Source organism: Vidua chalybeata, chromosome 3 (assembly GCF_026979565.1).
Source record: "Vidua chalybeata isolate OUT-0048 chromosome 3, bVidCha1 merged haplotype, whole genome shotgun sequence".
In the NCBI taxonomy this organism is placed as follows: Eukaryota; Metazoa; Chordata; class Aves; order Passeriformes; family Viduidae; genus Vidua; species Vidua chalybeata.
In genome coordinates this window covers 33,290,994-33,435,172 of record NC_071532.1, presented here as the reverse complement: position 1 = coordinate 33,435,172, position 144,179 = coordinate 33,290,994, and the positions used below count along the sequence as shown (strand labels likewise).

At 39.8% G+C, this 144,179-nt stretch overlaps 1 protein-coding gene across 5 annotated transcripts; it reads left to right on the top strand.

Moving 5' to 3' along the window:
- The first annotated feature begins 31,797 nt into the window (after positions 1–31,797).
- On the top strand, positions 31,798–143,669 carry LCLAT1 (lysocardiolipin acyltransferase 1). 5 transcript variants are annotated; one of them, XM_053937799.1, is made up of 8 exons: positions 31,798–31,910; positions 32,048–32,137; positions 69,205–69,373; positions 71,405–71,466; positions 71,572–71,770; positions 84,179–84,325; positions 92,829–92,945; positions 139,540–143,669. In XM_053937799.1, exons 3-8 carry the CDS (start codon positions 69,217–69,219, stop codon positions 140,046–140,048), a joined length of 1,191 nt encoding a protein of 396 aa, XP_053793774.1. In that variant the 5' UTR covers positions 31,798–31,910; positions 32,048–32,137; positions 69,205–69,216; the 3' UTR covers positions 140,049–143,669. The 5 variants fall into 5 exon arrangements, with proteins under 5 accessions (XP_053793774.1, XP_053793776.1, XP_053793775.1 ...); XM_053937801.1 differs by lacking the exon at positions 71,405–71,466; XM_053937800.1 differs by lacking the exons at positions 31,798–31,910; positions 32,048–32,137 and adding an exon at positions 64,088–64,166.
- Positions 143,670–144,179: the final 510 nt, after the last annotated feature.

Below are 144,179 nucleotides of genomic sequence, written 5' to 3'. Positions count from 1 at the left end.
GGCTCCATCACCACTCACGTTTCACCCATGGGTGCTCCTAAACTGAGGACAACCTGCACACTTTCCTCCTCCCCCTGCACCCTCCACAGTAAGCCAGCCCTGGGGCTGGTTTCCAGCTCAAGGCCAGCAATGGGTCTGGAGCGCTCTTCATCCATCCTGTGGAGACCATGCTCCACAGGAGATGCTGCTCTAAACGCACCGTTCTTAGCAAAGCATTGCTGTAGACTTCCCTCCACTGCTCTGAGAAAACAAGGTGATTGTAGGGGGAAAATGTTCAGCAAGTGCTGCTTTCAGGTGTGTTTTGAGCCATGGCTGCCCCACAGAGGGAGTACCCAGAGCCCCCTCCCCAGTGACTGCAGCACCTGGTGCAGTGCCAGGCGTGGGCAGGGGCAAGGCAGCTGCAGTGGCTATTAGAGGCTCTCATCAGTCTTCACTCAGGGTGGATGTGAGACAAGAATGTGATTAGGAAATGGGACCTTGAGTGAAAAGTCATCTATCAATTGGACTTACTAACCTAAATGTGTCAAGTAAGTTTCCACCAAAAGGAGAAAATTTATTTATTTTTAATTTGGGCCATTTTAAAAATGGAGAAAGAGACAAATTTGTATTTTATTTTTATTTTTAATGTAAGAAACATTACTTACCAAAGCTTCAGAGAGTACATGGTTATTTGTTTACCTGACTCCAGCCTGAAAACAGCTAGCAGCAAAGGACATATTGGGATGACAAGGAGAACAGGATGAAGAATCTAACTCTTCAAATAAGCTCTTTCCAGGGATTTCCAGGTGCTTTCTACCAGACTAACACTGCTGCAGCACTCTGTCTGCCTCTTGCCTTCTCTGCCTACACAGTGTCTTGCAGGCAGCTGCATTTGCACTGTCAGTGCCCAAACTGGGAGGACACGGGCCAGCCCGGGCAGAAAGCCACTTAGCCACAGTTAGCTTGGTTCCACTCCAGCTGGCCTGGTGTACTGAGAGAGTGCACGTGTCTGTCAGCAAGGACTGCAGGTAGCACCTTGTCGCCTTTTGGTGGCACACAGATAGGATGGAGTTCCTCTAGGGAAACTCAGCCAGCTTTGGGAGTCTCTCCTGAGTCAGAGTCTCTATATCAAGGTGTCTCGGGGCATGTGATACTGAAGAAAAGCGGTGAGTTTTGAGGTCTGGTGAGTCACGTCAGTAATTTCCCACAGTCAAAACCTACTAAATTAAAATCTGCATCTGGATGTAATATTCTTAAATTTGTTTCTTCTTGGAACCTAAGAATTGAGTTTGGCCATTATAGAGAGGTTTTTAAGATGGCCTATCTTAGGAGAAGAGGTCTTTTCCTAAACTTCAAGGATATTCATATCTGAAGTCTTGATTTCAGCCCAATCCTTGTTTAAGATCTCTCTAGACAGGACAAGTGTGGGATTTTTTTGTCTCTTCGGAAAATAAAAAGCCGCAGTTCCATGTTGGTGAGATTTATTCTGTACAACACACTTAAGTGAAGTAAATCAGCTTTCTGCTTTCAGTGGCAGTGAGGACCTACTGCCTCCCTCTCAGGGGCAGGTGCCTGCTGGTCCCTTGTCCAACATGGAGGTTGCTTCTGCGTGGCCACTGCCACTGCCCTCCTGCTGTGGCAGCTGTGCATCCTACAGAGTGTATGTGGGAGTGTGGTGATGTTCCTTCTGTGGAGGTCAGCACTGTGCAGAAGTGACCACTGACAAGGCATGAGGCTTCCAGGGCTGAACCCTTGCTTCAGAGTCACACGTCTGTGAGAAATTAAGCATCCTTCCAGCCCTGTGCAGCAATTTACTATGAAATCAAGAAAGAGAATGAACCACAAAGTTGCAAAGGTTGGAGCCAGTTCCTGTTGTACCCCTTGCAAATTCATTCCTTCCCCAAGCATTGAAAAATAGCGCAGCTGTCCTGTTCCCTCTGACAAACTCTAATCATTTTTATAAGCAAATACTGAGAGCAAATAAAAATATTTTGGAGGTTCTGAAATGTTGATTCACTTCATGTTCCGGCCATAAAGGAAACAAAGGGCTAGAGATCAAAACTGTTTTCACAGTCTTGTCTAAAAGGGGAAAAGGAATCATGGCAACCCAAATGTTTTGCGATAAACTTTGCCTCCAGTTGTGAATTTATGCCTGACTACCATGTTATTTTACAGGGGTTAATTTCTGTCAGTATTAGATGCATGGTTACTGTTGGTCTTCTGCTGGCCTTTTTGTCCAGCCTTGACAGGACCAAGACAGACCTGCCCTAATTTGCTGGACCACTGAAGCACTGAACATTGGGCACTGGAACAGGCTCCCTCAGGCAGTGGTCACAGCCCCATGTTGTGACAGAGTTCAAGAAGTGTTTGGACAATGCTCTCAGACACATGTAGTGACTTTTGAGGATGGTGCTATGTGGGCCCAGGGGCTGGATTCAGTGATCCTTGTGAGTCCCTCCCAACTCAGCAGATTCTGTGATTTAGAGCTGAGGTCTTAAAGGTTCTGTCATGGATTTGAGTGCTTTGGGTGCTTTTGGAGCCTCAAGCTCTCTCTTTGGGTGTACCTGTGTCTGTATCTGTTTCTGGAGGCAGCAACCCACAGCGTGTCCCCAGAGCGCATGGGTATGCAGTGGCTGGTATCAGTACTGCTGAAGGCTGAGTCCCATCCTGCAAAGCTCTTGGCTTAGGTCTCTCCTGGGCCACAAGCCATGACCTTGACGCATCATTATTAATCTTCTGTGGGTTTATTTTTTTCTTTCTTTCCTCCCCCTGCCCACCCCCCCAACAAAGCTTGAGAAAATGTCTTTTGGGGTGATACTTTGATTATGTGGTGCTCAAGGTATGTGCTGCATGCTCTGGGTTATCATGAGTGAACACTCAGAAGAGGTCAGTAGCCAGTGGAAGGTGGTTCTGGAGGAGGTACCAAAACTGGGGCCTTCCACACCTGCATTCCCCTCCTTCATGGGAAACGTAGGGAAACAATCCCATCAGCTGTGCTTGATTTTCATTCTGGAAGGAAGTACTTTGAGCAAACAAGGAAGAGGTTGCAAGAGAGGTGGTCCCTGGAAACATTCAAGACCAGGTTGGACAAGGCTCTGACCAACCTGATCTAGTTGAAGATGTTCCTGCTCATTGCAGGAGGGCTGGAGTAGATGATCTCTAAAAGGTCCCTTGCAACCCATACTATTCTATGAACATGTGGTATGAATGACCGCAGACTTAGGACCTTGGGAGAGAGCTACACAGCTAAATCTGTCAGTGTAGACACACTTAATTTACATTTTTAGCCAGAATTGTATTGGTGGCTTACAAACAAAAGGGGAGAAAATTGGATTAGTCTTCTGGATTCAGTGGCTGCATTAGAAAAATTCAGAAAGAGGAAAGGAGGAGGAAGTGACTTATTCCTCCTGAAAAGGCAGTGTGGTAAAATGCAGTGTGAAGTTCAGCAGTGGTAAATATAGCTAAATCAATTGAGTTTAGTTCATATCCTGAGAGCCATAAATGTACACAGGTGAAATTTTATGAGCTTTTAAAAAGAATTTTATGAGCTTAGAGGGAGAAGCAGTATAATTTGAAACTAGCAATGGAAAAATAATGTAATATGGATTGTGGCATACCTAGAAAAACCTGTTAAGTTACCCTACAGAAGGACCACAAAGGATAAGCAAGGAGAAGAGATCTAGGGATCTCTTTCATTCTTCTCCAGGACCTTGATCTAACCTTCTTTCAAAACTGTAGCATCCATTGAAATTACTCTCTGGGCAGTCCAGGAGTCTAAAGGACTCCCAGGGAAAAAGTCTCACCGGAGAAGTGAAGAGGAGGGAAATGTGTAAGTCCTTGGTAGGTTCTGATAGTTCTGTATCCCTGCACCCTCTGGTTTTCCTCTGGGGGATTAGAGGTTGCCCTGTTGCACACTTGGTAAGAAGCAATGTTCTGAGACATGTAAACATGCCCGGTCTTGTCTGCTTGGTATAAGAAGGGTGGCCTGTAGCCTCACCTGAGGCATCTGAAAACCAAAATACGCTGACTCCGGATGCTCTTCTTTTACGAGTGGCCTTAAGAGCAGAGGACTGATAGCAGCAGCAGAAGGCTTAGAGTTGTGCAGGTGTTCTCATTTAAGAGACCAGGACACGTGTCCCCCTCACATCTCCTGGTTTCCTGCTGAGCTCTGACAATACCTGGAGCTCTCAGTGCTGTCTCCTCCTCTGTGCTGTGTTTCAGCAGAAGGTATCAGTTCCTCGGGATTGAAAAGCAAATCCAAAGTTTTTGGGAGCGGAGACCACTTGTGGCTTAGCTCAGTGACAGACTGGTCAGCAGTACCAATCAGCTTCTGTCCAGCCATGGTGAGATAGGGCTGAGAGCCATCCTGAAAACTGCCGAGCCAAATGATCAGTTTTAAATATCAGCATTTCCACAAGTTCAAATAACATAATAATGTTATTTGATGCTATGTGAGTGGGTTATTTTGATTTGGTGAGGTCCTGCTTGCTCCTGACAGTGCTTCCTTAGACCACTTAGTCTTTTGAGTGTGGTGAGACAGGCTGTGCCCTAAAGAGTTGCACATCAAAGCAGAAGCCTTTGTGACTAACCAACCCAGTCTGGTTCAAAATCAGATGTCTAGGAGAGAATTTTCAGCAGACAGCTACAAGTAGAGCAGTAATGAGGTCAAGAGCCTATTATTGACCTCTTCTCACAGGCAAGAATTTATGCAAGAACAGGAGCACTGCATTTGAGACATGGTCTTCTGAAACAAAGGCTTTATTCCAAATAAAACATTTTCCCTGCATCAGTAATCAGATCTGGCTTTGATAGAAAAGTCATCAACAGGATCCTCGTATGGTGCTAATATCTTAGCTTTTCCTTCTGCAGTTGTGTTTGGTTATATATATATATATATATATATATGTATATGTATGTATTTAAAGCTCCTCTTGTTAATGCACCAAATATGTGTAGGCAATTAACAGAAGATTGTGTTTGATTATGGCTTACATTAAAGTCTCCAGAGAAGTTACTGTTCATTAGTCACTGAGCAGCCCTTTCAGCCATGAATGGTGACCTTGGCAGAAGGTCCTGGAGACCACAGAATTAATTGAGAAAGTTTTAATAAAGGCTGGTGCATGGAAAAAAAAAAAATCCATATGACTAGTGCATTGTTGGCTGGTGAGGATACGTTTGGCAGATACCTATCCCGTTACAAAGTCAGATACTAAGTTCATTGCCTCAATGTGCTTTCAGGGTAGATTTGATGACAAGCTAGAGAAAGGCAGCTTTAAAAAATGTTCTTTGTTACATTCTGAAAGCCGTCTTGCAGTTTGACAAAAGTGTAGGCTCACTTAATAGGAGTCTGTTGTATTTAGCCAGATGCTTTCTTGGAATAGCATTTTTCCATGGCATCATAGTTACAGAAGTGGTTGTGAACACATTCACTAGCTCATGTGGCCTAAATGAGTTTTCTTAATGAAAAAAATAGCCTTGTGCGTTGATTCCACTTGCTGTTGTTCCTTCAGTCACAGTTTGTTGTTTGTGAAAGCTCTGAAACTCTCTGTCTTTGAATTCATTGAGCCTACATAAGAGTGCAAATACCAGGGTGGATGTAACTTCTTAAGCAGGCATGGCTAAATTTCAGGAGGGGCTTGGATCTTCTGAGCTAACACTATGGAAGTAAAAAGGGCTGGTATGCACTAAAAGGGTAGTTGGGGTGTCTTTAGGCACCCATCGATTCAAGTCCCAGCAAATGAAGTGACATTATCAGGTGCTAATTTCCCCCTAAGTGACAATGCACTCACTGGAAATAAAGACCAAAGGGAGGCTTTGTGCCATAACTTTCTCTGAATCAGAGTATATTGGAAGGACTGCACTATTCTCTCTCCTTGTGGAGCCACAATTAAGCAGTTACATTGATATTTGTACTGAGATCGTGGCCTCTGAAATCACAGGAGTGTGTCATCTTGAAACATGTGGACCATGACCATGGGGAATGCTGAGCAGTCCTAGAGGATGTGAGGTTTTAATCAAAGCACTCTGAAGTATTTGGGACTCTTTATACTGGCTTGGATGGGTTTTAGATTGAGCTCTTGAAATCCAGCAAGTTTAGGCAAATAGGCATGAGTAACCAAATGTTTTTCCAAAGCTCATTTTGTCATCAACGGAAAAAAACACTGTAGATGCTCAAGATGCACAATTAAAGTGGTTGTTGTTTTTTTTCTTTTAAACAGTGAACCTTTTCCCAAGAATACTGAAACTTTGAGGGTTTTATCAACTCCAAGGAAAGCTGTCCCTACTTCCCCATCTCTCTTCTGACTGAAAACTACTTTTTTGGTTACTATTTAAGGTGAAATGAGATACGCTGTTAGTACAGTTCACGAAGATTTACTCCAAAAGGGATAAAAACCTGAATGTACGGGTTAGACTGGAAGCCAGCATGTAACTGGCAAGCAAGCAGCCTGCTCCTATAGTGTGGGCTCAAAGTTATCCTGTGTGGTTGGACTTTTATGCTTTTTTTTTTTTAAACATTCTCCTCAAACAACACCGACGGGCTCGAGAGGAGCCAAAATATCCTTCCTGAACACCTGTGAACTTTGGATCTGGAAGTGAGCAGGGGGGTTGGTGCCAGCTCTCTGCTGGCGTGATAGATGGGACCGCAGCCGCGGCTGCCGGGTTTCCAGGGGCTCGGGGCCGGGCCTGGTGCTGAACTTTGCCTTTTAGGAAAGGTCAGCTCCTTCCTGCCGTCCCACCACGTGCCAAGTGGTGGGATGAGCCAGGCGACGGGGACAAAGCGTCACACAGCACAATGAAGAGTGTTAATATGAGTAATTATTGCAGTATGTCACTGCACTATTTTAAGGCTGCTCGCTGCATGCCAGAGAGTGCTCTGGGCAGGGTTTTCATTACAAAATCCTGCCAAAACACTTCCTGAGGGGATCGTGATAAATATAGATAGCAGAGAGCCAGTCTGAATCCACTGTGGCGAATAGCAAGAGTGCACATGCCTTAGGGTCCTCAAGGCTCATAAAGCAGAAGATACTTGAGTTGGCTGAGGTCCCTGAATAATTCAGCTGACTCCAGTGAGGGACTTTCAGGTAGCATTTTGATATGGTATATTAGACATGCTCAGGAATCGGCTCCCAGCTCCCCCTACCAGTGCAGTGGGGGTCACTTTTATTTCTGGCCCTTGATCAATCATGATGGATCCCAGTCAGATGTTTTAGGACAACCACTTTTCTCTTTTGTTACACAGCTTCATTGTTGACCATCTGTAGAGCATTGCTCTTTGCCTCGTGTCATGGCAGAAACAAATAAAGAACAAAGGAAAAATGTCTGTCTGTTTTAAAACTCTCCCCTTATAGCACGACCATTCCCAATTGCACACGCATGTGAGCAGCACCACCCCTGGTTTTGCAGGCAGCTTTATGTTCTCCTCGCTGTCCCCAGGGCTGTCAGAGGTGCCAAACCCAGGTGTTGTATCTGTAGTGTTGTCTGAGGACTACTGAGTGACCCTGATTTCCATCTCCCAAGGCTACCAGACCTTGAATTTCTGCTCAGGCAGTGCAGAGCAATGACTGCATTAAAGCACCTGTACATAGGGGTCTGAGCAGCGTCACCTCGCCTGGACCTGCTGGCCCAGGAGCCCCAGTGCTGCTGCAGTAGGGACCACTGCAAACCAGTGAGCCCATGCATACAGCAAAGACTGTGATGGCTTTGGCTTCTCTGAGAACAGTGGTAGCATTCAGAAGCAAAACCTTGTGGGATGGCCATGCATTTCCTAAAGGCTGATTTTCACCACTAGCCCTGGTGGACAACAGCCAAAGCTGCCAGGCCAAGAGGTGTTTTGTGTCTCAGTGGGTAGCAAAGTTGGGGCACAGAGTGTCCCCATAGTGATGTGGGATTGAAGACATGATGGACTGTACTGCTTCTGCTTGGAAGCCTGTAATCCTTCCTGCAGGCTCTGTCTCTTGGGGGCTGGTGTAACTTGTTTCCTGTGTCATTGTCGGCTGGGGCCAGAGTGTGAGATTGGTATTCTGTGTGCTTGTCCTGGACTCCTGCTGCTGTGTTTGGCAGCAGTGTAGCCTCTGCTGGCCCCTGTCCTGCTCCAGACTCACTGACCAAGGCTGTCATGGAGTGTAACTTCTGGAGGTCTTCTGTACTTCATATATTGTATATTGATTTGCTTTGAAACTTTATCATCTCTATGTCTGACAGACTCCTCCATGGAATGTTGCTGCAAGAGATACTTAGGAGTGCTTTCCCCAGCCTGGCCTCATAAGTTCCTGCAGCTCTTCTTCCAGCAGAAACCAAGGAGCTTGCTCAACTGATGAAATCATGAGGAGCAGTGGGGAAAGCTAACAAAGGGGCCCCATTCCTCCCACAAGCCAAAAGCCCTGTTCATTCAGGGACAGCAAAAAGCCCCTTCTATAATAATTCCCTGCTGTATTTTCCCTTCTCACCTAATTTCCTCCCATGTCCTGGCTCCTGGAACCACCTGAGAGACCCCCAGGGCAGGCCATGTGGGCTTCTTTCTACCATTCACTTTCTCCTGTTCCCCTGTTTTGACCAGGCGTGTGCACAGAACTCTTCTGGAGCACACACAGGGAACAGCAAGGTCACAGCAAGTTATTCCCACAGCTTCCAGTGAGTGTGGCCTGTTCCATATGTTTTTCCTCTTTGTGTTTTGAAACTAATTCTGCTATGATGGCTCTAAATGCTTGAGGAGCATTCCAGGCAGCTCACTGAGAGGAGTGATGGTGCATAAGCAGCAAATGAACTTTGGTGTCTGTGTCTAACACATCCCATAGCTCTGAGGGCTGCAGGAAGGCAGAACCTTTTATTTTTTTTCTTTTAAGGTATAAGGCTATCATAAATTCAGAACTGTCTGTACTAGATAAGGGGTGTATGTGTGTTATGTGGTTATTGATGTTTATTTTTTGTTATTCATGACAAGCAACCTGGATCAAAGTCAAAGCCCATCCTCTTATCTCTTGTATAATTACATGGGTAAAACAAAACCCAGACTGTCTTTTTAAAGTATGAGAGATGCTGATTTGCTCCTCAGTTTATTTGTTGGAGGGCAATGCAGGCAAGCTATCCGGCAATAACTCTTAAGATGCAGGAAAGGGTGTTCTAGTAAGGTGATGTCTCTTTGCAGCATCTGCATTGCTTTGGTTGTAAAGCATAACAAGTGACTATGCAATAGGGAAAATGTCTAGCCCAGCAGTTTTGTTCCTCACAGAGAACTCCCTGTACCTGCTGGGACAGCTGGATCAGTTGACTGCTACCTTCTCTATTTACTTGTCTGTTTTTGTGAGTGCCAAGAGCTGGAAAACAGGAATAACAACATGTTTAGAGGTCTGATCCTTTCTCATGACCCACAAGGACTGTTTCCACCACTCATTCCAGAGGGAGAGTTGCAGGTAGTGGAAATGGAAAAAGTCATTAGGAAAGATAGCTGTGAAGGTTTGATTTGGACATGTTGATCTGAGCTAAAAACAATGATTATTTCCACTTCCCACCCTCCCTGTCCCACTCTCATTGTTCCCACCCTCAGCAGACTGATCCGTGAAGACACATTTTTGACATACTTCTCTGTAATGTGTATAAGACAAGTCATGTGAGAAGGGAAGATTTAGGATTCCTACTTTTTCTCCACTCTAACCCTCTTCTCTGGGCTTTCTCCTCTGTGCTTCAAAGGAGCTGTTTACAAAATAGTGAATTATTCCAACCCCCAGAAGGTACCACCTCTTAGCCACAACTATAAAAGCAAGACCAACTATGGCACCAAATAAAGTGCTGCCAGAGCAACTCCGAGGACCTGTCATTCCTATTTCATTTCCATCTTACCCCTTGGTTTCACACAACCAGATTAATGCAGTGGTGCACAAGGTCTCAGGCACAGAGAAATTATTTTGGTAAGAAACCCTGATTGTTGCCACAGGATGCTGGTGACCTTCAGACTTGTGTAGCTGCTCAGCCTGTGGCCATGTGAGACTGAGAAGAAAAGCTGCTTGAATAGAAGGTTCCAGCCATTGACCTCATCAGTACAAAATTCATATTTTGTGGAGGGAAAAAAGCCCAACAGTAAAGAGCTGCAATCGGAAAGCACAACGTTGAAACGTGACCAAATGGGAATTGGAAAAACCTGGAAGTTACAAATGAATGTCACATTTTTCCCTTATACAAAATTTAGTGTTGTCCCAAGAGACTAGTGATTTGTCTTTAGTTCACAAGGCTTACAGCAGCAGACCTCAGCGCTGCATTCTTGAGAATTTTCATTTGTGGAGCCTACAGATTTCTGTGCAGCGCTGCTCTCAAAGTTAATCCAATCCTCCTGCCAGCACACCCAGTTTTCTGTGTCTTGTGCTGGACCCCTGGAGCTCCTCCAAGGCCCTTGGGGACCCACAAATGATAGGCTAAATGGTTCTGTCCTCCAGCTCTGAAGCAGCATTCCAGTTTGAGGGTTCTTTTGTAACCTGCACTGACTGAATGGAACTTTGGATTATTTAGAGAAGGTGGTGCTCTGCCTCCATCATCACCTGCCTAGGAGAGCAATATATTGCTTAAGAGCAGCAAGTAGGGAAGCAGCAACTGCTGTCATGTCTCAGCATCCTGAAAACTCCCCAGGGGCAGAGAGCTCCTCCCCAAGCAGAGTAAAAACTAGGCTTGAAATATCTTTATTATTATTAATTAAAAATTACTGTTCTCATCTGCCTTTGCCACAGCACAGATTCCCTACAGGCTGAGCAGATTCTATCCAACTGAAACACACGTTCAACAACAAGAACATCCCTTGCCAGTTATTTAAGCAAAATGCCTTGTGAATCTGTCTGTGTGGGAGCTGACTTGCTGCAGACAAGCCTGGAACTTGTCTGAGAGCTCAGGGTCCATTTGTGGAGTCACTGTGACACTGGCTTGGTCACAGCCACTCATTTCTCTGCACCATCCTGACACAGAGCCAAGCAGAGCACAGGAGAGTTTCCCCAAAGCAAGGTAGCTCTTGCTGCTGGGAGCAACTACTTTGAAACCCCACAAATGTCCAATTTAACCAGGACCCTTCTTGTCTGGGAGTGCTGAGAATTAGGCTGAGCTCCCATGGAAATAAAGCCAGTGACCTGCTGCACTTCTTGGCTGAGTGATGTAACTTCTCAGCAATTTGGTTTCTTCAACTGTAAAACTTATATAAAACTTTGAGGTGTTGTCTGACAAAGAGCTGTAAAAGTCTAAGGAACTTTGATTTGATTCCCTCTGCTCCAACACAGAATAACCCTCTTCAGTTAACTATACTACATTTTAAGGTTTAGTCAGTATTTGTATACCTACAGGAACATATTAAACACTGTGTGCATGCTATGGAGTTTTACCAGCACTTTTTTGTACTCGTGATTATTTAGAATTTTTTTTTCTCCTTCTCCTCTTCTTTTCTTTTCTCCTCTCCCCTTTGGTACAGTAGTAAGCACAGAGAAGGTAAAGGAAGGGCAGAAGAGTAGCAGCAGAGCCTGTGAATAATTTTAGCTCTCCATCTACTGGGGTGATCCATGTGAAATTCACATGCAAGCATGAGTTCCTTAAACCTTGGAGAAATTGAGAGTTCAGAGAGAGCATTCACCTAATCAGTTCAGAATCACCTAATAAGGAGACTGGTTCAGGAACTGCTGGTCTTAGAAACATCCTCTTTGCAATTACCTTTCAGACCAAAGTCTGCTACTGGGTGGGTAACTTTTATCCCTTCCTCATCTCACTTCAGTAAATTGTTGTCAAGAGTCATTATCAACAACCAAACCCCGGGTGAATCTACAGCTCCTGCCGTGTTCTGTTTGGAGGTTTCACTTCTTTTGATCTCTCCGGGGAAGCAGGCTGGCTACAGACCATGTGTTTTTCTCTACAGCAACAGAAACTGGTGAGCACTTTGTTCAGCACAGTGATGGTAGAGGGCAAAGTCGAAGCAAATATGACTTTGCCTATTGTGGACACACCAGCCAAGGGTGAGGTTCTTCACAGGGGTGGGTGGGAAGGGCTGCACAAAACAGTGTCAGATCCTGGATGGCTCTGGCAGTTCAGCCAGCACAGTGACCAGCACTGTGGGTACCACTGCTGTGGAAACTGCAAAGGCCCTGCTTTCAGACAGATGGGGGTCTGCCCAATCATTAGGTACCTAACCTTGTTGGCATCCTTTAGACACTGGGAGGACATGGCCACAAACACACACGCCAAGATACACAGCATTTGACAGAGTAGAGATGCTGCCAGGAATTTCCTCAGCAATACTAAGTTGCATGCCCAAAGCTAAGTGTCTGCACCTATATCGAAGGACTCTGTAGTCAACCAGCATCCTGTTCATCAGAAACACTGAGTGCCCATTATTTTGTATTCATAAGATCTAAATTTTCCTAAAATGAAGCAAAGGAAGTCAGAAAAAGGGAATGCTGTAACACACACATAGAATCACAGAAGATTTGGGGTTGAAAGAGATCTTTAAAGGTCACTTCCAACTCCCCTGCAATAAACAGGAATATCTTCAACTAGACCAGATTCCTCAGAGCTCCATGCAGCCTGTGCTTGAATGTTCTCAGGGATGGGACCTTTACCATCCTTCTGGACAACCTATTACCATGGTTCTCGTTGTAAAATTCTTCCTCCTTATATATAAACGGAATGACCCTGTTTTAGTTTAAAACCATTATCCCATGTTCTTTTGAAACAGGCCATGCTAAAAAGCTTGTCCCCATCTTTCTTCTAAGCCCTCATTAGATACTAGAAGTTGCTATAAGGTCTCCCCAGAGCCTTCTCTTCTCCAGGCTGAACAACCCCAGCTCTCTCAGCCTGTCTTCATGGGAGCGATGCTCCAACCCTCTGATCACCTTCATGGCCTCCTCTGGACTGACTCCAGCGTGTCCATGTCCTTGTTACGTTGGGGCCCAGGAGCTGGATGCAGCACTCCAGAGGGGTTTCACCAGAGTGGAGAAGATGGTGAGAATCACCCCCCTTGAGCTGCTGGCCGTGCTGCTTTGGATGCAGCCCAGGATGCAGTTGGTTTTCAGGGCTGGGACTGCACATTGATGGTTGAAGTCCAATTTTCATCCATCAGAACCCACAAGTCCTTCTTGACAGGGCTGCCTTCAATCCCTTCATGCCCCAGCCTGCATTGATACCAGGCATAGCCCTGAGCCAGGTGTAGGAGGCCACTTGCTTCAGTGGCCAGCATGCAGGGTTGCCATTCCCCCTGCTCAGCCTTGTGTGCCCCCACAGCTCGTGCAGAGGCAGCCCAGAGCTCACTGCCTGTGGATGCAAATGGTTGGGATCTTGGTCCAGCATGCTCCCACTGCACCCTGGCAGCCTGCTCCAGCTGCAGACAGGTATTGATTGGGGTGGCCAAGGGCTTTGCCTTTCCTCAAGGAGTTTTGGTTGAAAAGTCTGTGATGTTTTTGTCCAGTCCTAATGGGTTTTCCTGCTACACCCAACCTGCTCCACTGCCATCTTGCATAGTAATGTTCATTGGTTTGAGCTTGGCCTTGGGTGCATTTCAGATTTCTTTTCTATAGCTGTGCTTTTCCCTTCCATTGGTAGTTATCACAACCCTTCACCCTTTACCATGAGCTCTGCCTTCTGCAGTCTGGCCTTTGCCTAATCAAGGGAGACAGCCTTCCTGTTGTTACTGTTGAAGCTGCAATAAATAGCATATCCATTTCTCCATTTGTCTGCTTTTTGAAATCCAGCCTGTAATGCCAGCAATAATTACTCTGTTTCTATATTTAGAGATCATCAGCACCTCATGAATATCAAATTGTACTGTTATTATCTCTGTACAATATGGGCCAGTCTCCTATCAGTGTAAACATTTATAACAGTGATTATCAGTAGGACTGCTAGAGATCCCAAAATAGACAAGGCTGAACAGGAGTCTGCCATTATTTGTTTACTGGGGGAGGCGCGGAGAGAGGCAGAAGAGCCAGCTGAAGGTCTGACAGCACAGAGCCCATCTAGCACCACTGTGGGAAGGCTAGTACGTGGGGAACTGCACCTGGTGGGACCATTAGGACCAAGTTTGGAGAGTCTGCTAGCCCAAGCACCATCTTAAATCCTTGGGATTAGGTTGCCATCTGCACAAACATCCTGCCCCACAAGAAAATTCCTCAGGAAACTTCCTTAGGGTATGTTTTTAGTATCTTCATTTGTCCAGAAGGTGTTTTTTAGAGCCGTAATCTGACTGGATTGGTAAATCATAGAAACAATTTCCAAATTACAGATTCAGCTAATTTTGCTGTCAATATCAGCTTGCAAAGGGGAAATGGTTGGTGTCTCATCTTCTGTGGCACTGAACGGCTGCATCTGAAGGTGTCTGGCCTCCCCAGGCAGTGCTTGCTGTTGGCTTGAAATAAAACTGTGCTCTGAGCTCAGGCAAATGGCAGGATGCACAGACAGGAAGGTGTTGAGAGGCTGCTGGTGAATGTTAAGGGCATGGGTGAATGCCAATGGGTTTTTGCACTTGCTAACTTGTTTGGTTTTTTGTTTTGATGGACGTGCCGCATTGCATTAAGAAGGGCTGATCTAAACCTCTGCCAAACAGCTCAAGCTCAGTGGATCTGGCTGATCTCTCTGTCTCCTGAGAGACCTTTCCCCTGCTCTGAATCTCCAGGAGGCTTCCAAGGAACGGTCACTCACCATCATCATCTTTCAGAGTTGTCAAAGATGCTTCAGCAGCTGAGCTCTTGGCATGGTTTTCCAGCCCTTGTATGCTCTGCTGTGGCCCTGGCCATGTGTACTGTTTTCCATGCAGATCCATATCCCCCCACCTCAAAGGCTTTACCACCATCAATGACTGCAGTGCTTAATAGAATTACCCTTTCCTTTTCCTCGCTTTTCCCAAGAGTTATTGCTCCTGTTTACTTTGCAGCTCTATGGGCCACCTGGGCATGGCTAGGCAGAGCCACCTCCTGGCAGGACAGTAAGGAAAGCTCCCGATCTGCTAGCCCAACACTTGCCACTGCACAAACATTTGGCCACTATCAATGGCATGTCCCTAGCCTGCAGCCTGAGAGAGCAGGGTTACAGTTCAGTACCCAGCTCTTCCCACACATAAATGGTATATCTGTGCTTCGTAGCACCTGTTTTGTATTTGAAGTGGGGGTGCTAAAGAGAGAAAATTACTGGCACTTGGAAGGAGTTGGGCAGGAAAGTGACTGCGTGACTCAAGTCTGGGCAGGTGCGCTCCTTGTAGACAGGGCTGGTGGCACAGAGGGACACCAGGAAAGTGGTAAAACCTTGTGAACACAGTGGATGCTGTGCAACTGCAAGTCCTGCTATCCCACACTATTTTGCCCCATGACAGCAGTATATCCACACCTAAGCACATCCTTTAGATTCTAGCTGAAAACATTTTAGTGACACTAATACCAAGCCCTAGAATCATATTTTCTATTCTGAATAGAAAAAGTTAGTAAATAAAGCTGGCTTATTATCAATTCCTCATCCCTGAAAGTGCTGTAATACAGCACTCAACAGTTTCTGTCCTAGCTAATTTCTAGAATCAGCTCTCTTTTCAGAGAAACCGCTGCCAGAAGAGGACATGACTAAGCAAGAGAGGAAACTCAACTGTAGCAAAATGTGAGTGAAACAGAAAATAATCACTGAGTAAACTAGTACTTGTTGGTTCAGCAGGGGAAACAAATCTAGATCATTCTCTGCAGCTTTGGAGAGACCTCACTGGCTCTTGTACAGCTGGCTTGGAGAGGCAAACAGAATACAAAACAGGAGTTAAGGGCTCCAGGGCTGTGCACGGCACCTCGCACTTTCATCTCTTGCACAAGGGGACGTGTCCTTCCGACAAGAGAGCTCTTGTGCACATGTTTGTGCTGCGAGAATGCTGTCTATGTTTGGTTTGGAAAAGCTATGCTTGCTTAACAAAACCTGAATTTATCCCTGTAATCCTTCCCTGCATCTCCATGGCCAGATTGGAGCAGCCTGTGGAAAAAATTCCTGTCTATTTTCAGAAATAGATAAAAGCATTCAGATTACACAGTGCAAATCTCATCTCAAAACGGCTGGAAAAATCCATTCAGCGCCACTGTCACTGACCCTTGCTACCTCTCCAAGTAATGAATTTCAGTTGCCTGTGCCTCTCCCCCATGCTGCCTCCTTCTCCTCCTGCTGCCACTGCCAGAACTGCCTGTGCTCTCAGCATCTGCAAAATGTCAGCCTTGAGTCCCACTGTTTATCCCATGGGGAGCAGGGAAGGAAGCATTGTATAAAAGAGCCGAGTGTGGAAATTATTATTGATGCCTCTGCTTGAAACCACTAGTGGGATCTTTTCAGTCCAGCGTCCATGCTCACAAATTTTGGCAGAGCACTCGTGTGCCAAGGAAGAACTCCTCTTTACTACAAAGGTAAAAGTGGCAGGAATCTGCCTCATTGCCCACACTTGTCCCAGGGCTCTGCTCTCTGCTGTGCCTGGAGCTGGGTACGGCATCATCCCCTCCACTGCCAGGAGAACCCAGAGAAAATGAGCTTTTAGCATCACTTATTAGTTCATGAGATGGAAGATTCCATGGAGGAGATTACTGCTCATTTAGAGGGATTGTGTGCTTTAGGCAGTCCCTGAGGTTTGATGAATTCCTGCTCATGGTGGATTAGATGCCCTGTTAGGAAGCAAAATATTAAAGACAACGGCAGCGAGCTTACATCTCGCTCATATTTTGCTTATGGATTACAGTCTTCATAATTAATACCAAGGAAGAAGGCACCCAGATGGACTGTGGCTTTTGAAAGATTAACCTTGATGGAATTTATTTTTTTAATTTAAAACTTTATTAGTCTTTCTGTGATGTTCAGAGCAGACCTGGGATGCTGCTAGCTTTGTGCCTCGCTCATCAAGTGTCTAACAGGAATCCTGTGGTCCTCCCTTGGGATTCACACAGCTGACAATCACCACGCTTGTGTTCCCTCTGACAAAATCAGGCTAAATCCTGGGACGTTCTGAACAAACCATTTTCAGAGCTTAGGATGCTTCAGATGTCTCTCCTTCTGCTTCAGGATTATGAGCAGGATATGAAAATCTAAAAGAGAAGTGTGTGGTGAAAAAGAGATGTTGGAGCTCTGATGATGAGTACATGGTTTAGGGTGATAACATGTGTATTTCTCCTAGCACTGCTAAACCTTCCAGGACCTGAGGGAATCAGCTCACTTCACTAGGAAACTTATAAATATATCCACTTTGCAACAGTGACGAGAGGCTTAGTTACCTATCTAGTGTGAGCAGAGAGAAGCACAGAACTGAGTGGAATGTGTGAAGAAGGGACAAGGTATTTAAATGACTTCAAAATACTTTGAGATCTTGGATTACAAGGCAGCAGGTGCAATATAAACACAAATTCTGCATTTAATGCATGTGCATGTTCAGAGCTCGATTTATCTCTGTGAGCAGGCACATGAATGTGTATTTGCATGCATATCCTTTGAAGCCCAAACACAGCTCAGCTGAACATGCAAGTGAAGAAAATTGGGCAGCGTGTGTGTATCTATAGATATATACATTGCACATGGAGTACAAGTGCCAAAACACACTGGAAAGCACAGCACACCTATTACAGTCTACCTGAAAGTCTAATGCTAACATCAGAATTTGTTTTATCCCAGTGCCTTATTTTTCAAGCCTAGAGAAATACCCACACTAGCCAAAACAATCTGATTCTTGAGGTTGTTTTGGTATTTTCCACAATTTTCAACTAGCTGTCAGGTGAAATTTTCAGCAATTGTAAATGGCTGTTGAAATTTTTAGAAATGCTCTAACTGCACCGTTTTAAAGAAATGCTAAATGGTTCTTCTTTTAAGATATTACAAATATTTTTTATCATTTCTAACAAAGCCAATAGTCTTTTTGAAAATCATATATCTGAAGCAAGGGGTGTAACTTCATTATTTCAGATAATGGTGCAAAACAAGGATACCACAGGAAAGGTCATTATTGCCTATAAAGGTTAATGAATTTAATACCTCTTAAAGTAGTCATGAAGGGATACATATTGAAACAAGGTTACTGGATCTATATCTATGGAATACATAAACCTGAACTATATTGATAGATATAAAAATGAAGTTGTTTGTTAGAATGTAGAACCAAATTGCAGGTTATAAAAAATTTGTTTTAATTATCTTTAGAAGAGCTGGAGGTGTTTCTGTTGTGATCAGGAGCCTAAGAACTGTAACAATGCCTTCTCCAAGTGAAAATCTAACCTGTTAAGAGAAAATAAATGTGGAAATCCAGTAAAAGATTCAACTCTGACCCATTTGGAAGACAAAATAAGCCTGTGATATCCTGTTCGTTCACCAGGGAGTCATACTTATCATTGAATTGTTACAGCTAGACAGAACACAGGTATTTATATATTCTGTATGATCCAAGTGCTTAAAATTGCTTTCAACTGTTGACTTCACTGGAGATGAATGAAAGACATTAATAGGACTGCTGCAATCCAGCCTCTTCCAGCACTGTGTAATGGCCCCAGGAATATCTCCTGTGTACATCATTCCCATCCGTTCCAGGAGTTCCCGTGGCACTGTGCAAGCCCCAGCAGAGAGGTCACCACAGCTCCTGCTGCCAAGCTCCCCCACCAGCTGCTGCCAGCTGATGGCTGCTCTGCAGGAAAACAGCTCTACAACACAGGCAGCTCGTGGGGCCACTTGGATGGGTGCCTTCTGGAACAAAAAAGTGGAGGGGAGGGGAGGGGAGGGGAGGGAAAGGAATGGAAAAAAGAAGAGAGAAAAGAGAACTAAAAGGAAACACATGAATATGGGTGGGAAAATGAGTTCTGTTCCTCGCCGAAGCTGCCCAGGCAGATTCTCTTACCTGTGTCCATGTCACACGATGTGTTTGGCTAGCCAAGAGAACAGATATGTCATCCAAACACCAAATAATGCTCTTCACTGCTCCACTGGCACACTGACCAGTCAACACAGCTTCCCCTGGGTACCATCCCTGTTTGATGGAGGTAGAGATGAGCAAATCTTCTTGGATAAATGCCCATGGACAATTTATGTTGCCCCTTTGCTTCTGCTTGGACTATCTTTATCTTTTCCATGTTAAGTCTTCTCCTTTACTCCTGACTCCTGCTGTTTCTTGCTCTGCATTCAAAGCTATGTATTTTTGCAATGAGGGATTTCATGAAAGGAGAAAGCACCTTCCTTTTCTTCCAGGAAAGGTAGGTTTAAAGGCTCTCAGAGGGATTATTTTAGGTCTTCTGATTAAGTTTCTAGGTTTAGAATGAATGTAATGTATAAATGAATCAGACAAAATGTTGAAATATGCAAAACCTGGAAAATGTCCAAATCCCCCACACTTAGGACTTTCCACATACACCTTCCCAATAATTTCTAACTCCACAGCGCCAGCTCTTAGAGTAATGCTTAGTTTTGAACTTAGCTTTAGCTAAATGTGGTGAAGAATCCATCTTAGATTCACTGAATTGGTAGCCAGCCCACAGGTATTTCAGTAAACTCCAAATAGATTTGGTAAAACAGAGTGGAAGGGGAGGGTAATAGACTCTGTAATTAGAAAGCTGTCAGTCTCCTAACACAGAATAAAAACACGTTAAATCCTCCAGGGCTTTCAGACTGAAGATCAGCACTTGCAACTTCAGCCCCAAATCATTCATAAGCAGCTGTAAATGATGGCACCCATGCAGAAATCCCTCTCATGGTAAATACTGCCCTGGGCACAACATAGTTAGCATGAAGCAGCAGCCTCCAAACAGTCTGGAATTATAAGTTCTGGGCAAAGCAGGTTACAGCAATGCAATAGATAGGAGAGGTGAGGTTCCCACCTCCAAATTGGCATGATGCAACCTCCCAGTAAGGCACAATGGAGAAGATAAAACAGTTCTGGAGACCACAGTGATTCCTTTCCAGCCACCTGAGGCCCAGAAGCCTTAAGGACCCTTGTGCTTAGGACATGCTGAAATGAAAACCTGATTTTAATGATAGTGCCTTGGAGAAAGCAGCATCACAGCTGCGCGGGAAAGTGGTCTGTCCTTTGCACACCTGGATTGCTTTCATGACATGCCAAAAAAAGGGCTGGAATAGTGTTTCTTCCTCTACCTCTGCCTGTAGGCTGCACAAGGAGGTAGAAGTGTGGGTACACTGCACTCCATCACACTTTGTTGACGACTGGAGGACATGAGTTGATGGCACTCTGCTGCCTGAACTCCTGCCTTGCAACTCTGTGCCATTCTGTGGCCTGATTCACCATGAGCTGTATCAGTGTGTGTTCTCACCAGGTCCTCAGGTGGTTGTGCAGGCAGCTGAGAGATCTTCTGTCCATAGCACCGGCAGCTGGGGTCCTTCATCTCTCCTTCGGTAGGTCTGCTCCCTGCTCCTGTCCCTGGCTGAGGTGCTGGAGCCATGGAGGTCTCTTTGGGGCACCATTTCACTAGACAGGGGGAAGGAAGGTGGACCTCTGCCAACAGATTTGAAAAAGTGGGTTCTTTTGCTCATTATCTGGATATATATTGCCATTGCTGGCTTTGCCTGGCTTTATGACTGCGCTCCCTCTTGCCTAATAAAGATCTGGGAATGCAAGTGAGTGGTGGAAATCCCTTTCTTTAAGAGCTCCTGGGGAGGGTGTGTTTAGTTTTCTCAGGTTTCTAAGTGGAGATTGGAATTTAGTCCTTTATCAAGAGGGGCCATGGGTATATTAAATCCAAACATTTTTCTCTGCTGTTAACCACCTGGCAGAAAGGTTACATTAATTACATCAGATGTAAAATTTTCTCAAATTTTCCTGCTTCTATTATAAGTGTGAGGCTTATGACAGGGGAACCAGTCTGACCACTGGGAAATGCAACCTGTCTTATTCACAACTCAGTTCCCTGATTAACCAGGAGACAGTGACCCTCATGGGAGGTAAGGTATGGGGACAGAAACAGGCAGGTCATGGGAGAAGAGCATGCCAGAAATGATCCAATTCTGTCACCACACAGCTCCAGGTCCATACTCAGGGGCAGGGAATGGACAGGCACTGTGCCAGTAGAAAGTGCACAAGACTATAGTGCTTGGAACTTGGAGCAATGAAAGCAATTTCTGTGCTGTGCAACTGGCTCTTTACCTTCTTCCTAACAATCAACAGACATTTTTTGGGGTTGCCATTCTGAGAGTGGTGGGAATGGCGATGCAGATGTTGGCTTGGTCTAGAGAGGAAGGAATAGAAAGGAGTGAGAGTTGGGAGAGAGGTCATGTTTATGACACTAAAGATGAGCCTTCATACGCTCCAACAAATCTGTGCCCCTCTGGCAAATGCCACAGCATGGCCAGCCATCATTTCAAGCCCTGCAGTACCACTCACACAAACTGGAGTGTTTGGCCTTTTATCAGTTTTCCCTATTGTATCACTTTTCCCTTAGCACCCTTTTGCTAAGGGTGTCTCAAAGGTTGGATACGTGGGCCAGGCTTTGGTGGAAACTTACGGTTCTAGGATTTTCCTGGAAAGCAACAGTGTTAATTTTTATCTCCATCCAAAACCAAATTGCTCAGAAGTGACAGTGGTGAAAACAGTATTTAGTAGAAAAACATTGTCCTACTCAAAAGAGAGCACCAAAAAAAAAAAAAAAGTCATAGTTAAAAAAGTAGAGGAGTAAAATATGATTTGACTGTGTTCTTTTAAATGAGACTCAGGCATTAAAGTGCACTGGGGGCTGAACTTCTTACATTTAGTGACAGATCGTCTGACATGCTCCCACCAGATGCTTCTGTAGTTTGGAAATGAGCAACAGGGAAGAAATATGGTAGGTTTTTTTTCAAGATACAATAAGATGTTGTACTTCCTGGCCACATGTAAAATGAATTTACAACAGAAACGTGCCAGAAATGCCTGAGGGTAACACTAGCCATAGCAGAATGCTGAGTCTTTCTTTTTTTTTTTCTTTTCCTCCAGCATTGAATAATGGTCCTGAATGTCATTTTTCGTAAAACAACCCCAGCATGGGTGACTGGTGAGTGAGATCAAGGTTCCATGTTTCACTGGGCACATCGGGAAAAAGTTATTGTGCAATCTGATCTCAACTGCACATACGTCCTCTGTCACACACACTAAGATAACTCTCAAGGTTATTTATTGCAACAGGCCCCTAAAGCAATGGCATTATGAAATTAATATTATTACTATGAATAATTGCGTAATTTTCTCTGACTCTAGTTATTCTTGTTTTCTGCTAATACATGCATGTCAGTGCTGTTCATTGTTGGAGTGACTGGAAACATTTCACATGGTTTGCAGAGAACAGTTTTAACATTTTCCAAGCAAAGCAGAAAAATGCTCTTTGACTCTTTTTGGCCTCAAAACTGTGCAACAGGTTTGCAAAACATTTAAGCCCAGGGCTAGCAGGTCTCTGTCAAGGTCACTGTAACCTTAAAAATACTCCCCCTGATTCATTAGGTTTTTGATTACACTGAAGTGAGCGGAGCTGCCTCTGAATTCAAAGAACAGAAAAGAAGGACAGCCAATCTCATAATGCAGGTACAACAGTAAATTACCCTGCACCAAGCCCTGTGTGTCTCAGAGGGCTGACGGCAGCACTGAGCTGTGGGTGATGAAGAACCAGGGCCATGCAGCCAGAGGGGCAGATTCAGGTGCTGGATACAGCACTGTAAATCTCCCTTTCAAGCACAAGCAGTGCTTTATGCTTTGCACAGGGAACAGGAGAAAATACCACTGGGCAGCAAGCTGAGAGACCTGGAATATCTTTATGTCTTAGCTAGGGTTCTTTGCGTTAGCGTCATCTCTTCCACACTGATGCACATATGCTTTCCTAACCACAGTGCTATCCAAAGCCTCCATCTTGGTTAGCATTTCATCATTCACACTCCGGGAATTATCATTTCCTCTAGACATGCTGACAAAGCTCATTGTTTATTGCTCACAGCATGTCAGAACTGATGGTTTTGCTTTAGACTGCAAGATGTTTGGAAAGCCACATGCTTTTTCTGAAGCCGGCTCAGTCCCCTCTGTGCCAGCTTCAGCTGCTGCGTTCGCTTTTGCCCAGAATGTCAGATCCTGTCCAGATGAGCCAGAGCAGAGGAGAGTTTCAGCTTCAAACTAACCAAACAGCACTGGATTTCATGTAACCATGGCCAAAGTCTTCCTAGCAGCCATAGGTCCGGACTTTCCAGCAGAGAGGGCTGGCACTTTACTACCTTGCTCCCCTCCAGAGCTGCAGATAAACCTGCTGCATGAGTGAGCCAGTGAGTGTGACTGGGACACATGCCTGTTGTGCCATTTCCCAACCCAGGGGAGATTACAGCTCTTCCTGGCAGCAGAACTGCCCATGGAGAGACTGTAACAGGGAAGGAGGCCGTGCACCACCCCCTCTGGAAAAGTAAATGATCTTCAGCCATAGTTCTGTGCTCCAGATCTCCCCAACCAGAAATGGGGGCAACACCTGTCTTCTCACTGACCTGTTACAACACTGCAGTCATGAGCAGTTGCTAAATGGTGCAGAAATGCAGATCATTATTTATTAGTTACTGCATTTCATATGACAGGACATATATTTTTCCCTAAGTCCCTGAAAGCTGAATGAACACAGAAAACACAGGACTGTTCTTACAGATCTGTACAGCATTACTTCTGGTTGTATGGCTGAGCCCTCCTCTCAGTCCAGAAGGGGTGAGAGCTGAGTATTTTGGTGAAAGCTTAATTTCTGTCTTGAAGGAAAAGTCCTGAACCCCATAATCTGACCTCCCCAGCTAAAATCATTGCTGAAAGATCTGTCCTGCCCACAGCAGTACCACAGCAGGAGAGGGGACACACAGTACAGGGGCTGCCTGTCCTGGGAAAAAGAGTGCAGCTGCACCCATGAGTGGAGGCAGAGCAGGAGGAATGGACCAAGAGCTGTAACACCAGCAAAGCAGCAGTCAGGGGATGTCCTCAGCACACAGCAGTTAATAGGCAGGGATGAGCAGGGTGACCTCCACACTCCTTACTGCATGGGACACACATGCTCAAAGGCACAGAACACATTCTCTGCAGGATGAAGGTCCCTCTGCATCCAGTGATTACTCCCAAGGTTGTTACTCCCCCCACAGTAACCCCAAAGGAACTAGTCCAGCCCAGGGAGGTAGTAAGGAGGGCTGGAGAGTATGTTGTCAGTGGGAGATCAGTAAGTGGTTTGAGTAAATTTTTTGGGAAAGCAGACAATTCCTAAGGGTCACTGGCACTGATAACAAAGAGAAGCTTTACCACAAAGATCCCAGCAGATCTGTGTTCCTGGGAGCACTGCCCTTCCTCACCCTCACCTCACTCAGTCTCACTCTGCTGGTCTGGCTTGACAAGCTCCTGTAGCTGTGACCTGTCTCTTGGAGCCTGTTATTCACATCTTATTTGCATCGTGCAGGATCTGTCCAGGTGGTTAAACAAAAGACATCTTTTCATTATTGTTGTTGTTTTTACTGTGCCATTGCTATGTCCTTTATAAAAGCTTTGCTTTTCCTGTGAGGAATAATCTCTGGAAACTTGGATAGAATCCTTTGGCTCACACTAGAAAAGGTAATAAAATCCTGGGAACTCAAAATGTTTCTCTGTTTTTTTCACCAAACATCTTTTTCCAGCTTGAAAAATGCATTTCTTGTTTCTGGTTTGCTTCCTGATTTAGGGAAAATTTCTTCCTAACCTGCCAATTTTCCTCCTGTCCAGCACACCTGGGCATTTGGAAGACTGTGCCCAAGTGCTCAGAGGGTTCCAGAGACCTTTCTCTTGCTCCCCATCACAACTCTGACTCTCCCTACAGTTACAAGGAAGCCACTAAGTTCCTCATTGCTCTGGTTTCTCCATCTGCCACCTTATGATATAATATTTACTTATCTTTTCAAAGCATTTTAAATCTCTGTAGGAATGCATTATAAAAGTGCATTAGAGTTATTGCTTTACTCCATTTTGTAACTTTGAGAAATGGCTTACATAAGGCCAGCTTCTCTATCCCCTCTCTGACCCCCATCCATTGTCATGCTGCTCGTGCTGCCTCCTCCTATGACAGCAATAATTAAGCTCTGGTTTCCCAGTACCCTCCTTGGTTCCTACCCAGAGTTTGGGGAGTTGGCATCCAGTTCTCTCTACATCAGTCCAGAGATTGGCAGCTGTGGACTCAAAGGTTCTGCTGCTTCTCTCTCCACACCTCTGCTGCCTGCATTAGGGTCACAAGATATATTTTCAGAGGCTCCAGAATTACTTGTCTGAACTCAAAGCACCTTTTCTGGCATCTAGAAGTACCCTATCTACAACAATCTTTGACACTTATAACTATGACATGAGTTTAATTGGGAGTACCTTTGTAACCTCTTAACCCCATACTCTCTCAGGTTCAGCCTTCACAAACCAAGACAGCAGGACCAGAGGAGCAGTCCAGCAATAACCTAAAGCAGAATGTATTCAGATGGTGTGGTGAGAGGAATGGAGCTCCTGATGAGAATGACATAGCTGACTCCTGATGTGCTACTGTGACCTGCTTTTCTTTTCACAGCATTTTTCTTTTTAGTAGGTAAGTGAATTTTTTTTTGTTCCTTGTATTTTCTGTCATGCCGAAAAAACTATTTTCAGTGAGATAAAAGGCTGTCAAAAAAGCAGGTACTTGAATTAACAACACTGTGTAGAAGAGCTTTCACTAAAGGGGCAGATGACAGGAATAAGAAGGGTGCAAACTAGTCAGACTCCTCCATGCTCTTCTTCCTCTTTCTCTTCCTCCTTTCCTGAAGGATATTGGTCTACATCCTGACAATTTTATGTAAAACAGCTGCCAGGTTTCATGCCAGAGGTGACTGCATTTCAGAGACAAGCAAATGCGTTGCTGTACTACTGCCAGATACTGACTTCATGTGCATTAGCCTTGGCTTTTCAAAGTGCTCCATTGGACTTCGGTGGTGCAGCTCCAGCCTGACTCCAGCATAAAAGAGATCTGAGCCCGTTCCACTAATTTTTGGCATTCAAAAAACATAAAGTGTGTGTCCTATAACAATGTGTCCATACACTCTGCCACCCTGCTAACACTCATCTCACACAGGCTGTCTCTCTCTCATAGTCAATTATTTGGACAAGAACTGGTGACTAATAGAAGCAATTTGTAGGAAACACACTGTTCCCAAGTGACCAGCAGCAAATTGCTAATGACTGATATTAGAATGACCATTCTCCAAAGAGGAATAGTTGAAAGCTCACTGTGCACAGCACTGATCACATTTAGCAACAAAACAACCCCTCCTGATTCTGGCATCTGCCATTTATGCTGGCTACTGCTTGCTTCCTTTCCCTGCTACGTCCATAAGACCAATTACACTGAAATTAAGCAACCACATATTATTTATTGACATAAACATGAAATGTAATGAAATGTACACTTCACTAATGTGACCTTATAAACTTGATGGACAAAACATTAAAAATACAAATGTACTATAGGGAGAAATCCTGCATTTTTCAGGAGATGGATCATAGGGCTTAATAGATCATTTCTATCTCTGAAATTTCTGAGTTGTGATGAATGGAATTTCTTAGTATTTGAAGCAAGAGAGGGGCATGTTTAAACAGACTGGAGAGGGCTGCAGTATAAAATCTTTGCACTATAAAAAAGGCAGCCTTGGTTTTTATTGCCCCTGTGGGGAGTCTCCTGTGAACCAAACAGCAACTAAATCAAATAAACATTTCTGAATCAACTCCATCTTCTTTTCAGCTTTGGAGAGTTTAAAAAACCCTGTAATTTATTGAACCGCCTTTTATGGTTGTACCTACAGATGTCTTTTGAATTTGATAGTAAAAACATTTAAACTCATAATGTTTCCCAAATCAGCTAAATCCATTATATCACCTGTGCCAGTTACTATATTTGTAGGGCAGTAAACAGTGGCCTTTATTGTTTGCTGTTCATGGGGCTGTGCATAAGAAAGAACTTAGTCTGTCTCCAGAGATATACATCCACCTTGCAGGCACCAGAAATACTATACCAGCTTAAATCAGTGCAAGCTTTCCATGCTGTCACTGCCTCCCCTGTTTTGATTTGGTGGCGGTAATCGCTATTCACTGCTGTGCTGATACCCTCTGAGTCAAGACCCCTTCTCTACTTCTGCTGTTTCTGGAAGAAAAATCAACAAGTGCAGCTTAGGCATGTTATGAACAGTTAGCAAATTTCCACACCTAGGAGGGTATGTGGGCTCAGATATCTGATTTTCTTTGCAAGCAGATGGAGAGGTGAAAATCCTTATGCAGGCTTCTCATATCCTTATCTCAAACCCTCCAGAAAAGTAGGCAAATGGAGGTGAGACGGTGAATTATCCACACATCGAGTAACTTAGCTCTTCTCACAGGCAGTGAAATTTGCTCAGAAAACCCAGGAGAGAGGAAGAACCCGGGTGGATGTGGATTATGGCAGTTTCAGCAAATGAGCTACATGAGGGTTGTTAGGGGAGAGCATGGGTGTGAGAGCAGAGCCATCCCAAGGTGCCCGTGGAGTAAAGGCAGTTGGGGCCCTGAGGATCACATCTGCACTGCTCTCTGGGGCACAGGGCTTTGGGGAATGCACCTCATGACCTCCCACCTCAGGCATTTAATGATGCCTTCTCATCTTTCCCTTTCTGTCATGCAATCCTTTCCTCTTCCTCTTCTTCTACTCCTTGAATTTACCATTTAATACCATCTCTGGGGCTACTTTTGCAACTGTTTACATGGTATAGGACCATTAGGAAAGCAATTAACACATTCTGATGAGATTTAGGAAGTGGAAATAGCCATGTAAACTGCAGATCCATAAGTAGCTTGTAAGTCTCAATTTGAAAACCATTTGATGCAAGCACAGCCCAGGCCATTTCTCAACAAGAGATCCTAGAAAGTCTCTTTATTCAAGTGATTGAGGCTTTTCCAAGGAACAGGAGAACATGAGTTATCTTTCTGCTGTTCTTTGGCAGTTATAGAGAGGCGTGACTGGCTGCCTAATGATATTTTCCATATTGTTTATCTTTTCTTCCCTTTGAGTGCCACATGGTCTATCATTTCCTCAGCTCAGATATAGGCCCCAAGGGGACTTAGTCCACAAATAAAACACGGAGCTAAGCAATAGTGATTAAAACCCCAAATGTTTTAGACATACTGCTCTTGTTGGTAATACTGTTTCCAAATTATTTCCCTCCTCTCCATGTCCCCTCTTGGAGACTTGTTATGAGCTCCATGATGCCACTTGTCATCCAGCTAAGCTAACACAAGATGAATGGAGGGGTCCCGCTACAAATCATATAGCCAAAAAATGTTTTGTAAAGCTAACCCCAGCTATAATAAAAAAATTCCTTTCTCTTGTGTTCCTATGAAGATCTTAAATTCTTCATGCCATATGTTTCCAGGACCTGTCAGTGGACTGATAGTAGCTTGTATCATTTTCTGTTTTCGCTTTGTATTTCTCAGGTGCTAACACAACTTGAAAGACTCAATCATTTTCAATTTCACCCCCTTGCAAAAGGATTGTGATTTTTGTGGGTTTTTGTTCCCCCGCTGTGGGCAACTTTTTAGTTTTTCAATCTGTTTTTTCACATGAACTTTGCTTATGTGGCCGTGCTGCTTTTTGGTCTGGCTGCAAGTCCCTTTCCAAGAGCTTTTGAGCCTTCTTGATTAATTTTGCTCAAATTTGATGGAAGGGCAGAAAGGCAGAATTCTCAGAAACAATCATGCTCTTACAAGATCTGTTAATACAGACATTATGATAGAGGAGTGAGAATTAAATTCATGCCCTGACTGAGCAAACATTATTGTTTCTCTTGGCAGCTTGTACTTGCTGGCTCACCTGCACCTATGGCTTCTTGCTTTGCAAGGATGCTGTCCATGGAGTGGGAAGGAGACAAAATTAATGCAGTGGGGATGGAGATGGGCTGAGGGGCACAGGGAGCATGTCTGTTGGGAATCAGGCCTTGCTGCTTCCAGCTCTCCCCACAGGAATTGTTTTGTGGCTAAATTAAATTTATATTGTTTTATTTCAAACACGTGGAAAGCTTGACTTCGGCATCAAATGGCATTATTTTTTGTGGACGTAAAGCCAGTACCTTAATATTATTTTAACAAAGCCTTCTGAAATGCACATACATTTCCAGTCAGCCAGATTCTTCCTTTTTGCTGAATACTGAACATTCTTTTCTACCCCTCACTGTTGTCTTTGGCTGTAGAAATTGTACTTTCCACTTTCACAAAAACTGTAGGGGCATTATGAATGCCTCTATTTTTCTTGAGCAGACTTTTTGCTTTCTAACAAAATGCCTACACTAACTCACTTCACACAAGTTCAGCTTTCAGTGTCTGTGTGTAAAGCACAAGGTACTTATCTACTTTGCCTATGTAGTTGCAACTGAAAATTAAATTTGCCTTTGTATTTTCTACTAGAGTGCTATGGTGAATGCTTGAAAAGATGTCGTGTCCTTCTTCAGCTGCCTGCATGTCATTGTGATAGACAAAGAGATTTATCTCCAAATGGTACAAAATTGCTCTGGGATTCTTAAGGAAAACAGGAACACCATTTCTCATTATTGTTTGTCTTACTGATTTGTTTTCTCCACAGTTTTAAGTAAAATATCTTAATTAAAAGTTTAGATAGTGAGGTGTTGGCATTGTAGGGAGTGCTGTATAATGTTTCACATATTCTAATCAAATTACAAACTTTGATTATCATCTCCTGACAGCACTCGCACCAAGAAGAAAATGTCATTATTCTTACTATGCTGATAGGAAAGTGAGATGATTTATCCAGGGTCACTCTGGAAGTGGCAGAGAGTGGGGCTGCAGTAAGATTCTGGTCTACATTTTGGTGCACGGAGTGCCAAAGCTCCTTACTTAGCTACTTAGAACATCTTTCTCAGTATTTTATTAACCCATTTTAGCATGTATTTCTTCCATGCAGAGAGCTTCAACCAAAGAGTCAATTAGCCATATACATTTTTGCCCAGTTTATCAAACTAATGAAAGAGCCATGACTGCCCTATGGTACAAATTCCAAAAGCCACATGCACACATGCTTGCAGTTTCACCCCTCTCACCTTCCTACACTATAGTATAAAAATTTGGGGACAGCTTTCCATTTAGCATTACAGGGTTGCACCAGGAATTTCTGCAGTTATTGCACATGGCATCACTGCCCTGTTTCTATTTGAAGTTTTGAGGCTGCCAAGGAGCCTGGCCACAAGTCTATGGCTGACAGCCCATGGCACATGTTACCTTCAGGGACATTCTGCTGATGCTGTGTCTTTCATGTTAAGTTATTATTATTAAAATTCAGCAGTTTGCCTTGCTCTTGTCCTTATTTTCAGGAGGCACCAGTGAGGATTCATTTCATCTGGCTTTAACCATGTCATCAGCCAGAGTGATCTCAATATGAGCCATTTCAGCTCCCCATGTGCTGGGCTGTTTTAGACATCCAGTTTGGGAGAGAATGGGTCACTTTTTGGAGCTGCCTAGAGGAGGGAATCTTGGTGACTAAGTCTGACTAAATGCCCGTTTCCTGGTTAGCACAAGTCAGCTGAGGTGAATCATACAACAAAGAGCCTCCCGACACAGAGGCAGAGCGCTCCAACACGGAGTTGCCTTTATCTCTTCACCTAAAGCATTTCAAAGGATTTGGGATGCTCTTGTTAATTTTACATAAAACCCGGTCCATTCTGGGTTTGAGATTGCACAAGGTCTTTGGGAAGCCCATTCCAGTGTTTGACTGCTCTAATTTTGAAGAATTCCTTCCTATTAACTAATTGGGATTTCTCTTGCTGCATCGTGGGACCAATGCCTCTCATCTGCTTGCTGTGCACCTTGGAGAAGAGTCTGGCTCCGCTTTCTCAATTACCTCCCACCAGTTGCAGACAACAGCTAAGTCCCCCCTTAGCTCCTATTTTCTACAGGCTGAATGAACAAATGAGAGCCCTCAAAAAGTGATGACAGCAGAATTTCCAACATTTTTATGACTTTTAGGAAGAATTTCCCGAAAGGCTCATTCCCTATTTTTTTTTTTTTTTAATTTCAAGTATTGACCAAATTGATGACCGATTCTCAAGTCCTCTAAGGCAATAAATTCTCACTGGGTCATTGTAGGCATATCTGAAGAGATAATGTTGTCCTCAAAACTAGCTGCAGTGGGAAAGAAGGATCCCAGAGGGGGAGTGGCTATGGGGGGATATATACCTAAGTGGGTATGGGATCAGGTTTTGCCCTGGCATTTGTACTTTGCAGGAGTTTTGCAGAGGAACATGTTCATCTATGGACATGGAATTGATGTGGAATCAGAAGGAGAGCCCAGGTTGCTTTGGTCCTCATCCAGCAGCTCTTGTCAGCCGGGCATGGACTCACTTTGGTTTCACACAAACATAAAACTTTATTTAAAACCTCCTGGAGTTTCCCTTCTTGGACTGGGGGTTTCACCAGGTTTGTTTACCTTATAAAAACATACATGTGGCAAGGGTATATAGAGGTTAACTCCATCAACAGTGAGTGGAGGCAAAGGCGGTGCAATAAAAACTGAAAATACAGCCCGTTTCGGGGAAAGTTAAGAGAAACCATCTCCTCACAGCAATGGAAATCATGCCACGGTCGTTTTCCACTACTCTCCCACCACACAGGCTATTTTATGAGAAATTCCGCAGCTAAACAGCAGTACGGTTTTCCCCTTCGTGCAGCGCTGTGGGGCGGATGAATCACCGTCCCTGTGGTGCTCACGGCCGAATTACGCCGGGCGCTTTCCCTCCGCCGTGCGCCGCAGCCCCCCGAGCCCCTCCCGCGCGGTCCCTTTAAGGGGCCCGGCCGGGCGCGTTGCCATGGCAACGGCGTGACCGCCGTGACCGGAAGTGCACGGGGTCAGAGGCCGCGGGAACATGGCGGCGGCCCTGGCGCCCGCGGGCGGTGGCGGCGGCGCGGCGGCTCCGTGAGCTCCTCCCGCCGCGGCGCTGCCCCGTCCCAGGTGAGGGAGGGGCGGACGGAGGGGAGGCCGGGCCGCGGTGCTGGCGGTGGCAGCGGCGCCGGGGCTCCGCAGCTGCCCTGGCCTCGCCGGGTCGTTCTCGCCCGCCGGGCTCTCACCCGCCCCCCGTTTGTCCCCAGGCATGGTCGCCGCGCTGTAGGAGGGCCGGGACGGCGATGGAGGAGAGCGCTTGAGCTTGTCTGCGGAGGCGGTCCGTGTGTGTGAGACGTGTACGGTACCCGAAACCTCGGTTTCAGTGCTACTGTTTTTGTTGCACCTGGAAGAATAAATAACCGGAGGCCTTTCGTTATAATCTCATCCTTAGTATCTTTCCTTTTGGGGAGCAAACCGAGTGTCTTGTTTTGGTTTGTACATACACAGAAGCCAGTCAGTTTTTTTTTTTTTTTCCAGCTGTAACTGTGTGGTTTTCCTTGGTTATTGTGCCTGTTGTCACTTTTCCCGTTAGTACTGGCGTGCGGGCTGCCGTCTGGGCTAGATGTGCCCTCTGGCGAAGCTAAACTTTGACCTGAATGGTCTCTTGTGCAGTGAATGCAGGGTGAGTGCTGCAACAAGGCTCGTAGCTTTGCACAACCGGGCTGTTCAGCACATAGCTGCGGCTGCAAGAAGCTGCCCACTAAAAATAAATGCTGGAGTTAAACTGGACGTGCAGCTTCACACTGGTGCTTGTGTGTATTCATTGCAATACAGTTTTTGATCACTGGACTTCTTTAATGTCTACTTTTGTTAGTGCATGGAGTGGGCTGCACTAGTGGGTGGTGGATTTTACTTACTGATTGAAAGCATCAACAAATCTCACTTACTTCACAGCAACTGTGTGTTCTGTTCAAGACACAACCCAGCCTCTGCTTTTGGACCATTGGACTTTTCAGGTGTACATAGCATGGTAACCTTTTAATGTTTCTCAAGCGTGAGTTTATTCCACTGTAAAACAGAGATTAATAGATAGGTTCCTCTCCATCCTGCTTCTTACTTAACAAATGGGGAAACTAGGATTTAAAAAAAAACAAAATATGTCTTAAATTGAACACAGAAATCTAAAATGAGTTGGTGGACTTTTCAATCATGTTTTACAGTATTATCTAACAGTCTGAATGCAGAGCTGCAGTGGAAACTGTACCTCAGCAAATCAAGGTACCCTTTACCAGTGTGAATTCATAGTTTGGTCAGTGTGTGGGCTGCAGCTGAAGGGTATGGTCTCACTCCTTTCCATCGCTGGCCATGGGTTCTTGTTACTCTCTTTGTAGTGGATTTAGTGGTTGGATGATTTCAGGGACAGTTGATCTAACAGTTTTATGGGGATGGAAGTTATTCCTGTGAGTGCTTGCTCTGATATGAATAGAAGCTATTTCTCCTGCTAATGTAACCCAGCTGTGGGTCAACCATAATGTGAAACTGTACCTTGAGAAACCAAATCTCAAATTGATCATTCAGAAAATCACGACTATACCTCAAACTTCTGAAAAGTTTAAATTAAAAAAAAAAGAAAAGTCAGCTATGTGTAGGCAGTATGTGGTAAGACTGAAAAGAGAATAAGCCTGTGAAGGAACTTTCTCATCTTCCAAGGGTTTTTTTCTCCATTCACTGCTTGCCAAAGTGTTTCTGTGCTGAAAGAGGGAAGTCACTTACAAACCTTTATTTAGACCTCAAGGGCTGGTCCACCATGTGTACACAGTAAGGCAGAATCTTGAAGGAAAGATAATTTTGTACCCGACCTGCAAAAGTCAGACTGAGATTCTGTAGGGAAACCTTGATTCTGATATGGTCCAGCTCCTCAGTCTCAATGAGTTTTGCTTTCGTGGTGTTGCCTGCCCTCCCCACAAAAGCAGTCTGGAAAGAAGATTGGAAGTGGAATGAAGTGTCATCTTCACACCGACCTGGGGTTTTAGTGGTGTTAGGATTTGCTGGATCACATAACCCTTTCTCCAGTTGTTCATGTGGGAAACTCCCACGTGTTTCATCTGGTCCTGCAGAGTCTCCACTCCTTCAGCAGCTATTTTTAGTAAAGCCAGATTTTTAATTCTTAGGTTCTTAATCTGAACTGCCATAGGTGCAAATCCTCTTGTCCTTCTGCTGGTTTTCTGCCTGATTCTGTCCAAGAGTTTTCCCCATAGTTTCCTTCTTTTAATTTTTGTTTGGACAGTCTTATGTAGGTCTTTTCTTTCCTGTCACTTGTCCCATCCTTCAGTGTGCTGCTACCCCTTACTCTTCCCAACTCTGTTTTGCCAAAGCCCTTTTTTTTTTTTTTTTTTTTTTTTTTTTAACTTTTGTTGACTTCTTCTTCCAGCTTCTTGGGATGTGCAAACTCTTTGTCTCAATTTATGCTTTCTTCCGACATCATCATTATTTACAAATAATTGTGCTTTCCTCTGTTGTTCTTTCCTTATTTCATTCTCCTCTTTCCCACTTGCAGTCTTGTTCAAGGCTTGTTCCCTAAGTTCTTCAGGTCGTGGTGCTGGGAACACGCAGACATGAGGTACTGAGCTCCACAGTCTGGTTAAATGTTTTCTTGGCACTGGCCTGAGGAGAGCTTGCTTGTTTGTGTCGTGTGTGTGGTGCTTGGTCAGCACTTAGGGCTAAGAGAGGGGGAGACGGAACTTTTGGAGAGTTGAATTTTTGGAACGGGTCCTTGCTGACTGTGGGCAAAGGCTCACAGTTTGATTTTACTATTTGTTGCCTTGGCCTGACAAGTAAATTGCTCCTGAAAGACAATTCTGCATTGTGAATTGTCCAATTTTTAGCTATAGCAGGGCACAGTGAGATGTGATAGAGCTATGTTAGCAGAATTCTTCCAACATGCCCAAAATGTCTCTTCATTTTCCCATTTTTTTTTCACTTAGGTGAGCTGTTTACTTGTGAACTTGATCTTGTTTTGATACAATAAATGTAATTTACCTAATTTACCTAATTAATTTGTTTGTATTAGAGTTCTTGTATGCTTTGGGTTAAAAACTGGGAGAGCCTTTACTTGCCCATGCAAAATTAGTATCTTCACTGGGTTCACACACTATCCTTTCATGAGTTTGAGGAAATTAACTTGCCTTTAATCTGATAATAGGCTTAAGGTGGTTTCCCTTTGAGAACAGAACTGCTTTTCTTCACCTTGCTTTTCCAAGATTTTGCATGTGTGATACTAAAACTCCCCTGACTCTTGAGGAGCTTGTTTCAGGCATCCTTTGGTATAAAACCTGCTGTTGATGTTAGTTTAGATATCAAGGGAGCAGGTATTTCTTTCATTCCAGTGTTTCTGAAAGATATTTCTTAATCTCAGGTCCTTTTTCATTGAGCTTACGATGGTTTTATTATTTTTAAGGCATTCAGCATCTCTTAGTGTTGAGAGAAATTGATCTCTATTTGCTCTTCTCCGTTGATGGCAGCTCCAGAGGTGCCGTGAAGGGTAATTGAAGACTGCCTCAAGAGTCTGTATGAAGCAGTTATGTGGATCACCTCACACTACTGGTAGAAAGAGAATTAATTTTTGCTGAAAAGCTTCTCTTGTCCTTTATAAAATTACTGTTTGAATGATGGTGGTCCTGTGAACTGCTTTGTCCTCAGACATGCTCCTTACAGTTCCTCTGTGTTTTCATATATAAATGACAGATTGTTTTGTAGTTCTTTCACCAAATCAGTGAAACAGCAGACTGGGGTGTAGTCAGAAGAGTCAAAAGATAACTGAACACTCAGGCTTTCAATGGAGACCCAGAAATAGAACACAACCAAGTCATTAATTTTTCTTCCTAAATCAAAGACAGACAGTAAAAGGCAGTGCAGTCATGTCATCATGATTTTGAAACAAGAATGGAGCTACTTTGAATTTCTTGAAATGCTGCTAATTGCATCAAACTGTTAATGATTGCTGTAGATCAAGACTTAACTTACTTTTCAAAGTAACTGGAATTTACAATGGTTATACATGAAATGGACAAACAGATCTGGGGTGAGGGTGTGATTATGTTTATTTTTTGTTTCCTTTTAAGTTTTGCATGGTCAAGTATGATAATGATCCCATGCAGATGTGAATGTTAAAGATGAAATAACAGAACATATGTTCTATGGCCCTTTGAATTTGTTTGAAGACCCTCTCTGGTGTTTGAAGGTAAAAATGTTCCTGTCTTGCTACGCATGAGAGCTTGGGTGAAATGCCTCCTGATGCAGTTTTAATGGGGATAAGAGGGCTGAGAATCCTCTGTTCAGTTTGAGCAGCTCTTGGAGAGACAGAAACAACAGAGATTCCAAGCTTTTTTTTTTTTTCTCCTCAAAGAAAATTCTTGAAGTAATTAATTCCACATCACTTGATAATTCTGCTCTTAGATTTCATTATGGTTACTCCTATCTAGTGTTGGTATTGATGTTTAACATTGATTTCTTCAGTCTTCACACAAACAGCCTGCATTTGTTCAGATTGAGTATTAGCATTATGTGTTTGAATTCGGAAGATAATTGCATATCTTGCAAATTACCCAATGGCTGTTTCATCTTGAAACATTTAGAAATCCATTTCAGTTTCTCATAATTATAATGTTTTAGTCAGACAGCAATCTAAACTTAGGACTGCACTTTGGCAGTGATATGCTTGTTTTTCTAAAATGAGCACAGTTTTTGTGGTTTAATTTTCCTTTCATTTAAGTATAGATTTTAACCAGCGTAGGCCGAACTTTTCCACCATCTTTAAAATTAGCTCAAGCCATATTTTAAAAATTTGTTCTCCTAATGGGATTTAACTTACATAGAAAAATGTATGCAGGAATTAATGTTTTAAAGCTGATTAATATTTTTGAAGTGTTTTTAGAATTTGTTTATAGATAGCCTCAAATAGGATACTAGTAGTCTCTCTGTAATAAATACCACTGAACGCACTTTATGCTGTATTTCTGAAATTTGAAAGGTAGGTGTTCAGAAAGAAACTGTAGATTCCATTCATCAAGCAGCTAAATTACGACATCAAAACACAATAAAATGCCTCTGTTTTTCCAGACTTCTCTGCAAGCAGTGTGTGAAGTTTTGGAGATTACTGAAGTTTTCATTGGTTGTCTTGTATGTCCTTGGGCAGGATATAGTTACCATTTTGCAGTTGGTGAGTTAAAGCTGTAAACAGATCTGTAGCAAGTGTAAAGCTCTGGCTAGATGATATTCAGCATTTTATGTATTCCCACACAGAAGTGAGAAGGAATCTGAATTGCATCTGTCAGGTGACTATTAGAACCTTTTGTGTTGCTGCTAAACATTTGCTTGTTTCAGTTTCTAGAAAAGTGCTAGAAAAACCCTCAAGTAAAAAGACCCCGAAAACTGTTACCAATCTTGTATCACTATTTTTTACCCAAATACAGAAAAAAAGGTCTTGGCTATACTTAGAAGGTTTTCCAGCTGGCAATGTTCAGAGATCAAGGGAGTCAATCTGTCAGCAGACTTCTCTTCAGATAGACCATTTCTTCTATCACAGGTAGAGTGAATTCCTTTCCCTAAGTTTGAGGAGAAATGTAAGAAAATGATGAGTCCTCTGGATTTCCATTTTGTTTTTATATGACATGTGCTGGTTAGCTTTGATAAACTGTTTCTCTAGTGAAAATAATGTCAAAAAATTCTGTCCTAGTTTGGACATGGAATTGTGAGAAAGCTCATTCAGTTTCTTAGACACTTTATTTTATTATTCAGATGCTAGAAGGCCTAGATCCTTCTGGTTTTTAATACCTGCAGTAATCAGGCATTTGTTCAGCTGATCAATTCCATTTGTTATCAAGATCATGTTTGAGATCTGCTTGAGTGTAAAAAGCATTGGTTTTGAAAAAACAGATATTCTATTTAACAAGAATAAAAAATAATAAATTTAATAATGACTGGTAAAGCTTTCCTTTTTTCTTCTAATTGTTGCAGCTTGTGCTATTACCTTTAAGAAACTTATATGATGAAGCACTTTTAATTTCAGTCAGTGATTTCTTTCTCATAAACTCTACTAACTCTTCCCCAGAATTCTTGTGGTACAGTGGGAATTTCTTAAGCATTCTGTTCACTGAATAGCAGTTATATATTTTGTCCTCATTGAGAAACAACTCTTAACTCTTCTGGTATGATAAGCCAGGAGATAATGGTGACCACATGCTGATCCATGGAAGATACAACTTTTCAAAGTGAGTCAGTCTGCAAGTGGGCTTTCAGGCTATGGTCAGAACTTAGAGCTTGTTTCTGGTTCTTCTGGGTAAATTTTTGAGATTGTGTATCAGCTGCAGCTGGGGGCCATGTGCTCCAGGGAAGTTATTGCTTGGTTCTTTAAAAAAGCCAAGGAAAACTGCAAAAGATTTCTCAAGGAGCAAAACAAGTAAAAGAAATACTTACCTGTTAAGTCTCTGTTAAGTCTCTGTTGGGAACCAGTCCATTTTTTTTTTTTAACTCTTCACTCATGGAAATCCTCTTTTCTGATGATTCTGTCATCATCAGATAGTGGAAATCCCAGTTAATGTCCTGGGAATTGGCATGCACTTTACATTTGGAAAGGGGGTGTTTGGTTTGTTTGAATCTCTCTTAAATAATTACAGACTGTGTAGGAAGATGGAATGTCGTGTTCTGGTTATGTTTGATCTTTCTAAACTTTGGTGATGGACTGTTTGAGGAAAGGATTGGTCTTGCTGCATTTTCTGCTGCCTCCATGAGATGGATAGATTTTGCACTAGAGTTTCCTTAAAAAAAATACTCGTGTCTCAATATGATTTACAATAAATGTTTTGCAGACTCATCTGTTTCTAACCATTGGAAGTGACAAAGGGTGTGTCTCTCCCAAAATTATGGCTTTGCTCAGAGAAGTGTGTTCTTTTATTAGGAACATCAGGTTTAAATTTTCTCTTGAATACCAAGTTTGAAATGAAATCCTTACAGTTATCTGCTATTTTGAGCGCTTGCATGGGTCTACCATTCATTACAGAATGAATACTTCATTATTTTGTCATAAATTATTCTATCTTGAGATGCCAATTTCCATTTTTATAGAAATTATTATTCTGTCTCACAGTGTTTTTACTTGTGTTGCAATAAAGGTAGGCATTGTATGAATTGTATCTCAGTCCTACTATGAAGAAAGAATTTTGGTCTTTTTGGTAAATATTGAGAAGCATTTAGTTCTGCTCCTCTCTTGGATACAGTGTTAGATGTTGAACAGTGTCAACTGCACTAAGCAATAAAAAAACTCACACTTTAAAACAATGCTTGAATTGAACAGCATATCTCATTTAGATTATGACAGTGGGTAAAAAAGCTGCATGTTTATCTTGTCTGCCACCTTAATAGTTTTCGAAAGACAAATGCCTGCAAAGTGTCCAAGGTCAAGCAGCTATTTTTTTGTGTGTATTCTAATTACAGCCGGCTATCAAAGGATCTTGAGAGATGATTGACCTACAATATTGAGACAATGGCTCTGTAGTTATTAAGTATGGAAATTAAGTTTAGGGAGAAGCAAATGTGCCTGAAGTGGTCACAACAGTGATATTGCCAAAATGGTTATTGATAGCACAGGAATACATATTCTGTCTAAAAGAAAAAATAGCTGAAATTATGTGGGTTTTGTTGAAGTAATTGTGGTAGGCTGGTCTACTGAAGAACAAATATGATGTGTTACACAGCACTCCTGTGCAGTAGTTCTCTTTGAAAACATAGCAATTATTTTTAATTTGAAAGAATTTTATAAAAAGTTTAGAAGATTTAGTAAAATTTCTTCTTTCAGTCACATGTTAGTTGAGTTTTCTGATGGTCTGCCTTCTCTCTGTGCCTTTGCAGCTTGGCAGACCTTTACCCTCCTGCAACAGCACCAAGCCCTGAAGTGGCTGTAGGAAATCCTTTCCCTTTTTAAAGGGAAGCTGTAGGTTATTCCTATGTTGTTAGTGTGAACCCAGGATCCTTCAGGTCCTTCTTTTTACATGTCATCAGTGGCAAATAGAGGTGCTAAATACAGCTGTTCTTTCTTTTTTAACCTTATGGGAGGCATCCATAAAAATCTTTTAGGCAAACTGGCACTGTACATATTGCCTAGAGCTTTGTTATGAGCTCTGGGCATTCAGCTTGCCTTCAGAACTGAAGGTAGCATTGCTGTGAGCTGAAAGCTAAAATGAGTTTGCATACTAGAAAGAAAGATTATATTCCCAGTCTCCATGATCTCTCACTGTGTCTTGAAGTGCAAAAGTAGCTGGAAAAGGCATATTTAGGACAGGCTTTTGTGACGTTTAGAAATACATCATTTCTTCATAAATATAAAATAGACAAACCTTCAAATTTAGGGAAACTGTCTGGTAGCTTTGGATTTCAGTGCAAGGTATTGTCTATGAACACAGTATTAACACAGATGATAATATTTACTAGAAGTCTCACTACATGCCATATTGGCTAAGAGATGCCCAAAAATGGAAAGTAGTAACTGCAAAATATTGTTGTAAATATAGTTCCACAGGCGGCAGAATATTTTAGAATAAAATTTTTAGTCTGTACAGAAAATTATTTGATCTATTAGAAAAGTAATATTTCAATGAATGCTTATAGCAAAACAAGAGGAAAAAGAAATTATCAACAGGTATTTCTTTATCACTTGAAAACTGCTCTTACTGCTGTTGCTCTCCAGCGTTTTAGCCAGAGGTTTGCAACCTTTATAGGGAGTATATATTACAAGCCGCAAACCCAATACCTTTGGCCTGAATATCCTGCAAAGGTTCCATTTCCCCAGGATTTTTGCTTATGGATTTTTGCTTCTTCTGCATCCACATGGTACGTTACAAGTCTCCCTCTTAAGAACTTGTGTTTTGATGTTAATATGGAGGAGTGGCCCACCCTTAGGAGCTCTGTCTACTTCTGTGAGACCTCAGTGTCTGTCCTCCTCCTGAGAAAGATTATGGTGTGCTTTTCTGCTGATTTCAGTGTTTTGAATGATTTTGGAGGGAAGTTATAAGAACTTTCCTTTCTGGTTTAGGAGGTATTTGTTACAGAACTACCAGTCTGTTGTTCTTGAAAACAGTCACCCAGTTAACATCTCTTTCCTAAGCTGAACTTTACTAAGATCTGTCAGATTTTACCAGACATGGGACTGAGGAGTAGAACATAGAGAAGTTAATGTTGGAGTGGGATCTGGAGAGAAGCAGTGTTGTGGGCAAGTATTTTTCCGTTTTCCAAATGTTAAGCTTCAACCACGTTAATAATATTTCTACAAAAATATTACTCAGCTAATTTAAAGCAAAACTCTAGAACTCTTATATCCCACATGGCATGAAACATTCCTGTTTTTTTTTTTTTTCTTGGTGTATTAACTTTTTACACAAAAGGGAAATGAATTTTAGAAAGAATGTTATACATAAACCATTTGAGACATTCTCTGTTAAGAAAACACCATCTGTCAAGAAAGATGCAGCCAGTGTTGAGTTATATTAAAAACATTGTAAAGGAAACATTTCTCAAGGAAAAGTGGTTTAATTAAAACATTTTAACTGGTTTTGCTCTGGAAAAAGCTTAGGAAATTTCTATATAAGCATTCTAAATGCAATCATAATAAAAGTTCAATTAATTTTTTCAGAAGGAAGTTAGCTTGGTTAAGTTGTTCCTTAATGTAGAATAAAGAAATTTTCTGACAATGTAACTAGTAGGAAAAAAAGAAAATACTTAGAATCATTATTTTATTACCTTCAAATTCTATAGTTTGATTGATTTAATTGTTTTTTCTTGATGGACAGAATTTATTTCAAAAGGAAAATAGGTTACATTTTAGGGTTTTCATATTAATGTTTTTATTTGAAAATCAGTGCTTTTATGAGCATTTAACAGCACTAGAAGACATTATTTTGCTTCAGTGGAAGAAAATAGTGAAGTACTCATAAAAAGGTACCTAGATTAGGCATGAGAAACATTAAATATGATAGAATTTGCTCTTTCTTTAAGTCAATCAAGCCTGCTGGTTTAAGGAATTGTACACTGACTATACAGATTTACTCTAGTGGCTTGAACAAAAAGCTTCTGCTTTAATTAATACTTTGCTCTTTCATCCTTTAACCTGTTGGTGCTATCAGACCTACTCTGAAATGTAGCAAATACAGAAACAGTTACGTCTGATTCCTTTCTAGCTCCAGTTGTTTGTTTTGTTTTTTTTTTTTTTTAATTTAGCTAAAGAATTTGAAGGGAATGCTTGGAAGTTGTGGGTTTTGGCCAACTTAAATGCTGAGGTTTTGATTTTTACAAAAGCATGCATATTGTACATAGGAATGTTGGGTCTTCCTTTGTTTAAGATATCCTACCTTGTCATTGGAGTGTTTTCCTTTCCATTGTTCCTTAAAAATAATAAAATGACATTTCTTAAGTTACATGATCGCTGTTAGAGATGAGCAGCTGTTATTCTCCCAGATTCTCTTCACAGGAGGCTCATGATCTTAGACTTCATTAAAATACCAACAGAAACATAAGTGACAAGTGATACATGGGCTAAGTTTTTTAATGTCACCCACATCTCCTTATTTGATTTGACAGGATGTATTTCCATTAACACATTCTCTTTTTTTTTTTCCACTTGAAAAACTTGCTGTTTACCATGGCTTGTATTTTAGGAACACCTTAAAGATATAAAGAATGTGGTCTGTAGAACCCATTTTACTTGTTGCATGTGCTTGATGTTGTATCCTGAACTGAATAAAGGATTGGAGGTGATCATCTGAAGGTTTCTGTAGTTAAATGCCACTGAAGACCTGGATTTTACTTTTTGCTTGAGAAGCAAGATATGTAACATTATTAACAGTAACCACTTATGATCCTTGTATTTGAATAGTAGGGTTCCAAATTGGACATCTATAAAATAAAGAATGCAAAGCTTTCACAGCTGCAACTGAAGCTGATAACAACTGTGAATTGTGCTTGTGATGTACTGCACAGTGACAAATATTCTGAAAAAAAGTAGTCTGGAAACATTCCAGATTAAGCAGACACAATTCATATGCTGTGTGCTGAGTTATAATATAGGCCTTGAGTTATAAATAGTATCTTTTGTGAAAATAAATTACTGAAATACAACACTTTCAGATAGCAGTATAAAAAACTTAAGATGGAAGAAAAAAGAGGGTTTTGCCCTAGAATTTTAATATCTAAGCACTGTACTATGGGAAGGGGAAAAAGAAATGCAGAGTAATTTCTCCTTCTTCACCCTGCTGTCAAAGCCTGTGCATTAGATAAGGTGGGGTTCCTGTGTGAAAGAACAAACCAGCCAGGGAGCAACAGCCTTAAATCTGGTGCTTTATAATTTCTCTATGTTTCATTGCGCAGTTTCAGTATCCCAAATGTGTTTTTGAGTGGTGCTGAATCCCCTGATCTCCGCTGTGAATGTAGCAACCTGTACTTAAACTGAGGATGACTCCTTGCTAAATGTCATCTTCTCCCTCCTGTAAATTCTGATGTTGCTGTATCTGACCAAAACACTTTTTGGGCTGAAACGAATCATTATGTGTTAGATTTCCACAGAATCACTTCATCTGTAGTCTGAGACTATGAATTCTTGGCAGTCTGTTTTATTGTAGGCAAATGACTGATACCCAAGTCAATGCTGACTCCACAGAGAGGTCACTGGATTGAGTTCTTGAATATAGGATCAAGAGCACCAGAAAAATAAATCTGTCAGTGTTCCAAGTTATTTCTACAAAGCCATTTACAATTGCAAATGGTTCTGCAGTTTGACTGAATTCTGCTTTATGCCTCTCACTTAAGTCTTGCTTTGGTCCAGAGTGCAACAGTTCCTTGTCTATTTACATATGCATGATTGAACATGTAGGTTATTGTTCCAAGAAGTAAGAGGAAAATAGCCTGTTCTAATTTTTCCACTCACATTCTGAAATTTTCCTCACAGTAACTTGTGAAAACTGTATTGACCATCCAGGACCACTTCTTCCAGTTTCAGGCTGATAGCTCTGCAGTCAGGGTGAAGGATGTTGATTGGGATGCCTTTTTTCCCAAGGAATTAATACTGAATCTCTGTGCTTTTACTGTCTAATTGGCGATAGACAGCTTTCCCTAATCTTTGTTGGCTTTCACTGTGAATTTCAGCCTCCTAAAAAGGTACTTGGAGTTACTTGATGTAAATGTACCTTAGTCTTTTATGATATTTAAAATGGGACAAAGCTGACTTGATGAACTGGCAGACATCTTTGCAGTTGGTAACTTGGAGAGATGCATTTTGAATGAGGTGTAAAGCTGGGAGTTTTAGATTTATCAGACTTTACCTTATTTGGTAATCAGTTCAGTCTTTTTCAGCTTTTGATGGAGGGCACAGTGATCGCCTTTATTGGTACATCTGATAACAAATTACAATTAATGCCTTGAATTCCCTGCTAGTGGTAAAAAAATAATATTCCTTTATGCATCAAGTAAACTTTGATGGGAAAAAGTGTTACCATTTCTTAAGTATATTTCTGTTATGTGGTCTGCATAATAGAAAGTGACTAAATGATGCTATCAAAATGTGTAACAGCTTTACAGAAATTGCATTTACAGGTTGCAGATGTTATTTTATAGGGTATCTTGCAGCTGACTTGAGGTGGTTTGTAATGTATAGAAAAACCTACTTTCAGCTTAAAAGAATCAGTTCTGATATTTCTTCATGTAGTTTTCCATTTATATGCTTGATATCTCTATCTGACAATATAGAAGCTAGAGATAGAAAGTTATAAAGAGAAATTACTTGACTAGACAAAGTGTTATGGGAGAGTTCATATTGAGTCCCATTAGCCATGTTGTTGAACTGCAGCCATACATTTTGAAATACTTTAAATCCTTAATGTTTCTGAACAACTGGAGGAGAATCCTGTTCTAATATTCCTTCTAAAAGGGATTATTATTTATTTTTGTTGTAGTTTGGTCTAAGAATTTCAGTGAAGTATCAGGAAATTATTATATGTTTCCTTACTGACTCATGCATTCAAACCTGATTTGAAGCTTGGAATCTGTTACCAGTAAAAAAGACTTGCAAATATGCTGTTACAGGTTTTAGATCACTTTAAATTTTTTATTTTCCATAATATACCTAAAATCCTTTTTCTTGCTTGCTCTGTTGCCATTAATCTCTTTCCTCTTTGCTACAGTGTTACTTATTAAAAAATCTGACATCCTCAGAAATGCTCATCACATAACATCTCATTTTCTTTGTCTGTTATATCCCTTTTTCATACTGCAGATTACTGTAAATTGCTCTGGAAGCGCTATGAAAGAATAATGGGTTAATATAAATAAGTGTAAAGGAACTTGCAGTTGTTGCTCATGTCTTCTAGTCTGCCTAGGTGTTTGATCGTCTTACCAAAATGTGGAGGGAGAAAAGTTGGAAGATTGGTAAACTTTTTTTTTTTTTTTTTAATATATTTATGGCTTCCTAAAGTAATTTGAACTATTTTGATAGCCATGCTGTCACACAGAGCTGCTAGTTTTTTCTCTCAGCCTTGCAATATTTTACAACAACATTATTAGCTTTTTTATTTGCTTCATGAAGCTTAAACTGGTTGAAGGGAAGCTGAGGACTGGTGAATTTTTAAGTGACTTTATAGTCTCCCTAATTTTGCAGCTAGTAGGGAGGTATTTTCAGACATAATTCAGTTTCCTGAAAGCTGGCCTTAATTGTTCTGCTCTGAGTTAGGACCAGGACCAAAGCTATTATTGTAGTGGCTAAAGAGGAAACCCCCTCATGGTGAATTTGGAGGGCTCTTTGCCTTCTTGTAAAACCCTGTGCAGCAGCTTAGGTGAAATTTTTAACTCTTAGGGCTTAACCTTCCAGCTAATCAGGATACTCTAATTCTTCCAGCAGTTTCTAGGATTAAGTCCCTGCAGAAACACATAGTGGATATAGAGGAGAGAGTTCAGTGAAGGGCCACAAAGATGGTGAGGGGACTGGAGCATCTCTGACATGTGAGGAGGGGGTGGCAGCTGGGACTGTTCAGCCTGGAGGAGAAGAGGGTTGGGGAGGGACATGTTATCAGTTTGTACAAGTACCTGAAGGGAGGGTGCAGAGAGGATGGAACAAGGCTCTTCTCAGTGGTGCCCAGTGACAGGACCAGAGACAATGGACACAAACTGAGACACATCAGAAAACACCTTTTTTGACTGAGAGGGTCAGTGAGCACCAGCACAGGTTGCCTGAGGTGGTTATGAAGTCTCCCTCAGATATTTATAAGCTCACTGGCTGCAGTTGGTCCTGCTTGAGCAGGACAGGACCAGAAGACCTCCAGAGGTCCCTTCCAACCTCAGCCACTCTGTGTGGATCTGTTGTCTGTAGGGATATTGTGTCTGTATGGGTTTGAGATGACTCATGGATGATTCTCTTGAAAAGAAAAAGATGTCAGCGACAATGCGTTATGATCAAAACCCCTAATCTGAACCCAAACCTGGGATGCAACAGATGTCTTACTCCTGTAAAATTCTCGCAGGAAATAACTACTTAGCTTTAAGTAAGCTGCAGAATAAGGGGTGTTATTTGGGAAACAAATTTCCTTTCCACTTTAAAGTCTTGGGAATCATGTGAACTGAAAACAGAAGCTGTAGTTTTAGCTGCTGTTAGAGCAACTTAAATGTACATTTTAACTAAGCCACCTTAGGAAAATAATACTCTTTCCTGAGCGGGGGGGGGGGGGGGGGGGGGGGGAAGGACAGAGGCACTTGCTGTGTAGTCTTGCTGTAGGCTGTCCTTTTGTGTTAATCTTCTTGCCCTGTAAGAAAGGAAAGAAGCACTTTAAAACACAGGAAAATGTTGTTGAGCCACAAAAAAATAAGTTTCAAGAGTGGTTTTGATACTATTCACTCTCGTTCTTGATTTTTGCTTTGATTTTGATAGCGACAGTTTAAAGAAAATTATTTGAAAACCATGGTTTTCCTTGAGGTGATGGAAATCTGCTTGTCGGTTTTGTAATGCTTCCATTTTGAAAATGCTGGTTTATTTTCATAACTCTAAATTCAGTGACTTCAAAATGTGCCTGTACATTTTAATTTGCCTTCTTAACACATGCTTTGTTGTTAAATGAAACATTTTTACTGGCACAAAGATATTTGCCCCACCTATTTTCATTTGCTAGTGGTGGGAATGGTAACATTAAAGGCTGTTTAAAATATATGAAGGGAGTTCTGGGGTCATTCCCCACCTGTTGTTTATTTTGGTTTATGCAAGAACAGTCAAAAGTAATCATGTTGGTGAAGCTCTGTCATTTAAGTAATGCTTTTGGAGACTCATAATTTACACATCAACAGGTTTGGCTTCTTCAAGCAAAACTTGGGACTTTTATGTTAGTGAACAGTGAATGCTGGCAAGAAAGGTCACAGCTTTAAAGTAACCTAGAGTACATTGTACTATGTTATGGAACAAAAGACAGTAAATACGGAAAGTCTTTTGATTAACTTCTCCTTTCCAAAGTGTTTTGACCTTTATTGAGTTCCCCTAGCTGACATTTTTAGAAGACTTTTAGTATTCCTTTCATTATAAAGGGTTTATTTGTGTATTTGCTCCCACATATTTCATTGTCATCTCTGCCATTTGATTTTCTTTAGTTACAATGGCATCTACATTTCATATCAGCATGGTTTCTGTAGTAGTGGAATGATGTAGTCCGTTTCTGTACAAGATTCTAGAAACGCATTTCTGTGACTAGATGGTATCTTGGTACACAAAAGAAATAGAAAGCAAAATTGAGTGAAAAACAAAAAAAATTACCAAAGCTGAAAGCACCTAGGAAAACATTTGAAGGACAGCATAATATATTCATGCTAGGAGTAAATCATATAGGATTCACATCACATATCTTCCTATTTTTAGTTTTAAAATTATTAGTTGCCATTTCTATTTAAAGATAATGACATATTTAGTCAGACTTAATGCAAGTGAATCATAGTATTGCATTATTATTGTATTAAACAGTGATTGTTGGTTGTGTTTCTTATGCTTCTTATATTTTGGAGGGCAAAAATAACTTCTCAGTGCTCTGGAAGTTGCTCAGACATTTCAGTCTGGGGTGGTGATGAATAAATTATACTCTAAATAAGGCAGGCAATAGGAATTCATATTTTTGTTTTCTTCCACCAGCCTTCTCCAGCTGGCCCCTTTCCTTCTCTTTACCCCCTGTGGTTTTAGCCATGTAGGCTGGATAAGATTACAGATACTTGTTTTACAAGGAGTCACTGCAGACTTGGTCTTTCTACATGACTGTTTGTGCTGGTTCTGCTGTCGGAGCTGGTGGCTCCCAGCTGTTCTTTAAAGAGTGTACCAGGGGTGCCTTTTAGGTTGTGTCCTTCCTTTGCCCAGTTCCTCTCCTGGGGTTGGTGCAGGAGAATGAGAACTTCTTCCAACAGTTAAAGGTTGATGAAATCTTAGTAGTTGGCACCTTGGACAGCTGGCCAGCCCAACCAGACCTCCCTGGCTTGAAGAGGCAGCTTCTCAAGAGCATCCCTTGCTCTGTAATAACTGAACAAATCCCAGATGTAAAATTTAATCTTCTCCTTACTACTTTCTTCCTCTTTAATACTGTGCTCCCTGAAGCCTTGAAGCTGTTTTACACACTTGAACCCCCATTCACATGCCTCCTAGTAAGATATTCCATAAACTGGGAACTTTTCCTTAGAACAAGATACAGCATTTAGACTTTATTTTAAAGTCACAGGATTTTAAGTGTGGGGCTTCTGACTGATTACCTGTTACAGGCAGCTGAGTGAACCCTAGGATGTGATTTGTACCTTTGTTGCTTGCATGGGCAGGTTGTCTGGCTGCTGTCAGTCCTTTTGCTTCATGAATTAGAGTATTCAGCAAGAGTGAAGAAGGCTTAAAGATTGCTTGTAGAACAAAAGGATTAGGTCTTCTTATATAGAAGACAAGAACAGTCTGCTAATGAATGAGTAGTAGTGAGAAGAATGTAAGCCTGAGTATTTTACGGGGTAAGATAAATGTTACCACAGGCTAAGAATAAACTCACCATCTCTGTCTCTTGCAGGCTTTCTTCTTGCACGTTCTTATCGAGGTGTCTGACAAGACACTGTCAGACAGGATAACTAGCCAGCACTACTGCTGATTCTTTGGCAATTTCTGTGGTTTTTCCACTGGTGATTTCTTTGAACATCATACAAGATGACAAAGTTTCCTAGGTCAAGACACTGGAAATATTAATTCTCCATAAATGTTGTTCTGTTCAACACAAGTCAGATCTGAGTTTATAGAACACTTTCTTTCTTCAGCCTCGGTACTTTTCCAGTTTTCTGAGGGCAAGCAGCCCAGCAAACACTCCTTCAGACAATTCCTCATCTTTCTTCTTTTTCCAGAATGAAAATCCAAAAATCTTGGCAATGGGGGCCAAAATAACAAAAGAAAAGTGTGTGTTGCCACTTCTTGCCAAGTTTTTGTAAATGTTTCTCTCCTTCCCTGTTCCAGCATAACAGCAAAACTTCCCAAAAATCCACAAAATAAACCAGACTCTTTTTCAACCTCTGCTCTAATTCAGAATAAATAAGGAAAATGCTAGAAGAACAAGTACTGTAAAGGGTATATAGTTTATCTGACTGTTAAGCTTTTATTCCTCATCAGTTAAGGTTGCAGAAAACTCTAGGGCAACTGGTAGGTCCTTGACTATGCTCAGGTGTTATTCTTGTTTCTAGGCTATCAGTTGGGATGGTGCCAGTTTGCTTTTCTTTTTACTTGGTTGCAAGGAATCTTAACTAGGTCATGGGTGGATAGATCTGTAGTTTAGGGCAGGCAGGAGTGAAATACTGTTATAAAGTGGCAAACGAGGGGATACAAGCTCCACAGAGTGATTCTAGGCTAAGTGTTCTCTCCTGCTTGCTTGTTCCTCCTCCAGTGTCAGTGCAATGATTAGAAATAGTAGGGAAGGGGAGGGGGCATGGTAGGCAGTGAGATCCAGGAATTAGTGTTAAGCAGACCAGAGGTGGGATTATAAACCAAGGCTGTGCTGGCAGAGTGACTTTATACAATGAGGGGGCAAAGAGCACTGCTGGATCAGAACCTAAGACCAAAGGGCAGCAAGAGGGACAGGAAGCAGGTTCTTAGAGCAATAATCAAGATGTTACCTGTAGCTACAGAATAAACCCTTGTTTGGGTTTCTTCTGTACCAGGTGTGTGTGGCAACCTTCATTGATGGAGTTCACAGGGTCAGCTCTTTGGCTCTTGTTATGGCTAGTGGCTGGCTGCAGCTTTTGTCTTGAGTCATATGTGCCACTTTTCCTACAGATTGTTCTTATTTTAGTTGAAATTCTTGCAGCAACAATTAATTCATTATTAGGAGTGTTTTAAGAGATTTATTTTTTTCCCTCAGAGGTGTTTCTTATCAACAAACCATTGAACTTAAACGTGTTCATATGTGTGATAAGAAAGAATAATTTTTTCATCAGTGTCATTACTAGAAGAAATTCTGTTTGAATTTATACATTTAAACTGTTGAGATTGCTGCTTTTTGATGTGTCAGGTCTGCAAAATTGATCTGTATAATGAAATGGCTGTGTGTGAACTGTGCCATGACACATTCAAACAGCTAATAATTGATTCCTTGAAACCATCTCTATATGTGTGAGTCATGGTGGGACTTGTGACCTCCCTAAAATGTTGGGTTTTTTTTCAGGATCCTAATTGTGACCATTCCCCAAGAGTTAAGTATCTATAAAGTATTTCCAGGTCATTGACTGTCAAAGTAGAATTCCAAATCAAAGGGAACAGCCACCCAAATTGAGACATAGTCTGGAATTTGAATACCATGTCTGTGTAGGAAAAGAGCTTCTCAATTCCTGTGCTTTTGCTTCTATTTTGATTGCTAATATAATTTCTTCTTTTATTTATTTTGGAAAGTGCTAAAGCTAGAAAATCTGATTCACTGAATCCAGGCAATGTCTCATTGGAAGACTCCTGGAAAACCACACTTGTCAAGACAAACATGATGTCATTTCAGTAGCAGAATCCTTTTGTGAACCTCCTGGAAACAAATGTTTTGCATGAAGACTCAATTTTTCTTGTTCTGAATTAATTCAAACAAATTACCCTGAAGACTGTATTTGTGGTAAACTTTTTTTGAGAAAGCCTTTTCTTGGGCCACTTTCAGAGACAAGACTGACTCTGAGTGATGTTTAAAAGCTGCAGAGGTTGTTAGCTTGTGAACAGGTAAATGTATCAAGCAGAGCAGTGTGCTTCAGTCTTTTGAGCAGCTTGGAAGATCAGTGTTCTTTAGAGCTTCCAGCAGGTGTTTCTATCTGCTCTACAAACTACTGTGCTCTCCCTAAGAAAAGTATGTTGGCCTGGAACAGCAAAGCAGCTTGCTTTTCTTTCTTTAATTAGGTGATGACTTAAGATATTTACAGAGGAAAGAAGATAATTTGCTTAAGTAAAGCCAATTAATAATGGGGATGTTGAGGACTCAACTTTATCTCTCGGAATGTTTTTTCCCCTTCTACATCTGCACTTTCCCAAGTTTCTGGTTTTTGTAGTGCAGGAGCAAAGACAGAAGGCTGCCTCTGAGTGTCAGGGAGGGACTTAAAATATAAATCCAAATGACCTTATTGGGACTTTGACACATTTGCTTTCCAGCTGATTGAGAACATAGCCATGAAAAGAACGTGCTTGGGAATTTTCCACCTGCCCATTTGACGTAGGAGAAGAAAGAAACCATTCATTTCCTGACAGCATGTCTGAAAACTGGAGATGGAATGGTTATTTAATGTGTTTGGGTTTTGGCAATCTGATTCATAGTTTTTGAATGCTTGTAGTTGCCAGTTCTTGATGCAATGCATTTTTTTATTCCATGAATAAAAAGATGGAGCAGACAAATCTTCAGAGTTTCAGAGCACACTGTGGCCTGTTGTCTGTTTTGTTCTCCCTCTAATAGCAGGATAAATAAAAGTATTTTGAGGCCTGTCCACTTCCATCAAGCTTCTGGGAAAGAAAAAAGAAGGGGCGGGGGGTGGGAGAGGGGGAGGACAACAGCATGGAAAACTTTATGAAATTGCTTATGGGTTTCCTTTTCATGTGAAATTTCCCTGAAATTTTCCCCATGACTCATTTCCTTTTTATTCCTTTTTGAGTCTGTAGTTTGGGCTTTTTAATTTTTTTTCTTTTCAAAGACAAATTGGTGGCTTTCTCTGCCCCAGTGTGATGTTGATTTTGCAATGGTATATATTTCACATATGGGCATTGCAGTGTATTCTCCATATGGGCAGTTGTCCTCTTGTCTCTAATTTCTTTGCACAGAGCAAAGACAGGAAGCAAGGAATACACTTCCACAGAAAATAGATATAAATCATATGCATTGTGTGAGGGAAGAGGTGGTGGGAAGCAGGTTTTTTGTTTTAGCAGATGTGGATTGATGCTTGCAGAAGTCCTGTGCTGAAAGAAGATCAGTGAGGGAGTTTGTAATGGTTTCATAGCTTCTGGCTTGCAGTTTTCCATTCATGCTGATGTACACTCCCTGCTGGGTACAGAATTTTCTAGAACTCATTCCCTGAAATGTGACCCACCTTCTTCTGAGTAATAAAGGCAGCTCTTTTCTGGATTGAAAACTTGTATAATTAACTCTTTTTCCTTGTCCAGTGTGGGAGATACAAAAGCTTGACAGAATGCCAGTCTTTCACCAAGACATAGCCATTGCTACTCAAAAATGGAACCCAAAAATATTTATATTTACTGTGAATCCATCTAGTCTGACCCAACTCTTGCATATGCTTAAAACTCTACAATCTGACTTCTCTTGCAAGGGAAAAAAAATCAATACTCTCAGAGTTCTTGTTGTACTGCTAAGATAAGACTTACATATTTAATGGAAATATACACAAAAATGTGTTCCATTTGTGCAGCTAGTGTTTAATAAAGCAATTCAGTGCATCTGAAGAATTGTAAACTCTTCAGAACCTTGGCAGTGTTTCCTGGAATATCTGATTCCATAGAAGCTTGTGTGATCAGATCACTAAACTATCTGAGTACTCCTCACAGTGAATTCAGGCAACTCCTCTCCCTACCCTCATCCAGGGCTCAGATAGATCAGTGTGAGTATTTTTAAAAAATCATGTGATCCCTCTAGTAAAGCAAAATTATTTAAATTCCCAATCATTAATTTACTGGGAAATAAAGCATAAATACTATAAGTGAAACTTTCTGCAGAGATTGATTAGATTTTGATCTAATTTGTAATCATTGGTAGAGATCAAAACGATTACACAATGATTTACATAAACACATACTACTTCTATAACTAACTGTTCCTTTTTTAAAACATAAGCAACAAACAGAGAACCTTGAAAGAAGAATGTCATTTACTCTTTAATTAGAAATACCTGCTCTCCTCTTAAGCAGTACAGTCCTCCTAAGTGTTGAAAATTTCATGGTTCAGCATCCTCATCCTGTATCAAAAAAGAGCTTTCCTTTTGGAGAAATTAAGTGACTTCTTATCTAGGCCCTTACTACATCATTAATAGCATAATTTCTTCTAGTTGGACAAATTGCTACATCTGAAGCAAGTTCAGGATACTCAAAAAGAGTCTCAAGAACAAACTGGAAATTTAAATCCAAAATAAGATTAAAGTAAGTTAATAAAAATAAAAAACTACCCACACACGCCTTCCTATTCCAATATAGCTAGAAAAATACCCCCTGCATTAACTTACAGCTGTTACCTGGTAGGATCTTGCAAATACTAAGAGAAAGTGGCATTTTCCTCAGTTGTGGCAATGCTGTCATAGTTCCCTTTTCTAAAATGAAGTGAGTTTTCCATCCAGGAGTAAAAGCTGTGTTGCAGCTCGCTTTAGTTCTGCATTTCCAGGTGCAAAGTGTGAATTCTTAGCTTGTTTTGGGGTATCAGTACATCTAAACGTCGATAGACGCTCTCTAACTGTTTGTTCAGCCAGATAGGAACCCTGAGCAAAAGCTTTGCAATCTCATTTTTATGTTCTTGTCTCTGAGCGTACAAATAAATGTAAGGAGTAGTTGTTGAACGGCCAAGTTCTTCAAAATTGCTCAGGAAGTTCTTTGTTAAACTAGGAAAATTAAATTTCTGAGCTTGGTCACTGTTTATTCTTTTGGATTATGTATAATTTGACTGGAGACTGGTTGATCGTGGTATATTATTATTTTTGTCCCGTTTATCTAAGTGAAGACTGAAGTTTTGTGGTTAGCTTACAATCCTCTTTATAGATCAAAATTACCATATGAAAATATGGGGAAACCTTTTTGCAGACCAACTGTTGTTGAATATTCTGGAATAGCATTCCGTAAACATTTGATTAAGTGAACTAATGATATTTTCCAGCCTTTAACTTTGAGGAGGATAAATCCATGATAATTAAAATATCACCTTAATCTAACACAGTTTTTCCAAACTGGCGCCCTTGATTGAAAGATCTTTTGTATGTTCAAATCAGCAGGATCAAACTGAAAGAAAACTGAAGAGGGAGCTGTTTTGTAGAAGCAATTAATTTTACAAACAAGGGTTTTTTTTTCCTTACTGAAATTTGTTGTGTTTCTGCACATTTAGTAATTTTTTGTATGTGAAGAGGAAAATGGCAATTTTATTGTCACTTTTTATCCTTTACATATCTCAGTGAGTCTGATGATCTGGCTCTTGAACTGATCCTCAGAGCAGCTTGGAAGGGCTAAATTTCATTACATTCTGAAATTCAGTTTAGAAATCCAAGCTGTGTGGGTCTACAGAGATAAACATGTTCTTGTAAAAAAACCTTTTATTCCTAACAGGTAGCTCTTCCAGGGCATCTTGTACCTGTTTCCTTCACCCCCTTTTCTCAGAGGAAAAGCTTGAAAAATCTTTGCTTTCACAGTAATTTGCATTTGGAGGCTTCTAATATCATAAAGATGTGAGGCATTCCTGAGGTTAAGTGTCTCTTTAGCTTTTCCTACTGTGATTGCAAATTTTACCTAGAAGTTCTAAAATATTAACCCCCTGTAGATCAAGCCTCCATGAAAATAAGCTGTATGTATATTTGCTGCTTCACAGGGAGAGAAAGTGCAGTTTTCTTTTGTGAAATTAGATCATAGGATGAGCCTTCTGAATAGAGTGGGATGGGATGGGGAATGAGGGAGAGTAATTCCGGTGACCCAACTTAAAGGACTTATGTAAATGCCCAAAATGAAACGAAGGAAATCCTTCTTTGATGGATTGGTACTGGGCTTGGCAAATTCAAAATTGCATAAGGTAGTTTTGATCCAGGATTTTAAAACGTCTGTACTACTTTGCTGGTAGGAAGCAGAAGGCAGCTAATTTATTTTCAATTTAATCTTTTCTCAAAGTTTTTTAAAAAATAAAAACAACCAAACCCTTACTCCAGAAACACAGTAATGTATTGTATTATACATACAAAAGAGGCAAAAGCTGAGTTAGAAGACAATTCTTAAAAGTACATTAATATCTATTTAAAGTAAAACACTTGAAGAAATGTGCTCCTTTACATAAGCAGGTCTGGCTGTGGAAGCTGCTTGTGGTTTAATGTTTCATCACAATAATGGCAGCTTATATGTACTTGCCAAGAGACCATTACTGTTTCTTCTGCTGCTCAGGCTCTTCCAGTGAAATATCTTTAAGGTGAGAAAATGCATATTTAACACAACCTGTCATGACTGCCTGTGCAGTGAGAGAGCTTTGTGTGAACTTCTTACCCCGTTCCACCAAGCATAATTGCTGATGTTTCTCTGGAGCAAAGTTTAATTAAAAAGAAAAAAAAAAGATAAAACCAAATAATGGAATTAGATGTGATTTACAAGGAGAGGTTTTAAAAGTGACTTGTGTAAATAATAAAGATTATTTGATTGTAAATACTGTAGTATTCTACAAAAAGTGTTTTCCTTTCTGTAAGGGAAGGAAGTAATGGGGAATGTTCATTGATGTTGCTAGAAAATGGGTTGTTCTATAATAAAACCTTGGTACTTTGAGTTTTTTATTTTTATCCCTTAATGATACTCCTTTCAGAGAACCAGCTGTACCTTTACCTCGACATCCTTTGCCTGATGGAAACAAATCAAACAGCAGCACACACTGGGACTAATGAGGGCTACCCATGTGCTGTTTGACTAGTTAGCCTCTTCCAAACAAATTTCATATGGCTGTGTTATTTCACTGGGTTTTTATACATTGGTTATGTATTTCTCTTTGAAAAGGTTGTTAAACTGTCATATCATTAAACTAAGCTAAAAAATCCAATTAAGTGGATTGGTGAAGGTGGGGGAAAAGATCTAAAAATGCTGGGTTTGATTACTATTGTTAGTTTACCTTCTATAGCAGAAGTCTTCAAAGGTGTCACTTTTTTTGTCTGTTCCCATTTCTCTATAGCAAAAAACCCCGAACAAACTAAATAAAACTTTGATTGCTTAGTAAGTATGGTAATAATATAATTATTTAAAACTGAATTTACTGTATACATTGCCCATAAAACTTTTTGAAATATTGATGAAGAGGATTGTTTCATTTCTTAATATTCAGATCCAGGGCAGAGGGAAAGTAAAGACTCAAAGAATAGTTTCATGAGCATTTGTCTTCAATTTATTTTCATCAGTACGCTGTTCTGAAGTTCTCAATACGTTGAAATTAATAATTGGATTTAATTGCCCAGCAATCCTTGATATCATTTAGTCTGATGATTGATTCCTCCTACGGGCATTGTTTTAATAATATATCTGTTTGATCCCAAAAGAAGAGAGCTTCATAAAGTTTTAATAATATATCTGTTTGATCCCAAAAGAAGAGAGCTTCATAAAGTTGTTGTGAAAGCTTCTTTTCTTACTGTAATGGTTCAATGAAGTGTTCAGCTGTGGCTGAATTGGAAAGGAAACACATGCTGTTGTAGCTTGTATCTATGTTGGAAAAAAATTTCAATACAATAAATCTTAGCTGTTGTTGAAAACTCTATGCTCAGCAGGAATCCATGTTTCCTCAAGTTGTTTTCAAATTTTCTCCTTACTGCATTTTCAAAATTCTAAGCAGCTCTACCCCTCTTTCCATGAGTTAGACAAGGATTCTTGGGAAATATGGGCGGTGGAAAACTCAGGCTCATCCATGCCTGAGTCAGTCCATTAATCTTCTGGGTTGTAATTGCTTTCAAATTGTCTTTGTTAGAAGGCATGTTGTATTGCCTTGCTTAACTGGAGTACAGGGCTTTCCAATAGCTTTAGGCTTCCCCTTTGACACAGTGTGTTCCTTCATTCCCAGTGCTGCATTTTTTTGCTTCTTTCCATCCTCTATCCCTGGTTGTTCGTGTGCAACAAGAGCAGGAACAGGTGAAAATTATTTGTGTGAGAGGAAAGTTTTGAATGTTCAGCAACTTCATGTAAAATTAATATTTATATGTTTTAGTCTTGAGAAATTATGGCCTTCTTTCTTCTAAGTTACTTCTGTTAGTCCAAGGATATAATTGATACTTTAACTGCCAGAGATTTTTCTCACAATGTATTTGTAGATACCAGTAGAAGTTGCAAACTTTATCTTCTATTTAAACTATGAAAAATGCATTATTTATCTTGAAATAAAACAATACAATGCTATGTGCATTTCTAAGGAGAGCTTTTAAGGCCATCTACATATTAAGAGCTACCCTCATGGAAGCCTGTGCTCCTGTATAAATTGAGATCAAAGTATATGCAAGAACTCATATGTAGTGTTAGGATTGGAAGCATTCAGAAGTGTCCACATATGTTCTCCTGTGGAAATTGGATTTTTTAGCTTAACAATCACAGCTGACTTTTTCAGAGATGACACTGCCTCAACCACTGTTCAAGGTGGGCCTGCTGAGCAGAGAAGTCAGAACTGTGAAGAGCAAGACCTTGCTCATCATTGGGGCTCTTATTTCAGTCCCATTGTGGAGAATTAGGTGTAAAACCCTGCTTAGTAGGAGTCAAGACATAGGAGTCAGTTATCTTCATTTGGTGCCTCCACTATAGCAGAAATTCCCATACTGTTCATTCTGCCCATGAGCTTGGAAAGTGGCATCCCTGTGTGTTGTCTTGGGTTTATGCCTTTGGGAAAGACAGCAAGTTGACCCAGCTGCCAATTAATTAATTCATAACATTTTAGTAAAGGGTCGGAACAATTTTTCTGTGCCTTTTTTGATGAAGATTATGTAACTACAGTTTCTCTAAATAGTTGCCATGTATTTACTTATGTTAGCATAAATTAATGGCTTTAATAGACTCCAAGTGATCCTGTGTAATTTCAGGTCTTTGTGTTGAATTATTTGCTATCACTACTCTTGCTCTTGTCTATCAAACTGTTTGTGATGGTCTTTCTGCCAACAAAAGTATTTCACAGGTGAACATGGTGTAGGAGAATATAGTTGTCTCTTCGTTGCTCAGATGAAAAATGTCACTTAACTCTGGAACATAAGAATATTTCATAGTCAGTGCTCTTTTAGTGCTGGCATTTCTGTGTTTAACTTTGTACCTGTGTTTGTGATATTTTTTCTTAACTTGAGCATGCCTTGCAGTCATACTTAAGGTGGAGTAATTTTCTTGAGGCTGTTGTGTTTGAATGCAAAATATCCCAGTAAGTAAAAGCATACTGTCCTTTGATTATTTGAAACTACTCTGGGAGTTTCAGCATCGTGTTTACTTTCAGACAACACAGGGAGAGAAGCCTCAACCTGATGAGGAAGAGAGGGAAGTGGAATGTCATAAGCAGCTATTTTTGAGAAATCCATAATTTATAATTTTCCCAATAAAAACATCACTTCCTCAATGCCCATTTCAATGAACTCATTAAAAGCATTTCAAAAGCTGTGGTAACATTTGAGAATCCTTCTACAAATGCAACTAGAAAGATGTGCTTTCTTTCTCACATACATCCTCAGGTAGTTGCCCAGTTACTTTCTAATGAGCATGTTTTATACCTCAAATGTAAGTTCTTGCTTCTATTTCCCTGATATTACTGAGCTAATCAGAAAGAGCAAATTCTTTCCAGGAATACTGTGTTTTTGTGTAATCATCTTCCTGAAAGTTCAGGGCCCTTGCTAAAAGGGAAAGCACACACCAGGGTGTGTTCCCACTTGGAAATAAGTGAGACAAGGCTAGGGGCATTGTCTCTTGGAAGAGACAATGAGAGGTGCATCTGAGGTGAAACTGAAACAATGCTAGGTGCATCTCTTCTTGGAAGAGATTCTTGTGGCAAAACAGAAAAGGAAAAAAAAAAAGGGAAAAAATCTTTATAGCGAATTGTTAGATCATGAAATCTTTCTGGCCCCAAAGAAAATTCTAGATATGACTGATGTTAAATGTGTTTCATTACTTTAAGAGCTGCTGTGAGAAGATTCTTGATTTAGGTATTTCTGGTAGCATGACCTGCACAGCCAGATCTTACCCTTTTTTGGATAAGATTTATCTAGTGCAAAGATTGACTCATTGCATTTCCTCTTAGATTCCTTTCTTATTGTTATTTATTTTAAGGGGGAGAGGGGAGACCAATAAATAACCTTTTCTAGACTATTTCTATCTTGTGACCTGTTTCCTTTATCTTCCACGTGATGGCTTTGGTGTAGGTCAGGGTATTATTTATGTTTTGGCCTCTCATTCTCTAGGTATGAGCTGTGTAGCTTTCTGAATGATACAAACAAACCTTTTTTTTTTTTTTTTTTTTTTTGCTTCAGTGGTCTTTTAAAAGTTGTTATTTTTGTTTCTTTCCCCTATCACTTTTCAGCTTTTAAGACACTTTTCTAGCAACATCAGTGGTACTGAGTCGGAGACTGGAAGGGGCTTTACTTGGTCTGTAACAATGCCCCAGATGTTGTTGGAAGGCTCTTTAACTGTAGCTCTTGAAGGCTTTCCTCCTTCCCCTTTTTTTCCTAGTAGCTCTTGTTAAGCCAGAGCATTGCTCACATATTTAAAATCTAGTAGTCCCTGAGTTGCTGTAATAGGTTATTTCCCTGACTGGGTCACTTGTTTTTCTGTAATTACTTCATAGATACTTTGTTCTTAGATTGACTGGCATATATGTGTCTGCCACAGCCTGTCTGTCCAAAGCATCTGCAACTGCCAAATGTGTTTGCAGCTGACTTGAAGCTCATTCTTACTGTAAATTGACTTGGCCTTTGTGATGAGAAATGCAGCACCTATTAAACCACTTCTAATTATTTTTATAAGCTCCTTTCAGTTCTGGCTAAATTTATTAGAAACTTGAGTTTCTGTTTCAAAACAGTTACTATTTTACCTAATAAAAGGCTAAAAAGCTAAAAATCATGGTCTTATATGTTGCATTTTTTCCCCCGTTTGTCTTCTGGCAGCTTAGTAAAATATTGCATTAGCACTGGCAGATAAACTTTCCCAGTTGTCTCAGCATTGAATTATTTTATTTAGCTTCTTATTCTGGTAATTTGTTTTAGGATAAAATGACCTTGGTAAATTTTCATGCAAAACATTTTGTTACTTATTTGTCAATAGCCCTGGATCCTTTGTATCTAAATGCCAAAAAATTCACAAGTAAGAATCAAATGTTTGCTCATAACTTTGTAAGTGTTTGAGGGACCAAAGCCATTCAGCTTTAACAAGGAACATGAGTTGCTTTGTTGTACTGTACTGATGGGATATTTTCTGGCTTTGAGAGCATTTAAGTCTGAAGAAAAATATTTTATAGAATCAGATTCAGTAACCCTGGAAACAGAGGCAACATGTCTGCATCAGGCTGCTGCTGTGAGAATCCCTGCTGAGCCATGGAGCTTTATTAGCAAAAGTACAGATGGACCAACTTAGTTGTGCTTCTTCCCAGGCCCAGCCTGCATCCATGCACAGCGCAATACCCATGGTTTACACTCTGAAATGCTGAAATACACTCTGAATCTGCTAGAAATGGCTTTGAAGACCTCAATCCACCTGAAATCCTGGGGACATCCTTTTGGAGTCCTGTCAGAAGAGAAGAGCTTCCCATTGCAGCTGATGGAAAGAGGAAATTACAGAGCTGAAGATGGGGTTAAAGCTACCCTTCTTAGCAGTGGTTTGTAATGTAATCTTAGAAATAGCCAAATGTGCTGTTGACTGATCCTACTGGTAAGCTGTTAAAATGAGGTGTGAAGACTGTTGTCTAGAAGACTGAAAAGCACAGCAGATCTTCATCTCTGACTGTAAGGTCCTGAAGCAGAAATACTGTTAGTTAATCATGGGACGATAGTTTGGCAACATGGTTTTTGGCTATGATTTGGATATTGATCTACACCAAAATATAATAGATTGAAAACAGGATTTCATGTGCAGAAATGGAGCAAATGCAAATAAACTCTTTTCTGCTGCTTCTGGTGGGAATGAAACGTTTATAAATTTTCTGCAGAACTGCTGCATTTTTCTTCTTTTGCTTTGGAACCTGCCAGGTAACCCATCTATTGTTTGTTCTATGCTTACCTTGGAAAGCAGCCAGCTTGTAAGCACAGCTCACTAGAAAACTACAATTTATGTGACTTTTAAAGTTGTTATAAATTTGTGATATTTGCTGACGTGTAAGTCTGCTTCAGAGTGCTGTGTACTCCTGACATAAAGGTAGCCCTGCAAAATTTCAAGTTCTCAAATGGAATTTTCCAATTAAATGGCTAGAACATTTTTAACATTGTTTGCAAATGGTTTTTTTCTTTGATATTTGTCTTGGAAATATATTTTTAAAAGACCAAGGCAGTTGCAGAGACTCGGAGGCTTGGCAGAGTTATATTCCATTGATAATAGCAATTTATTTTTATTATTATTGAAAAACAGTAGAGGCATAAATTTGTCTTTTGGTGCTCTTCTACATCTCTCATCTAAGTACTGTTGAGCCAGAATCACTTACATGGTGGGCAAATGAAGATAAGTGTATAATCTTTCTCCTCAGTCATTTAATAATTCTGAGAGTAGATAAAATCCATAATCTGATCTTGCTGCTGATTCTAGGTGGAAACTCACTGGCTTCAGTAAGTTTACTGTTAGATTTTTAGCATAGGGCCTGCTGAATTTTTGCAGCATATAATGTGCTACTGAGGAAAAGAAAAAAGTAGTTTAGCAATTGCTGTTGCTGTATAGGTGATGACTGTCAGAGTATAAAAGATGCTAAAAAACAACAAAGCTGCATTGGATAAGAAAAACAAACCACATGGCAGTATTACCCATCCAGAATCAAATTCATTTGCAGCATACAGTATAGCTGGAAAAGGAGGAATTATTTGGGTAAATATATTCCGTTATAAAACTGAGAGAGGTTTTTATAGAGGATGGTCACAAATACAGAGTTCTCAATGAGATCTTTTCCAAGCTGACTACCTTACTTAAGACTCTGAAAGTCTGCTTTTTCATCCCCCCCTCTTTGTTTTCATAATTGCACTCTTTGAATAATATGAGTTAGCATAAGCTGTCATGCTGCTACTGTCCTGGTGATAGTCACTGGTTTTCCTAGGCCACATGAGTTTTGTTCATATGCCTTTCCTTTATTTCTTGAGTTGTTAACCTGATGAGAAAATTCTGTCTTCATGAGGGCAAAAAAGCCATTAGAAGTTTCTTGGATGTCTCCTCCTCTGAGAGTGATTTTTAGTTCAGTGCCAGTGGCAGAGATTTAAAGATACTCCTGTGAAAATTACTAGTTTTCTATTTGAGTAACTGTTCTTCAGCATGAAGTCCTTTATTTCTGTTTTCCCACTGAAGATTTTATTGTGAAATAGATACTTCTGAAATTATAAATGTCACCCCTTCCCACCAAGAGTAGCTCTGAACTAAAGTTTTGGGGTGCTCCTATGCAGGGGAAAAGAAATTGATTTATTGATTTGTTTGTAACCTCTCCAATTACAAAGTGGATTTTTTTTTTTTTTTCATAATTTTCACTTGGATTTGTTATCCATCAGTGTTGGTCAGCTTTTTGGTCTGTAGAGTTTGAAAAGCAAAGGACTCAGATTTGCCAGCTGTTGACCACAAGTAACTTTTTTGAAAAATAGGCTGGGCCTCAAGCCGACTGGCAGGTTTTATATAAAGTACTTAATAAACCCCTAAAACTGACACTGCTCCATGTTTATTGCAAGGTTATGTTGGGGTTTTTTTTGTTTGTTTCTTTTATTTAAAGAGGGGATGGGAGGAATACAGCAGCCGCTTTTCATCTACCAAACCTATTTTTGATGACTTGTCAGCCAGAGCACTGTATTTATATTGGTTATTGTTTACTACAGGCTTGTGGGGCCTCAGCAGCTTGATGAATAGTGCAGAGCACAACTCCATGCATGGAAAGCCATGAAGAAGGAATTCAGAATTATTAGTGTCTGCACAATATGAATAACAAAAAAATATGAGGTAGCTTTTAGGAGTAAAAGCTCTTGTGCTGTTCTTCCTTCAGCAAATTTGTCAGTTCATCTAGATTTTCTGATTATAGTAAGGAAAAAAAGCAAGCTACTTTTCCATAAATCATTGTTTCTTTTTTTTTTTTTTTTTTTCCAGGAAGCAGCTGTAGCTATTGCATGATACCCTCTTAAAAATGATTTCAAATACCTTAGATCATGCTTTCATTCAAGCTTTATTGGTCTAATGGTTGTCTGGAGTAACAGTGGAAAGAACAGGTAAATGAGGGTGAAAAAGCATCAGACTAATTTGATTTCTGTACCCTGACTGAATTACCTGCTTACAGTATCTAAAGACTGTACTGCAAAGAATCTCAGCCAGCATTTTTGCATTTGGGAAGACACAATTACTTGGAAGAGCAAATTCAATATTCTATTAAATTTTTTATTGAATTATAATAGTCAGATTAAGTCTTGGCAAATAAAAGACATAATAAATAGTAAGTTGCAGTAATAATCATATTTTATTTGTAATATTTACAGAAATTGCTCATTAAGTTTTGTACTTGTTGTATTTTATGTATAAGCTAATATCTGCTATACTATACTGTCAGGGGTGTGACTTGTGATGATAATTACCTTTTATTGCCCTATTCTATATTGTTTTATGATGACTGTATCTCTATAAGTTTTTTAAATGCAAGAATTGTATAAAAAGGAAGTAGTTTTAGTGGTCAAGTGCCTGTTTCTTCACTTATTTTTTCAGTGATAGTGATCTGTGCCATATTTGTATGTTCCTTAAAATACTGAAGTGCCCAAGAGAAGGATCAGAAATAAAATATAGTTCATAAAGAGTTCTGTGGAGACTGAGGGAGCTTCCTGCCTGTGTTGCATGGACTTCTGATTAGAATGGCTATCTCTGCAATTAATAATTCAGCTTCCTCCTGCCACTGCTTACCCTAGAATCTCTTCTATTTCTGCAGTTCTTTTAACTGAGGCAGAAGCGAGAAGTTGTGTGATCAAAGAGACAGGGTGAGTTGTAGATCTGGAAATACAACTGAGTCAGTCTACACAAACTTTCTGCAAGCAAGTTTCTTTTTAAATACGGTGCTACACAGAAACTAGTTTCTTGCTCTGGGTGCAAGAATTGATAAAAATTTCCTTTGAAATGCTGTTATGGAAGAAAACCATAAAATGCTAAAATAGCAAAGCGTGGTGATTCTGTTGGACTTGAAACGTTCTGCTGGGATGTGTCATTCCCACTGAAACTTTGTTTGCTTGGCTGATGTTCAGCACCTGCTCACACCTCTCATTTGCATCACTAAAACAAAAGGAAGGGTTGTCAATCTGCCTGCTCTCTTGTCTAGATGATTTTGTTTAGCAACCTAAACAAAACAACCTAAACCTCTTTGAACTTCAATTCACAGCACCCAGATCAAAGGTTTTAAAAGGTTGTGAAAATGGTATCTTCTGATTTGGAAATTATGTTTCTGAGTGCAAAATTGAAAATGGGAGCTGGAATTTACAGTTCACCTGTTTCACTTGTCCTGCTTGGAGGAAATGCAGAAGTTAAGTCAGTTTGGAGTTAAGTGTTGACTTTCTTTGCGGAACTGTTAGAGAAGAGGCATCACTGGCTGTGTGAGTTTCTGCTTGATTTTAATTGAAGATGTTTACCTTTTCTACTGGTAATTGACTGGAAGAAGCATTAAATCCAGTGCCTAGTATTTCCCATTCAGGTTTGAAGACTAATGAGCAGTTTTATTGCCCATGCTGATTGAATGGAAATGTTCTGACCAGTAATCCACTGTTGTTTTATTGGCACTGAAGAGCGTTTCTTTATTTTTCAATGGTGTAATAAAACCTGATTTGCTCACTTTTTAGTACTAAGTGCTTGAAAATTTCTCTCGTTAGCAGGCAGCTGGCTCTGTTTGTCAGGTAGTATTGCTCAATGCTATGCTGAGGCTAAAATCTTGTTTTACATTGAGCCTGGAAGATGAGCTAACCTATTTGTACAAGCACTTTGAATTAGCTGGGAGCTGCTAAGGAAATTTGAATCATGTCGTGAGTCTTGACTATGCTGAGACTTCCAGACCTTAAAGTTTGGAACTTTTTTGTTTCTTATCAGATAAACTTATTTTGCATCCTTTGCCCTCTTACAAGCCATGGAAGCAGTTATGAAGAAAAGTTTTGTTGTAGAGAACAGTCTGTTTAAAACCTTTTGAAATCAACAAGCTGTGATTTGTCTGTCATTTCAGCTGTACCTTCAATAAAAGCATTTAGATGTTAAATAAAACAAGCCAAAATTCGATCACAGGAAGGTATCTTTGCTTTATGTTACTATGCAAATGTTTTGTTTGCATTGATTATCAAAGTAATTTCATGTAAATATTCTAATAAAAGTGAAGTTTACGAAAACTGTTTGGGAAAGTATTTTCTCCCCTGTAGCTAAGAATTTTTCAAATTAATTGAAATAGAAAGCAAAAATTGTATTTAAAGAATTATTGTTTCCAGTTACCTGGAGACAGAACATGTTTTCCTTCTGCTATGGCAACAAGAACATGTGAAGTACAGTGCCCCAATAACTTGGAGTTCTGCCACGAAATAGATGAAGAACTACAAGCCCAGTATGAGGGTTCTGTCTTTATCACTGTTTGCAGCTTTCAGTCTGAATTGTAAAATAATTTTGACTGTCGTCCTACAGCTCTGACCCACACAGCTAATGGAAAGTTGCTTTAAGATATATAAGGATCATCCTACACATTAAATTCAGTGTTGAGGGAGGTTGCTGTAATAGAAAGAGAGTTGTCAGCAGCAGTAAGAGAATACTTCTGTACTTTGAAAATGTTTGCGTCCTGTTCAGGCTTCCTGTCAAATCCTGTAATTCATTCCTTGGGTGTCTAATCTCTGACATGAGTCAGCTCCCTTTTTCTTTGTTTTGAGATCTTTCAAATTTGTTTTAGATCATTTTCCAAGTCTTCATTAAGTATTCCTGTTTTTGACTGGTTTTTAGTCATGTTTTGAAGTTGCAGGCATCTATTTTGCATTGATTTATAGCTGATACTTGTTGAATGCAGGTGTTAGATTTGGGACGGCTGACATATCTTAGAGACAGTTTGTTTCTCAGGCAGATATTTAAGGGCTGGAGGAGTGCAAACGGATGAAAATAGTCACTTCCCTCCTGTCTTTGGTGGTAGGTGCGTGGAATGGTAACCTGGGTACAGCACCAGAGCCTGGCCTGGCCCAGCTGTGTGCCAGCCCTACATCCTCAACCCTTACAAAATTGTGCACTGCACTCCCAGTTGGATCTGCTGAAACTTTCTCCCTTTCTCTCCTTCATTGCAGTGGAGGTAATTCAGAGACAAAGTCCAAGTCTATCCGTTACTCTAGATAAATGCATGTTTAAAGATACATAATGTGTCATATAGAAGCAATAAGCAAAATGTGGTATTTATCACACTAAAAATGTGGCTTTAAGAGTGATAAATGGCATCGATTGAAAACACACATGGTATTGTTTGTGTCTAGAAATAAACAGCACAGTGTTTAACCCACTGGAATGCACTGTAACTTACAATGTATACACTGGAATGTAAAAGAAAGTACTGCTTCGTTCTGGTTGAAGAAGAGGAAATTCAGAACTTCCTCAGCTCTTTTCCATAGCTCAGATACTTTCATCTAAAACAAACAAACAAACAAAAAGTATTCATGAGACAGTTTTTCACAGAAAATACAACAAGATTTTTTTCCTTATATCTTTGGTTGTGTTTAACAATTTGGGGGACGGACCCCAGTGTAAACTGTGAAAAGGATAGCCCCTAAATAAGTGACCCACTTCACTTTTTTAAGAGTCTAGAAGGATGACAGAGCACTGTCTCCTCTCGTTAGCTCTGAGGGTACCTGTGTGCAGCAGTCAGGTGTTTGGAACTGGAGCGTGTCCCCTGTCCTTTGTTGTCTGGCAGCCTTTTGGAGCTGCAGTGTCTGCCTGGCAAATGTCACTGCGTCTGACTGATGGCTCTGAGAGCCTCACAGAGGACCAGAGCAGCTGGCTAAAGCCTAACAAACTCCTGTTCTGTGTCTGGTAGCAGATTTTACCTGTCTTAAAGCTGTTTAGATACATTTGTTCCTCAAAATGCCTGTTCAGATCAATCACATAGAATTTTAATTCTGTCTGCTGCCTTTTGCAGTAGGTCTCTCTGTCAAGAGAATGCTTTTTCTTCTGGTCTTGCTGCAATTAATAATTCCCCCCCAACCCCCCTTTGTGTTGGTTCCTAGTTTTTTCTGGGTTTTTTGTTTTGGGTTTTTTTTGTCCTCTTCTGCCTTTATCATGGACTTCCCCCACAGAGGTTTGCAATAACAAATAGAAGAAATCCTGACAAAAAGAAAACAACTTCCAGGGCCTACTCTTCAAGGATCCCTTAATGTATCAGAATTGATCCTACTTAGTGCATGCATATGTGCAGACGTGGTTGTTTAGTTCCTGCTTTTGGCAGAAAAGAGAGAGCTCTGTACTCCAGCATATAAATATTATGTATTTGTTTGAATTCAAATTTCATTGTGTCAAAATCTTTCCAATACAGCGATCAGCAAACATTTGTATTTAGTGTTGCTTGTTTTACTATGCTGCAGAAACAGAGATAAATACAACTTTCTGTATCCTTCTTGCATTAAAAATTTGCATGGCCTCTTGTCTCAGCCTTTCTCCAAATACCATACAGTTTAGGAAATTGTTGAAACCTAGAAATATCTTAAGAGTAGAGCTACTTTCTTCTTACTTGTCAACATGAAGTAGCAGAAGCAAATTTCATCTGCTAGCAACCCTAGTGTTGCCATTTCTTGACTGTCAAATACTTTGCTGTGCAAACATCTTTGCTAAGGACATTGTACAAAACATGCTTGAGATAAATCATGTATGTTACAATACACAAGGCTTAATGGATTGCTTTTCCATTGCTCATTTTAAAATTAAACCCACCAGCTTCCTGTTTTTTTCTTGTCCTGAAGTCCTGTCTATCTGTGCTCTTAAAAATTCTAAAATAGCTTGTCAAAAGAAGTGACTTCTGCTTGACCTTTGGTTTTATAAACAATTGGCTGAGTCCTAAATAGATGAAAACAGACTATTTTTAGGCCCTAATTTAGAGAATGGATATTTCCACATTTGCTTTGTCATAGCTGGTAGTAGTTGCTAAATTGTGAAAGCTTGTAGCTATTACAAATGCTTGGAGGATTGCTGAGTGTTCTGCCATAATGCACTAAGAAGCTCAGTGTACTGTACATTTCAATTTATAATAAGACAGTGTAGCTGATAGCACAGACACTGAAATATTTCAAGTCTAGACTATGCCTTAAAAAACACAGGCTATTGGCTTTTTGGTGCAGCAAGTTGGAAAATAACTGATAAGGGCAGTTGAAGTACAGCAGACTTCAAAAAGTGATGAGTTGTCTAAGCCAGGGTGGGTTGGGAGGGTTCAGCCACTGCTTGCCTGCCTTGTTGGGATGAAAAGGGAACTGGTGTTTGTAAGGGCTGGTCAGTCTTGCCAGGTTTGAGTGGTTTCTGAGGGAGGTCACACATAGAGCCTTGTTAGACAGGGAAGATGAGTTTCTGCAATGCTGTGTTTAGCAAGAAGAAATGGGATGGAGAAATAGAAGAGCAAAGTTTCCTGTCTTTAGAAAATGGTAACATTAGTATTTCTCCACAGACAAAAGTAATGGCCAAAAGGTTTAATGCCACTGGTGTTCTCTTAATAGCCCTTTTGTACCTTTGGATAATAAAAATAGCTTGCTGAAGGTTTTGAGTGGAACTAGATATTGTAGTAATGGGAGGAAATGATGATGTAGCTGATACTTTTATGGCCCCTTTAATATCCCAATTCACCTTACAAATCACTGTGTTTATAAAGTCTTACTGCTGCTGGGGAAGAAGAACATTTTGGTTGTGTTTACTGTTGTCTACTGTTGTGTTGTTAGCTATGGAGAAAAGGAGGAATGTTACCTCAGACTGGGCTTGCAGACTTGAAGAATTATGTAATTACTTTGTTTGCCTCTCTAATGTAATGCCAACCCTGTTTTTCAGAGCCATGGTGTCATGGAAGGGGATGTATTTTGCACTTGCACTATTCTTGGGAAGTTTCTTTGGAAGTATATTCATGCTGGGCCCTTTTCTGCCTGTGATGTTTATCTCGCCAGCCTGGTACCGCTGGATCACCAACTGCATTGTGGCCACTTGGCTCACACTCCCTGTGGTAAGTGGCACATAATCCAGGTCTGAGCAACTCTCCATAATCCCACAATTTAGCTTGCTCACTAACACTTTGGATTTTATTTTAGGGTTTTTAAAGCTATGTATGCTTCTGTCTAAACAGGCCCGTACACACTATCTTTGGAGACACTGGGTTTAGCTCAGCATTGTAAACTGTGTGCCTATTTACAGTCCCCCTCTTCTTTCACAGTTTAATTTATGTATCAGCTAATGTTGTGTGTTCATTTTATGCTTGAAAAGGTCTTTTTTTGACATCTTCATCCAGTGTCAGTCAGATGCAGAGAAGAGTAGGTGAAACTTTTAATAAACAGAAGGAAGTTTTTTTTAAACTGTAAACTTCCTAAATGAGTTGTCTTGTAAACTGTTTCTTTGAACTGTGCTCCAAGTATTGAATTAGGAAAACTATCCACTGTCTGGTACATTGTTGTCAACCTTCACCATTCTGTTACTTAATCCTTGTAGAATTCACCCCTTGTAGTTGAATTACCGATAAATGTTTTCAGGTGAAAAAGAAGAGGTCCCCCTAGAAGGGATGTATTCCTCACTTACAGTGCATCAACTTTACAGCTATATGAGTCTGGAAATCAATAAGAAAGCTCTTCCTCGAATAGTTCCAAAGGAAAGGCAATGTGAATGGGATCTGTCTCTTCTTCTGTTCTCTAAAAGCCAGGGGACTTTGTTCCTGTAGGCCATTAGAGATTTGTTTAACTTTTTCTGAAGTAAAATGCCATACTGGTGTGCAGAAGTATGTATCTTGTGGCATAAAGGAAGCTCTATCCTTATTGTATATCAAATAGTTTCTGCTTTTGCTGCTTCTGCCTTGTGTGTTTTAAAGGTTTCAGCTGTTTCTTATTCTAAAACTTCTATAGTTTTTATCATTACTAAATGTGGTGAAATTAGGAGGGCTGATGTAATCAACAGTAAAGGAAATAGATTGTTATTTCTTGTCATGATGAAATTTAACTGGGTACTGATACTGTCACAAAATAACTCTTTCTCTGTTTGTCTTCAATTTTTTTTTATCATTTCAAACTCCCCAAAATCTAATACCAGTCTTTTCTTTGATTAGTTGCCTGGGCTTTATAATTTTGGGTTATTAACACTAGTTTGTGATAACTTTTTCAGTCTAGAAGTTTGATTTTTAGCCCACACTACAGCTAGACCAAAATGATTTTAATATCTTTGTGAAAAGGATTCTGTCTTCTGAGAATCTTGGGGATTTAGGTTCAGGAAAGGAGTTTCAAAAAGATTTTGCATCCAACCATTTTGAGGCTCAGATCTTGTCTGCCTTAGGTTTGTATCCTTACACTCACTGCATTCTTAGTCAGGAGAAGCAGATTCTTGGTTTGGGTCTCGGAATAATAAAGTGCTCTTGTGCCAGTTGGACTTCAGCAGGGAAACTATGACCCTTACCTCTGTGATGTAATAAATTTTCACCTTCCTCACTCTGCTATCACATTTTACTTCCTTTCTAGGAGTCAGCAGGACAGTGAGGTGGGTCTTAATTTCAGTTTAGTTTGGCTTATATTAGGCACACACAGAGCTGGCAGAAATATGAACAGAAGTTGTTTTACTTTCTAGAGCTCTGTTTAAATCCCAGTGTTTGTTCTTTTGTGTTTTTTGGTGGTTTTTTGGTGGGTTTTTTTGTTCTGTTTTGTTTTGGAGGTTTTTTTTTTTTTTTTTTTTTTTGAGAAAGAATGGGGAAGAGAGGGTAAGGAGGTAATTTGAAGGCCTTTTTCTTATGGTATTTTGCTGGTTTCTTTTTCTGTGCTGATTTCTTTTTCTGTGCTGACTGGACAGTGTGCTGTCAGTGACCCTGACCTTAGGGATAATAGATGGTTGATGCAATCTCTCCTTAGATTACCTACCAAGTTATAATCCATACTGACTCACTTACATTCCTACATGATAGTACTCCTGGAAAATCAGGGAAAGGTAAGTTTAGTGTAGTGATAGGAATAGAGTGCTTTTTAAGAAGTGCTGCTTAATTGTTGTTTCCTCTTCCATTGAACAGCTATTACTGGAGAAAAGCTGGCTGCTTTATTAGAAAACAGAAGTTTGTTTACCAGTTGTAATGTGAGTGAATAAGTGAAATTATATAATTCAAATTAATTTTTATTGCTAATGGGGTGATGTTTTTCTTCTGGGAGTAAAGCCATAATACAGAGATACTATTTCTAGGCCTTGCTGGAAATGGTGTGTGGTGCCAAGGTGGTTGTCACTGGAGATGGATTTGTTCCTGGAGAAAGGAGTGTCATTATCATGAACCATCGCACACGAATGGACTGGATGTTCCTGTGGAACTGCCTGCTGCGATACAGCTACCTCAGACTTGAAAAAATCTGTCTCAAATCCAGTCTCAAAAGCATTCCAGGATTTGGTATGTCACAAAATCCTTTAATTTGAAAGGAAAGTATGTTTAAATTATGTCCAACACAGTTCATAACCTACTAAATGACATAGGTTTAAATTCTGTTTCAGTATTTAAAAAAAAAAACTTGTGTAAAACATGTGGCATGTGGAATGATTAAACCATAAATCTCCAGAAGACACCTGGACTACATGCCTAAGCATTTCTTTTTTAAGATACTGCATGTGCTGCAGTTGCTTGTAGGTAAATATATTTCTGCTTTACATACCAAAAGCATTTTTCAGGATGATGAAAAATGATTTTTAGTTTTTTCAAAGTCTCTTTCAGCATTGTAGTTTGGGTGCTATTTCACCCCACATCGCAAATGCTCTCATCAAGTTTCTTTCTTCATTATCCAATGTAAAACATTGTGGAGATTAAAAAAAAAGCTCTGTAGGCAATTGTAAAGTTAATGGTTCATTTTAATAACTAATTTTAAATTGAACTTGGCTATGCAAAATATTCTGTGCAGGATATGAAATCATCAGGATTTATAATGATGTAGGCAGGAAAGAGATCTGAGTTACACAGAGAAATTGTTTCAGATAGTCCAAAAATTGTTCCACAAATGGTTTCTGAATAAATAGGCAGACTTATCTGAAATAAAAGCATCTCTGCATTTTATTTATCTCTTAGATTTATTTGCTGTTTTATACAAAACTAGCTTGGGCAGGATATGCGTCAACTTTATGATGTCGAAAGAGTAACCTTATTTATGGTTGCCTTTTGTCAGGCCATCTATCTGAACAGATAATTTTGGCAAGATTCCATCCTGAGGAGCTCTCCTACTGTTGCATTGGATCGCGTTCACTGTTGCATTGTGTTGCATTCAGTGCTATTTAAGTAACAGCAGCAACAGGGTAATGTGCTTTTATTTCCCTAACAGCCACATATTAAGGTCAATTTTACTTCACAAAAGAAAAATCTCTTTTAACATGAGAGGAAATGAGCAAATGCATATTAGGTATCTTCATTATATAGCAGAGATGTTTTGAAATCTTGGAATCAGCTGCCCGTGCAACTTTTTATAGCAATGATGGAAGATGAAATCAAGAATATCCTGAGGAAGATTCACAGATTTCTGTCTTCAAAAGTAACATACGTCTTATAATTAAAAAACTCATTTGTATTTATGCTTATTAATGCCATTAATAAAATTGGATGGTCACCTCCAGGAGCTTGGATGCTAAGCTGTGCTTGGTAAAATGTAGTTCCTGAAAGGATGTTAGGAGTCATTTAGAGATTGTTGGGTTTTTAATTTTTTTTTTTTTTTAATTCAGTTCTCAGTTTTCTGCATAAACTGAGCACATCTAATATATTTGATCAGTAGGCTCAGGCAGATGGATCCGTGTCAGGTCAGTATTAGCAGACCATGGTGCCATCTTTGTTCTGATATAGCAGCTTAAGCCACTAACAAAATTCTGGGCTCATCCTCCACTTTGTGATGTAGAGGTGACACATGCAGACATTTGCTCCTGTTATTTCCATTATAGGATGACAATTTCTGGTGGTAGAGCTGACAGTTGGGTCAGTAGTGTTATAAACAACTATTTTTATGCCAGATCCCCAAGAATTCTCCACAGTACACGGGCTTTGAGGACTTTGGTTGCAATTTTGTGAATTATAGCTTATTTTTTAGTAAACTGTTAATGATGGATTATTAATCACAGAATGGGAGTTCAGCTAAACTGCATCCTTCACTGAAGCCGTGATTTGATGTCCTGAAATTCTGAAAGATAAGCTTTTGTTTTATCTTAGTGTATCTAAAAAAGAAGCCTTAAAAATGCATGTCTCTGTGTTCAGTCAGGCTGTGTTTTGGTTGGCATTTTCTTGCAAAAATATTCTGTGTATATATGTAATTAGGGGATTGTTGGAAAGTGAGACTCTTGGATTGAATGAAGACTGATGGAAAAAGATGAATCTGTATAAGGTTTGTTGGGGCAGGATCACTGCAGAGAATGGTGTCTAAAGAGGAGAACCCTAAACCTCATCAGTGACAGCAGAATTTCTTCCACTTACTGCTCTCAACCGTGCTGTGTTATATGACAGACCCTTAGTAAGTGTTTATTCAGGTTTTTGGCTTGTTTTTAAGTTGTGTCCTCTAGTTTTTAACTAAATGTTTTCTTTTATGAGCTTGTAAAAGCCAAAAGATCACTTGGAAATAAACCAGACAATTTCAGTGCACTGCATCTGTAATGGATACTTTAGACATTGATCGTTTAAGATACAATATTTGTGATAATTTAATGAGCTATTTTCATAATGTCTTTCAGATTTATCTTTTCATATATTTATATAGATTAGTTGTACATAGTCAGATGTATAGGGTTAGGGAAGTTTGAGACACTGGCTAAATGCAACTTCTAATAAATTTTAACCTAGTGGTAATCATGCTCTGAGTTTCAGAAATATTTGAGTGACTATACCGTATTTCTTTCTGTGCAATTTTTTGTGATCTTTCAAAGGCTTTTATTTTTTTTCTAACAAGCATTAAATTTAAAATTATGTTTAGGATAAGATTTGTAATGCAAACCATCCGTATCCATGTTTCTGGAAGCCTTGCTGTATTCAGCATAGCACTTTTGTTGTCATATGTTATTTCCCATTTGGGTGTCAAAATAGGTCTGTGAGAGATTATGCTCTTTCCAGTGGCATATATGATAGGTGAAAGGCAAAGCTGGGAATGGAAATAGATCCAGAGTTCTTATGGTCCCCTTTGTAGGTTAAAAGTGTAAAGGTATCAGATTTAATGAGTCTGTATTACAAGTAGGCCATTATTTTCTAGTTAATTATAATTAAAATTAGAGGATTCACTATTTCAAGGAGGCACATTAAGTCATTTATCTAGTTCTCAAGTTATTCATTCTTTGCATTCCAGTGTATGAAAAAAACCTTAAAATTGATTAAAGGTGAGCTTTAAAAAAAAAAGTCCAAAGGAAAACAGATGGTTCTTTCTTCCTGGAACTGTAGCTTTGGCTTGATGAATTGTGGGCTGTAAAGTTTTCAAAAAGAGATATTACGTTTCAGTAATCTCAATTTCAGAAACATTCTTGCAGCATTTCAGTACATCTTGCCAAAGCTGGTGTCTCCAGGGAGCACTACTCTGCTCTTGGCTGTTGCTGCAGTTTCTCATCTGACATCATCAGAAGCTACTGACACATTCTGCAGTATCAGTTTTCAAGGAGAATTTCTAATGGCATTGACAGCTTCCTCCATGGTCTGACATGATAGGACTTCTCTAGACTATTTGTAATAGATAGGAGCAATTAATATTCTCATCTATTCTCAATTAATTAGGAGTAGTTTGGGGAGTGATACAGATTATGCTGCAGTCATGTTCAGAATGTGCTATGGAACACATACTGTTCCTGTAGGTACCAAGGAACATACAGGGTAGTGTGGGATGACCAGATAATGTCTAGGAGATGGTTTTAATTTTTTTCTTAACAATTTCATTTGTGGAAGTCTTCTTGTGATAACCAGTAAGACTTCACTGGAAATAGGTATATGTTTTAATGATGGACAATATGGTTGTGTTGGATGAGCTTACAGTAATATTTGAATTTTAGTAGTTAAACGTGCCACAACATGGATGTGAAAAAATAAATTGAAATTTGGGTTTAATTTGAGCAATATCAGATAAATTTATGGAAAAGTGAGAGAAGGTAACCAGAGGGACTAATGTCAGAGCATGGCTACTACATGACATAATATTAATTCTAGTTTTGCTTAGTGCAGATGAAAAAGATAAATTCAGTGTAGAAATGTAAAATGTGCAGGTGTTGCAGGCACCATTGATGGACATATCTTGAAGACTTCCCTGTTTTGAAAAGGTCACTAAGGCTGCTAAAGGAGGGAATTATAGTTGAAGCAGACTGGACAGGAACAGGTAAGGAAAGGACAAGACAACAAAGAAAAAAGATGAGAATAAGCAAAGCTGACAGCTTTGGAGTAGTTAGGAGCAGAGATAACTTGAGTAACTCTGTGCAGATCTTCGTCTCTGGATTCAAGTTATTCTGTGGCTAACATTGCTCTCAGAGAAGATTGCAAGATGTAGGAGCTTTTTACTCATTGTTTTTCACTCATCTGTTCACTCACATGTCGTAGTTCACAAAGGCTCAAGTTAAATGCCAGGGGGAAAAAAAAGGATGTTTGCTCTGTTTCAGCACTGGGCTCAGCCCCACCAATCTTCTACTACACATCAGTTGATCCATTATAACTGTCCAAGTGTGCAAGCCTCGCCTGAAGCAAGCTCAAAGTAATTTGAGTCATCTTGTTTTTCAATGAAGCAGGGCAAAACAACTCAAATTATCCTGCCTTTGCCACAGGCTAAGAGCATACACACCGACAGCTATGATGGATCAGCTACCGTGAAGTAAAATATTGTTGTCACTAAGCCTAGAAAATTTTAACACTTAACTCAATTGGAGTGCAGCTAAAGCAGTGCACTGTGGAGGATCTGTACACATTTGTATTGACATGGAAGTGTTTGTGCTGCCACAACTACTTCCATAGGTAGGGATGGAAATGCTTCAGCATAAAGCTTCTTTGATTAGGCAAAAGCAAATCTATAGGTGGATTTACATTAAAATTCTTACCAATTGAGCTTATTATTTAAAAAAATTAAATATATAACCTACTGAACTTTCTAGTATAGTTCCTGTGTCAAGTATCTTACATTAAAATAGTCTGAGAGTTTTGAGGAGCTACGATGTTTTGTCTTTTAGCAATTCAATTATGAGCTGCCAGACTTAATTACCATAGAGTTGTTAACCTAGGTGAATTACTCTCTAATGGCAAGCATAATTGTTATTGTATCAGCTATTCCTGGTGAAGACTCTCTTTAAGAAATTTTAAGTGTGAATGAAGGATTAGTGCTTTGCAGCAGAAATGCAGCTTAAGTTGGCTGTAACCTTATATGCCTTTTTTTTTTTTTTTCTTTTGTAGGGAAGAAAAGCTTAGGGGCCTGTTTCCCAGCTTGTCTCATCCAGGAAAGGCATAATAGATTTCTCCCACCCCTGTCAGGGAAAAAAAAAACCCACAACCAAAGCCAACAAGCCTGTGTTCCATTAAACTTTTAAGGACTCCATTTGTTCTCTACCCCTTTTCCTCTCCAAAATGCACATCAGAAGTGTGAGATCAGATGCTAACTACTGTTATTCTCCCCATTTTACAAACAACAAGTGATAGAGAGATTGTTTTGTCCAAGCTTACAGAACAAATGAGAGCAGAATTAGATTGGCATGTTTTCCTGATTTGCATTCTTGTGCTGTTATCAGTGGGTTATGCAGCATCAGTACAGCTCAGCTCTTCAGGCTGGGTTCCTTTCATGGTCCCCCATGGAGGAGATGAAGCATCTGAAGAGGATGCAGGCCTTTGGAAGAGGTATTTTGTTGTAGAATCTCTCCCAGTTCCTGACTGGCAGTTCAGATTCCACATCTGTGGGAGACTCACACTATTTGGTAGAGCCTGCTTGTTCTTCCTCACAGTCTCACAACTGGAGGTTGTTTTCTGCATGTCTTTGGAGATTTTGGAGTGACATAGGCCTTTTCTCCAGATAGATATTGGGCAAGACTCATCTTTTTTAACACTTAGGTTTTCATGTGCTGTTTCACTGTATTGATGTATTTTTAAACTGCATCAGAAGAAGCTGCTTTCCAGCCATCCCAGAGCCTTTGCTATAGTTTGCTTTACTTTTGAGTGATGTTATGTTATGTTATTCTGATTTTACACAGTGCATCAAATCAAATAAAATTGAAAATAAAGTTTAAGATGCGTACTGTAACTAGAGGTTTAATAGTCCATAATGACATTTATAGCATTTTGTAAGTAGCACTAATATAATGGTAGAGTTAATCACCTAATCGTCCGTATTCTATAAAAATGGCATAATTTAGGAAATGAAATGAAATTTTTAATATGAAGTGTCCAAATAATATCCTTCTGAACCACAATTAAGGCACTGAATATTGAAAGAATACTTTCCAAGAAGATAGTATATCTCTGGGTGTTTTATATACACACATATCTTGCTGCTTCTGTGACGAGTTTTTCCCACATGCTTTCACATGCTCTGTGTGTGTTCCTTGGCTGAAAGATACTAATTCTTTAATGGAATATTCTTTCTAGAAGGTTCCACGGTTATATTTTCACAGGTGAGGCACAGGCCACTGTATCTGACTAGCTTGCTGACAACATTGTTCTTGCCCTGACAAGAAAATCTTGTGCTGCAAACCTTGTTTGAAGAAGTTTCTAATTGTGTTCTCAGTAAACAGTAAGCTAAATCAGGGGTTTGTACTGGCACATCCTATATTCTTCCACAAGACAATGAAGCAAAGCAAAGCAAATGAAGAAAGCATTAAGACTTGAATGTGACTTAAACGAACATAAAATTTGGAATAATTTGGTACTGAAATAAATGCATGAGAACTATGGGGAAGTCAAAGATAAAACTAACTGATCAGAGCAAGACCAGAATATTTTTGGTTTTTTTCAGTTACCTTGAAAATCTGTGTTTTTAACATTGTTTGTTAATTGTTTTAATAGGGAAAAAAAGGTTGGTTAGGCTCCACATACATTGGAAGGGATGGTATTCTGTAGAATGTATGGTAGACTACATAGCAATATATATAGATATAGATATATATGAAAGATATAATCTGATATATATATCTGAATATATATATATATGAAATATATAATCTTAACTGGAAATTACCATAAAAATAATTTTAAAAGACATGTAGGTTAATGATCAGAGTCTGTTAGTGCAAGGCAATAGCAAAAGCATGGTGGTTTTGAAATGGACACCTCACAGATTGAATCAAATTAAGAAATAGACTGAATCAGATGATTCACTGTAAAACCAAGAGCACTACTGTGAATTTGTATTTGTGAATTTTATCTCTTAGTTTATCTTGTAATTTGCTTAAAGAATTCACCAATCAGATAGTAGTCATTCAATTCATTATACTCCGGTTAACTAAATTATTGGAAATGAGCATGGTTAAAGAAAACTTGCCAGGAGCAGAGATTGTACTTTATGAGATTGTTTCAAGAAGCATTTTTTTTTTCTTTATTCTTCTAGTTTCTCCTCTCAAACCATTACATTAAACATAAAAAAAAAATTATTTGCTTTGGGCTTTTAGATATAAAACTACCTAGGAAATAGGAACAACAGCAAAATGCCCAATTCTAATTGAATTTGCAGAAATGTGCTTATGAGTCTATACTGCATAAAACTCAATGCTGTATATGCACATTTACACCCTGGCTTCCTGTGTGATCTTCTATGAACCAGCATCTTTGCAGTACCCACAGATCTTTGAAACAGGGGACATTCACAACTGCATATTTGTTGCCTTGTGGTAATTTTATGCAGCAAAACACTAGGAGTAACAAACTGTTAATGGGCCCAATTATTTGTGTACTGTGGGATCAGGAGCTTCTGAGTGATTTCCCTTATTAAGCCTGGATGTCTGGTTCCCTCATGCCTCAAAAGCCCTGATCAGGACCAGACCCCTGTTGAATACAGACACACTGAATAAGGCTTTTATTTTCGACCAAGATAGTGCTATGAAGAAACAGTGAGTAATCCAGTTGTAGAAAAGAGACAGGATGAATGAATATAATAGCAAAGCCCATAGTTAGGCCGTTTACCTTCCTATTTGATTCTGAAATTTTGAGTCACTTATTGAATTTGTTTGCAGGGGGTTTAGTATTGTTAGTTGTTCTGTTACACTGCTACAGGTAACACACTCTAGATACCATTTTCTTGAGGTGTGTGTGTGTGTGTATGTTTGCTTTCAATATCAGCCATAATATCCCTCCTTGAGATGTGACATTTTGGAGGATATCTAATTTCTGAGGTTGAGTACAAAAAATTGTGATACAAAACCAAACAAAGGCGCTTTTTTGGCACAACTCAGCTCTTTCTTGCTTTTGTTTATTGTCACATCCACATTTGGTATCTGCTTATTTCCAAATTACCTTTGCAATGAAAACACGCTAAGGAAATTTCAGCGTTGAGTGTTGTTTTCTTCTAAAGGATTTTGGGGTGAGGAAAATAGAAGTGCAGGGTCTTAGAATTTAAAAAGCTTTAGACTTGGAGCTGGCATTTTTAATACAATGCTGCAAATTCTCGACCTGCATAAGCTGTAGTTTGTTTTATCCCCAAGGCAGTAAGGAAATTCTGATGTACAGCACATCTCTCTATTTCAATAGCAGACTTTTCTTTTTGTGGAAGCACATTTTTTTTTCCTGCACAGAATTACATCCTAATAGGATACATATCATTACTGTGTCTGTGTTCCTAGAGATGTTAAGCTGCTTGTTTATTTTTTCAGCTCTAAAATGTTGATTTAAAGGTCAATGCGGCTAGCTATTCTCTCTGGTAGGTTTTTGCACTGCTGTTTGGCAATTTGAAACAAGAGCTGTGCAGCATGATGCTTTTTGTATGCCTTTCCAAGCAATGTTAGTCATCCAAAATGTCGGCTGCGATAAGAAGATTATTTTAGCAAAGAAATGGATGTGCATTGTTATGGTTTCTTTAGCATTGCTGTTTCTCTGCTGTGTTTTTGTCATCAATGATTTCTTAAGAATCTGCAAATCCAAAGGCAACCATTTTTCCCCAGTCAAGTAAATGCTGCCTTTGCTAGGAAAATTCCTGTTGTCCAGGAGTTTTTAGACAACCAGAAATGCTGTGCAAAGAGAGCAAAATACATTTAATTCAGTTGAACAATATGTTGACCTAAACTGAATAGCAAGTTTTACTGCAGGCTGCACATGGGAAGGGACTGCCTTCTGCTGCTTTTTCATAAATATATTTAATTCCTCCTGTTTCCCCATGCATTCCTATTTGGCTCCCACATCATGTCTTGGACTTGTAACATGTTATTTCTGCAGCAGCACGATGCAGACACACTGGAGTGGAAATCAAAGCAAGAGCTGCTTTTGCTTTGCTCAAAGGCAAGCAAAAGTGGGGCTTCCTTACCCACTTGACACTGCTGGGGTGGTGAGACATGTGAACAGCAGGCACTGTCCCCACTGGTGCATGAACTAGGGCTTTATAGAAATCAGGAATTCATAGTTTTGTTGCCTGGAGGCCTTGAAGCATGAGCAAATGTGGAAATTTCTCCACAGTCATAGATGGTAAAATAGCTTGGCCCAGTGTGCTGTGCTGGGGTAAGTCAGGAGGAAACCTGGGTCCTTTACTCTTGGTCATCTATCTGTTAGATAATCTCTTCTTTTTTGAACAGTCAGGACTGTTTTATCTAATTAGATATACACTTAAAGACAGACACATTCTTCCAGAATACTGGATGTTATTTATTGGAAAGGTTAGAAAATCAAACCTGTTGTTTATGTTAAAAACTGGATGCCTCCCAACTCCTTTCTCAATCCTTCTCCCTGACATCGTACTGTCATTACATTACTGCTTCTGTTTAATTATTCATAGTCCATATATAACACCACCACTTAGAGCAGGAATGAGAAACTACTGCACTCTATCCTCTGTTTTATGCAGTTTAGTCAGGTAAAGTACAAGTCACCCAAGCAGCATCTTTTGTTGGTAGCTAAAGGTGTTTATAATTGGATGCACACAGTGCTGTTGAAGAATGATAGCTAGAGTGAGTTTATGTGCAAGTTTTGATATAATTTAAAGCCTTGTGCTGCATGAAGAAGGGTAGGAGAGAAGATGGGATCTGGCAGCTTTTTCCATATTCCCTTTGTTATGGACCCGAATCACTCCTAAGGAGCTGCTGACCTGGGAAAGTATCAGCAGGCTTCCTTAAGTGAGAATTTATTTTGCTCTTTGCTTCCATTCTTTCAGCCTACAGACTATGCTGCAATGAGAACACAAGGACTGAATAACTTAGGCCTGATGTGTAATGCCACACAATAAAATGGCTCAGCACAGTACAGGTTTCCCTATACTAACTTAGGTGTAGTGTCCTGTGTACATAAAACATACAGAAGGTCTGGACTGAGAGCTAAGAACGATTGGAAAACTCTGAAACCACAGTAAAACTTTCATAATCTCTGTGTATTTTTCCACTCTGTCCTGTGGAGCATCTGCATTTCACAGTAGTAAATGGGATGGTTCAAGGCGTTTATTTTTCTGCTCAGAGGGATTTTGTCCTTTGTGTTGTCCATTTTTATGAATTTGCTATCAGATGAAGTATGACAGAATATCTCAAGTTGGAAGGGGCCCAAAAGACCATCAAGTCCAACTCCCTGCTCCTCACAGGACTGCCTAAAGCCAAACCATGATCAGGAGCATCAGTCCAGGTGCTCTTTGAATTCTGCCAGGTGAGATGCTGTGATGACTTCCCTGGTGACTGACCACCCTTTCAGTGAAGAACCTTTTCCTAATTTCCAATCTGAACTTCCCCTGATGCAGCTTTGTGCAGTCTCCACCTATCTTCTAGAGCAATGAAATGCTTGGGCACCATTTGGTATGAAAAGATGTCCTCTTTATATAACACTAGTGTGGAAATGAAGCCCTGATTCGTACAATTTCAAATACTAGTGTGGCACCATTTTTGTGCCATGTATTGTAACAGTAGGAAATTAATACATGCCAAAAGATAGCATAATTAAATTGCATCAGTTATTTTAAAGTTACTGTGAAATGTACCTTTTTTTTTCCTGCAAGCAATTTGTTAAACATGGATAGCCTCTGTTAATAAAGCTGTACTGACACTTCTTGATACTGCAGATGTGGGAATGTACTAGGTGCATAAATGCACATAAAATGTTATGGTCAAAGTTGAATTTCCCTTACAAAGGATTTTTCACAAATATAGTATGCAAATATGAAAAGATTTGCTGAGACTGCATTCTGGGCATTTCTTTTCTTAAGTCATATAACCACTTCTAGTATTCAGTTATCTGAATATTATTGATTATCTGGATATCTGAGATGCATTAGATCCAGATTGCAGACAGTTTGTTAGTTATTCATGTTCCATCTGTTTAACTGATTTAAAAATTAGAAGTATTTACCCCATTATATAGCTCACAAATGTTTAACAATACAATTAATGTTTCTAACCAATACAGAAGAGATAATGCAGCAGGTTAATGTATTGTCCAGGCTGACTGACTTACAAAGCTGATGGAAAAATGAGTGACTTTAATAAGTAGTTTTCTAGCATATGGTCTGTATGAGATACTGCTATGAACAGAATATAAAGGAATCCTGTGAAGAGGAGCTGAAATGAAGGGCAAGAATAACATGCTGTAAGTCACCAGCTTACTTTGCTGTAAGTCACCAGCAAAGGAAAAACAGGCTTTGAGAGTGGTGGTGAGCAAAGAGGAGAATGGGCAGCTGTGATGTTTTCTCTTTGATGTGCAGGATCTCTCTGCTGGTTTTCTGATGAGGTACAAGCTCGCCAAGTACACTGGCAAGGCTCTTCTGAGCCCTATTTAGGAAGGGAGCATCTCAGGCATGTGGTGGAGCTGGAGCCCTGATTTTTCATCCTGCTGTCTGAGCTAATGGACAGAACTTATGATATTATGTGATGTGCTGTACACTATATACTTGTGCCAAAAAGAGCCAAGAATACTTACTGAAGATAATTGGATGTGACCTCTGAGCTGCAGGGTCAGCAGCAGTTGCACTTACTTCAATGCACTTACATTGTCAATTTGAGGGCAGGCTGCAAATCCTTGTGTGTATTAATACAAACAAATATATATAATTTTTTATTCTATAATCAAGTGTAAAGATGAAAGTATTTTCTTCTGTGAGTAATGAAAATTATAAGGTGGTATATGTAATAAAGCCCTCAAAGGAACAGATACTTTCTGGTTTTAAATGCTTCACCTCAGAGAATCATGGCATTGTTTAGGTTGGAAAAGACCTTCAAGATTATCGAGTCTGAGCACATCCCTAAGCACTGCATCCCTAAGCAGCACATCTACACAGCTTTTAAATAGTCCCAGGGATGGTGACTCAAACACTTTTCTGGGTAGCTTGTTCCTAGGGCTAGCTTGACGATGCTTTTGGTGAAGAATTTTTTCCTAATATCCAATCTAAACCTGGTGCAACTTAAAGCCATTTCCTCTTGTTCTGGTGAATGTTACCTGGGAGAAGAGATCAACCCCCACCTTGCTGCAACCTCGTTTCAGGACAGCATTGACCCTATTCTTGGTCTGGTAACTTGAGTTTTGAGTTTTGAATGCATTTATGCATTCTTTTTTTTACCAATCCAGAATTCTTTTTACAAGATAACCAAGTGCTCTTAATCAGAGTTGATGACAGGGGGGCAGCAGATTGGGTCTAACCTAGTTTATAAAATTCTTTGGAATAACAGACACTGTGGAAGTTTCAGAGTGAAATGTTGCTGAAGGTGTATTTTTTTTAAACTTTAGGCTGGGCAATGCAGGTTGCAGCCTTTGTTTTCGTTCAGAGAAAGTGGGAAGATGACAAGAGCCACTTCGAAAAAATGCTGGATTATTTCTGTGACATTCGTGAACCACTACAACTCCTCATCTTCCCAGAGGGAACTGATCTCACAGGTAGGCTGCATTTGTCATCCTCTCAGGTAATGTTCAACATGGAAATTCTTTGTTGTTTATGGAAAGAGTTTAAGAAAGTCCAAGGCAGGAGCAAGACTTGGTTCTCATGGGTAGTAGAAATGATAGTAAATGATCAAACAATGTGCTGATTCATGTGAGAGGCACAAACATAGTTCTACTGGAAGACTTTGCCAGTCTTCCTGAAATAACTTACATTGCACAGCATCTAGTGATTGACACTGCTTTTCATTGGTCAGTGCCATACATACACTGTATTAGCAAAATCAGGCTTCAAGACCTGGAATATATCACTTGCATGCTCCTATTTCCTGAATTACTGTGACAAAATAATTTCATACCAGTGAAAGAGGGATTGAAAAGGTCTAATGATTCTGTTTGATTTCTTGCCTAATGTTTTAAGAGGGAAACATGGAGATACTTGTTCCTTAGGCCATGTAAGCACTGGAAGCAGTCTGTATCTGCCTCTGTAAAGGAAATATCTCTATAAAACAAATGTTGAGATTATCATGGGAGTAAATGTAATGAGTTTGACCCTGTATTATTAATTTTTAATCAAATATCTACCTTAATACAGGTATCTTATGGCATCATTAGGAAGCTGTTAATCAAAGTTAAAGACAACTCAAGTACCTATAATAGAAAATACTGTATGAATGTTCTGTGGTGGTTTGTGCCTCCAGCATGATGTCTGATTGGATAAACATTATATTTAAATAGAAAATTAATTGCAATTAAGATTCTAACTTTTAGCTTATTTAAAAGATTTTTGCTATTCTTTTCATTGCAGATATTCACAAATCATATTTTATTGCAAAGCCATGTCAGTAAATAGTAGACATGGTATAAAAATAACTAGCATATGGTGCTATTTTTCCTTCTGTATTCCAAATATCCTTAAAATGGGTATGTGTGTAGTATTCAGATGCTATCACACTGTAGGGAATTATCATCACTTGATCAGCCTTCCTTGAAGAGAATCAATTCATTGAACATTCCTGGACTGCTTCACGTGACATCTCTTGTTGAATTGGTTATCTTGTATGTGAAGTTAGGAAGAAGGGTGGAATTTTCTTCACTAAAAGAATGGTGAGGCACTTGGACAAGGTGCCCAGAGAAGCTGTGGCTACCCCATCCGTGGAAGTGTTCAAGGCCAGGTTGGATGGGGCTCTGAACAACCTGGTCTAGGTTGCCCATGGTTGCAACCTGGTCCAACCCTGCCCATGGCTGGGGGTTGGAACGAGGTGATCTTTAACATCCCTTCCAACCCAAACCATTTCAAGATTCTCTGAAATTATCTCACTTCAACTTTTTTTCTTTGAATTCATGAGGAACTGTTTCCTCCTAGCTCTGAATTATGAGGTACAATCTGTATCTTACTCATGGAGTCAGAGGCACCTCCTTAGAGCACTCACACTCTCTGAACAGGTGTTTCCATCTCAAGATGTCTGAAGGAAATGGATTGTTTGGAATTTATTCCATAAATTATGTATGCCTTCTGTTCTCTAGAGGAACCTGATATTCCTGAGAGACAAGAAATTTTTAAAGAATTGAGGAAGCTTTGTACTGTTTTAAAAAAGATTTGGCTGAGGACTGAGACAGCCGCAGTGTGTTAACATTTGTGCTGCAGAGTCCAGAAGGCAGTGGTGAGGATGCTCCCACCTGAATGTAAAGCTGCTTAAGGAAACACAGGGTTTTCTCTGTGCTGTAGTTACTGATATAAATGACTTAGGCTAAACTTCAATATAAGCTGTTGATACCCTCCACTGAGAAGCTCATGGGAACAAGTTTCTTTACTTAATTAATAAAAAAACTAATTGAATTTCTGAACACAGGTTGTTGACAGATTTATTTTTTCTCATTTGGTAATATAATTCTGTTGTTCTGATTTCCCTTCTTTATACCTGTGTAACATGTTCTCTTTAACTTCACAATGCCCGGTGGAGATGCACTAACTGTGCTGATCTTCTGAGGTCGCCACAGGTGGGTGTGAGCAGCCCAGGAAGAAGCAGAATGATGGGAAGGATGGAGTGATAGGTAGGGAAGACAATAGGGCACTGCTGTGCTGACTTCTGACATGTTAAACTGTCCTGTGTTTACCACTCTTAAATTGCCATCAAGTATTGAATGCCACTTGGATACTGCATTTGTGCATAAAAGGATGAATAGAGATGGACAAAACCCTGGGGTTTTTTCTCTGGAAGCAAATAGCTCTCCCTCTCTGATTGTCTTCACAGGAAATATTGCTTAATATATATTTTAAAGTACTGTAGGAGACAAGAAAAAATCCGTTGACAAGCTAATCCTGACCAAGCAGTAAATTTATGCCATATAAGAATGCTATAACATAATGTATGTACCATTTTGAAGAAATTATTTTCAGAAAACTGTTGCATTATTGACATATTAGGACCTGTTGCAACCTCATGTTCCATCCTTTAGAGTAAGAAATAAACTGGTTTTTTTCTGAACAGTTGCTCAGAATTGTAGAGAACATTTTGCAAAAATAGAGGCAGTGACACTTGTTTTCTGGCCAAATGGTAAAACTGCTAATTACTTCTGAAAACAAAATTCCTCTGGTGCTTAAAACGAAGAGTAACATTCTACATGACTGAATAGCAAAATTGCTGTGCAGCTCTGTGCTGCTCTCAATTTTATCCTCCCAGTGGCCATGTGACAATGATAGATTTACTCCTCTTTATCATATTTTCAGGTATTCGAGAATGAAATTTCAAAGAAATGTAAAGTAAGACTGTATATATGGGCTACTGCCTCACTTTAAGGTGGTGAAGTACTTTGCTGTGGAAGATGCTACATAAATAAATTTTAGAAATAGTAATGTCATGAACCCTGAACATTGTATTTGCAGACTGGATTGCATAGGGGCTGAGGTAATAATTACATAATTGTATACTTATTTCTGATAGGTTGGCCATCTTTTCACTCTGGAGTACTTGAAGGTTAAAGCTCAAAGGTATTTTATTGTAATTGTTTAAAAAGAAGCCCTCAGCAGGTAAACATGTAGCCAGACTTTCTGAAGCCCTGAAGAAAACAAAGCAGCCATGAGTCTTATGCTTCCAGAAAGCTGGAATACAACCCACCATATTGCCTGTTCTTTTGTTTTTCCTGGTGTTCCTTACAAGATTGTTTGTAGTAATTCTTCAGAAAGCAATAACAGAAAAAAAGAGTTGCTGTGTTGCTCTGTGCCTGGTAAAGCCTCATTTCCTCTGGATTTGTGTGTGCATCCCTGTACGTGGTCCTTTCTCTGTACCAATGCTCCTTTTCCCGTGTGTTCCCTTCCATGTGATGTTTCCTCCGCAAAGCTCCTGCCGCTGCCGTGGCTGTGGCTGCCCCCGGCCAATCCCGTGTCACCCGACAGACTCCGCATGCCGTGCTGAGAGCCCTGGCACACCAACAGCCACGGACCCTGCTCTGCATTCACCCTTACTCACATCTCTACTCTCAGAAGCTTGCCTTTACCCAGGTTTTTCTAAAGCTTCTGCTGGGCTGGATTATCTTTGAATCTCTTGTCCCTGATAAACTGTGTTTGCAGGGGACAATAGCTTCAAAAGTTAAGGGGAACAAACAGGTGGACAGAGTGTGATTGCACAGAGCTTTTTTCCTTGAGGAACAACTAAAAATCAAGTAGGAAATCTTGCTGAAGTTCAGATTTTGGCAGGAGTGATGTGATGTGGATGACAGAAGGTAACACTGAACTGCAGTTGGATTTTTAACTTTGCTAGTAAATGTGAAGTGCTTTGGTAGTGCAAAGAAAATATTGATCAGAAGCACAGAAAGGGGTTACTGTAACGTGGAATAGGTTGAAAGTAGCACAAGTAAGAAAAATTGCTTCATTTTTTCTCAAAATATTAACTGTGAGCCAATAAAGCTTTATCATATCTATGCAAACCTCTAATAGGAAAATGAGGATTTTATTTTTTATCCAAATTGAGAGACTTTTGGAGTACTCATTTACTCTTTCACTGTCTGGCACTAATATAATTTGAGAGTACTTGAAGTCATAGAAGAACATGCATGTTTTTATCAGTGCTTTTTTATCACAAGTGAAATTAAAGGAAAAGGTAGTACTTGATATTAAATTTCAGCTCACAAACTAAAAACATCATTTTACTAAAAAAAATTGAAGTTGTTCATTTTATGCACAGCTTTTCAGGAGCAAAAGTGATTTAATGTCTTTAAAATCTGTAACTCAAAAATAAAAAAAATGTGTTAGCAACATTTCTTCCTTCAGTTACTTTAAATGAAATTTTAAAGTGTGGTGCTTCTAGAAAATGCTGACTTTGAGCTTTTCCAGTAATTTTAGAGTGTGGCAAATGGGATTTGGAAAATATATGATCAAATTATTTACCAAAGATGGCATGTGACCACAAAAAATTTTGGCCGGAGCCCTTAAATTCTTGTATTTTTGTGTAGTTTGATAGTTGCTCTGCAGAAATGTCTAAAGATTCAAATAAACTGGATGGTTGTGCCTGTCACCACCCCAAAGAATATGCTCTGAGAACCTGCATATATTAGCTGAAGGAGATGGGGGAGGAGAGGCAAGTTGGTGTGAGACCTGAGGAGAAAGGGCATGAAGCAGCTCTGGAAATGTCCCATATCACCCTCAGTTGATAAACTGGTGGCTTTCCATAAAAATAAGTTATTCTCCTTATTCTTTTTTAACAGTAAATAGAACAAATGGGTTAAAATACTCCTAATGGGAATGATGAGCAAAAACTTGGGGAGTAAATTTGCTTTGACTTAAATACAGTGTAAGAAAGAAAATACTTGTTCTTAGAAAGCAACACTTGCTCAACTCTTCAGAGGGTTTGGTGACAGGGGACATTACCTTTAGCCAACCAAATGATGTGAGTGGCCTTTTGAGACTGAGGTAAACTGTGTGCATTTCTAGGCCCTGTTTCAAGAGCTGCTTGATGCTATTTGTGTCAGTAGTTTGGAAGAAAAGAATATATGTTTTCTCTTTTTAAGGAAGTTTTTAGGCATCTTTCATCTTTTTTTTTGTTTTAATTATTCCACCTAAGACTGTTATAAACTTGCCTATGGAACAATAAGACATCTGCATAAGTTTTGCTGCACTGACAGGGTAGCCTGGTCTATTGATTATGGGATTTTAAAGAGATGTTGGTTGTGTGAATTCCCTCAAGCTGCTGAGGATGTAAAAATGAGTTTCTAATTTCCTGGATTGGTTTTCTAACCTCTAGGTTTCATAGAATGGGGAGCATTGCATGTTCTGCCTTTTGTTGGCTCTGGTTCTGAGCAGCAGAGTTTGCTCTGAATCTCCCCCCAAAAGTTTGGGCACCAGTGTCTGGCAAAAGGATCTCAAACAGCAGTGGGCACCAAGGTCCTTACATTGGATGAGATGGCAGTCAGAGCATTTAGTCATACGTAATGAAAGAGTAAGAAACTGGGTTTTTTTTCCAATGCCAAGATTATGGGAAGGGGAGGAAGGGCGTCATTCCTACTTTTTTTGTAGTGTAGAGGCTTATCCTCCCCTCGCTTTCAGTATATCATCAAAGCACATTGACCTTCCTGACTTGCTGTAATAAATAATGTTTAATGCACAAAGAGCTGTTATATAGGCTTTATAGTTGTTAGGAAGGGGAGAGGGAGATGATTTTTCCAGATGACAATGATCATTGTATTAGCCGGGAGCATTATTCTAGTTGTAAAATCCCGTTACACTAGGGTCATGCAAAATGGGAGGGGAGCAGTCTCTGTTATATAAAACTTAGAGTCCAGAGGCAAGACAGGCATACAAATGTCAGGAAATAGCTGAATAGTGTTGGCCAGTGTGCTGATGTCCAGCTGTTCACACGTCAGAAAGGCAGTGCAGTAAAGGGAAATTTGGAAGATGTTTTGCAGATGTTTACAGTGAGTTCTTTCCAAGTACAGGGAGGTGCACCTAGAGGAAGTTTGAGGATGATTACTTCAAGGTGATGGGCACTGGAAGTCCCAGATTTTTCTTGCAGCATCAATTAAGTTTTACGCAGAGAACGTAAGTGCCCTTTCACTCCTTGCTTATCTTTGGTGCAAGTTAGGAGTGTTTTGCAAACACCAAGGAGCATTTTCATGCTCCCTGTGAAGCAAAGTGCTAGTGAGCAGACACACAGAGATAGTTCTTCTGAGTGCTTATTAACTGTGTGCACTTTGAGGTGCTTAAAACTTAGAATTTTTTTTTACACTGCTTAACTTTATGTAGATGTGTATGGCACTTGTGTCTCAAAGCTCTGATTGACTTGATTTGCAAATTGCAAATTTTCTGAAGTGAAACCCAAAGTTGGATATGCTGAAAATGAAGAAGATGATACTTCTGTCCTTTGGAAACAACAATACATTACCTGAAGAACTTTTGTGATAAATTAATTTAAAACATTTTACTTGAATCATCCCAGAATCTGGAAAGGAACTCTTGGTTTGGATATTTTTTATAGGAACACACTTGGTCATCAGTGTCATTTCTTAGAAAATAGTTTTAGTTCTTGAGCTAATACTGGTGCACTTAAGAGGTAGAATCTGGTTTTTTTGGAGGAGCATTTAATAATTACCAGATTACTGTTGCCTCTTCAGCTGTTCTGGCTCACTTAGCAAGTTTTGCCATTGCAGTGGGAGTCTGCAAGGCAAGCCCCCTTTGCTGATTCAAAATAGTCATTTACACTATTGAATGGAGTAGTAGTTGAGCAGACAAAAACAGATATTCTGACCATGTGGTTAAATACATAATGTATATGTCCACGGGAAGATAAATTATAGTTACGTAGCCAAGTGTAATTTTAGTATTTCACACATTCCGTAATTTTAGAATACTTTTTGAAGTTGTAATATTTTTCAATTATTTGTATGTTTTGGCAATTTGGCAAGAATTAAATCTTTGGATCCTCTTTGCTGAATCACTTGCTTGGCTACTGTGCAACAGCTTTCCTTTCCTCCAAATCACATGGTCAGGAAATCTGTGCAGTGAATCTTAAGGCTTGCACACATGAAAAGCAGCACTCTCAGGCATAGAAACAGTAGGTCACAGGGAAAAGATACTTAGTATGATAATATGTTATAGCATTTATTAATTGGTAGACAAACCTTTAGAGGGGCATCAACATTTTTGAGAAATAAAGAGGTCATATAATTTAGGGAAAAAAGAAAGATAGGGGAATGCTGCATTACAGCAAAAAGGAAATCTCTCACTGCTGTTGATTTGTTCACTTGTGCTATTGTACTTTTACAGGAAAAATTATGGTTGTAAAAGGAAGGATTTATCTCTAAGTGTCACTTCTGTTGAATGATTAAACAGCAATATGTTTTCCATTACTTTATCTCCCATCTTTGTTAAGCTTAACTGTGGACCCTTAAAAAAGATATTTTTTTTGCTTTAAAAAAAAATAGATTGCTTAAGCAGTGATTTTGTTCCATACATCTGTTGCTGTGATTTTGTCTTTTAAGCACCTGTAAAACTTCATAAATATGAGTTATTAAATAAGTTATTTGCTCAAATTGATTTTTGCCGTGTTGCCAAGGGAACATTGCTTATGTCCATTGCCTTTTAGCCCCAGGGGAGGCACAGCAGGACCCACAGTAAAGAACCGAGTGTAGCCAGCAAAGTCCATTTGGCTGTTGACTGAGACTGCTTGGAAGAGCCTCCTGCACATCACAGGAGAACAAATTGCCTCCTCTCCACCTGTCAGAAGTTTTGCTTTGGTGGCCTTGTCTTCCTTGCTTAGTAGTCTCTCTCAGCAACCATCCTTGGAAAGCCTTTGTTTTCTCATGAGAGGTTTTTGATTACCAGAGGTTTGAAACACGTTTGTCATGGGGTTTAGCCACGGTACTTTCCAGCTGCCTTGCGTGTACTGTGTGTACAGTGGCAGGTATGTGTTGGGGCACTGAGGTGCTTGGTCAGAAAGTTAAAATGGGGAGCTATGTGCAGCAGAGGTTGATGAATAAAACGTGGCGAGTTCAGAATGAAGATGTAAAATACCGTTTTAAGCTAGTAGGTTAACTGCGTTCCTCTTTTTAATATTTTCTTTCTGAAAAAAAGTTTAATGTGGTTAAACACTGACTTCGGGATATTTCTGTTCATAATATCAAACCTACATTTTGTAGGTTTTTTGAGTTGAAAAACCCCCAAAACACAGTGGAGCCAATTAATACATTTTATTGTAGATTGGGTATTGAAGTGTACAGAGAACTATTAACAGACTATTAATTCATAAATTCCAGATTGCTTTTGATAAAGTATGAAAGATTTGATGATGATTTGCTAAAATGAAATGAGAGGGTAAAAAGGCTTTTCTTGCAATCCACATGGCTCTTCCTCATACCATGGTATGGCCAACTGAAAGCACACTTGTGTCTGCCTCCACATCCCCGTACTGTGTGAGCTGCTGTTGTACCATTCCTGTCGTGTAATCATTCCATTTAATCCATGGTCTGCTTGCACAGTAACACAAAGTGCTGCTTCTCCTTCTCTCCTCAGACAATACCAAAGCCCGCAGTAATGAATTTGCTGAGAAGAACGGACTTAAAAAATACGAGTACGTCTTACACCCGCGAACAACCGGATTCACCTTTGTGGTTGAGCGTCTAAGGGAAGGTAATCCTGCTCTGTCCTTGTTTTTCCTTTGAAATGATTGTAACATGGAGAGATTTGAGAGACTTGATAACAGGCACTGATATCAGGAGTTATGCAGGGAATGAAAGCAACTTTTGTGTTGTTTTGTTTTAAATATTTTAGCTTGTTTAGCAGTCTTACATCAGAAAACTAGTGGAAAAAATCCCAAGGAAATTCAGCCTGTACCGTCCTCAGCCCCAAGTGGGTGGTTGACACTGAGCACACAGGCACGTATGTCAGTGCCCTCTCTGAAAAGGCTTCTGGGTTTAATTCTGAGAGCTGAGTAAATAATTGTTATGTTAAATGGACAAGGGGAATGCACAGCAGCATGGAAATGCAGCAAGTCAGCTGCCCAGTGCTGCCAGGTGTTTTGGATGATGGTGACTCAGAGAAGCTGTGTTGAAATACAAGTTGTGCTGCTTGGCAGGGTGGTGGGCAAGAGAATGTGTGATACTTGCTTTTTACCCAGAAGTGGTTTTCCATCCCAGTATTAATCTAGGGGTTAGGCTTGAGTCCCTATTATCAGGAGAACAGAGTATGAAGATGTGATTCTTACACTGAGATGTCTAGGAGTTGTTTTGGGAATGGGCACATTGAGGAGGTTTGAGGCCATCAGGATGTAACCTTTAAATGGTACAGATGTGCAGATGTGGCAGGGATTCAGGTACAGATGAGTGAATATTTGCAGGATATATGGTTGAAGAAAATAAACATGTACAGTAGATATGAAGTGACTTTTTTATAGGCTGGTTCTTCAGGGAAAAGCAATTCTAGATCTTTAACACATGCTGGTTATTTTGACTGCCAGAAGAAGAAGTTAGAGATTATTAAAAAGAATAGGGGCCTTCTGGTAGGTTTTTTTGCTAGCTGGAATCTTTGCTTGGATTTTCGAAGCAGACCTGGCTTGCATTTTACCTGCTTCCTTCTAAGCAGATAGCCTTAAATCACTGCAAGCACTTTGGAATTTTGTCCAGCTGGACAATCCCATTTCTCTATTTGACCCTATTAGTATTGCACATTCAGAGTTGGAGACCTTAGATTTTCATCTCTCTTGAATGTTTATTATTCAGTTTGCTGTAATAAAAAATTTTGCCACATACACAGTTTCAAAAGCTTGCTTTACTTAAAACTTCACAGCATTAAGTTAACCTAGTGCATAACAGTATTTCAAACCTGGAATAAATTTTCAGTTAAAGAAATGTTTTCCACTTGAAATATTAATAGCTTTAAAAAAATTCTGTATTTGCTGCAGGAGCAAGCTTTGTGGTATACAGTAATTTTCTAATTTTATAAAAATGTTTTTCTCTTCCATTGCTCTATGAGCAATCTTTGCAAATGAGGCGGTTGGGTTATAAAAAGGAAAATATTTGAGACTGATTAACTGATTTTATGCAGTAGAAAGCTGGGGAAAAAACAATAACGGTCCAGCCTTTGAAGTGGTTTTATGCCTCCTTTTTATTTAAGGCAGGCAAATATTGTGTGAAGTATTAATGTCCCTTTTGTGTTGAATTTCTAGATATTGGATACTTTGATAGGCATCGTAAGCTATATATATTATAACTGTATACTATTATGTAGTAAATTGTGCGTGAGAAGGTAGTTCAAGTAGCATTTTAAAGTACTTAGTTATTACTTGTTAATTTAAGAATTGGTTTACAGCTGCTTCCAAGTGTGCAAAATGGGGACCATTTGTGTTGAGAAGTTTTGGGGAATTTTTTATATGTGTATATATATACAACCCAGCTGTAGTTGCTGGACTTTAAAATACTTCATTATATCATATAGATGTGCAAATCTATATCTATGTCTATCTTTTCGTCTGTACAATATAGATATCAAGGCTGATATTCAGATGCAGTTGGTACTTGGTGTTATTGTGCATCTCTGGTTTGAGTTATAACTTAAACTGATAGAATGCTTTCTTACAATCCTAATTTCTCATACTAGCACTAATAAATAAAAACCAGGACTGTCAAGGGATATAGTGTTAACCTGAGTCTCCATTTCTGAATTGTCTTAATGCAACAGTCATAGTAATAATCATAAAAACAGATTTATTTTCTTTTTTTACTGCTGATACCTGCAGGCACAGAGCAGTGTGTGTGACTTCAACATGCAGGAGGGAGTGGTGGAGATTTTAACATCATGTTTACGTCTTTGAAAGTATTTTTGTGCATAGATGACAACCTTACTGCCCTGTAGCTCTCCTGTGAATACATTTTGGCTCGTGGCTGTTTTCCACTCCTGAGGCTCAAGTGTCTTTTCTTCAGGCCTGAGTACATTATTTTGCTCCAAAAATAGGTTGATGAAAAGAGGGGAAGAATGTCGTTAGAAGTTTAACTGCTTTTCAAATGCTCAAGAAACTAATTTAATTTGGCAAGAAGCCCGATTAATATGCATCACAAGCTGTAGCATGAAAGAATTACCTGTTATTATATAAAAATTACTATTAGTGACCCTTCTGAATAGGAAATGAAGAATCAGGTAAAAATAACCTTCAATAAAATTTTGCCTGTATCTGTGCAAAGGAGTTTATTCCTGGAGGAAGCACTGTCTGCACCCTGCCAGCATAAACTGAGCAGTTACCTGTTCTTTGCTTTCCATAGGTGGCAAAAAGCACTCAAACTCCTCTGGCTGGCTTCTCTTTCTTATAGGGTCATTATTTCAACTATTTGGTCTCTTTGGCCCAAAGATGTTGCTGTGATGTTTTCTAAGTCACTGCTGAGATTATGGGAACTAAGAAAAAAATATCTATATGATGTCCACCAGAAAACAAGAAAAGTTGTTTAGGTAGCATATTTCCTTGGCTTTTGAGTCATACCTTTTCTTTCCCCATTTTGGTTCATCTAAGTGGTAGCTCTTCCCCCCTAAGATGTCTCTTCTAAACAGAAACCCACATAGAAGCTGACTGGTTTTTACTTTCATTATGCTCAGGTGCCAAAACAGTAAAAATATAGTTTTATTTTTAAATGATCACATTATTGTTTTCTCATTCATATAAACCATAGAATCACCCAAGAGTAAACACAGAACATGCTTTAGATGTATTATTAATTATGTATATACTCAAAAGAATAAGGCTTTCAGCTCTTGCTACTTTTCAAGCAAGAGATACCTGGTTGGTTGACTATTGATGGAAAGCTAAGAGAAATAAAATAGGTGATCTGCTTCTTTCTAATTCTGTTCACTTGATCAAGTGAATAATTTGTCTTGTCTGAGCTGTAAGGAATCCTGATTTCAATCAGCACCTGGTAAAAAACTACTAGAGATTTTTGCTGGATTTCTTTGAAAGACAGTGTAAGAACATATGAATGAGCAACAGAAAGTGAACTCCAGGCTCCAAAATGAGGATTGATCATTACTTTTTTTAGTTCATCCATCTCTTAAACCATCTCCTAAAATCATATTTAATCCTTCTTTTTTAAATCTGAAATCTTGAGTAGATGCTATGTATGAAGTAATTTTTGGCAGAACTTAGTTAAGGTAACTAATCTGCTTTTACAAAATGTGGGACTTTGAAAATGGCTGAAACGCAAAAGAATTTAAATAAGACTTTTATAAAATTATGCCATTAACAATGTTAATTGAAAACATTTGTGGTTTATATAATGTTCTTGAAGATCCAGTTTGTGAGATCTTTCTATAAGAGGTCAGGAGGTTACTCAGAAATGACACCTAAGTTTTCAGACCTGTTTGTATTTTATAAAGTTTTTTCTGAAGTGACAAATGACATTGAAAGTTCAGCTGACTTGAATGCTCAGTTTCAAAGAGATGGAAAATAATACTGGTTTGATTTGATTCAATATTGTCTGGATTCATTGAATTACATGTATTATCTTGGCATAATATCTGTAATTGTAGCCAAATAGTCTGTCAAGAGAAAATAGCTGTTTACGAATGTTTTCTTAAAATTGCTTCATGGCTTTTAAGCATTTTCTCAGGACTAAATAAACAGTAAGTGTTAAGACAGAGCTAACACTTTAAAGCATCATTAGAAGATTATTCATGCTTTTGTAGACAATCGTTTCTGCCAACATTAAATTTAAAATGACCCCTTTTTGACCCTTCCTCTTCAGCCATCAACAGTCTTTAATAGCTGGATACATTGGACTGGATGTTCCCTTTATGGGGTTTATATTTTACTGGTTGTACAGTATAATGACTAGTCAGAATTAGTTGTCTTATTATAATATTTCAGCTTTGAATTTATTTCTGGTTCATAATTAGCCAACTGAAAAAATATTGCAGATAACATCTGCCAACTGCAGTATCACAAAATAAACAAAGATACAAATTTAACATGCTTGCCTTCATTGCACATCCTTACTGATGAAAAGAAACTGTGATTCTCATCCTTTTTCCATGATTGGTTCAGAATTGATAGTTTTGCCCTAAAATTAGTGTTTATACACACAGTTGAAACTAATCTGTATCTTCTAGTGTTCATGCCTGGGGTTTACAGTGGCTTCAGTAATTGCATGCAGGTATTCAACCAGATTCATTGCTAGGGCAGGAAAGTTTTCTTTAGGTGTTCAGTCCAGGTTATCTCTATATAGAACTGTAAATGCTTTAATCCTGGGATGCTTAGTGACTATTATGTAGATTCAGTAGTAATGTAGATTCAGATTTTCTGGCAGTTAGAGTATCCAGATATGCATATATATGTACTGAACTCTTCATGGCATTTAATTGGGTTCTGGTACAATTTGCTTACATGGCACTTTTGAGCTAATGATGTAGGGAGACAGTGATTTACAGATCAGTGTAGAAGGCATTCAACAGGAGATGATGATTAACAGTTCCTGAAAGCTGACACGTGGTTTGGCTCCCCTTTGCTGAGGTGTGAAGTAGCCAGGGTTAAGCAGCAGGTCTTTGTGAGCAATGCCTGGACATCCTTGCTGTGCACCAAGAATATTTATTAGTGAAACCCTTCAGCTTGAAGTAGCCAGAATTTATGAGCTCTTAGAGTTTTTTTCTTACTTTTACTTACTTACTTACTTTTCTTACTTTTTTTCTTACTTTTACTTAAGTTTTCTTACTTTCTTTTTCCGACTTTGAAAGAGAGGCAGGAGGTTGCTTGAATGAGTTGATGAAACATCAGTGAGAAATGCTACCAGGAGATGGCCAAGGGCTTGTCTTCTGATTTTGATGACACTTATGTCCAAAGCACCTACAGCTTACAAGACAGGTGCCATTCGTTCTTTCAAGCATAAATCAAAGTAATACCAATTTCTAAGTGTGTTACGTTTCTTAAAGAGAAAATTGATGCGAGTGTGAAAATCAGGTCTACTCATCAACTGAAATGTTCAGGCTGTGGTAAGTGAGGTATATGAATGAATAAATGTACATATTAAATAAACTGCTTTTTATTTTGATTACATAGTTTCTTTCCTCTTCACATATATATTGGGTGAGGCATGTGGGTCTCAATCACAGAAGTGTCTGCTGAATTACCTGCAGAGGTACTCAAACAGAACTATGTAGCAGGACTGCAGCAGTTTCCAGGTTTATGCATAATTTGTCTTGAGTGTAACAAAAGTACAGGACATAGAAAGACCTCACATCGAATGACAGAAGATGTTAGATTTGTTGTTTCAATGAAATTTAGCTTCCCTCTTTGTGACTGAACACATTTCTGACTCCTAGAATTATATGTTGGGCCACTGCCAAAATTTCTGTGGATTTTGGCGAGGCCAGAGCTTGCACACTGACCGGCACTGTCATCTCTCAGAGCAGCTCTTGCCTGTTTGTGCTGGTTGCTCAGTTGTGTAAACTAAAACCAGTCTGTTTTTGAAATAGGAAAACATAAGTGTCCACATGAACCTTAGTTTTGGGTCCTCGATCAACTAATTTCACCCGTTATGTCCATCAGATTTGCAGAGATTAAACAGCAGCTCTAAACCACCATTCCTTAATGCAAGGAAATTCTTTCTTCATTATTTCTTTTTCCTCTGTGCATGTGTTCCTCTTAGAGTCATGTTACTAAGTAGACTGGTACTCTGAAATTACTGAGCTATTGTGAAAGAGCTTTGAGTAAGTTTTTAGCTGAAAATGCAGTATTAGAGCTTCACTGACTGCTGTAATTGATCTGCTTTTATGAGAATTGGATCCTGTGCATTGAATAGCATAGTCTTTGATACAGAAATATCAGTATGTAAATTGAAGCTTGCATACTTTTTATGCCATTTGTGTGTCAGTAAAAAATTCATAACATTAGTTATATAAAAAAAAAAAAAGCAGGGACCTGGTTCAAAAGCACGCTTTTATCACTGGGCAGGTCTGTGAAATTCAGCAAAGCAGAAAATCGGATGCAGGCTGTTGTGCTTTATTGCAAATGCTGACAGTTGTCTCTGTAATCTGGAACATGGGAAAGGGCAGCTCGACTTTTTCCAGAATCATGTTAACCGCTGATGATTACCATGTCTTGAAAACATCTGCGTACATTGGCTGTGATGTACTTCTCAGAATGAGCATCAGCTTTCTGTTAGATATTTTCTAGCCTTTGGTACACGTTGAAGTTTCTGTTTCTCTTCTTTCATGTCTTACTGGAGCAACATTCTACGCTGCTTGCCACACCTCTGTGGAAAACAGTCCATTGTTTCATTCCTCCTGGGAAGGATTTGCTTTTTCCGAACCACTCTTTTTGTCAGCCTCTGTCCTTTCCTCTTTCCACCCCCCACTGCTATTGAGAAGGGATCATGGCCTTTCATTGGAGGGTTTATGGTGTAAGAATCGCTGCCCCTTTAGTGTTTGCATGGTGACGTGTTTGAGTCACCACACATCTGTGGTATTCATCGGAAATATTTCAGGTTTTACATTCTCGAGCCTCTCAGCATCCACCTACTGCAGTAATTCCCTTGCAGTCTCTTACGTGTGAGTCATGGCTTGTGACAAGCAGATACACCATGCAGTGGATCATTTTCCATTTACCTCCTCACAGGTTATTAATAGTTGTAGTGGTAACTGTACTAAAAAGTTATCATTTGCCAGCAGTTACCCCACAATGGTATTAGAGGTTTCCACTGTTTTCCCTTGACTCAGAATACACAGTATCTGTGGTAACGATGTGGTAATGTTTGGCAAGTGTGGACTTCTTTAATTGCTTCAACTGGAGGCCTGGAACGATGCTAGCTCATCAGATTGCATATGTAAAAATGAAGTTTGGCCACCGATGAGTTCAGGAAAAATGATTTTTCAGGAAAAACTAGAATTATTTTCTTCAGAATTATGAAAATATTCCTGCTCTTTGATTTTAATCTAATGTTTATTTCCTCTTGGAGATATTTTTAAGAAAGGTTTTTCTAGTAGATAATGTGCTTTGACTAGATGTGCTTTAGATGTGCTAATGTGCTTTGGACTAGGTGTGTGAGTAACAAGGTGTATCTGCTGGTCTAGACTGGGTCAGCATCTCTCTGGTGTGTGTTTTGAAACGTCCTTTATTGATTTGAGTGTTTTGAGTACTGAGCTTTATGGTTGTTTTTAAAGACTTAAGACAGACAATAGGTGAGCCTGAGGTAAAGTACAAGTTCATTAATTACTCCTAATTCTAGTCAGCCGATGATCCAAGAATTTGCAAGTGATGTTGATTGGATTGGTAGCGTATTTAATGCTGAAGTTGAAATTAATTCCTGTAAGCAGAGGAGCAGTATTGGCATCTATTTGTTTCACATGTTATTACCACATGCTTTACACAGCTTACCCATTTCTCAGCTCAGTTTATTAGTAAGGCAGATAATTGCTTCAAGCAGTCTTGAGTAGAGAGGAACCTAAACATACTTTTTCCATACTCTCTTTTTCTTTTTTTTAACTGCTTTAGTTTCCGTTAGGAGATGATGTTTCCTGATGTGTTTTATTAGAAAAAGAGCAGCATCTACAGGCTGAATAGACTAATCCCAAATCAAGAGTCCTATTGTACAGGAGATTCTCTGTCTTTTTTTGGATTCTCCACTCTTCCACTTTTTGCAGATGCTAGCTGTTTTTATTTCCAGCTGCATTAAGGTTGCTTCAAATGTGTTTTGCGTATTCTTGATAACCACTTTTCTGTATGAGTAATTACTGGCAGGGGAGAAAGTCCATGGAGTATTCTTTCAGTTACTGGAAATGTTGGAATCCCCAAACTGTTCAGATATAGCCTCCAAATCTGTAAGATAGTAATAAAGCTTTCAATCTCATCTACTTGCAAAATATGCTGATTATGTATCGTTAAACCTTAAGTAGTTTGTTTCTTTCATTCCTTTCTGCTGTTGCAGCTTCAGCTCTCCTTCCCTTTGCCCTCCTCCCAGTCCCCTGCCACTATTTTCAGGATATAAAAAATGAGCCCAGCATCAGACTTTTCCGAGCTGACTCAGATCCCTGAGTTTAGCAATCGTTTGCAAAGGCTCTGCTCCAGAGATGTTTGAGCAGTGCCACAGCCATGAATCCTGGATGTTGCTATGGAACTTGTACTGAAAAACGAAAAACATCAGGGGGCAGAGGAGCTTGGGAAAAATTGTAGTAGAGCATAAATGCTTTTTAAAATAGATTTTTATCAAAACATAAACTTCAGCATAAATTCAACTCTACACCTCATTCATCACTTTACATGTAATCTGAAATATTCCTGTCTTTGGGACATATTTTGTCAACCTTTTTCTGAACTGCAGGATTTTGGAGGGCAGGAAGTAAGGTCTTGGCTCTCTGTGTTGTCACTAAATGTTGGTGGGATGTAGGAAGGGTTTCCCTTTACTGCCTGTGTGCCATGCCAGTAGTTTGAAGTGCAACATGCATTAAGTGTTGTAGTGAAGTATATTACAGCAATAGGGTTTGAATATATTTTCCCATAAATTCATTTATTTGTAGAATGATTACCAATTAAGAGTTGGAGAACTGTTTTAATATACATTTGAGTCTGTAGTGTTTCTCCCTAATTCTATTTCATACCATTAAAAACAAATAATATCTTAAAATAAGCATCTCTGAAATGCCTATAATCTATATTTAGACTTATGTAAATCTGTGATTTTGTTTGCACAGATAGTCATTGTTGCCCTTGCAGTACAGCAATAAAAATAAATGCTCTTGATGATTATTAAATAATTCCAGAAGCAGGGACCTGAGCAGGGCTTCTCCTGATCACCAGTCCTTAATTGCTCTGCTCTGAAAGGAGCCAGCCTGACCTGATGGATTCTGGCATGGCAGACAGTAAGGACATCTATTAGGAGAAAAGAAGAGCATGCACAATAAATAAAAAGAAGAGAGGCATTTTCAAAATGCTTCAGAGACTTTGGAATTTGTCAGCTATGGCACGTTTGTGTTGCTTTGAAGTTGCCATGGGTACTGGTGTTTAAAAGCCAAACACAGAGGGCAGGCCTTAGGGACACAAGTCCCATTTAAGATCCTGTAAGAATGAGTGTTCTTTTTTTGAAAAATCATCCCTCAAAAGCATTCTTTGTCTAAGTGCTCTGCAGGTTCATCCTGTCAGCGGCACCATTGTGATTTAACCAGTCGACTTCTGCCTTCACTTATCCAAGAAGCATTCCTTCCAACAGACCTGAAAGCTCCCTGCCGTCCTTTATCAGCCCTTTGCTTGCCTGCTTTTGTAGCTTGTATCAGAAAGTGAAATGAAATATATGCTCAGCAGCTCTGTGGCTCCTTCTTTCCTCCCTGTTGCTCGCACCCCATCTGTGAGGCCTTTTTGAGGCAGGGATTTTGTTTTGGTGTGTCTGAAACATCCATCTCACTGGTATATAAGCTTTGTTGGAACAGGTAGCAGTTAAGCCACAGCTGTCTCAAACAGTGCACTGTGCATGCCCACAGCATTGCAAATATTTAATAAACCTGTTAATAATACATTCCAAACCATAAAGGCTGTGGAGATTCATCAGGATTTATGCTACCTGTGGTGCTGACAAATTCAGTTGACATTACACACTGAGACTCACAGGTAAGCATGCACTCAATGTTCAAATATATACATAATTTCTGATTTATAATAGCAGTCTTGTACATCAGGATAGAACATTTTCAAAGGATTATTCTCCTTCTTGAAGGGATAAATTCTCTTGACTTTCAGCCTTGTGCCTTTCTGTATTCTGGCACGTGTAATCAACCAGCTGCATATTCTTTTTCATGTCTTCTTGTTTGAACAGTAGTGGACAGCACAGAATTCATTAAAACTGAACAGCCAAAATGCTGATAGACTATAATGTGCCTGTGACTTAAATGGCGGGGCTTTTTCTTGTAAGGTATGGTATACTGTGTACATACAGAACTGTGTGTATGTATATTGAGGAGTTTTGGTGGCAAATTTCCATCTTTCTTGGTAAACTGTCTAGGATGAGGATCATGTTGTAAAAACCTCATTAACAGAATTACAGAAAACAAATCTTACTTAGCCTTTGTGAATTTATGCATAAGGATGTATGCCCCATGACTTTTTACAAGCAAAATGGTTTTACTTTGCCTCTCCCTCTCAGCTGACTGAAATCACCGTGGGCAGACCAGGGCTGCTTTACACCCAAACTGAAGAGATTGTTGTTCAGAATGAGTTCCACTGGCCTCTTGCTGAAGGCCCATTGCTGCCTCTGAGCTGGGTGAGGGGAGGAACTCGATTAAGTAGGTACATATTGCTTGGAAGCTGTTCAAGCATCTGCTGTCCAGGATGCCCTGTCCTGATCTACAAGTGAAACAGCCTCATAGGGCACTGCTTCTTTTCAAAGTAACACTGGAGGAAAGTGTCAAGCATTCAGTTTGCATAACTAAATACTGAGAAATGGGAATTTCAGGAAGGGGGATTGAATGCAGCCCTCTTGTGGTGTTCACTTTGGAACAAGAGAACAAATGTGTTTTGCCAGTTTGGTATTTTCTTTGCTTAGAATGACTAGCTTCTAACAATGTATTCGTGCTTTTTCCTTTCAAACTACAGTAAAAAAAAGTCAGAATGGAGAGCTTTTGCTGGCAGGACTTTCAAGCTGATCTACTGTCTGAGAAGCTATGAAAGGATAAAGAAAATTCCATAATCTGTAGCATTCTCCGGAAGAGCCCAGGAGCTGTGAACCTGAGGAAATGCAGTTTCTTCCTAGGAGAGAGGTGGAATTTTGGAGTATCTGGTCATAACTCCTGAAATGTTGCCTTCATTTTCAAGTATTCTATAGTAACTCTTCTACAGCTGCTATTTCAGCATTGTTTTCTCAAAATATTTTGCTATCCAGAAACACATTCCTAAGATATTTTCATTATTTTAGTAGAAGAGTTGTGGCAAATACAAAAGGATGGAAGTAGTGGAGATACATGAAATTAATTAGAGGCTTGAACATTCATACTTTCACAGCAGCACATACATCCACATCTTGTAAATACAATAATGGGGTTTATGCCCATGAGAAATCCAGACTACACTTTGGGAAACTGTCAAAGAGATACTTGCACATGGTTACATAATAGGCATCTAGCTCTCAGATTTTGTTCTATTCAAAAAAAAAAAAAAGGACAAAACCCCCCAAAACAATCAAAGAAATAAAAGACCACACAAAAGTTTTTCTAATTTTCAAGTGATATATTTCTTTGTTAACTTTCATTACAAAATTATACTTCTGCCTTATGGAGCAGAAATGTCACGTTGCTTTTTCTTCCCTGGAATTTGCTATGCATACCTGATGTGGAAAAAAAATCAAGAGCTGTCTTGAAAAGGAGCACCAGTATAGTTTCAATCCCAGAAGTATGACACTTCACAATAATCATTCTCTGAAAAATACTAAACACACTAAGAAACCAATTATAAACAAATAGGAACATGAACAGTATGCTGGTCAGGCTTCTGTCACAAAATAAACAAAGACTGTTGAGACCTGCATATAAAATATATTTTGTCTGCCACTTTGCACACACTGTAGCTAAAATGGAAAATTCTGTAGAGCTGTATGATAGCACTAAGTGAATTGGCATTTGCAATTAGTTTTCCAGTGGTTTGGCAGTATTAATAATGCAACAGAAGGACAGGATATCCTTCAACTAAGTCAGTATGAAAAAAAGGTTTTCATTAGCATTACAATGAACTCTGAGAACCAGGTATTCTTACTCACGGGAAATAAGGTTTGGGGAAACAAATTTTGTGTTTGAAAATGTTGGGTGAATTTTGAAGCATATCTAAATGTGACTATTATCAGAAAATGGTTTTAGAATAGTATAAGGATAGTGTGTTTCTCAGGCTGTTATTGTAATTCATAATATATTATTTTCAGAAGTGTTTATTATGCAAAAGAATGTTCAGAACCAGATAAATACACTAGGGAGCCTGGTTAAATAGGAATAAACCAAAGGAGTTACTTAAAGTTACAAGAGAAACAAAATGCTGACATAGATGAGATAAATTATTCTTTCTGTTGTTTTTCCATAATACTCTACTTTGGTCAAAACCAAAGAGCACTAACTAATATATTTGCATATCTGTGGTTCAAATTTACATGAAGATCTCAAACATTCTGATTTATCAACCAAGGTAAAATGAGATTGAAGCAATCCAGTCCAGAGGAGCAGATTCTTATCAGCATGACCTTGGTGCTGAAATAGATTAATTGGAAGCCATCTGATGCAAGTTGCTCACAAGGAAGGGGTAGAAGAGGAAGCAGAGTGACTTTTCGTAGCTGTTGTCACCACAGAGCACTTGTGTTCATCACAATGGTCAAATTAGTCCAGCCTTAATACCATAGTGTGCAATTCTGCTAAAATGGAACTGCCTTTCTGGCAGCCTACAGCAGCTTTGGAATTTGGTGCCTTTGCCAGTGTACCCCATCCTGAACAGCCACATGCTTAGATTTTAGCCTGATGGCCAGCTACCTCTTTATCAGCCAGTAAGATCTTTTAGGTGAATTACAATGTGTGCTATTACACAATAGCTCAGGGTCATCCAAATTCTCAATCTTTTCCACATAGTTGGTTAGAACGCTAGCAGGGTTTTTAGGAAGGCTCTCTTCCTACACTTCCCTGCTATAAACACTCAAAATACACTTCCATGTAATACTTCTAAGTTATTGTGGGTCTGTCCTCTGCATGTCCTGATGCCCCTCCCTCAGGCCTGCAAGAGTCCTAAGTGGCATCACAGTTCTGCAGAAGACCGTTCATTCTCCAGTGTTTCTTCTCTCTTGCACCACCTGGTTTTTTTTCTGTCTTCATCTGAGAGTAGAGGGAGGAAACTCTCAAGTTCAGGCAAATTAAGAAATCTCAAGCATTCCTGATTTTGGCTGTTGAACATTTCTTCTTTCTTCTCTGTGCACCCATCACCATATTCTTGCTCTGGAAGTGACTACAGTGCAATTAATGCTGGTAATTTCAGCGTGTTATGCTCAGCTTGTTCTCTTGAAAGAAGCCATAATTTGGATAGGCCCCTCTCTCAAGCATGAAAAATATGCTTTGCTAATTTTCTTCAAGAAAGTCAATCCAGATCAGGTGTTTGTCAGAAGGACCCTTCTGTAGCCCCTGTGAGACTTCTGCTCTGCATACTTCCATCCAAGGCAGCCCTGGTTGTGCTGGTGCCTCGAAGTTGCCCAGTACAATAATGTTTTAATCCAGCATACAATGGATAGAATTTCTTGCCACACAACAGACATTTGTAAACTTTCCAACTTAACACTGCTGAAATATAGTTGGTTCCCTTTTTTTTTGTTTGGTGTAAATAATGCGCCCCATAGATGACATTCTGAGTGAAATTCAATGAGCTCTCTTTATGAACAGTCATGGACAGTAGCTTGTGTTTTAGATGACAGCCAGCCAGCTGGTCAGTCTCAAAGGAATTTGCTTCTAGCTTGAGTGATCTTATCTATAAGATTGGAAGGCAGATCCATGTTGAGAAAAGCTCCCAGAGGATGTGTGAGTAAAGCTCAGGATGTATGAGGGACAGGAACATCTGTACCAGAACTTCAGTGATGCTCTGGGCAGGAGGCAGAGACTTGGAGGGGAAGTGCTCAGCTGTAGCTTTGCCATAAATTTTTGACTGGCCTTAAAAATAAATGCCTGGAACACCAAGTCTGGAAAGGAAAAAAGATTAAGCCTCTGCTACCAAACAAACAGCATGTAGTTACCTTGGTAAGTGTAGGTGAAATTTGGTGCAGTGTCTAGCCCAGGAATAGCAGATGTGAGTGAAAACTAATCCCAGAACTGCAAAGTGTTTTAGGTATCTTAAGAGGAAAGGAAATGGCAAAGTTGTTTTTGTCAAACCTGTGCCCCAGCTATTCCAATACCTTGGTATTGTTCAGTCTTACTGTACTGTTAAAGCACAAACATTTTTAAGGTTTTGGGGCTTTTTTTTAGCAATTGTCTTACCTAGTCATTATCTAGAAATTCCTTTCCAGAAATTTCAGTGGCTTTTAGTGCATGATTGCATTAAGGTAATTTTAGGTGTCTGTTTTGGCCATCAGATCTTTCCAGAATCCCTCCCTTGGTGAAGTTAGTAGAAAATTTCATATTGATGGTACTAGAAAGGGAGTTGCATGTGTTCTTGCATGTGACAAAAAAAATTATAATGGCTATATATAGCAATTTTTAAAATCCCAGTGTGTCAAACAGGTATTGATGTGTTTATTCTAAATTTCAGTGAGGCTTTCTCTGCATATCTTGTATGTCAGTATGTTGGCATAGGTAGAATGACTTTGAGAAGGGGCAGTACAAAGGAGGGGAGAGCTTTAGATGTGTGTTTGAACTCAGTTGAGTGAAACTGAAATGTGCATCTCCTTTAAATTTAAAACATCAGAAAAAAAAAAAGAATCAAAATACAGAAGAGGTGAAGGTGAGGGGGAAATTGCTACACATCCATTGAATGGAAACTTGATGTTAAATAAGATCATCTTATGTTTCACCGTTTGAAACACAGTAAGAGTTCCAGGAACTAATTACCTAGCAATGGATGATGACATGGAAATATATTAAATATACATAGATAGCTAACCATGAATACTTAATGCATGCAAAAGAAGAGTCTAGTTAATTTTTATGTAAATTAAGCAACTTTGAAAGTGGCAATATAATAAGCAACAACACTGTTTTACATTTGAATAGAACAAAGCAGCAAATTCACACTTGAAATAGAGCCTTTCTTCTCAAACTGCCTTTTCCTGGGTAGATGTCTTAATGTCTGCTCTATTCACAGTTAAAAACGTGGTCCTCACAGGTAACGTCTTGTCCAGAAACAATCAGACCATTTAGACTTTTAAAAGCTAATTGAATTCTTTGGTGGGTTTCATGTCTGTGTTCTCTCTTATAATGATGAAAGGGGTTCGTGTTGAATCAGTGTGATAAGAAAGCATAGTTAATGCCAAGATTGTGTAAGGATTAGCTTATTTCCAAAACTTTGTGGAAGTAATGGAAAGGGGTGCTCCCTCCCAAGGAAGTGTGTTGTGATACTGGTCTGGCAGAGGTAGAGATGCTGTGAGGGTGGGCTCAGGTGCACCACCGCTGCTTCCGTGGGGAACAGCTCCAGCACAAATTCAGCTCAAGCCTGTTATCAAGAAAGAAAACTCACCTGTGGTGACTGAGTGGAGAATAAAAACTGAAGAGCATTGAGGAGGAGGAAAAAGTTCAAACAGAAGGTGCATTTGTCTTCAGCCTTCTACTGCAAGTTGCTTGATAGATGGCAATGTTTATAATGACTTTATGCATGGTTTATTTATGCTCCTCATATTACTTCAGTTCAGAGTTGTCCATGGATACACAAAAAGTTCAGATGTAGATCTGTATACCTTTTAAAACTCTCTTGGAGCTATTAGTCTTTGAGAGGCAGGGAGGAAGTTATTAAAGCCGTTATTAAATGTATTTTTATTAATATGTACTGGTAAACAAACTTCAAGCCCTGTGAAAGAACAGCTGCCTTTGGCACATTTCAGTGGTAAGCATATGGCTATTCAAGTTTGCAGTACAAATCCCAAGGCATTTAGATCAGTGACTGTCAAATAGTTTGTCATGACAGAGAGTTCAGCTCGAAGCTGCAAATTTGGTGCTATTCCTTCCTTCTAATCTACTGTAGAATTTGATTAGTTGAGCCACCACTCAGCTTCCTGTAAGACAGGAGTCCTTCTTCAGCAAATAAACTGCCAGAGGCATGCAGGGCACAGTGTTTTACCTCTGTGTTATACAGTGCTGTGTATTACAGAGGTTTGAATAACTTTGCAAGGGCTGAGGAAAAGTGTTTGTATTAGGGATAATTAACAAAAATTAAAAGCATCATCTGAGTTCATATTATAATGGCTAAAATAAAAATAGGCTCTTATTGCAAACAGGTTACATGTGCAAAGTTTGTGGATGAGGCTTTAACAACTGAACTGAAAATCAAAATGACAAAATTATATTTTTTTCCTTAGTTTGTTTCCAAATCTACAACTTTCACATGGATTCAAAGTCTAAATTAAATGAATAAATTTATTTATATATGTCTGAGAAACAGAATCAGAAAAATCATAGTGAATTAGCTTTATAGGTGCTAATGAGCACTGGTTTTATGCATGGAAAGTGCTAAGAATTGATCATGACTTTATAAAATTTGAATCTTCCTGCACAGATAGGTTTGCACTTTGAATTTAAAAGCTGGTGCAAAACTGAATATTTGAAAGTCTAGCGTATTCTTTAGGACTGAGGCCAGATTTCTTTAACGTGTTTCGGCATCCAATATCATTAAATCTTACAAGATTATTTCATTTCATTAGTTGCAGAACTGGTAATTTTAATTGGATGAAACCAACAATGAAAACAAAATTTAAAAGGGAAAGAGAAAAGAAAGTACAGCATTTGGAAAATTTGACACTCAGAAGTTGACAAACATCATAAAGCTATTTATGGAGTCTTAATTTGGCTTTCTTACATGTATATCTGAGATGATTTGGTCTTTAGCTAAATGATTGCATGCCATTCTCTCCACACACATATGCTCTGCCTCATTGAGCACTCACTGAAGGAGCAACTTTTAAATATTTTGTTTTCCTCTCCTCTTCAGTGTGTGGCCCTGGGGCTTATGTGCTGCATTATTCAAACTCTTCTCTGAAAACAGATTTTCTATGTAAGCATCACTGCTGTTTGCTGCTCTAGTGCTAGAGTGCTTCCTGATTTTGAAAGAATTTATTTTCACAATGCCTGTATTTCTCATGTGTGTGGGAAATGGATGTGTGCAGCAAGACTAAGGTCAGGTCTGCTGTGTGGTTTCAGCCACCTGGGGGTTTGTTTTCCAGCCAGGGTGCTTTCCATGCCCTGTGCAGCTCAGCCTGCTCAGCAGCACTGCAAAACTGACCCCAGAAACATCCACTCAGCCCAGCCAGAAGATCAGAAATACAAGTCTGTTTATGAAAAAGGCAGAAATAGCATGCAGTTCTCTTGGGTTTTATTTAGTATGAAGATTGGTTTGAGACTCAGATGCCTAAAGTTGAGCTTGTCCTGTTTGCTCCCCCCTCCCTCTGTTTTGTTTGTTGCAGACCTTTATGCAGCAGATGAAGCAAAGCTCCTACATTCAGCTGTTAGACAGCCCTGATTCACTGGAGGGTCAGGTCCTGGGGCAAAGTAGTGTACCATCACAGAACTAAAGATAATATCCATTATATAGGCAGAGGCAACCTTAGATCTGGCATTTCCCTGGATCTGAGAAATGAGCTTTACAACCTAATGTTCTTCACTACTGATGTTTTCAAACACTAAATCAGCCGCCGATCACACAACAGATACTGCCACCATCCATCCACAGGCTGGGTCTCTGCTTTGATTGCCAAATTCCCTTCAAGAGTTGTTAAATAGTTGTCCCCTTTGTATTTGAATCAGATGGCTTCCTTCCCCGTGCTGCATGGGTGGTCACAGGCAAGAGCCACAAGGGGATGGGGATATAGCATGGTCCTTTACTCTGAGGGAATGGTGCATGAATTAAGGACCAGAAGTTGAGAATACTCAGTAAGGACAGATTCTTTTTAAATTTCACCTGTAAACTCTACAAATGTTTGCTGAGCATGTGCAAAATTAAGATTCTTCAAAGGCTCATAGTTGTTGGCCAAATTTGGGATGTTTTCTTGAAAGTTGGCAAAAGGCATATTACTGACACAAATACCATCTCCTGCCAAACTTCAAGTCCTGGTTCCAAGGCTTGGGGATGTTATTCCTTTCCAAAGAACAAACCATCTGAAATTCTTTGTGACTTTTTAAGTAACAAAAACATTTTTTCCATAGCCTCAGTCTTTGATATAGCTGAATTGCTTTAACTGAGATTGTGGTACTCTTTCTTCCCTTAAAAAAAAAAAAAAAAAAAGAAGGAATCCAAGTCTGAAAGAGCCTGGAAATTTAAACCACTTCAGTCCGAGAGGTTTAAACTTGTTGTTATACATAGCAATTACAGTAGGTTCTTGTAATGAAAGAGTTGGGAAATTGTAATGTGGAGGTACTAAGCCTGCTTTATAGTAAAAGAAATTGGCGGTTGTCATCTGAGTTGTTTCATACTAACATAAACACTTTTTAAAACATAAAAAGTGTTCAGGAACTTTTCCTTTTAGATGAAAAGTCCAGGCCTAATCTGGACTGGACAATCTGTCCTACTTTGATTTTTGCTTGGTTGGCAGAACGTGTGCTGTATTGGCATTGCCGCTGTGCAGACCCGGTCCAGCCATCTAAGGCTGGTTTGTTAGGGTATCATCTTGCAATAGGAAGCATCTTTTTGTGACAAGAATGTGAAGAATTTTGTTACTAATAGCATCTTGCCCTTTATGGGTAAAGTTATTTTGCTGCTTTCCAAGTTGAATCCAGCTCTCGCTGCTTTTCTGCCTTACTCTTGCAAGTCTGGGGTGAATTAGTTCAGCTCCCTTGAAATACAGACAAATTTGTCACTGTACATCCAGTCAAGTATTTGCACTTCTTTTTAGCTAGAATGTGTGGATTTGCACTCGGAAGCTCAGGTTTTTATTTCCCAGCCATTCATAAGTTGCTTTGGTTCTCAACAAGTTACACAACTGGGGTGGAGGGGATGGGGAATTATTAATCCACCCAAAAGCTTTGTAACCAACTGTGTAGTTTTATGTGCATGTAAACCAGCGACTGCCACTGGGGAAAAATACAGGAAAAGGATTGTTTTACAACAGAATTTTTCATATATGATTCACCATCTGGCCTGCAAATCCTGATGTCATAGCAGTGGTTGTAGGGGGAAGGAGCAAACCTACAATGCCACAGCCAGAAAGCAAGGGAGGTGGTTGAAGCTGTTTCATTCTGATGACAGTGGAGAATGCCACCTCAAGTGCTGCAACTTCATCTAAAGCAGCAGGGCAATCAGACCAGTTGGCAAAAGAAATCACTGATTCTTTCATGCATGAATAGGCACATGACTCAGTTTGATAAATCTGAAAAGACCACGGGGTATTGAACTGTTTTACTTTCATGGGGGGTGGGCATATGACGAGTCCAGATCTCTGCAAAACCTCCTCTTCACACTTATGTGTTTGCTTGACTGCGGAATAAATTGGTAAATCTGGTACATTTGCCATGTTCTGGGATACTGTTTTTTTTTTTTCTCCAGTTGACTGTCATCTCATTAATTTAGTATTTGTTGTCTTCTCCTGTACATGAGCAGAGGTTGCTGAGAATTCAGTGCTTCATTTCTACTGATCAAGGAAAAATCACAAATTCATTAGAAGTCAGCTGGATATTAGGTGTCAATATTGCTGGTTTTAAATTTCTCATGTCTTGTTGATACAGATGAATCAAAAACATAACCCACAGCTATTAACAAGTGTAAATGCCTTCTAATACTCTCTGGTCAATCTGTTATTTCAAGCTCTTCGAGTCCCTTGTTTGGTTCCAAAAAACAGTGAATCTCAGATGCATAGAAAGGTTTAGGTTGGAAGGGACCTTAAAAATCATCTTGTTCATCCCCTGCTATGGGCAGGGCTACTTTCCACTAGACCAACATGCTCAAAACCCCATCCAACCTGGCAAAGCAATTCATTACAAATATTTAACAAGGAACAGTTAAACATTTTTATTTTCTATAATATCTTTTAGGTTGTGGGACTCTTGTGATATTTTAATTTTTTTTAAAGCTCAAAAAAAACACTGTGCTTGGTATAAAATAATTTGGTAAAATACTGGTAATCTCTGTATTGAGATTAGTCTCCCTTTGAAAATGAATGTGTTAGAAATACCAAAAGATAAAACATATTTACCAGAATTTATAGAGCTTCATTACTTGTTTTGTTTAATGTATGCTCTTTCTTATACAAATACTACAGATGTTGTTTGATTTAATTCCTGTTTTGCTTTTTGAACAACAGGAGTCAACAAAAGAAACTAAATGTTCCACTAAATGTGGCTATTATCCTGTATTTAAAGCTACTTAACTTGAAATTACAAGCCAGCAGTGGCTTGTGTGTTGTAATGACCCTAATAAAGAAATGGTTTTGATAAAATCATGACATGGCCTGCTCTACTTCATATGAGATAGAATCTTTCTAAAATGAGCAAATATCCTCCTCACTCCAGACAAACAAACAAAAACCCTTAGACAGAAACAAAACAACTTTTTTTACTTCATAAGCTTGTTTGGTAGCCTTACCAGCAGTTGCAATTTTAGTGGTTTTGCAAGAGATTGCATAATTTAATAAGTGAGTACTTCAAAAGGAGCTGTAAAAGCTGAACCTCGGGGTGCAGCCAGCTTTAGGGTAACAATGGGAACAACCTATCTGCAGGCACAGCCTTAGGAGCAAATGCCTTTCTCCTTACCATCCTAGTTTAAACTAAGCAGGAGTATTTTCAGAAGATTGCTTTAGAGATTTGAAGAGTAATTACATGTATCTAATGTGAAATCTGTCACCTGTGGTGACAGTTGTTCTGGCAATTTAAGAAATCGTTCATTTTGTGCTGACTGCTGTAGCTTCTCCGAGAACATCTGATGAATTGAAACTCCTAAGGAAATATGCAGTCAGTTGTAATAAGTGAATATGAAAACAAATGTGTTTTTTGAAGGACGCCAAAATACAGGCTTAAGTCATGCTTATAAAACAGTGATAACCCATTTTCTCCTCTGAATTTCCAAGAATAAGAGACACTTTCTTGTTTTTCTTTCTTGGCTGGAGCTTGAAATTCAAAGCCTCAGCCACAGAAGGGTTTCCTTAAAACAGTGTCTTTAAATGTCCATTAATCTATCAGTGGTTTTGATATAGTTTCTTACATGAAGATTTGTTTGGGAACCTGACTTTTTGCCAGTTTCAGTTCTATTTAGTCTCCTGTCCTCTTTTCTCTCTCTTGTTTTCCTGAAAAGGGAACATATAAGTGTTGGTTGACTTAAAGCTTCCATTTGGTGGTTTCTTGAATTAGGCTTTGCTTCCCCTGCCCTCCCACTCCACCCAGCATTTTCTTCATGACTCATGCTAATTTGTAGGTATTAAAAGTATTGGGATCTACAGATTGTCCCTTTGCCACTGCTGATTTTCTTCCAGGAATTATTTTAAACTGTAACAGAGCATATCTGTGAGGCCCTCTGCAAAATGTGCCTGAGTCTCCACCAGTGTAACTCACATGAAGTCTGGCTTATTTGGGGCATGCTGCTCTGTTTTGTTGTTTTTTTTAATATATAGTTCTTTCTTCATTCCACTGTAGTTTAAAATGCTGAACCAAGGAACTCATGGTCAAAAAGAATATCAGGCAGAACACTGCAAAGGAGAGGTGTAGCAGCAAGTCTACCGTGCTCCCTTTGAAGACTTCAGGAAACAGAGCCCTGTCCTCTGAAATTGTGGTTGAGAGTTTGAGGGTTTGAGAAGGCATTATAGTGCAGTGGCAAAGGTCTTTTTAAAGGAAAGAAAGAGAAGTAACTCGTATCCAAACTCCTTCAGCAGCTGCTTCATGAAGAGATACAAGAAACAAAGAAATTGTGTAATAACCAGCCTATCTAGGAATCACCTAAAGATGTAAATGTTCTGACTCTACCACCTAGATCTTTGCTGGTTTACTACAGAGAGGAACATGGGTTTGTACATGCCATAAATCTGTGTCTAGAAAAATTTATTTTTGTGAGCTGTGGCAGTGGGCAGACAGACTGAAGGGACACATTCTGCAGCACTGTAGTGTCATATACCAGGTGTATGAGGAAATTGCTTAGCTTAAAAATTGAGGTTTTCAGTAAAATAGGTGCAAAACATCTATCAGATGCTAGCAAAACTCTTAATAGATTCTGCTCCTTCAAGTATGGGAGCCTTGTGAAATGTTGGTTCTTCCATCACTAATTACAGCCCTGTAGCAAAAATTACATATCTGGGGGTTTTTTTTGTGTGTGTCTCTCTGTCTGTAGTTTTTATCCTATTGTTTTGTAACCTTAAATGGGACTTAAGTTTTCATGTATTGTCTGGTTTTATTCAGTTTTAATTCCTTTGAGTTTAGTTTTTTTGGAGGGTTCCAGTTATTGATGCATTGGGGACTATCATGGACTGAGGTTACCAAAAAAGGGTGTGACTTGGGAGTGGAGTAAATTTAGCACATCCACATTTTATTAAATTTATGACTCATAAAATGCTCAATATTTCACAGAATAGCCAACTGACCCTCATTTTGCTTGTGCTGATGGATGTCCTGAAGTTTTGCCAAATAGTTTTGGAATTATATCCTCCAGAAAATGTTATTGCCTATTAAAAGCTTGAATGTGACCTTTTCTCCTTTCTCTTTTCTCTGACCTCTTTCTCTGGACAAATCCCATATTGAAATTCTTTTTTTTCCTCTGTCCATTTGGCAGAAGGATTCCACCTCCTGCAGACTCTCTGTTTTGTTTCAGTAGATGTGAAAACGAACATTTTTGCATGCAGCATCATGTTCAGAGTGACATCTGTCTTTGTATATTATCTTTGTTTCTGCATCTGGACAATCTGATACTTTTAGACAGGATATTTGTAATAAGCTTTAGCTCTTCAGTGAAAAACTGCTTAATTGTTAGGAGGTTTGTTTTTTTGGTTTTTTTTCTTGGGTTTTTTTTTTTGTTTTTTTTTTAATCTTGTTATGAAATGTTCCTTTTTGTTTTCTGGGTGGTTTTTTCCATACAGCTGTTGATATTGTAAACTGCACATTTGCAGGGACACATGTGTCTGCAGCGTATGAAGCTGTCGGCTTCTAAGTAGTTTTTCCTGTTTATGGACTGGAGAACATTTCAGATGGAGAGGAGCAGCTGGAGGGAGAGCAATGTCAGCATACCCTACTGGGATTTTGATCACACTAAGTTCTGTTAATAAAATTCAGGGTCCATATATCAACATAGAATAACTTGGAAATGTTATATAAACATTTTCCAGTGAGGACTAAGGGTCTGTGAGATGCAACTTAAAAGGTATTATCTTTCTTTAAATCTTTTCAATTTGGAACTGTAAAAAAGCCAAGGTTTTCCTAGCTTCACTGTCAGATCTTAAAAAACAAAGATTTAGGAGTCCTTTTTGGTAAATGTTAGAGGTAATACTTTTAATCATGAGCTAAGTCAAATCTATGAAAATAACCTTTAGTGCTGGTTTTAAAAATTACAGCACTAAAGATAGGTGGGCTTACAGCAAACTCTGTAGGTCGGGATATGCAGATGTACTTTCCACAATGACAGTGTGCACTCACCTGACCTGTGTCCTGTTACAGCAACTGTGTGTGCAAGCAGAGAGAGACATAGGGTCTGTGTTCCTCCTTTTAAACTGTGTGTCTGGGAAAATCAGATAATATATGAGAGGAGAGAATAACACGTTATATAATGCTCTGCTTCTCTTACTCACTGCCTAAGCGGGCTCATTTGGCCACTTCATGGCTTCCTCTGCCTGCACCAATGTGGTTTGTGGATTGCAGGAAATAAGGAGAAATGAAAGAGCTGGCACAGGGAAAATCAATAAGCGTACGCAGTTGTCAACTGTTCAAGGCACTGGTGGCCATGCATGTGAATAAACAGGTACAAGAGGTGAAAGGGGCTTCTTTAAATTTTAGATCCTGATCTAGCAATTTCATTTGTGGTCAAGGGACTGCACAAATACACAGGGCAAGTTATGCACATCTGATTTCAGGACTGTTAGTGCTTCAGGTTTCTGAAAATAAAAATAAAGCAATTTATATGAAACTCAAACAGTGTCCCTTATGTAATTCATCTTCTGCAGGCATCTTCTTTCTTCCAAACACAATATATTTTTATTAGTTACCCTGTCAACCAAAAAAAACCAGGCCTGTTTTCTATTTTATTGTGTTTTTCCTCCAAATGTATTTTGTACATTTTGTTAAATGCTGTCAGTAGTCACTTTCTATGCAATTTGAATATTTTTTTACTCTGAAACCACAGGAATAAAAACCTTCAACTTGCTTTTTTAAGATATCTATGTAGATAAACAGATACAGCTACATATATATATATATATATATATATATATATATATATATCTGTTGTTTTTTTTTTTAATATGTAGTTTTCCAGATAAGCAGTTGATATTTTTAATAGTAAATTTTAAAATCTATAGTTGCATTCATTTTTAGGCTAATTTAGTAAGGTTTGGTATATGAAAATATATTTAAAGAATGCTAAAGTAGGTTACAATTGGCTTTGCATTTCTCTCAAAACCAAAATTGGCTATCTTTTTGTGTAGTACCTGGGTTGGGGTCTTTTTCACACACAGGATATCCAGTGCTGTAATGTGGTTGAGGAAGGGAGATTTTTATCAACAAATGCAATGCAATCATCCTCAATTCAGAATGGCTGCATAATTTTTTTTCCAAATAGCCCATCTCCTTTCTATTTTGGAGTGGAATATAAAAATATCTTTTCTGAAACTTGGTTGATCTCCTCTCTGAATGTATGAGGTTAACATTTAATTGCAATTCTGTGCATGAAGCAAGAAGTGAACATAGCATTTAGTTGTGTGATCTTGTTTCCAGTTGAGAAAGGGAAAAGTACAAACTCTAGTTCTGTTTGAGTGAGGTATCCTTAAACTGTCAAGTACTTCAGTTAAGCAACAGGAGAAAGAATCTACTACACTTAGAAGCTAATTTTCAGAAACAGGCAGTGAAACATCATAGAAACCATTTAAAAACCTGAACCAAGCTTTTCAGCAACCAGTCTGGGTAATTTTAAAGATAAATTATGTGTTCTATCCTAGTGAGAGCCTCCCTGGAACCCACAGGATTGTTTTGAAATTCATCCACAAAGCTGAAAGTTGTTGCAATGAATTGCATTTTAATAATGTTCTGCAGGTTCCAACCAGGACCCAAAGGTTTGATTCATATCTGCCAAGCACAGAGAACACATGATAAACAGACAAAAAGATATGGACCCTCCCTGGAAGAAAATTGTTTCCATACAGAACTTTGGTCATTTTGCACATGGTGGGAGCATGCCCAAAAAGCAGCATGAAACATCTTTGATCACTTTTTGGTGGGTGGGAGAGCAGGGACTGAGGTAATCCATGTGCAGGGGTGCCAGTAGTGTGCCTGCCATGCAGTTTTTGGCAGATTACCTATACAGAGGTGAGTCACATCATTTGCAATAAAGGATCCTCGGTGTAATTGAGGATGGAAATTCTAGATGCGTTTCATAAAGGCAGAAAATAAAATTAGACAGGTTTAAGCATGCATGTTTCATGTGCACATTGTGTGTGGAAAAAATACTCCTGTCTCCTAAAGCATTGTAAATTCCAAGTGTTGGGTGCACAGACTACAACCTGGTTTTGAGAAAATGCATTAACCATCATTTTATAGCTACTTTTTCATACCTGTAACAAAAATCACAGTGGAGAATGCCTGTGTCTCATTCAGGCTTGTCTTTTCTATGCCCATTTGATGGCAAATCTCTTTTTCTTTGTCTGAACCAGTTTTTTGTAGCTATTTACTCAGAGTTTCATTACTGTATAGGTGCATTCAGGCCTCACATGGTTTCTGATAAACAACCCTAGGTGGGATTTGGTTACTGGTTTTGTCTCTGCAGTTAACTTTTTGGTCAAGCACTTTGCCATTTGGAAAGCAGTATAAACTCAAGGAAGCAAGACTGAAAGAGTAGGCAAAGCAGGGGTTGTTCTTTCTTTCTTTCTTTCTTTCTTTCTTTCTTTCTTTCTTTCTTTCTTTCTTTCTTTCTTTCTTTCTTTCTTTCTTTCTTTCTTTCTTTCTTTCTTTCTTTCAGCATTGTCACTCATTTTCAACAGTGCTTTCTGTAGCAGAAGCAATTATGTTGCATCAAGCGTTAGCACTGTTTGATCTGTCAGTTTACAAGTGTATGTATTAAGCCTTCAGTAGGAATTCTTATGTTGAAACTGAAAAGCACTGAAAGGCAGAAATGCACTGTTTACTAAGACAATATCAGCTCAATATGTCATAGAGGGAGCTTTAAACATCTTGCAGTGTAATAAGGAATATATGTGTCTTGTCAGTTCCCCATCAGTTAAGATCAAGAGCTGGGTGACTGATGGGAGGCAGGAAGCATCTTGTAAACATTGCTGTATTGAAACACAGGACCTCAGTTTGGAAAAGAAAGGAAACAAACAACCCCCAAACCTAAAATTATAAATTGAATTCAGTTCTGGCTTTTTTTTCTGCTGGTGGAGGAAAAAAAAAAAAAAAAAACTACCCTAAGAAACTATTCTTCTTGTTTTTGTGTTTGCATTTTTATTTTGCTTTTAAGATGGAATCTGTAACATTCCAATATCCAGGAGTTCAGGGCTGTACATCTGGAGGCAGTGGCATAGCCCAGTCCTCATTCCACTCTTCTCATGAGGCACTGCTGTTTTGAGTATCTCCTATTGACAACACTTTTTATTAGTGTGAAGGTGTCAGAGCTGAGCACTGACTGATGGCACAGGGTGATATTTAATATGGATTTTTCCTCCCTAAAAGTTTTAACTTCAAGAATGTGTGGCAACTTTTGCTGTTCTAGATAAATGAATGCATAAGGATACTGGGGGAGGGATTAAAAAGTGCTAAACCCCACAGTTTCTTGACAACTTGAGTCCATCATTGCTGTTTTCTTCTCACCTGGTTTAGGGATAAAGCACATGAGGCAGGTACCCGTTCTGTAATGCAGTCTCACTTTTGTTTTGTCAGTGGTGAAGAGACTGGGTTCTGAGCAGCAGCGACATGCATGTTTGTCTGCAGGGATGGAGTGAGTGCCTACACCTCTGGAGGGAGGAGGGAGGGTGTGCCCCTCACTTCTGCTGCAGTTTGTAGCTTGGAGGTCCTCTTGGGCCCTTCAGCATTTCAGAAAAGGAACAGCTGTGGTTCCATGCCTTTGTTTTTCCATCTGTTGCTAGCCAGGAATTTGTGAACATCCTTCTCGGATGTGGATCTTGCTGAGGTTATTCATGTCTTTGTCACCTCCCAGGCTGAAATACTGCAATCATTACTTGGAGTAAATGTTCCTAAGTCTCCCAAGCATTTAGTGTGGTGTGTACAAAGCAGTGGCATACTTCCCAAGAGGTTTAATCAGCATGGGCTTGATTTTTTCAGATAGCTTTGAGCCCTTTAGCTCTGTGATGAATTTGCTGAAAGCTGCAGGTGTGTTGTATCTCTGAAAATCAGGTCTTGGGAACACACTGAGCTCATGTCTGTTACTCTCCTCTGGCTACCTAACTTGTTCCAGATGCTCCTTCTAGGCAATAGCAACTAATAGAGGAAAATGCTACTCTAGGCAGTGGGAGAATAATGAAGAAAAAATGTCCCAACCCTTGGCCCAGAATTCATATGAATTGCAGGAGGACGCTGTGTTTTGTGTAATCTTGTTTTTGCATCTTACCAACACAACAGATGTCAGCTGCAGGTTGGGTCTTCTGCCATGAGAATACAAGCCTGGACCCACATCTTGGATGGGTGGGGAAACAGCACTTACCCTCTTTGGTGGATGAAGGAAGGGGTTTCTAATAAGAAAATATACTGTTCCTATAGCATCCAGCCTGATGAACTTCCCTGGCTCCACAAGCTAGCAGTAGGAATACCTGTGGCCCACTTCTATCCATAGTCAGGGGTTCAGATTCCTCAGCAGCCCCAGTACAGCTCTTCAGCAGGTCTGGCTTCTGCTGACTCCACGTGCTGAAAGGACTCAGTGCAGGATCTGGTGAAGCAAAGGAGCATCCAGTGTGGGGCAGAAGACAGCAAGATAGTTCCTTTCAGAGATGGGATATTACTGGATTGGTTATCACCTGCATCCCAAGAATAAAAATGGCTGAAGACCTCCTTTTGGAGGGAAAGGTGTTTGCTGTCAGACTGCACAGGCTACACTTCTGGCTTGGTAGCATAACTGAATATTCATGTTCTTCTCTAGCCCTCTGTCCAGGACAGTTGTCTCAACAATTAAAGGAGCCAAGCAGCAGTTCAGAAGATCCATATTCAAGGTGTTCCCAGGAGGCAGAGAGCAGTCCTGAGCTCAGATGTGTTTATTTGCCTGTGAGAACATGGGTCATTGTGCTGATGATGCTCGAGCATCCCCCATACGTGTCTGCCAGCTGTACCTCCTGCTCCCAGCAGTCCCCTTCCCTTTCCTGTTGCAGGGCATGGAACACGCTCCATGAAGTCCTTACAAACAGCTTCTCTCTGCCTCATACCAGTAAAATCACAGAATCACTGATGCTTTGGCTTGGAAGGGACCTTAAAGATCATCTTGTTCCAACCCCCTGCCAGGGACAGGGACACCTCCCAATATCCCAGGTTGCTCAGAGCCCCATCCATCCTGGCCTTGAACACTTCCAAGGATGGGGCAACCACCACTCCTCTGGGCAGCCTGTGCCAGTACCTCACCACCCTCACAGTAAAGAATTTCTTCCTAGTACCTAACTTAAACCTACCCTCTTTCAATTTAAAACATTCTTCCTTGTGTCACTAAGACCCTCACCAGCTTTCTTGGAGATATCAAGATCTCAAACAGGATGAAATTTCTAGAAATTTCCACCTTCACAGGCAGGAAGATTGTTTGGCCCTGCTGTGTAGGGGTTAGGAGTAGCTTAGGCATGGTATGACTCTTACATTACCAGTGGGGCCATTTTTTAAACCTAGTTAAAGAGCCCTTAAATGTAATCCATGTGCAACAGTCCTTGTTCCCATGGGGAAGAGGGGAAAAAAAAGAAGAAAAAAAATTAGGAATGTAAATATACATATTGTATCCAGAGATGCATCTTGCCTGGAAAGCTGATGTCTATAAAAGGCTTACAGGCAGTCTGCTAAAAGTAGTAAATATTAGTGGTCCCATCTTACAGAGAAACAAGGGGCTTTCCTATGAGGTTTTCAGGTTTTAAAAAGAGCAAGGAGCTGTTGATGAGCTACCTTTATTCTTGCTATGAATCTAAAACTATGTATGTTGTAATGGATGAAATAGAGAATGGCTAAAATAAATCCCTCATAGCTCTTCTTCAGCTCTAGATTACAGAGAAGAGCTGAGTTGGAAGGCAAGTCAATTTATTGTCTGTGTTTCTCTAGCCCTGCTAGTCTCTACTGCTGATCAATTATAACAGCAGTAGCAGATTGCATGTCAGGACATCTTTGGAAGTGAGAAATTAGAACTGTTGAAGACTACTTCACAGGTATGTCAACCCAGGAATTAAGTGAGAATTAGACCTAAATAATATGTGTGGTCTTAAGAAACTGGCTTTGGGTTAGGTTTTTTTTTTTTTTTTTGATATCGTGTCAAAGGGTTAAAAGTGAAACAGTTCTAAACTATTCACAGGATTTCACAGAAATTGTGAGGGTATGTCCCCAGCACAATGATTGTCTTGTTCTCTAGGTAGAAATATGGTATTAAAAGCAAAACCAGTGTCATTTCATTCCTCTAATAATAAATAATGAAAAATATTTATACACATCTATTCACTATGGATAGTGAGGACAGAAAAATGAAACTCAGTGCTCTCAGTGGCATTTAGAAACATGGAATTTATGATGTGTTGCAGTTCCTTGTATATTGTGTTTATTGTGTTTCACAATATATGGTGGTCTCACATTTCCATCAGTGTGCCTTAATGCCTGACATGCCTCTGGTGCCAAAACATCTCACTGTGGGTTATCCACAGGCTATGCTGGATTTACAATTTCCTATTTCACCTTCATAAGCAGAATGTTTTCTGTGCATGGGTAGATAAATGAGCACATCTTGCAGTAAAAATTTTATATGGGAATTCCTGGAGCAACCAGCACAAAAGCTGTGGCACGCTATACAATTAATGATAAGACTTGGGCTTTCCATTTGTGTTGAATTGTGAAAGGAAGACTGAAATCCCTTTTCTTAACATAAAATATTTTAAATCAAGCATTTATTATGCCTAGATTTGATAAGGCTACTTACCAGCCTAGACATGTTTGCACACAGCAGTATCTTCTCATTTAAATTCAATCACAGTCACAAAACAAGGCTGGCTTAGACTAGCTGAAGATATAAACTTCATTTTCATCTCATTAGGCCACCTGGAAGCAACAATCAGTGAGTAGTCCTGACGTCAATGGTCTTTCTACTTCATTAAAATGTTAATTTCATGGCTTTAATTCCCTTTGTAAAACGTGCTGCTGCAGGACACTATATGCAGATTTATTCTGAAGTAGACAAATCTGCATGCCATATTCCTTTTTAGTGCCTTAGGTTCCTTTGGATTTTTATTTTTAGCCATCCCTATTTTTATAAACTGCTGTGAAAAGATGATCACCATAACAACCAAAAAGTAAATATTTCCTTAAAACAGCCCTTTGAGAATGTATACTTACGAGTCAGGAATTCAGGGCATCATGCATTTAGTGGTATTTTGCTCTGCTGTTCCCTTTTTCAGTCTTTAAAAATGATACAGGTATTGTTACTGGCTAACATTTTCAGACCATGGATCATGAAAGGAAAGCAATGTGTGGTAAATCAGAAGCAGCTATATAGATCAGCAATAGCATCAACATTTTTAGTTGAAGTACTGCTTATGATAGAACAAAATGATGGTCTTCTCAATGTTATTGAATCCTTCCTTGATAATAAGTACTTCCTCAGCATTTAGTCACCTTCATCTTGCTTTAGGGGATACATTTCTGGTTGTGTACTTCAAATTTGTATGTCATAGTTTGAGATCAATTGTTGGCAGTAGAAGTGTGTCTTCAGTGCAGGAAAACAAGAGAAGGTAATTGTTCATCTGGTCTTTTCCCCTTCTATTGCATGCAGTTCCTTTTAAAAGTACAAGCACTCTTGGGTATTTTCCAAAGTGTTGTGTAAATGATTATTGTGTGTTAGTGTGCCTGTGGCATCTCTTGATGGATGAGCTGTTTGCTTCTGTTGCAGATGGTCAATCCAAACCTCAGGGCCTGGGCTTCTCAGGATCCATGGCTGGTGGAGCTGCCTGGCTCAGGGGTGCCATGCTCAGCCAGAGGGCTCTGATGGCACACTTGGGGCTGGGCTGGTGACACTCAGCAGCACAGTCCTGCTCTCCCCTGGCTGATCCTGTGAGTTCAGGCACTGTACAAATCCCACTGAGGCCCTGCTGGCATGTGGTTCCTCTGTGCAGGACTTCGGACAATGTGTAGGGTCTGCCTGGTGTTAACCTGGCTGGAGAGGACAAAGACCACCAGGTCCCAATACAGCAAATTAGGGAGGATATCCTTGCTAAGCACTGGACACATCCAAAGTTTTCCCTCTGAGAATCTCTGTGGGATTTCCCTGCTGCTTGCCCCAGGAGGGTGTTCCTGGTGAGTGACTAGGAACAGGTAGTTAATTTGGCCTCCTGCCTGTCCTGAGACTGCCAGGAGAGCAGTGGAAATGTGGCTTTATCAGTCTACTACTGTGTACATCTCTGCTACTTCTCTGAAGATATGTAGCACAGGGAGCAATATAGAAATGTAAACTGCAGTTGTAACTGAGAAGTAGCCAAAATAGCTTCAAAGGTGTGAATAAAGTTAGCGTTACAGACTTCTATAAGTTTTCTATTTCAGATTAAGTAAGATCATTTGCTAGTGAGTCTAAAAACATGTTGGTACCTAATTTTTCACTCTTAGTGTCGAGGGAGAAGTTTTTTGAAAGTCAGTGAAGACAGATGGACAGTAGCCAGTTCATTTCCATCTTGGGTCTCTTGCCTACCATGTTATTTCATCACAGGCAGTGCCATAACTCAATGTACTAGTCAATTAAAAATGCCAAAATGTGCCAGGGTTTTACTCTATGGATAGAGTTATTCATTCATGTTTGCAGTTGGAGAGGGGAACGACACTATGACGACTTCTCAGATCACAGACTGATCTAGAAAAATATTCCATTTGTAACCTGAGATATTAGCTGTTACTGCAGCAGCAGACTCACTCTTCTACCACTGTGTTTTGATTTGTCTTACAAAATGTCTTACAAGCTAATAAAAAAAAATTATCTTTAAATAAAAAAAAATTATCTGCACACTTTGGTGTGCAGGCCACTTAAACATGAGTTACTGCAGGTGCTTGGACAGTTGTCATCAGATGGTCAAATGAATTTTGTTGTAGCCTGGATATTTGAAAGGCCGTTTCTATGATAGAGCAACACAATTACTGTTTCTGTCATCACTTAATGAACTCATGACTGTGCATTGACATGGCATTGGGAGAATAAAAATAAGAGGTCTTACTGTTCGGTTTGCATTTCTTTTGTCTCAGTCACTAAGTGTGTGTAGTTCCAGAGGTACTCACAGTGTAATTGCTTCTTGTTTGGTGTGTTTATTTGTTTTAGTGCTCCTGGAAACAGGGCAGATGGAAGAGTTGGTGGGAGGTAGCTTGTGTCACCATTGCTTAGGCAGCAAATACACTGAGTGGTGGACTGTAGGTTTCGGCATTGCATGTTTCAAAAAGTATATCAAAGCTACTGAAGTTCTCCTTGCCTTGTGTTTGCCCAAAGAGAGAAAGGTTTTGACCAGAATTACCTCTTAGAGCTAAACTATCTTTGCTCAGCCAAGCTACACTGGATTTTTCATCACCCACCCCATTGTTTATTTTTGGAAGACTTAACTGGCAGTAATTCAGCAGCTCTTGAAAAGCCTGATTCTTCCTCAGAAGAGAGATTATGCTCTTCAGATAAACTTCAACACTCTCACCACCTTTGCTGACCTGCAGTATGACCCAATGGCAACTTCTTTGTTCCTGTTGGTAAGGACAGCCTTTTCCCTTCCCACTGGGTTGGAACATGGCAGACATCCATTTGCACCTGGCTGGTGAAGACATTGTGCTGTACCACAGCAGAGCCTTCCTGCAGGCAGTTGAGAATTTTATATCAGCCCTGGGCTGGGTCTCTTCCTTGGCTCTCATTCCTCCAGAACAGAGGTGTTGGTGTGTTCAGTGGTGTTCAGGAGGTCTCTTGTCCTTTCCCTCCTGCCTGAAGCCCTCCAGCTGTTTGTGTCCATAGGCCAAATATGAGTGGGAATAGCAGTCTTCCCCTGAAGGCTGTGCAGATGGTGTGTAGCTTGTCCGTGGGCACTGAGGCAGAATTTAGCAAGGTTATATGTTGTTTGCAGTGAACAGGGTTATGTTCAGGAGCACTTGAGGGAAAATAGCAACGTTCTGCTGAGGAACATGGAGTTTTCTGGGATGTCCTCGTAGTGTGAGTGTTTCCCATCTGTTTGCTGTTCCTGTACACCTTGGGATCTCCCAGTGGAGGAAGCTGTGGAATGAGGATTTTTGTGATGCCTTTTGTGCTTTCAGTGGTAAGCCTTAGGGGAGCAACATGCAGATAGATTGATTGTTCGGGTAGTTTTGAGGGCAAGTGTTTCTGAACTCAAATGTGTTAGGTATAGCAAAGAGTATTAGTGGAAAACATTGCTCAGAAGGATTTTCTGTTGTGACACATAGTTTCTCCCTCTAATTATGCATTGTCCTCTCCATGCACTGTGTGAAATTTAGGGGGCTACATTCTTCCTTGCGTTAAAATATTTAAGGAAAACAATTGTGTACTGACAACAATGGGCTTTTTAAATTGCAGGCCATTTGTTTCTGTAACTCCTATGAAATAAATTCAACTGCCTAAGTTGATTCTATTCATTGTGGTTTAGTTATGTACATACTCATATTTGTGTTAAAAAGCAATGTTAAAAACATTAGTGATGAGTGCTTTCAGAGCTTTCTAGCATGCAGTGCCAATGGAGTTAAATGTTCCACTGGAGTTCAGAATGGAAGTTTTTAGCAGATGTTTTTAGGATACCAGTTTTAGACTTCTGTTCAAAGATGGCTCTACAATAAGAATTTACAACATTTCTCATCTGTGACTTCATCTCCCAGCATGGGTTTGCCTTCTGATCAGTATAAAAACCAGCAGACCATGGCTGTACACATCTTTAATACAAAGATACAAAGCATAGAGAATGATCCTACACCTGGTTGTCTCTGCCTTGAGCAGAGAAGCACATTGGCTCAGTGCTGGGCCATTGCATACTGGGATAAATGGCCTCTCTCAGTCTTGTTCTTGTGACACTGAGACCAGATCTGAAGATGAACCACTGGCATGTATCTGACTCTTTCGCTGTCCTTGCAAAAGGAATTCAGTTTTTACTTCTCCGGCTGGCAGACTGACAGCACCACACATGTAGAAGTACAAGATGGGTGCCCAAAATTCACCTTCTGTCTGGGCACAGGAACAACTGTCCAGGCACTCCCAGCAGTCTTCGTTCATTTTCATTCAAGGAATTGACTTTAGTGTAATTCTTCTAAGCATCTCTATGAATAGCAGTAGTTGGGAAAAAACATGAGCAAATCATTTTATCACTGGAGACAGATCTTTCTGTTGCTGTGCATTTAAAATTGCTGCAATCCCTCATGCATCTGTAAGGCCATGGTGTACTGTGTTTTCACACATCATGTGGTATGTAGCATCCCCTTCTCTTTTCTATGGCATTGTCATGACAGCTTCTGTTGTTACAGCCATTCTCACATCGCCATAACTGAGCTGGAGCTGGGAGAATTGTTCAGTGCTTCCAGCAGTCATTGTCAGAGGAAGTTCATTTGCTCCTGGACCTCCCTATGTCTGTTTTCTGCTGGATAGAGGAGCACTTCCTTCAGTTTTCCTACCACTTTACCAGTGAAGGGAAGAAACACTGTTTGCTCTGACGCTCTAGAAATGTGCTGCAGGATAAACAGCTCATGTCCTTCACCCTGGCTTGAGTGAAAGGAGGCGTAGCAACTAGCCCAGTGTTATGTGGGAACCGCCATGCCAGTGCCACCAGGATGCCATTAGGAGGATGTTTGGTTTTGCAAGAAGAATGGATTGTGCAGCATTTTTTTTTTTTTTTTTTTTTTTTTTTTAATTTAGGAAAATAAATAGGAGACATTCAGTTATGTGTCATGGGTACCTGTAGGGCCATCCCTTCTTAAAGTGCAGCCTGATCAGGAACATTCAGTCCTGCAGTGAGTTCCTACAGGTAGGAAGGGCTGGAGGGGTCTGCACTGGTTTTCCTTTCTCCTTCCATAGTAGCTGGGAGGGTGCTTGTGTTATGTGAGGTTTCTTTGCATGACAAGGATCCAAAGGCCATTAGACCCTTCAATGTTATGGCTCATTTCCATCAGAGGAGCTCCACCAAGTAGTTGCAATGGGGTTTGAGTCTGATACTGTGTCATTAGGGAGGAAAGAAACTATATAATCATTATCCTTTTTAGAAAGTTTAATCACAGCCTGCGGAGGGATGGCAGTGTTTTATCTGACAAATATGTCACTGTCTTTCATCAGTTGATTATAATCATCTTGGAAGTTCCAGTGTGTCTGTTTTTCCCTCTTCTTTTTTGCTTTCGTGTTTTGTTTAACTTTCCCTAATGAGCCCAGTGAAAAGCAATTGTTCTAAATAAATCATGTGTGCTACAAAGCAGTATATCACAATTAGGTTTCCATTATACTTTAATTAGGCATTCCATTATTAAATTGATGTCTTTGGCTTCTTCCAGGTCTCAGACTAATCCTGAAACAAATTCCTCTTTGTGAATAAATATTAGTCAGTCGTAATTAAAGAGTATTCATTGGCGTTGTGGCTTTTCATTAAATCCCTTTCTGATTAAGATGGCTCCCCCAAGTACTGGGCTGATTAAATTTAACAAGATTTGTTCACTTGTGTGTATCATGGTCTGATGGAAACTGTTTTAGCACCAGGAGATTGGGAACTATAAGTTCATATCTTGGTGCAGGCAGCCATGGGTCTAAATGCCTGTTTTGCACAGTGCTGGAGACTCTTGTTTCAGGGGGCTCTATGGTTTGTGTGGTCAGCCAGCAGTGGAAAAAAAACATGGAAATTGAATTAACAGTGTTAAGAGTTGAATTTCAAAAGGCTAAGTTACATCTAGAGGGTTACAATAAAGAAGGGAAGATAAAGTATGTTGGAGGCTCTGTTTTCTTGACTCTTTCATGACTAGGGCTTTGCTGCTGAGTTGAAACCTGAGTGCTTTTCTACCCCAAACCATTTTCCCTCCCTGAGATGTATAGACGAGCTCATTTCTATGTAAATATGCCTTAGCTGAAAATTCAGATAAAACAGATGCTGCTGACAGAAATTTTTTTAACAGCAGAGAATGAAATGTTTTCAGAGCAAAATCCTTGTCCTGGGTTTCAAAATCAAGGTTAAACTGAATCGTTGATATTGCTTTAGTGTATATATCCATTGGAGAAAGCTTATAAGCATCACTGTTTTCTGTGTGCTGAAATTATGCCTTCTTGTGGAGCTGCTGGTGCTTTTCTGCATTCCTCCTGCTTTGTACACAGAAATGAAAACAAACCACTGTGACCAAGAATGGCAATAGCACAAATTGGTGAGGCGTGCAAGAGATCGGCTCAGGACATCTGCAGAAGCACTCCATCCAAATATTTGAGGTGGCAGCTAGCAGGTGTTTTTTTCAATATCCAGTTCATACTCTATTTTTGGTTCAGGGCACATTTTCATTTAGTGTTTTGGTTTGGGATGGGCCATATTTGTATTATCAAATATCTCAAAATGTGTTTTCAGTGTTGTGTATCCCAAATGTAATGGTACTGGGTATATCATCCAGGCAATCTGTTGTATTGCATGGAATCAGAGTTGTCCCCTGATTCCTGACTGCTCTTCTTGGGGCTGCTGAAAGCCCGAGAGTGATGCCTGGGACGGTCTGAAGGGGCAGGGTTGGAGGCGGTGTCGGGTCAGTGCGCAGTTGAAGAGTTCTCTCTAGCGGTTGGTTGTGGGTAGTGAGCACAGACAGCAAAGTGCCCTGAATTAAGGAAAGGGTACTCATCTGCAGCAACTGGAGAAAGGGAGAAACACAGAGTAAGGTGAGGAAAGGAAGCTGACTTCTATATCTGAATTATAAAAAAGAATAGTTGTAATGTGCTAGAAGCCAAGAGTAAAATGTCTTTTCTCTAATAGCCATCATTTAATTTCTTATTGCTACAGTTGCAGTACAGCAGTGGATGGTGTTATGCTATTCATAGCACCACCCTTCCACTGGCCTGAAGTGAGGGCTGATGGACAGCAAGAATCCCTGGCATTTCTGAGGAGATGGGGTGCACTTTGATCTGTTGATTACCAAGCAAGATCTGCCACAGCTACTTCCTTCTGAGTATCTGTGGTGAATTAGTTTTCTCTGCTCACAGTGACTCACACTGATTTTGTAGTGACTTTACCAAAGACAAGGCTCAAAATAAGTTGCATGCTCAGTCTGCAGGTTTGGCAAAATGTTTATTTAAGGCAACGATTAAAAATGATGAGAAAATTATGAGAAATTCCTACTTTATATGCTGACAAATCATAGAAGTATAGAAAAGAGATAGAAACATTTGAAAAGAGTATGAGCAAGGGTTTTGGAAGAATTGAGGGAATTAAATAACATCTAATAAGAAGACCAGGGAGATTGAGGAAGTATAACCTCTTTAACCCTTGTATTTTAATTGGGATCCCAAAAACCTACATATGCTGTTGTACTACAGCATGGCAGTTTATACATACTGCTACTGCTTGCATCTTTAAAAATGTACCACTTTTCTTCTCCAAAAATTCCAGGGTTTAAGCCGGCTCCGTTGTTTACCTAGCAGTAACATCCTGCAATGTTGAGCATCATTGGTATGACAGTTGTGTATGTAAACTGTTCAGAGTGTTTTGCTTTACTGTTAACTCAGTGAGACCAGTCAGAAATGGCAGTGGAAATTGCAGATACAGCAGCTGGATTCTGGTAGAACTGGATTGCCTCAAATAGGAATGTGTTTTCTGTTGTAGAGATTGATGCTTAATTTCATCTACATTGGAGAGAGATTGTTCATTCAAGTAGACAGCAAAAAAAAATGTACATTGGGGTGGGTTATTTCTTTCCCAAATTCCCAGGGATTTAAAATGCCCAAGCAGCAACAGAAAAATTAGATGGGTAGTCTGTTATTTTAAAGAGAAGAATAAGCTCTGTATGTCTGTGTATGATTTATTTTAAGGATATCTGGTGTCTTATTTTTGCTTAATTGTAATGATATTTAGCTTTCCAGAAATACCTGGATGACTAGTTTAGCTTTTTTTTTTAATAAAAATAACTCACCCATTTCCTAATTTAGGTACATTTGCCTGCCTAGCAAGACATCTTACTGTAACATGGTAGAGTACACATGATGTTTTTTGAAAATATTTCACTGAAGTGTAGCAAATTATCTTCATTTTAAGCAGAATTGTGATTCTCGTCTGAGCTGGTTGGCTGTTTGCCAGGAAAGGCATATTTGAGCTCAGAGGAGTTGGAAAGTTGCACACCAGTGTGTCAGTGTCTCTCTGTTACATGAAATATCATTTTTCTGTTTGAAAAACCAGTGGTGTCCTATAAGCCTAGAAACAGCAATGTCTTCTTCCACCTAACTTGGAACATACCTATGAAAACCAAATCCCATATGTGTGTGTAGAGAAGACTTGTAGCAGAGGAGGCTTGGAGAGAGCAGATATGCAGGCAAGGGAATAAACATGGCATTTTGTTATCTGCATTTGATAAATATAGTTTGGGAATGATGGAGTAAAGAGTGGTGAGTCAGTTTTGCCTGGTCATCTCCAGTGACTGAAAATAACTTGTTATTCCAACCCTTTTATCCCTTCATTCCTTTCTCTCCACATATTTTTGTGTTTTATTTATAGCTCAACCAGCTTTTCCTTTGCAATTTGTAAAATAACCCTTCAGAGTCAGGGAGGGAGAACTGAGGAGCAGCAGCTCCTGAGCAGTCTTGTGGATGGAGCCACTGGATCATTCCCTGTTGCTGTAGCTGGATCCCCCCTTTCCCATGCACATCCTTCCTTCATCTACACAGAGATTCATTCCTCTTTTAACAGGCAGTCTCAGTTCCTGAAGTCATTAATGGGTTTGTGTTGACAGGAGCCACATGAGGTGTTTCAAACCAGCTGGCTGTGACTTTGACAGCAGGAGGGTTAGAGGCCCCAAGTCTGGAGAGGTGGCAAGGCTGAGTTTTATCTGTGAAACCTTAGTGGAGGCTGTAAGCTGTCCTGAAGCACATGAAATCCACCACCACAACCCATACTTACATGTATCCTGTAAAGCACAGCTGTGTAAACAATGCTTGCATTAATTCTGAGCTAAATCTTCGGTGTTTTGCTTCAATTCCCGTGCCCAGGATTTTTGTCCAGTTTAATCCACAAACTAAGGGTCAGTTTAGCACTTGATACATCTTAACTTGCAGATTAGGATAAGAGACTTCTTGATCTGCTCTTAGGTCTTCCACAATACTGACTTCTGATAGCATAACTGGACTGCTCCATATTAAACCATCTGATTTGGTCTGGAGAGGAGGAGGGGAGCTGGCAGCCTTAGCTGCAGTCCTCCTTATTAATTTATAGATGGAGAGGGCAAGGGGTGAGACATGTTCAAGCAATAAATGTGAATCATAAAATCGTAGAATGCTTTGGGTTGGAAGGGACCTTAAAGATCATTGGGTTTTAAGCCCTCTGCCATGGACAGGGACACCTCCCACTAGATCAGGTTTCTCCAGTCCCCATCCAACCTGGCTTTGGGCCAATGTGAGCCAGTGCCTTACCACCTCCACAGTAAGGAATTTCTTCTTAGTAGCTAATCTAACCCTACCCTCCCTCACTTTAAAGCCATTCCTGTTTGTCCTGTCACTACATGCCTTGTAAAAATTGCCTCTCCAGCTCTCTTGTAGCCCCCTTCAGCTTGGAAGGTCCTCTGAGGTCACCACAGGGCTCTTCTCCAGGCTGAACAACCACAACTCTTTCAGCCTATCTGGAGCAGAGATGTTCCAGCACTCTGAGCATCTTCATGGCCTTTGCTGGCCTTATTCCAACAGGCCCATGTGCTTCTAATGCTGGGGATCCCAGAGCTGGATGCAGCACTTCAGGTGGGGTCTCACTAGAGCGGAGCAGAGGGAGAGAATCCCCTCCCTGGACCTGCTGGCCACACTGATTTGGATGCAGCCCAGGATGTAGTTGGTGGAGCCAATTAGCAGACACCAGCCTGAGGTGTGAGAATCTCAGGCTCTGTCACAGGTAAGAGTGGAAAAAACAAGAAGCGAGTAGGAATGTTAGTACTAGATGCCTGTGTATGGACTTAATGAGGCCATTTTGAAAAATTCTACTGGTTCCAGCACCCATGCTTTGAAAAGTATATTGAAATATTAGAAGAGATTCAGAGAGTTACTGAAGGGGTTTGAGCTTTAAAAGGCATGTTTCATATTGAGATTTCAGCAATTAAGTAGATTTAGTGTGTTCAGGAGCAGCTTCTGAGGTTGACAAATCATACCGCCACTTACCTCTGTGAGCAGACAGGTCTCTAATTTAGACAAGTTACGTGGTCAGGAAGTGGAAGTACAAAAATAATGCACACAGACACATACACGCCCCCCTGATTAATTAGGGGAACTGCTTATCTCATGGTAAGAGCTTTAGGGCAGTGTGGGATGTCTGTCTCACCACATCCCATGGCAGAACCAAAAGCAGTGTTCTGCATAAGCTCCTGTGTCATTCGGGAGATCAGATTAGATGATGATAACATTCCCTCTGGTCTTAAAATAATTAAATGAGGTATTTACAGAGATTTCAAAGTCAAATTGGATCGCCTTCCCCACCACCACCCTCTCAGCAGCTTCAGTTAGTGGTATTGTTTACACATTAATGAGATGTAGCATCAGGCTGCAAAACTATGTGATTTAAATGTATTTAGCAACAGCATTAAGCACATGTAATGGTTGCTGATAGCCGTGAGGATGTCCTTACATCTCTTGATCTTTGTACTGTCTTGTCTGGAGGTACCTGGTATGGGATCCCACTAGTCCTCTACTCCTGTATGCAGCACCCAGAGCACATTTCCTTCCTGCTGGGCGGCAGAAAGCAGACAGAGCTGTCCTTTCCCCTGGCTTCCACCCTCAAGGACCAAGAGGTGCAGTGTCCTTAACTCCTTAGTGTCAGCAGGTGGAAGGTCTCCCTCTCTCCTTGTATCACAATGCCAGTGGAAAATCAGATAGGTATAGAAAGAATTGGTATGCAGGATCACTCTTCTCTGTTAATCAAAGCAGCATTATCATTCTGTCTTTTTTTGTTTGCTTATTTGATTGCTACACTTACCTAAAAAAGATTTCCAATAACTACTGAGTTGAAAGTGATTTAGATTAACCCCAGCTGACACCGATGCTTTAAAGAGGGCTGCCTGAAGTTTTAAATCCTCAGAAGCATGATACTTCCCAGGAGGAGCTGTAAATCCTTGAAGCTGCTCCCTCCTGATACTGTGTTCTCAAAGAAAAATCACTCAAATCTCGTGAGCCAAGACAGTAATATTTCCCAGTAAGCAGTTTTAGATGGCTTTTGTTTTCATGTCCAAAAGCATATCTGTGTTTAAGGCTAACATAAAATATTCAGATATTGTATAACCTGACAAGTTTTCTTCTACTTGCTTCCATCTTTTCTTTCATTATCTTGCTGATCAGTTTATCTACAGAAGTGCCAGGCCTCCTCCTATCAGGTTTCCTAAGGAAATGTGAATAGGGTGGGGGATATTAAGGCATAGGTGGGCGAGCAACAGTTAGTATTTAATGGATACCTGGAAATGTATTAAATATCTGGAGCTGTGCAATGGAGGGACAGGTATGTCATTTTGCAGCAATACAGTAGAAGCTATATTGAGCTGGGAGGTAGGATGGACAAGGGTCTCACATACAGGTTCCACTTTCAACAGAGCAGCTTAATTTAAGAATGAATATTCTGTTGTGAGAGCATCTCTGTGTGCCTCTCCCTGTGGTGGCTCAGCAGCTCATCAGCTGCTGTTCTGTGATGTACCCTGGTTAAGAATAGCATCCTCTCTGCTGGATCAGAGCAGGGAAGGAGCCAGTATAATCCTTGTGAGGTGTAAAGGAATGTCAATGATAACCAAAATAGGACAAATTTGGGTTCCTGAGATCCTTGGTAGGGATGGAAATGGGTAATAGCCACCCATGTTAACGCCAAGGAGACTTGAATTCATCTTTGAGGTTGCTGAGAGTCTGAGCAGTTCATTGCATGGATTTGCCTTGGAGCCATCCTATTTTTTAGCTCATTGGTGGTCATTTTGGCTTTCAGAGCTCCTGTTCTGAGTCATTATTTTGGCCCTGGCTTGTACAGATCCCTTTGTCTCACAGTGAGCTTGCTCAGCATTGCTGGGTAGGAACAAGCAAATGTCCTTGTGGTTGGTGTGAGTCAGAACTGAGGAAAAGGCTGTGCTTGAGCTCCCAAGGAAAGCTTTAGCACAGGGAATGAGCCCATCCATCCATCCATCCAGGACCAGGGGCTGGGTCCATCCCACTTACTCAGGATTGTGTTGTAGGGCTGAGCTTCTCCTCCGGCAATTGTCTGCACTTGTAGCTGCACTGCAATATTCTCTTTGTGAATGTGTTTGAAGGAAGCTGAAAATCATTTAATCCTGCCTTTTACATTCAGGGTTTTTTCCCCTGGAATAAAAATACTGTGCTGCCATGGTATTATTGAACACACAATTAAAAGTAATTTTCAGTTTACCTGTTACATCTTTATTTTGAACCTAGTAAGAGGCTCTTGGTTGTAAAGGTTTATGGTAGGTGATGAGATAAAAGAAGCTGGCTGGCTGTGCCAGTGTATAGAGCACATGTATTGTGTGATAGCTTATTGGGAATGTGTACTCAGGTTTGCTGGGGCAGGGGGTTGCAGAAACTGAGATGTACGGGGCTACCAGATGCTGCAGGATAAAAATTCTGATTGAACAACTGGTGTAGTAAAAGAAAACGTTCTCATTTTCCCTTGGAAGCGTTTTTTAAAAAGCCATGTCTTTCTCTGATGCTGATATTTTGGTCCTGAGCCTGGTCAAGTTCTCCCCGTGCCACCTCTGAGTCCAGTGCCCAAAGCAACAAGCTGTGCATTGTAATTGCCTGAAGTAATGTCGTGTATCAAGAGAGCTTAAATATAAATAACTTTGATTGGGCACAGAAAGTTCAGTAAGTTAAAGAATAGTGCTTTTGAGGCATTTTGTCATCCCAAAATGGAGACTGCCACATGGATTAATCATCGTCTGCGTGTTGTGCAGTTTACAGGCATTTAACAATAGTTAGAAATAAACTTTATATTCACTCCTGAGCACTGCAGGAAGCTTTCCTTTTCTGAGGTGCTCTTACAAAGCATGAGACAAAATATTATTCTTGAGTATGAAGGATACATAGTTCTACTACTGCAGGAAGAAAGTCATGGAACTGTAAAGCTACTGAAACTGGTGTTTCTATTTGTCCTGAGGAGCTGGGCTACCTGCCTGAGGTTTTAGCCTAAATGGCAGTTTCTTAGCTTAATTAGATTTCAGATGCAAATCTCTGAACATTATTTGATTTCCTTTGTCCTTCATTCCTTCCTCAAGGGGTCATGGATACTCACAGGATAAAGACAATCCCTCAGATGTCACTGAAAATATTGCAAGTGTTTTGTCCTCCTCAGCTTCTCTGAGCTGTGAACAGATATGTTTGCTTACTTTTTTTTTGACCCACCAGAGATGTAGAATGATGTGGTTTCCCACAGGGAATTTTTTTTTTCAAAACTAGCAGAAACAGGTTGTTGAAGCAGGTCTTTAAATTCAGGTTGAAGAAACATCCTTAAGTCACTGGCTGCCACATGTCTTCACTTATGATCACTTGATTTTCTAGTTGACTGGCACTTTGCTATGGATCTGAAACACGTGTTGTTAGATATCTCCAGATTGCAGAGACAACAGCCTAACTTCACAGGGAAAGAAACAGTAAAGATGCTCAAAAATGCAGGTTCAGAGCTGCCTGATTAAACCTAGCCTAAGGAAATTTTGTCCCTTTCTCAAGAATGGTCTACCTTTGTCTGCTCTGGTGACTTTTCTTCCTTTTAGCAGATTGTCTTGTAGCTTGCCTTGCCAGGGAATTAAAGCTTCAGGCTGCCATTTGTGTGGAGTTATTAAATATGGATGACCCAAGCAAGGGGCCTCTTACATATGAAACCTGGTATTCTGGTCTTCTCTCTTTCTGATATGTCTGTTCTTTCAGATATGCTAAATATACCTTTGAAGTTTCTTTTCTTCTTGGGTAAAATACACTTTCATAGGTGAGCCTTGCAGCCTGGAATTAGGAGATACTGGTTCCAGCTGGACACACAGAGCAGGCCATGTAATTGTTCTTTGCCTCAATTTCCCCATGTGTAATGTCAAAACAGTAACATCCACCTTCCTCTGTGCAGCTCTTTGAGCTTTGTTCTGTGTGACTAACTAAGAAGCCATAATGTAGTCTAGACCTTCTGCAGTCTGGTGGGAAGCCAGACTGGTGCTGGAAGGTATCTTGTCTGGGGAGGCTATGGATCCATAGGCAAGGAGTAGAGGCTTTCCTGTTTCCGATCAGGAATTCATGGGGAGAAATATACCTGCGTGCTAAAGCCATCAGACCAGCTATGTGAGTGCAGGGAGTCCTGCCTGCACAGAGTCAGAAAATCTGTGTCTTAACTAGATCTGATGATTTATTACCTGTGGTCTGTATGCCAGTGGCCCTTAAGTGTAAAGACTTGATTTTTCAAGTTGGCAGACTGATAGTTTAGCTGCCCAGATATGAATGACTGCAAGATGTGCAAGAAACTCATCTGGCCAAAAACTCATTTCATAAAAGCCTTTTTTGATGCAAGGCTATCAGGAAGGCTGGACTTTTCTGTCTTCCCTTTTGAGGTAAGAGTGTGTAGGTTTTATGTTCCACTAGACCTGGGGAGCTATGGAGAATCAGGAGGAGGGAGATTGTAAGAGATGGAAATCTCTTGGAGGTTTATATAGCAGCCCTTCCCCTGGTTGGGCCAGGAAGTAAGGGATAGATGTCTGTCCTGCAGGATGACTGTAAATCTGATGGTAGAAATATTTGGAATAGGGGAGTTAAAATGCAAGCTGTTCTCAAAACTAAAATGTTTTGTGCTAAGGTGCAACAGGCTGGCAATTATTTCCCTTTGTAAGGGCTGAGTTTCTAAGACATGATCAATTTTGGCATCTCTTGGAAAGAGATCTGATAGGTTTTACCTGTGCAGAATACAGGGATTATCTGCCCAGTTCAGAGGTGATCCCAGAGCTAGACAAAAGATGGAATCTTGAGTTTTGCTCTGATAGACCTCCAAGGAGCCATATAAATCTCTTGAAAACCCCAAGTAACCTACCACAAAACTGTCCAAGAGAGATTGCTTCAAGACAGCACAGTTATAAAATACTCTGAAAGGCTGAATAGGGTTTTTCCCTCTCTTGTGATATTTGGAGTTGAACTTTAGATACATCATTTTGAACATGGCCTTTTAAAGTAACTTTCTATTCTGGCCCTGTCATTTTTAGGGCTGTAAAGGAAAACCAAAATGCCAGGGAAGGAGAGGAAATGAAAATGAAGAGTGGGGCTAAAGAGTAGGTTTTGATCATCTTTGCAAGAAGTGGCATCATCTGTGAGAACAAAAGTCTTCAATTGCTGCAACTGGAGACAGCTTTTAGTCTCCAATTCTATTTTGCTCTGAGCCAGCCAGCCAAATAAAAACAGCAACATAAATCACTGCTGGCAGAACTTAGCAGTTACGCAACATCCAGTGCACCACATGCCTATTTTTAGATCAGTTTTACACTAGCAGAATTTTCTTTATGAAATCTAAAAAGAATGTCTGTTCAGAGGCTGGGGATAAAGACGGTATTTGGAAAGTGCAAAAATGTAAAAACACTTCGTACAAGGATGCTCTAGCAAGCCCTGTTTTGGCAATACTGATATTCTTTCAAAAATGTTGGCTCAATCAGGCATGCTAATGAAGACTAGGGTTTTTTTTTTTTTTCATCAATAGCCCCTTGAATTTCTAATGCGCAATTGCTGTTTGAATGGTTAGCTGTGCTCCCTTTACCCAAACAGCTGAACATCAGACTCACATACAGCACTCGTTATCCAAGACCAGATGTGCCTCTTCCCTCCTTTACATTTGACTTAATTCTCTTACTATTGTAATTCTGCATTAGTTTGTACTGTGTATAATCTTGTTCCAAAGCTTTTTGTTCAGATTCAGAACAGGCAATGATTGGGAAAAGTTTGACCTTTCAGCCTTTAGATATTCTAGCAGATGAAACACAGTCTGCATAATTAATGTATCTATGTGATTTCTGGGATTTCTGCCATAATTTTGACAGTTTTCAATCATGTCTTGAAGCAGATTAGTATTCTGAATGTTGCATAATCTGTATTGATCTTTTTCCCCCCAAATCTTTCTTCTAGGTGACAACCTCGATGCCATCCATGACATAACTGTGGCGTACCCTCAAAACATTCCTCAGACAGAGAAGCACCTTTTGAAAGGAAACTTCCCAAAGGAGATTCACTTCCATGTCCAGAGATACCCCATAGAGACAGTGCCCACTTCCAAGGAGGAGCTGCAGCTTTGGTGCCGGCAGCGCTGGGAAGAGAAAGAGGAGAGACTGCGACACTTCTACGAAGGTGGAAGATGCTTCAGTGCAGCTGGGCAAAGCATTGTCCCGCCCTGTAAATCCGAGCTCAGGGTCCTGGCGGTGAAGTGCGCCTCACTCCTCTACTGGACGGTGTTCCCACTGGGAATGCTGGCGCTGCTCTACCTGTACAGCTTTGCACAGTGGTACTTTGCAGCCATGATCATCTTTTTCGTTGTGCAGCAAAAGATATTTGGTGGGCTGGAACTCATTGAACTCGCTTGCCATCAGTATTTTAAAAAGCAACAGAAATTTCACGACACGAAAGTAAAAATCAAATAGTTCCGGGGCAGAGGAAGGGTAGTTTTGAGATGCCCTGCAAATTTTTTGCACAGGGAACAATTTTTGCATGAGAAGTGTCTTTTACTATTGCCACTGTTAGACATTTGCACATGATTCTGTGAAGAGAAAGAAAAATATTAGTTATTGCTACACGTGAAAATGGTAATTTTTAATCTCTGAATGTAATTTCAACATTGCTCTCACAAGCAGCTAGCAACTGCATTCTGCTGTCATTAAGAAACAAATTGCTGGATTACTGAACAATCATAAGGACATTAATAAATGTGATGTGCACTGAAGTTTCATGTAGAAACCCAAACAGTTCAGCAAAGAGAGGCAGATGTATGATTTCTTTAGAGTGACATTGGTGTGAAGTAAGCACCAAATTTGGAAAACTGGTAAGTTTTGATGGTAGATGAAAGTTGAAGGAGAAATTGTTCTGTTTCTTTTTTCTATTTCAAATAGTCAAACTTATTTTGCAGTAATATTTTTGCATAAGCTTTTCCAAACACTACTGAACCTACCAACTATTGAACTATTTTGGCTTGGTCACTCAGGAGGATTTTTAAGCCTTGCAGTCTTGTGTCATACTATAGAAATCAGTACAGTGCTCACTCTGCCTCCATTTAAGTGTTTGCTGATTATTTAATAGACCTGTGCAGCTAAATTTTTATCTCTCAGTGTTTCATACTGTTCTAGTCTCCCTGTTAGCTGTGGGAGACTTGTTCCTACTGTAGTATGCAGAGCTGCAGGATAGGGGAGCTGGTTTTTCATTGGTTTATTGGTATTTTTTTTCTCACAGAGCAAAAGTAGCTGTTTGTCTCTGAATAACTGGAAAATGTTTTTAAAAAAGGCTTCCTTGTAACCTTGTAGACATTCTTTGGTTGAAAACATTTTATTTTGTTTTCAGAATAGGCAAGATACCTTTTTTCTTTTTCTAAATTTTTGTAGTATTAATTTTAGTTTTCACATTGCTTCCTTTGGCATTTCACGTGTCCATGTACATAAGCAGGATGATTGTTTGGTCTTGTCAGACAGACCTGTTGAAATGCAATGGTTCTGTCCGTGGTGGTACAAGAGATGGGTTTGAGTTTTTGACTTAGCACAGGGAAGAGCTGCATCTTCCCTTTGCATACTGGCTTTGTTTCCTGATGACATCATTACTTTTTCAACCTCCTTCACAACTTTTGGTACTTTCCCTTATTTTCATGACATTCACGAAACCTGAAGGCTTAAACTCAGACAAGGCACTTGGCCCTTGTTATATATAATAAAAGTAATGTTCATGCTCACCTAGAAAAAGACAGAAATATTGCCAGCGCTTCGTAGATACTTCAGGTCTTCAGGTTAAATTGTTTTGCAACCTCCAAAATTTTAGACAACTTGAACAATTGTATTGCTGCAAAACCTTCCTGACTTACTAAATATTTGGTTTTTTGTTGCATGAGGGCTCGTTTGAGCTGGACCTAGGTGGCCTGGCTCTGTTTGCTGAGTGGCGTTGCTGTGAAATGTGGAAGTCCAGAGTGCAAAATGTACCTCGTACTGTGCTGTGTATCTCAAGTGTTGGGTCAGCATGGTGGACACACCTGTTTGCTTCTAAATTACAACACTAAGCATGTTGTCTTAATGTGTTTGTTTTAAAGACCATTTTTTGGACAAATCACCAGCCTCTATTCAACTGTCCCTTGCAAGGTGACAAGTCTTTTTTAATCTATGCTTATAATAATTGTTTATTATGTGGAAAGTACTTGAAGCCATCTGGTTTACTTCAAAATTTTTAATCCCTTTTTTCTTAAAAATAAATAAAAGTAGGTTTATATTTAGGATTATATTGCTTAATGGTTTTTTCATGTTTGTATTTGTGTACCTGACAACTGGTGTTGCATTGTCATGAGTGGAAGGAGGTCTTTTTTTAAAGCAGTTCTGTGATATCACAGGCATGGTTGCAGCTTAAACTTCCATAGCCTGTCTTCTCTTCAGCCAATACCCTGCACATTCAGGTAACCCACTGCAAGGGAAAACCTAAAAACCTCATTTGTGGTTAATGCAGAGGAGACCTAAAAGGCTTCTTCCAGTCTGTCCTGAGCCACGGCTGTGCTTTCATACCAGGAGTAACCATAGCCAGCCTACTCCAATAGCCTTAACATCATCTTCAGGAATGACTTCAGAGGACAGGTTCCATGTGTTGGTGACATAAAATACCAGCTACGCTTTTCTCGGTCATTCAGAGAACTTTGTGGTGTCATCAGATGTACCAGGAACATCAGTGTGAGTCTTGGTCATGGCACGCTACAGGATGTATGTCTCTGTGTAATTAAAGTTGGGCTCTGAAAATGAAGTCAATGCAATCCATCATTGACCCTTACAAGGGATTTCCTCTCAGCTGGAGGAGCCAAACATGTAGCCAACTGTAATGTGGTAAAAACATCCTGCAAAATCTGTAATTCATCTTCTTCCCTTATGTGTTTGGATCAAAGAGAAAGAATTATCTGTTTTTCAGCTGGTAATGTCACGTTTGCAATGCCAAACTCCATGATGCAGAGTGAGTGGTAAGTGAAGAATCCTCCTCTCACAGGGAAGGGTGTTGGCTTTCTGTTTGATGTAGATGTTTAGATTATGTGCATCATTTTTTAGGTCAATTAGAAATGCAAGATGGGAAAAACGTTGAATAAAAACTAAAAGTTTTGTGGATGGAGAAGCTTCTTTGTTTAAAAAGTGATTAAGGAACTGGGGGAAGCTTTTTCTGTGAATGCTTTTTGTCCCGCTGGGGAAAATGTAGCTTTTTAATCAAAAGGTTCTGATATACAGATTTCTTGGAGACTACTTTGTTCCTACCCTGTGTCCCTTTTCAAAGATCACTAAGTTGGCATTTAAGGACATGGTTTAGTGGTGGACTTGGCAGTGCTGGGTTTACAGTTAGACTCAGTGATCTTTTCTCTCCTAAATCATTCTGTGATTCTCTGCTGGGTGAATCACTTGGAAATTTTTTCAGTGCTGTTGGGATAAAGGTGCTAGTACTCCAGGAATCACATAGCCCTCTTCCATGGGACATGGATTGGCACTGGGTCTCATCTCACTCAGTAGCAGGTTTGTCCCAGTTCACCTCTTGTAGTCCCAGAGCTGCCCCTCTGAGCTCTGTCTGCAGGGCCTGCAGGTCTTGCTGGGTCTTGCATACATTGTTTGGGATCAATGCTGTGCTCTAAGGATGCTGCTCTTTCCTCATCAGCATCAGGGTGTTTCTTTCTCTCTGCTCAGAACAGAAGTTTGAAATCCTGCCATATCTGTGTGTCATCAGGCTCACCTGGGTAGCAGGATGTCAGACCAAGACATTTTTCTCTTGACTTCAAAACTGCAAGGCCCAAAGCTGGTCTGTAAGGTGTTGTCTTGATCATAGGAAATGTAGTTCCTAGTTTTGTGCATTGCATCAATCGGTGTTGTTTAAAAAAGATCTGTGTTTTGATAACTTGATTTTATATGTGCACTGTGTGAAAGGAAACACCAGGACACTACAAACCTACAGAAAGCCTTAGTTTTCAGATTTCACTGATGATATTATTAGAATGTTTTAACTATGTACCAGTTACTCTACAGCAACAATAAAGACCAGAAGCATTGCATGTGTTTAATTTTTCTGTTTTCTTTTTACTGCACCTGTAAGGAACAAACCTTGTCTTCAATCATATGGCTGACTGGCTTGGGCAGACTGGTATCTGTTTCCATGCTTGACTCATGGATTGTGGCTGTTGAGGGAGGAGAACCCCTCATCTCTCCATGGGAGGCTGGAAAAGGGTGTCTGGCTCTACCTTCCCTTCCAGCTTCTTCATGTCAAGAGGCACAGAAACCTTTGAGTGTGCAAGAACTACAGCTCAGCTTTAGCCTTGCTGTGCTGCTTAACCAGGATTGCTGAAGAATAACCTGTCTTAGGTAGTGATAGGTGGGTAAGTCCTCCATTTTAGCTGCATTCTTTTACCTCCCATGTAATTACTGACACAATAAACCATCTATGGCAAGGTTCACATTCTTAGAGGGCCTTTCTTTAATGTAACTTCAGGTCACAGGCCCCTTGATTTCTCTCTCCATTGCTTGAGTGCTAATCTGGTGTGGAGGCACAAGGGCTGTGTTTCTCAGCTC

Excerpts from the sequence above, each read along its gene's own strand:
- LCLAT1 (XM_053937799.1), top strand. The coding sequence starts at position 69,217 with ATGGAAGGGGATGTATTTTGCACTTGCACTATTCTTGGGAAGTTTCTT. Across the intron at positions 71,771-84,178 it reads CAAAAGCATTCCAGGATTTG|GCTGGGCAATGCAGGTTGCA; the intron begins GTATGTCACAAA and ends TTTAAACTTTAG. Across the intron at positions 92,946-139,539 it reads GGTTGAGCGTCTAAGGGAAG|GTGACAACCTCGATGCCATC; the intron begins GTAATCCTGCTC and ends TCTTTCTTCTAG.